The sequence below is a fragment of the Pholis gunnellus genome, assembly GCF_910591455.1.
Source record: "Pholis gunnellus genome assembly, chromosome: 2".
NCBI lineage: Eukaryota > Metazoa > Chordata > Actinopteri > Perciformes > Pholidae > Pholis > Pholis gunnellus.
Window position 1 is genome coordinate 11822060 of NC_136536.1, and position 144179 is coordinate 11966238.

The window sequence follows — 144179 nt, forward strand, 5'->3', positions numbered from 1 at the left end:
GACAGGGGCAAGGCAGGGGGCTCGTGGGTCTCCATTTAGCTCCTTCCTGTTTGAGGGAGCCAATATGTATGCCCCTCCAGGCCATTGCTCAGCTTGCCATGTGTAACCAAATGAGGCTTTTCATAGAAACAGGGTGGCAGAGCTCCGATCACAGCTACAAAGACTCCGCTCAATATGCCAATGTTGAAAAATCTCCCTCAGCTTGTTTGTACGAACACAGGATGGAATGCTAGATGTATGCATATGATTTGTTCTGGTTTTGTTCAGTTTTGGTAGTATCTGGTAGTATTCAGTATAAGACGGTAAGCACCTCTCTGAAAGAGAATTGATGAACTACAGGCTGGTGAATTATTACAAAACAACACGCACATTCCCACATTAAAACAGTGGACTGATATATTAAGTATGTTAGTGAGTTGTTAAAGTCCTTGCTCCAGCCTGCAGAGGCAGTGCTGAGTATGAACATTTACTTGCACATACCTGAAGGTTCCCTGTTGGCTAAAATGAAAATAAATTCACTTAGAAATAATTTCAACATTTAAAGCAGGACCTCTAAAAGGTCCGCTGTTGGCTTACCAGTCCACTGTTGCTGAACTATATATTGATGCTGATGTCCACTGTTGGATAGGTTTGCAAATAAGGACAAACGCTCGCGCACACACATACAGACACACACAAACACACACAGACAGTATTAGCACAGCTGGCTGTCAGGTCCTCAAGCTCACCAAGAGGTCCATAAGTACTGAAGTCTATTCTTCCTGTCACAGCATGGGGTGCACTACTAACTCTGAGTATGAGAGCATGTGTTAAGAGTGTATGTTTTCAGTTGGCACCTCTCAACCTTGGCAGCAGCGCGTCTCCTGGCACGTGCAGGAACAAATTGCCTTTGGGGTTTGGTTCGGTTTTCGTCTCTGATGTGTGTGTGTGTGTGTGTGGGTGGGTACATGTATGTGTGGGTGAGGTAGTCGAGCGGTCTGGTCATTATCACCGCTACAGCCAGTGAGCATGTTACCAGAGCAGCAGGAAAAAAAAAGGTAAAGGAGTGTGGAGAAGGTGGTAAACAAGGACAGAGATGAGGACAAGATGCTTAGAAGAAAAGGGATGTAAATGTAAAAAAAAAAAAAAGAATGACAATGATACCGCAAATACACAATCCATAAGATAAAATAAATCCAGTAAGCAAAGTTCTTTCTTGGTATTGTTTCTCTAAAATGACGTATTTACTACTGTAAGCCTGTCCTCTAGGCAAACATAAGAATACATAGCACAATGAGTTGCAGAGCTGAGATTTTGTTAGTCACCCCGTGGAATGCCGACAGAATTGTGCGTGTGTTTTCCCAGCTTGTCTTAACTGTGACGTGTTGTGGTCACCGGGCCTGTGTGTGGTCCTGGTGTGGTTCAGTTGCACAGAATCATTTCCATTTAAACATATCCGTGGTCCTCAATGCAAACCATCAATGTTAGCCATTCCAATCCGAGGTAACGCCAAAAGCTTTGCCCTGTGTGTGACCCCTTCTCTGTGTGTCATACATGTTCGTGTTAATGCATGTGCATGTTTGCACTAATGTTTGAATGTGTGAATATGTGTGTGTTTCACTGTCATCTGTCTTCCGGCATATAAGCAAAAGAGATTTCTCATGCAGTCAAGATAATGGTAAGCAAACAGGGTTAGAGTGGTGTGAGTGCTGATGGATGGGTGTGTTTTGAACTGAAGGGCCCCTTCAGGGCATTGTGTCCCAGTGATCAGTGACTCCTCTCTCAGGGGTTCCTTCCCACCACAAACAGACGCGTAAATTGGATCATTGGGAAAGAATGTGGACGCTCTCATAAGATACTTTCAGTGATGTTTCTCTCATTCATGTCTCCTTTGATGGACCGGGGTCAAAGGTGTGAACTGGCATCCAAGTGAACAAACCTGTAAAGACACACATTTATGTTTCCATACAATTGTGTATTTCAATGGATCTTATTTATTACCTTCTATTCACTTCAAGTAGCTGAATTCCCTTCCGACCTGCGTGATGAGCGCACATGAGCAGTGTGCAGGGAGATATTTGAAAAACAATGTCTTAAAGCATCTGCATGTGTTATGTTTCCCCTTCCCACTGTGTGGGGAAAACAGCTTGAAGAAAACACAGATGAGCATTTATCAGTCACAGGATCCCAGGCTGGCATGAGGGCTGCCATTGTAACTCAGAAAGAAGATTGCTTTCCTACGTCTGGCTTTTGTACACACATTGGATGCACTTTCCCATAACTCATCTGGCAAACAGGAAGGAATCACAGACCGGATTGGATTTGTGACCCAAAACAGCTCCAATCCCATTATGCAGTGATAAATGACCCACCAGCAAGTCAGGGAGTCTTTGTGCTACAGAAAGAGGAAGAGCACAATCTACTGGAAATGATTAGAGTGAAACAGTTCTGCTCAAGGGACAAGATCAATGAAACAATAGAGACCAGATTAAACCACTGGCACGGGGAGAATCACCTTGTCTGTGGAGGAGGAAGTTGGGGTCAGTAGAGCTGGCTGGTCGAGAGGTGGGAATACAGAGGAAGAAGTAGCATGTCCCGTTGTTGACCACAGGGACCTTGGTGTTGACATCGACACCACAACAGAGTGCCTCCCTGCCGGCCCTGGTTCTGTGAGAACCGCTGTTGTTTTTACTTATTGTGCTCCTCTGTACGCACACACAAACGCATATGAGTTAGCCTGGCATGGCACATGAATCCTATTCTTGCATTTATGTGTACAGTATGTTTGTCAGAAAAGAAGGATTTTTGTGTCTATTTCCTAAACACATACAGATGTATGTTGTGGTTGGCCTACGATTCCAGTGTCATGGTCTTTATTGTCTATCTTTATGTGGGGGATAGACCTCTGGAGTAGAGGGTTACATAAATGACGGATGAGCGAAACACCAGATGCACTCATACAAATACATGCATGTGTGCAGGCACGCACATCTCCGTTCATGTGGAGGGACCGAAAAGCAGGCAAACATTTCCCACAGCCAACCGCTAAGAGATACTGTATTAATCAACCAACTCTGCCAACAACAATAAAACAGTCTATAGGGACGAGAACTGATGCTTTATGTCAACTATATTGTTCTATTGAAGGTCTGCGTTGCTAACAACATGACTTCAACAACAGCATCCATTTTAAACATCATTTTATTTCAAAAGTACACAAACAGGACCAATATCGTTCAATAAGGCAAAGCTCAAATATCAACAACCACTCACATCAGAGGACTCAAAAAATCTCATAGTCACAGTTTATGGGTACCACTTGCAAATCATAAATAAAATTATTTTTTTTCTTCATATAGACTATAACTTGTTTTTTCCCATCATGAAAAAAATATCATTGACAAACATTATATTACGACCCCGGCCACATATAATCATCTTCATCTTCAGTATTATTTTTTTTTTTCAATCTTCAGAATCATTATTGTCCATTCAAATTCAGAGTGAGCCAGGCAAAGGTGCACCTGTCTCTCTCCAACCGGGTGTTACGTGGCTGTAATGCCCAGTTCCAAGTCCAGCTACAGACCCCAGCCCTTAGCTGCAACCTAAAAGGAGTGAACATAGTGGTGTGAATGTCAGTGGGTTTTACTGGACCACTTGTGCAATTTTTAAGCTACTATGTACATTGTTGGCAATATTACTATGTTCCTAAGTTTGTATCTCCCCAATGACCTCTCCGTGCAGCTCATGTGATATTGCAAAAGCACCGTAATGATCACTAATTAGCAGCCGTAATAGCTATCCATTATCAGTTCTCATATAGGTGTCTTGTATGGAGGTACCTCAGGGCTAGGGGGCTTTGTTGGTGGTGAGTTGGAATTGGGCACAGTTTTATAAGGGGCAGGAGTGTTTTTTTTCTGTGGCATTGTTGCGATTCTTTTGCATGCCGAGTCAAGCGGATCCAAGTCAAGTTCAGGATGGAGAGGCTTCGCCAGCTCTGGTCACCTGGGGAACAGCGCTAGGAAGACGCAGAGCAGTGTTGCTGCGAGAGACGGGGTGAGACCCGCAGCTCCTCCACACTCCATTGAGTTCTCCTAAAGAAAATAAGGGGGGGGGGGGGGGTGTCAAGATATGAACATATATGGAATATTTTAATAAAACACAAAAGCAGAATTTGCAGGGGATTTATTATGAAAGAAAGTACTATTATTGTGAGTGAACTGTGCGTGCAGTATCTGTGTATGTGGAGTGAATACCTCTGGGTGAAAAGGGTGACAGGTATCTGGGCGCCTCCTGTCCTTTTGCATCTTCAACCTCTCGCACTTGAGAGACTCATTATGTGCAGCTGAAGTTAAGTCAATAACAGACAATGTGTACCCTCTGCAGGGGTTTTTTCCTGCTGGAGTGTATTTCTTGTTTATAAAGGAAAGGAATAGATGTTTTTGAGTTCTTACATTGGCAGTCATACTTTTGTGCACAGCACGGTGTGCATATAGGAAAAAAGCAGACTCTGAGTAATATTTGATGAGTTTTCTTTTGATGCTACAGGAAGCACTCCACAACTAAATGAACAGTGGTGTATATGTACATACAGTGGGACTGTACTGCATACAATTTAGATAGATATTGTAGGAGAAAACAGCTCAAGCTGACTCCACTCTGAGCTGTGTCTGTTATTGATCAGTATCTCATCACAGCGTGGGCTGTTGTGTAACACAGTCCAAACACAGAGACACACAGACACACGGACATACACACACACACTCACCATTTTGGAAGGAGGTGAGAGCTCTGAACACGGGCAATATATTTCTACCATGCACTATAGAAGGAGTTTATTGAGCTAATAATACAGCTGAGTTGTGGAGGAAACATTAATCTGCTTTATTTAATTAAGTTAAAAGTGACCCCTAGAAAGTGGATAATATTGCTAACAGTGACACATTGGGACTCGCAACCAATGAGGTCAATAACATAGCTATCTGATAATAAAGCAAGTGGTTCTGATTAATTCAGTGCTGAGCACCTTAAGTTTGCAAGTCCAAAGGTTGCAGCAGTCAATGCAATGTAATTGGTTTGTTGTCACAATTATCATGCTTCTGTCACATCCATGTTTTAGTGTTGTGCAATACCAGCTGCCCCTGTGGAAACATTATGATGACTTTTATAAAAAGTGGCAATTTTTCATTTTTATGTATGTATTGTTGCTTGTGCGTTTTTCTGACAGACTGAGTTTGTCAATAAAGATGAACTGTACTGAAAAGCACTGTGAAACAGACTTCTAGTAGAGTGTAGTCTCAAAGCCTTTAGATCTTGACCCTCATAATGCTCTCATCTCTTTCATTACCAAAAGGGTAGAGGGCAAACAAACTCCCCAAACACCTCCCCACAAATTAAAATGCCCTTTGCTCTTTACATCCCTGCAACATTGTTGGACACGTAGTGGTTATAACTACAGGACTGTGACACTGGAGCTTATGAGGTGGTAAAATAGACTTCCATATTAAAACAACATAATCCGGGGTTGTTTCTATACCAGTCTTTGGCCATTGAAGGATATACATGATTTCGATGGGGTCCATGGTGATTGGCTCAAACATGCTGCAGTCACACTTGTTGTCCACCACCACCATGAAGAGATTGCTGCTGGGGATCTGCTGGATCACAAAGGACCTGCCAATCACAGCACAGACAGCCAGAAACAAAAAATATGAGGAAGGAAGAAGAGAGAGGGAGCAAGGGAGGATTGAGAGTTGAATTGGCAAGTGGGCGCATGAGCATGATGTAAATTTCCACGTGTGTCAGAGGATTTACGTTATGAGTGTTCACATTCTCCCCTGGTGGAGGGGAGATGCACTAACCGCCAGCTATCAATAAACATACAGAGACATCGATGGACACATACTTCTTCTCCAACTCACTCCATCCCATTCTCTTCCAAATTTTTCTCCCTACCTTCACTTTTGTCTTTGTTATATCCTATCCAAGTCGAGCACCAATGAAGTGTTGCCCAATATAAAACATTGCGAAGGGAGACAAATGGGAACCACACTTTTGTGCTCATAGCTTCTCATGGTTGTGTTTTACTAGCCTGAGAGATCAGTTCTCGCCTCGGCCTCCTGGCTAACGATTTATGACCGTGGATAAGCTTTACGAAGAAGAGAGGTCGTAAAGATGATCTCTTATTTCTGTCACCCTTTCTTTCTGTTTCTTTTGCTTCTCTCCCGCCCTCTACTCTGCCACAGCCGGTTGAATTATCAAGTTCACCGTGAGGCATTTATCAGACACGTATGAGAACATGCACGTTTGACTGAAAGGACACACACAAATGCAGAAATACACGCATACATTTTCTCAACTCTTGTGAAGGAGGAAGTAAGGCAAAGACCTGGCAGATCAAAACAGACCTAGGAATATCTCCATCCTTACAAATTCAATACAATGACTAATCAGACCACAAACCCTCAGCAGCACCAATCCACCGCACTTTAATTCCCCCATGACTAACCAAACCTAACCAAACCAGCCCACCTAATAGGTCAAGCCAGTTCCAATCAGGGTAAATTGGGATCTGCTGATGTTTAATAATCCATGCTCACCCCTGCACAGCGCTGGGCAGTCCCAGCTCAGCCCACTGACAGAAAGCAGAGCAAGTGTTCCTGGAGAAAAGACTTAAACACATCCCGACAGCACAGCTGGAAAAAGGAGCACTACACCGCTTGTGAAGGCACACTTTTCAACACACACAAGAATGTGTATGATATACAGATAGAGGCAGACCGTCATGCATACTCTCTGTCTCTCAGAAGCACACAGACAGTAACGACATCCAATACGTTTCTCTGAGTAATGATAGAGAACGACAGAGTGTGACAGTGAGTGACACAGAGACCCGCAAAAATAAAGATAAGGCAGTAACAGAGAAAGAAATCAGGAGTTAGACAGATGTATAATACAAAGTTGATGTACTATAGGAAAAGACACACACAAAGACGTGGTGACAGATCATGTCTCCTTATCGAAGTTCTGACAAAACATATCACACAATCTGTAGCTGAAGCTGACAAAAAAAATAGCACTGCATAACAACACTTTTTGATCATGAAGGAAAATGTTTTACCTTTGGAGAGCCAGCTGTACTGAAGGTCATTTTAGCAGTTGGAGCTAAGATAATAACATTTCACAATACATTATGCTTGACATATGCTTTGCTTTTGATGCAGAACCGAGGTTCTTTCTACCTTTGGTGAAATCTGTCCACGCTCAGCGGCTAAATGCAATATTATTTGTGTGTCCTGTAGAGAGTGTTCACAATTTTACAACAATTTAATTGTTACATAACTTCACCATAACAGCATGCATATGGTTTTCAGAAATATCTGTCATCACAGTTGGGAAATTTGACCAGTAATTGGTGTGTGTAATTTAAGAAAGACTAATTCAATAAAATCTCACCAAACAGACTGGAGAGTTTTCAGAGCAATGCTGTCATTTTATTTTCATTTCTTTCATTTCTTTTGGGGAAACTGGGCGCCATGATTCCAGTATTCTCATTTTAAGCCTTTTTTCACATTTTACATGATTCCAATAGACAGTTTATTCAGAGGGGCTCTATTAAAGATTTTTTTATTATTTGGGGATTTTTAAATTCCGGGCAGTGGTTGGCGCAAATTCAGCATAAAGGTCCTAAATGAGTAACAAATGACATTAAAACTTTGCAATCTAAAAATGTCATAAAAAATATGAAATATGTCATCAAAAAATTGACAATTGGATTTAATTATAAAAGTTAATTCTAAAATTGGACACAATTATTCCTTCTGCATATAAATAGGAACTTAATTTAACATGTGATACAAAAATAAATTGCTGGTTCCATAAAGACTGCGATACCAATTTATTTTTGTTACTGTTCTCAAATACTTTTTTACTAAAGACCACGTCTCTGATACAACCGGGGCACTAAAATATGTTTAAAAAGTTGTGTTAAAGTAGCAAAACTTGCCTTATAGTAAGTCGGGAGTGACAGTATGATAATATAAACAAATATTTCAGCAATACCATAATTATTGGTGTGACAGGGATAAAGACAGATGCAATTTAAGAATGAAAGCACGTCTACACGGCTGACTGTAGCGCCGAAGCTGTAGCTCATTGCAACTTTGAAATTCTCTCTTTTGCTCGTCTGGGGCGGTCAAGAAAAAATAAAGGAGCATGTGGCGAGATAGGATATATGGCTGTGAGTATTGTCGCTAATAGTCCCCTTGAAGACTTTCTCTGGTTAGAGACATGACACACTCTTCGTCCTACATCTCATGTTGCAGTCTAGAGAAGTTGGCTATGCATTAATGGAGGTTAAATCATCTTATAGGGCCACTTAAGCTATTATAGCATTCGCTAGATATCAGGAAGTAATGGACAAATACAAATACTGACATCACATGCACACACAGTCAAAATACAGTAAAGAGAAGTTTAACGGGCAAAAGCTTAGAGTATATTTCCCAGAGCATTAAGCACACACACGTGTCCCAATGAAAATATGAGAGAAAGGCCTCAGTCAGCCTGTAACGTGAAACAGATGTTTATCACCAATATCCTCTATTACTAATGTGAGCTATAAAATTCCATATAACCCAAATAAAAACTCCATTTTACTCTGTCAAATTCATTGTGCTTTAAAAAAGATTTATTTGAAGGCGACATGTTGCTCAGAGCACACAGGCCTGCCCGCTAATCCCATTTCTGGTGTCATCATTGGAGATGAGGCCATTCTTCTCTCATGCCCGCTTCTGTCATGTGTGTGTGTGGGTGTGTGTAAGACGGTGCTGTGTGTGTGTGTGTATACACGGTATGTGTGTTTGGTAGTGTGACTGCATCCCCAACCGCATTTTACTCCTAGCACCCAGGGCAGTGGTTACCCTGCTGACCTTGTGGGGCTGTACCGGCAGCAGACACACAAGGAAAACACACACACACACACACACACACACACACACACACACACACACACACACACACACACACACACACACACACACACACACACACACACACACACACACACACACACACACACACACACACACACACACATACACACACACAGGGTTCTGAGCCTCCCTGGCAGTTCCACAGCTGGGAGCAATGAAGGGCCCATTGGAGGGATCCAGAGAACACCCCACAATTGCCTGACAGAAAAGCCCAAATTGTTAAAGGGGACCACACTCATTTTCCCATTTTTAAAGGAAGCCTTTTTTTCCACCCCTCTCCCTCATCTTTAAATGCCTTGTATTTCAAATTGCCGGAGGAGAGAGAGCGAGTGTCTGCGTGTGTGTCTCTGATGGATTGCCTGGATAAAAGTGTTTTCAGCAGACAACAAATGATTTAAATGTGTTTCTCATTATCAGGGATTACAGAGATAAAAATACTACGCCAAGATGATAGTTAACAGGATGATTCATTTTTCATTGTTAGGTTGTTTTATGGAATGTAGTGGCCCGCTGATATCCGAGGTGTGTTACTGAACAGCGGACGGATATTGAGATTGTTGTTGTTACTGTGTTGTTGATGTGTGTTCACGTGTGTCTGCATGTGTGTGTGTGTGTGTGTTTCATACTTGATGCAGCCGTCACAGTCAACGTTGCCCATGTTCTCTTTGATGGTTCTCTCGGAGACGAAGGCCGGGTACTCCGTGTCACATGGTACCTGCATGGTTCGACCCCTCCGCTGAGCTGAAAGCAGAAAGAGAGAGAAAGAAAAACGAAATTGGGTGAGGTAGTCATGGAAAAACTATTTGAAAGTCAAATACATATTTAAAATATGTAAATGCAAATAGATTGAAAGCAAACAGTTAAACACACCACATCCTTGTAAATATACAAGTTTGAAAGAAAGCAGCACTTCTGAACCAGAGTTGACTCTTGTCCTGCTGGAGGTATTTGCTGTGTGAATCTGTGCCAGACATTTATGCAAAATTGCTTGAACTCTCCTGCCACCCAGAGGTTTAAAACAATGCTACATGATTGAAAGGGGGGGGGGCTATGTAATTCTAATTTGTTTATTAAATCTAAACATTTAGAAACATGTGGGTTTTATTCATTTATTTATTACGTTGCGCTTTTTCAAGGTGGTCTTCACACATTTTTTTTACGAAACAGTTTTCTAAAGATGGTGGATTATGTGTGTGATTTGAATGGAGAAGTCTAATTACTGGATGTCAGCACTGCAGTATCATTGTGTGAAAAATAAATGAGAGTGTGTGTGCAGTTGTATATAAATTATAAGCTTGTGAGAAACGCAGCCTACATGTATAAACGTCTGGGATTAGTTCTGGCTGAGAGGCTGTGTAGATTGGGTTACAGGCTGCTAAATTGGGGTGTTTCAGCTGTGTGTCACAGGTCTGTGTCTCTATTGTAAAAAGATATAGAAAGTGCTGCTAAGACCTGAGGCTAGCCAGCTGTGAAATTGTCTTGACTGCTTGGCGAGCAGCGATGCCCAGCTTCACTTCATTCGGGATAAGAGTGTGCAAGGAAAGCATTTTATCGACTTTCATTTTGTGGTTCTTTCCCTCTCTCCCCTCTCTCACATTCGCACACGAAATATTTTCATATTAGTTTTGGCTAGAATTAATACCACTATATGATGCTGCTTAGTGAGGCTTTAATTTCAGACAGGCAAACTGTATTCAACACACCATAAAGTATAAGGCATCACAGCGTTCATAGCTTGGCGGTAATCATATTAGAATGTGCGTGAGTTTGTTGAAGACAGTGACACAGAAAAAGAAAGGTTGAGACGTAAAACCAGAGAAGGAGAGACAGATAGACTGAGTGAGGCGAAAGAAAGAAAGAGAAGCCTTCTGCCTTCTGTTATGAAGCGGATATTGCTTCCCACCACTACCAATATGACATACACCCGTACAGATCATAAAACCATCAAGTACAACCCCCTCTGGACACACAAACAAATACAAATGTGTGCAGACAAACTCACTCACACACACACACACACACACACACAGTCTCTCACACTGGGGTCACTTGAGGCAATCACGTGTTCTGCCATTTTTTTTACACTAGGTTTTGGATTGTGCCCTTTTCTTCTGTTTTTCCAGTGGTCACACTGACTCAGAGAGGAAATGGAGGGGAGATGTTGAATATGAAGACAGGAGGTCAGTGTTGAGGACACTGGTTGTTTACTCTGTACGCAATGAACTTTGTTCCATGTGCATCAAGTATTATGTAAGTATTACTATGAAAAACTGACAGTGTATCTGACCGCGTCAGAGTATGTTTTCATCTTTGGATTATATATTTTAGAAAAACCCCCCCAAAAAAAGCATTTTGATAACCATTCTACAAAACATTAATGTTTTTATGGGCAGATGTAAGATTGAAAATTGCTTCATTTCTTTTTTTCGTCTTTGCGAGTTAGCTGCTAAAACTATTATTAAAAAAACACATGTTTCAGAAACTGGAAAATTAGGTGTTATTCATTTAATGCTGCACATGGTAATGTTGAGGTATAAGCCTTGAGCTGAAACACAATTACGTTAACTTTAAATAGTTGATGATTAGGAACTATGAGATGCATAAGGACCTGTCTGTGTTTATAGTGCTTTAAATGACATGAATTGTAAGAATAACTAAATCTGAGTTTGTTTTGCAAAGGACAATATCTTTCTTTATCTCTCTGACAATGGACAAGTTTTTTGAATTACTAAATAGAATTGATGTTTTACTTTTCATTTTTGTTTCTGAATGTTGAAAATGTAACACCATAATGAAATAAATGAATTAATAAATAAAAACACACAGACCCATTTGACATGTAATGAAAGCCTGTAATGGGTGCTGCAAGTTAGAATTTTGATTCCAGCAAAAAATCTAATTTGTAAAATAAATAAATAATAAAGTATTGAAAAAATGTAAATCATAGGAATTAACAATTAGAAAAATGTACAGTAAGAATAATAATCCTGATTCTTTCACTCTCCGTAGTATAATTATTGATTAGATATTATTCATTGAGAATCCCAAAAAATGTAGCACTCAATGTATCTAATTATTCAATTATAATGACCATTGTGACTGTTTTCAACTTCAACAGACAATCGAAATAAATATGAAGAGCAGAGCTGTGTGCATGCCCAACGCCATGTGTATTAGAAATGTAAATAAACAATGTTGTTTGCATATAAACTATTATTAAATTAGAGTATAAGCTGCATACTTTTATATGAGTGCGCCCATGTGTGACCGCTTCAGACACACAGAGAGCGAATGAGCAGTCAACCAAAGAGTGTGCTCTTACCTTTAGCTGTGAGGTCAGAGTACCACCAGCTGTACAAGTTGAACTCCACCAGGAATCTAAATATGGATAAGACATCGACCATAACAATACACTCCAACTCATGCTTATATAATACATATTGCTACGCTCACAATTTCAACCACTTTTTACCGACATGACAAAGGTTTCTCAAGAAATACAGTCAGGAAAATTATCTATTTTTCCAAAAGATCAACAATTTAGTTTGAAAAGGAACCACGGTATAGATATGAATTTTTCTCTCATTGCCATTTGTCTTTCATTTTGTGTTTCCGGATGATTTGGTTATTTTCTCCCTTTAGTTCTGACCTTAGATAAGTTCACTCACTCATATGTGACTCTTTATATTTTAATTGTATCTTAAGAAAAACATCAATTTAAAATGAAAAAACATAAATCAAAAGATCATTATATTTCAAAGACACACAATTGCCTGCACCGTGACCGGCTGTAAAATTAGCACTGACAACTCTATCCTCACATGATGCACTGCGGCGACAACAGACCACCCAGGAAGACTCCGCAACCAAAACATGGCATCACAGGACTACCCGTGCTACAGGAAACATCAGGTAGCCATTACCGCTCATGATCACTGATGATCAAGTCAACGTGCATGTGGAGGGACTCGTAAACAATCATATAGTTTATATATAGCCACATACACACATTGACAGGAGAGGCCACCCCATACACGTCCTCAAAAGCATATGTATGCAGTAAGCATATGCTATTACAGACAAAACACACTCTGACATACACAGAAGTCTTACATGACAAGCTCAGTCAGGATCCACTTCACGATTGAGAAGAAAGCAAAGTAAGGCTAAAGAAAAAAAAGAAAGAGGAAACATTGATTAGACACATAAACATACGATACACGGCCCCAACTTTGCATCGCGCGGAGTGCAACGAGGTTAAACGGAGTGTAAAAAAATGCAGTACTCACATCCAACAGTGTGTGTCCACTGTCACTACTTTCTGAAAAAACCCAACATAGAGCCTGGTAGTCATACAGAGTGACCCTGAGTAGATAAAGGTGGAAAAGTGAGGACAGAGAAAGTGAGGACAGAGTACAGAGAGTGAGACAGAGACATAAAAGACATAGATAAATTGAACTTAATATAGATTGAATGTTTTTATAGACAAACAATGCATTTGTCAGGGAGATATAGCCCAGATAAGTTGATATAAGTCTTCATTTACACGTTAGCTGTACTATAACATGCTGGCGGGGCTTTTTGGACTGCTGTGTGAGAACAGGAAGGAAGGCTCTGCTTTAACCAACACTTTACCTACGGATAATATATTAGATGGATGTGGCGAGAACGGGAAAAGGAAAGCAACGGAAAGTCGAGAGCTCCCTGAGAGGTTCCCCAAAGTGATGTAGGAAGGTGTGTGTGTGTGTGTGTGTGTGTGCGTGTAGATGATTTGGGGGGGATATTTGAGTGGGATATCAGAGGATTTAAGGGCTTAGTAGACCCTGAGGGTGTGAGGTCTCAGTCTGTCTGGGTGAGGTTATTCAAGGGGTTCCTAACACACACATAAACACACACACATACACACTGTGTGCTCTTTCTCATAGCCTGTGGACAAGTTCCTATATACTCGACATGTGCATGTGTGTGATGTCTGAGTGGGCCCAGTCTATCCGCAGCCCTGGGCGATGTTCAAACCTCAGTCACAGTACCGGTGACACACACACAGCTCCAACACACCGCCAGGAACCAATTAGCACTAAGCCAGGCCACATAATGGTGTTAGCAGCAAACCTAGACTAATGCAATATCTGTCTATGAGTATGAGTATAAGGTGTGTGACTGCTGTATACGAGTGTGGGTGTGCCAGCCTTCATTTACTTTGCATGGGAGCATAACATCACGTTCAATATTTGTATTGATTTCCCTTTTTATTGCTTGTTTGAAAAGATGGATAATCCAAAAGACTGAAATAATGGGTCTTCATCTGCAGCCTTGATGCTGATGGATAAATCCAAAACAAGACAAAAACTGTGCTGCAACTTAGCACATTAATTCTCCACAGATGGCACTGGGTTTGGACAGATCACACTGGATTCATTAGTGTTAGGATATATAAGCTATATTACACATGCTAATACTTAACCAACAAGTCATATTATTCATTCATCATACATCGGCCTTCATTTGAAACAATCTCTCATCATCCAACATTAAACATTCAGTGAAAGCAGTTGTAGCCTCTTTGTTTTTACGAGTGGGACTGTAAACCGAAGCTGTTAGCTTTTGAGCGTCATCCTTATGATAAACAGGCGTGGTTGTCTACTTGTGCGATGATTTGCCACCTATGATTTTGATGTACTGAGACAGCATAGCTGAAATCTCCTCACCCATTTCCCGAAGGCAGAACTGCAGTGCTGGAAATGTGTTTTTTAAGCTTCTGCAAACACGGTCTTTAAAGATTCAACAAATGCTGGGCCATACCAGTTTGATTCCACAGTCAAACTGCAATATACGTCTGTGACTGATTCTCTGTATTTCTACTCTCAAATACTGGGAAAGTTATCCTCCAGGGTTAAATTTCTAAATGAATTGCAGAAAGTCGCCACCCACTGCTCCTGGCATTTTCCAGGAGACAAAGCTCCACAACAAGCAATATCTGTGTGAATGTGTCTGCGTATGTGCGTCTGTGTGTGTGTGTGTGTGTGCGACTTCAAGTTTCTCCTAATTCCTCCGTTTCAGGAAAAGATTTGCTGTAATCCCCTAACGGAGAACTCTGCTGAGCGAGGGGTCGGAGTTCAGCGCTGAATAGCTCAACACGATTGGCCAAGTTAAGAGCTGTCAGCGCGAGGGAAGACATGCTCTCATTCTGTGGCCTGCCTGATATTATGCACATACATTTACACATACTCACACATACACTTGTGCTGGCACTTATAAGTACACACTCAAACAACCACACAAGTGCAGTTTGCAAAACTTACCTCTTGAAAGAGCCCATCTGCAGAAGCTTACTCATTACAGCCCCCTCTGCTTCTCCAAAGAATTTTCCTGTCTGAGAAAGTTGATGTTATTTAATAAAACTAGAATTACCACCTCACTGTTGTATGCCTCCATGTCTGTCCAAAATGCCATCTTATTTCTACCCTTTCAGACATTCATGTGAATTTGTCATAATTAGCACATGAATTCTTGAGTTATGGCCAAAAACGTGTTTTGATTGGTCACTGTAACCTTCGACCACCAAATTCTATTCAGTTCAACCTTGAGTGCAAGTGGACATTTGTGCCAAATTTGAAGAAATCTGCTCAAGATGAAATCATGTTCACTATGGGATGGACATGACCAAAAAACTAATCAGTTCATCTTTGAGTCCAGGCGTCCGTCTGTGCATACATACGGCCATGGCTGGTGCCAGTGCGGAGGCATAACAAGTCATAACAGAATGGTTCAACACCTTAAAACGATATGATTATAATGCTAGAAGCTCTTACAGGTACAAAAGTGGACACAAGTCCAGATCGCATTTGATACCAGAAACCTTTAATTGCCAAACCCTAAAGCACACAGACAACATCGCACAATGCTAGGGACAGAACTAAGAATGAAATCTCCCACACATAAAGCCATCACTACAGTTTCTGCAAAAAGAACAACAATCTCATTGTTGATTTAAGCTGATCTGTGTGCTATGCCCCGCCACCCATCCCCCTCTCCATCATTTTCCTTACCACAAGGTGATATTAAAAAATTGTTTGTTTGGATTTCTTAACATTAGAGAAGCTTGATAAATCAACATTTTCTGTATGGATTAATTGTTTCAACATAGGGCCCAATGTCATCCAAGACTGCTGACTGTAACACAGTCACATGTCATGACATCCTGCCTGTCCAAAGTGCTGCAAACCAGGTGATGCCACAGGAATAAAGCTATCAAACCATTAGCATCCATTAGCCATATCAGACACAGGACTTGGTGGGTGAACTACGCCCTCCATCTCTCAACATGCTAATTGTCTTGACACCTGGGAGGCAGAGAATCCAAACATCCACCTCTGAAACTCCTACTAGAAATGACACGGCCTCGTAGATCCTCCAGCTCACCCGGACCTACTGACTACTTTAATGTATCACATTACTGTTACCTTGTCGGTCGGTGATCTCTACATAACAACAACTGGATGAAACAACTTGACAAGAGGAACCCTAAATGCTCCGTCACCTCTAAATTAAGATCAAATAAAGTAAGCAAGTAAGAAACAGAAAAGAACAAGCAGAAGAAGGGCAGTGACAGCCAGCGGACTGGCTTCTAGATGAGACAAAGCCAGAGTGACAGCATGTCTGGGGACATCTAAGCAGAGGGTATATGCTAGGGCAGCACCATGTCTCCTTGAGAGCAGTCTAGGCAACAATATGACTGTGATGCAGGGAAAATATTTTAATTATAATAGGACAACAAATGCAAGAGGTACAGTAGATATGCACTGTATGCACTGACTCGGTCCACTCGGATGTAATCTGTCTTCAAATAAATGATAGATTCTCATTTGGCACAAACCCAATTGTGTTTATAGCCTAATGTTGCTGGTGTCAGAACAAGCTATTGCGCTAATAGCTCCTCTTAAATTAAAATAGCATCGAAATGTCCCTTGTTTTTTTGCTTGCAGGAAATGTGTAGCTATGATTGTTATGCAATCTTTAACACTAATCTTGCATGATCTGGCTCTATATGTGTATGTGTCTCTTTGTGTGTCAGTGTCTTACCAGAGTATAGTCCTCCGCGACCAGAACGAAGCCGTTGTTGTCAATGAGGTAGCAGTTAATGTTCTGTTAAATATAAAACAAAGTGTTCAAGCATTTGTAAGAAGTAAAAGTGACAGAATAATGTATGGTTGATGGAGAAAACGAAGGCTGACCAACCTCGTCATCACAGCTGATGGAGCATTTCCCATCTAATGCTGCACACTGTACGACAAAAACAAGACATCTGCATTGTGTATCTGGGTGTCACACCAAATATTTAGGCTGTTTATAGATTCATTCTTTTGTCAGCTGAAAACCTTTACTGCCTTCCAAAATCGTTTTTGAATAAATAAATGGAATGAAACAGACTGATGACCTTTAAATGTTAAAGGTTCATCCAAACAATCCATCAGCATTCGTGGGTTCTTGAATCATGAAATATGTATAACATGTCAAGTTATTATTGAAGTATGAAATAGCATAAAACAAAAGGACGTTTTATTAAAAAGCAAATACTTGTTTTTTTCAAATAGACTTGACTTTTGTTTTGTTTATTTTTTATCTTTAAATTACTTTCATTAGGCAGTGCAGTTGGCAAAGTTAGAATAGGTGTGTTTGTGGTATACATGTGAATATGTAAGCATGCAGGATGTGTGTTTATGCATGGGTACCTGTCTGCTGGCTGTCCAGAATTTCTTCTGAAAGAACTCCAGTTTCATCTGGATGCCCACAGCTGAAAGAGAGACGACACAGTCACAGAGACGTAGCAACTGGACACGTGTGTTCAAGTGCAGGTTCACTGTGATCTTTATCCTAACAGAAGTTATCCTACAGGCAAGAGAGATATTATTAATATAAACACAGAGTCAAAGTGAATCTTTCATTAACCCCATACGAGGGAAAACATGCACAGACTTGTGAACCCCTGCAGGACAAAATAGGCCAAAAGGGAGACTATACACTGCATCATACATGTGTCAGCTTATATTTGTGGAAGGCGACTGTGTGTGTTATATCTGCACACATGTGCACTGATCGTTTAACCTCACTAAAAATGCAGTTTCACACAATTCTAAACCAGACCTCTCACTGTGACCACATGAAATCCATCGAATTTCCAGAGTTGGTATACAGAGCTGCTCTTACTTCCATAAGCCTCATCCCAGCAGGTCCCTAAATGCACAGATCTGACTAGAATTCCTTGCCTTGGAAAAAAATATGTCAGCTTTTTGAAAGGAGGCTGAGGAAAGATTGACACATTCACCACAGGCTTTAACTTCCCTCGTCTCCCTTTACCCCCTGCTACTAAGACTCAGAGGACCCTAGCTTTCACTCGGTGGGGGTTTGCCACGCGTTTAGGGTCTGTAAGTCTTTCCAGGAGCACAAATATTCCAAATGCAGGGCAGTCACAGGTAGTTAACTAAATGGTCAAGAATGTGGCATTGGAATCGATTTTAAGGGGACATATCATGCTCATTTTCAGATTCATACTTTTCATATTTGGGGTTTCTACTAGAACATCCTTCAAACATGCTTTAACATGCTTCAAAAAACACATTCATTTTCTCATACTGTCTGTCTGAATATACCTGTATTGACTCTCTGTCTGTTTTAACGCGTGTATCCTTATTCTCCTCTGAAGAATACAGGGATTCCGTGAATCTTCATTTTGCAGGTTAAAGGTGGCGGAGTACAGGATAAGTTATCCGCTCCTCCTTCGGGATTCAAAACAGTCTATTTTTCGACCAGCGAATGTAGAACTATTCCTAGGGTTTCCTTAAAAGCCGTCGTTGCGCCCCCTTACATACGAATCGAACCGTGTGGGATGGCACAGTGCTGTAGGTAGCGCTGATGTTTATAGTCACAGTGACGTCACGGCTGTATCATGCCTATGCCTATGGCCCTCATCCAGTGAGATGCCAGTTATGTGGTTTAACCCAAATCTAGCACATAGGTGGGATTTTGACGTCTAACCCAAATGAGGCTGTTGAAATGCCATGTTGGCCATGTCATGTGTTTCAACCACATGGTGAAGTCTCAACACACGTATAGATACAGTGAGTGTGAATGTAGATAGGATCCATATAAACATGAACATCCTCACTTAAAGCTTAAACAAATAATGCTTCAATAAATTTAAACACGTGAAGAGAGAATTATCAGTGAAAAATGGTTTGCACTTCTTTTAGTGTGCTTGTGCAGTTGTGTGATTGTCCAAGTTCAGTGTGCAGTGGGGTGCTGCTGTGGCCTGTTTTAGCCCTTGCCCAGAGGAACAGGTGCAGATTATCTCGTCATAAGCTTTGCCAGATCCTTTCAGCAGCCCACCATTTCTACACCCACGTGGAAAACCCAGGAGGAGAGGCTAAATTAAGATGCTGGGCAACAGCAATGGAAACACACACATGGTATTAAACCATGGGAGAACCTAGATCATAAAGCCAATAGAAGATACAGGATCATCTACTCTAAAGAAAAAGCTGAAAAAACAAAGTAGTGACTGAGAAGGAAAAAAAAGATAAGGAGGTGGAAGAAGTTCTTGAAACATGACCCCTTCAAATAATTCAAAGATGTAATATAATAGTCAACTTCTATGAAACTATAAAATGAATAAATCTATGTTCTAGGATCTGTTCAGCAAGAAAAATATTTCATGGAACCATAATACCAATACGAGCAGTACAGGAGTTTACGCAGTACAATTGTATAAGAGGTTAAAAGTGCATTAATGTTGGCTGCTACCTGGAAGTCGGCTCAGAGCAAAAATAGAAAAGCCCAAATCCGTCTCACTAATGCTTAGATATTTTCTGTACTATGGGGTAAAATTTAATTTCCCTCGGCGTGATTTAAGAACTTGGGGGTATTTATGCCCTGAGCTGGGTTTATGAGTCCAAAGATGAAGAGACGTTAAATCCACCCCATCACCAATCTGCTATCAGTGCAATTCCAGGCAGGGAGAGATGACAACCAGTTTAAATCCTACAGATGTTTGGGATTCTAATAAGGATTGCATAAAGGTACACATCCATCAGCACAAGGGTGCATTCTAGTATGTGGATGCTTGAGCTCATGTACGTGCTGTAGAAAGAGCAAGCATAGGTGTTTCTGTTCTTTTTGAGGGTGTAGTGTATGCGTCAGTTCACATCCCAGTGACGGCACCTTTAGGACAAGCATAAACCCACATTCAAGTCTCACAATCACACAGAGCTGTCTGAGAGATGTAGGGATTTGCAAATTCGGTGGTGCATTCCACAGCAACACAGCGCAGGGGCGGATCATGTCAAGATGCTGAGCAACATTCAGAGGATGCGCAGAACAGGAAGCTGTTGTTAAGGATGCCAGCAGTCTACAAGGCTTACGCTCCAATGACTTCTCCATCCTGTGTGTTTTTGTCGAGGCAAAATTGAGACTAATCGTTTATCCAAATAAAAGATTATATTTGAAAACCATTTGAAAAAAATGTATCTGTGTTGGACCAATTTCAAATAGCTCTCTGAACGAACCATAAGATCGAATAGAAAAGTTCATTAAAATCATGCAAACCATCTTTGTAGGTTGCCCTTCAGGCTTTGATGCCACACGCATTTAATGCATCACATGAGATGCAGATAGTGATAATTTATGACAAAGAGCAGGAATAGAAGGGCATGTTTTTCTTCTCTTTGATGCTTAACATTTTTAGACGTTTTAGTCTGTACACATCACCAATATGGGCTTTCAGCAAAGGTGTCATCACACATTTGAGGATGTATTTGTCTACGCAGGTCCACATGACCACTCAAGTGTGCATGTGAGTGTGGATGCTCGAGTGAATGTGAGTGTGGATGCAAGTGTGCGTGTGTGTGCGCATGACCCTATACATCAATACTACATTTGGCATCTATTGTTTTTTAAAAAGTATCTTCATGTGTGCATGAGTTGCTCAAGGCTGATTTCTTACACATTTACCGCAATCAATGATAAGTATAAGCGTGTGACACATATTGACTTCACTATTTACTGTATATGACAGAATGAAAATAACTGTCATGCACTTCAGCAGAGGAAAGGATATACATGTGGATGGACAGGAGGGCAAATACTAGAGAGGGTACCACAAGGTCAGATAGTAAGCTTAATCACATTCATCATTAAACATGATTTGATCATTAATCTCTTTCTGTCTCCTTCTTTTTTTTGCTTCTCCTTCAAGTGACCCATGAGGTCATATCAGCTTAACAGTCAATCCATTTACATGCAAAAAAAACCCCAGCTACAATTGCAACAGCTTAATATCCTGCTGTGTGCGTGTGTGCGTGCGTATGTGTGCATTCGTGCGTTCTGTGTTGCTGTGCTGGGGGTGTGTTCTGCCAGCCCTTCAGCCCACGGCGCATGCATAATATCATCAGAGCATTCCACAACAATGGGTTTCCTCCAAATTTGTTCACTGGGTCTGGAAGTGTTTTGAGTATTTGTGTATTTGACACAACACAATCCAGTTCTAATTCTGTCTTGTTCAAGTCTTGCCAGAGCATTAGGAGGTAACGCGAATGTCAGCGTACGTGTTTGAGCAGTGATTTAAGAAGCGGTGTCATCTCCCAGCTGTCCACTGGGAGATGACACCCCATCACATGTCCCAATGGATTTAATAGAGGAGCAGAAATAAAATAAAATCAAGCAGCAAGAAAAGAGGGAAAATAGAAACAAGAGCGCGAGAGAGTGCGCAAGAGCGAGAGAGAGAGAGAGAGAGAGAGAGAGAGAGCTCCGTAACTCCAGTGATTCCCAGACTGGCTGGCAGTAAGCTCTGTGCTCTGATCTGCCTGCTCTGATGGGGTTTCATGCCCGTGCAGGCAGCGTTGGGGATCCTGAGGGCAACACAGTTTTCTGCTGCTGATCACGGCCTCTCTAATTCCTACAGATTGACCATATCGGCCCACAGAGATGAGAGTCAGGACAGCTAATCTCAACCTACTACTGACGGCAAATGGATCATCAACCAATGACAGTCACTAGAATCCAAAAAGGGAGCTAAAAGAAGATTGAATGCAAGCGGCCCAAGAACGACTGGCAGATATGAGAGGTAGGAGCTACACCACTGGGAAGAATATCAAAATTAATGCATTTGTGTATGTTAGTGTGTGTTTGTATTGTACACGTGCATGGCTAGGTGGGCTAATTCCAACTGCTAAGTCTAGTATGTCTAGTATGTGTAAAGTGTTGTATAACTGAGTGGTAATGGAGCATGGACTGCTCCTTGCTCAGTTCCTGAAATAAAACAGTTAAATGCATAGATGTCAGCACTACATTCACACTTTTATGGTATCAAGGTGATTTAAAGCAGTACTTGCTGTGTGTGCATGTCGTTACAAGCTTTTCTGTGTGTACTATGGGCTGGAGGGACACATCAGAGCAAAGAGCCATTCTGTTGACCTGATTCCAGAGCTGCTGTTACAATGCTCCACTGAGCTGATGCTGTTTATGTGTGTTCATGCATTGTATATATATGAGTTTGTTCATGAGTAAGTGCACACTTGTGCAAGCACATGTGAGTGAATGCATTCTTGCATACACACACACACACACACACACACACACACACACACACTCTAATTTCACTAACAAGGTTGCAATTAACACAGGGCTTCGCACAACAGCACACTAAATCCTCAACCCAGCCATTTTCTGATTGTTTTTGTTGATGCAAGCGACACATTATCATAAGAGCAACACTGCCAAGAGCCGCTGTACCAAACTAACACCTGAGATTAGAGCTGGGAGGTATTTCTAAGTCTGTAGATCAAAATCAACTGCATGAAGTTCACCAGCCAGGCAAAGACAAGATGATTACATGCTTGTAAATGGGACACTGTCACTCTAATTACCGAACTATGTTACAATAGGGTATATTCAAAGACTAGGGGATCCGTGGAAGGGAGGCTTGAGAATTTTTCAAGTGATAGTGCTGCATAACAGCAGTTGTCTGTGGCCACAGAATTTAAACAATTACATTTTGCTGTCCCTTTCAAATCAACATTCCTCAATGGTTGTTTGATTATTACAGTTAATAGCTACACAGTGTTTCCTAAAATGAATCTGGAAATAAGTTTCAGGTTACTATAAAAATGAAAGCTGCTTCATCACAAGGGCATAACATAGGCAAAGATTCTTGTGCGGCATTTCCCTTGATACGGGAGACAATGAGATAACTCCCATTTTAGAAAGCATTAAACAAACCCAAACAGCAACATGGCTGCAGAAGGTCTCAGAACAACATGTTATGCCTATGGAGATAAACAGGGTGCAGCTAATCAATCTGTTCAGGATTTATGCGTGTAACTTGTGAGCCAGCTTCATTCCCAGGCTTGGGTTTGAGCTTCATTTCACTGAGCCCCGAGCTAGCCCAGCCAATGCTATAAATACTGCTGTAATGCTCCAGAAGGAATGGAGATGTGAAGTCATCTCAAAGGGAATCAGACACCCAGTATCTGCTGCATATGGATTTACGTGTGGGTGGAGTGTGGGTGAGGGGTTATGAGTCTTGGGTGAAGTCACTAAGGGCCTCTGTCTAGGGAAGGGTGGCAAGTGGGAGTTGGCATATTAGTAATAAGTTTACTTTCTTGTTTTTTTAGACAAAGAACAGCACTATCTGGGCAAAAACTAAAAGACTGCATTCTTTTCTAAAGACTATATTTTCAAATGCATTTGTGTGCACTTAAATGTTTATTTTCTGTAACAAAGGCCTTTATCTACTTCAGTGAAGGTGGTCATTATGGCAATTGAAGACTGTGGTGGGAATGTATACAATTATTAACTAGTAGTCTAGGGTATTGCTGAAAGAGATCACATCTTTAGACATCCTAGAAAATGTCTCATGTTTAGTTGCAAATACACAAGCATACGTTTAGATATTTAATCTAATAGTATGTCCTCCTGTCTCCACAGTGGTACTGGTGTGTGCCCTCCTATCCCTACTCTCTTTGTCACATGCCTGTCCAAAGGAGTGTAACTGCAACAGCAACACCAAGGTAGTAGACTGCCGGGGTCGAGGCCTATATGACATCCCCCGACGACTGCATCCAGACACCCAAGAACTGTATCTCCAAGATAACCGTATCAGGGGGCTGGGATCAATGGCTTTCCGAGAAATACCACTTGTCCGTATTCTCGATCTATCTAATAACTCTATAACATCTGTTTCACCGACTGCCCTGCTTGGTCTGAGGACTCTACAGCGCCTCAGCCTGGCCTACAACAGCCTGAAAGAGCTTGACAAGCGGTTGCTTGGGCCTATCCGCTCGCTTTCACACCTTGACCTCTCACACAACAGGTTAAGCAACAAAACCGAACAGATAGAATTTTGTTATTTGTCCTTTCTCAAACAATGCACACTGTAACATTTATCGCACATTGCTCAATGTATCTTATGTTGTTTCCTTGCCATGCTCCTACCTGCAGCCTGTGGGGTTTGCCTGGAGCCATAGGCGATAGTTTGAGGAACCTAAGCCACCTGGGGCTAGCACACAACAGGCTAACACGATTGGACCGCTCCCTGTTGGAGGCCCTGACCCGCCTGGACAGCATCACACTACGAAGTAACCCGTGGAGGTGTGACTGCCAGCTCATAGGCCTCAAACTCTGGCTGGAGAACTACCTCTTTAAAGGTTAGACCACAGAAGCTCCAGGTAAAGGCTGGAGCAATGTCTTTAATATTTCAAACTTTCATTTATCTCAATGCCTTTCCTGCTGGGCATTCGATTAAATTATCGTAATGTTACATTATTGTATTACTGACTTTAAACACAAGTATCGTGAAACTATTAGATTAGAAATATCTGGACAATACACAATGAGAGAAGAGCCTATTTTAGCGATTCAAATAGATTGACTGACCCCAGAATGTAATGTTTATATCTTTTGTGCTTGGAGGGATTTACATAGTGGAGTTAAGAACGGGCTTTAGGTCTGTCCAGACCTTTTAGATGCTGGAATGAGTGCGTGTGTCATGCTGTTTGGTGTGAAGCTGAGGAAGGAATGTAGGGTGTTTAGGCTTTTATACTATTGTTTTGGCTTTTAAACTATTATTAACATCTGATGAGGGCTGTGTTTTGGGAGGTGACCACATGCATGTATGAGCCGTGTTGGATAATCTATGGTGACGACTTACAACATTTACAGTAAAATTATAATTGTGACTGTCTTCATGAACAAAGCCTGACCTTAAAGCTAAATAAAAAGTACCATGAAGCAATACAAATAATGTTGCAATGTTAGGCATATGCAGCAGCTTTTATAACTATGGTGGTGATCTCTGCAGCCAGAGATAGAGTTGTATTAAGAGTTAAATTGGCAACTACATTATTTTCCATGCTAGAACAACCCCAGCATGCATTAGATAACCATATAACCACTGTGCAGGGAAAAACTACACTCGCTTGAAGTTGGCTGGCCCGCCTACATGCCTATGTTACTCTGACACAGCTTTCGTCTTCGAGGCTGAAAATTCTAATTACTGCAAAACAAAACAATGGAGCCAGATACAAGGATGTGTGCTTATTAGAAAGCCAGCAGTTAATCAGGCAGGCAGAAAGGAAGGGTGTGACAGAGCACGCTCGACATGAAAACAGATGAATAATCAGAGATTTAAGATACAAACAGTGGGAAGCTGATAAAGTCTGAACTATTTCCCTTTTTTTAACAGACTTGATTCATTGAGCTGCAGTGGTTGAGGTGTAAATCAAATCACACTTGCTAATACAGTCCTTTAAAGTACGCCATTACACCCTACACTAATAAATATCTTGAGTAATGGGCTGGTTAAGGCTCAGCTATGATGCAAACAATTGCGGCCTCCTCTGTAGTAAGCTGCCAGAAAGGAAATGGGCAATTAACAGAAGGTAATGTACTTATAATACACAACAACCGACTGATGCATGCCCCACTATTCCTTCCTGCCCCTCAGTCCGTCTATTGCCGTCCCTCTCTGATCTAACTATTTAACTCTGATCCCAAGGTGGAGTGGTGGATGAGGTGCTTTGCTCCCAGCCAGAAGAAATGAAGGACAAAGACCTGCAGAAAGTACCTTACCAGCTCTTCCACACCTGCATGACCACAAGCTACCATTACCTGTTTGCTAACATACACCACTTGGAGAATGAGAGGCTACTGCGTGGCCACACCCATGGCAACCATGCTCATCCCTCTAGCCACGCTATCCATGTCCCCATGGCAATGGGGGAGGGTTTCGGTGGTGGAGGAGGAGGAGGAGGAGGGGGTTTGCCAGAGTGTGAACCTAAGCAGAGGCATCGGCCTGTCAACTTGCGCCATGCAATTGCCACAGTAATCATCACCGGCGTAGTGTGTGGGATTGTGTTTCTGATGATGCTGGCTGCAGCAGTGTACGGCTGCGCTTACGCCGCTATCATGGCCAAATATCAGCGGGAGCTTAAGAAGAACGAGGAGTTGGCAGCAGCACAGGGGGCAGATCATGCCAAAGCAGATGCGAAGGAACCACTGGAGAATGCTATCGCCTAAGAGAGGATAACATGAACCCTGGACCTAAAACCTGGGCCTCAACCCTTTAACCTAATCTGCTCTGGATGCCATGTGTGTGTTAGTGCATGTGTGAGAAAAAAGAAGAGTGTGTGATTCTTTATGTGTTGGAATGTGCGTATGTTCACCTCCTTTCTGAGACTTGGGTAGCTAAACTCCACAAGTATTTGACTATGCACTGATGAGAAGAGTACCTTCTATTGTATGCGGGTTCGTGGGGCAGGCCAAAGAATCCAAAAGGAATCAATTCTGACATATCACAGAACAAATTGCTATATATTTATAATTGTGTACTTGTAGGTATAATAGTAAAGCTCTAGTATTTAAAAATGGATTTAAGAATTAGTTATCTTTTGGTTGTTCATAATTTTGAGTCTGATTTTGAGGTAACTCATAGTAGGCAGCTGCTGTCAGTTAAGTTCTGTTGTTAATATCATTGACGTGAGAGTATGAGAACAAAAATGAGTGTTTGTGTCAGTATTTCATTTGTGCTTGAGTGTGCGTGTAGAGATGTATACTGTATGCACACATTTATAAAGAATTTAAGAGTCTGTGCCTGATAACGTGATATAGTTTTGAGAAGGATATATGTTTTCTTAAAGGATATTTTTCTGACAACTGAAGTGAAGATGGGAAATTCATTGAAGCAATAATGAAACAAACTAAAACGAAAACAACAACAAAACCTGGACTCAGCCTTGTTGTTTTTTTTTAAATAACTTTACAGCTTTATGAGTTTGAATTATCATCCTGCTGCACACAGTCACACCCACACACACAAACATTTAGATCCACAGTTTTTGAGATCAGTCGAGTCTTGTTAGTGAGCTAATGCTGATTACATAATGATAGTCATGTCATTCATAATGTATTGCATAAAATAAAGGGAAATATTTTACCTGATTACTAAATGTCTACTGGCAACTCATTTAAGAAGGCATGCATAATTATTTGGGGAAAGTATCTTAAACCCTCATCCTACTAACTGCGGTCCCAGCAGACCCCAGAGGTATACTGATTTTTATAACTTGTATGTGCTTTGCTCTATCGTTCCAATTTGTCATGGCTTTGTCGATCAATTTATTCTTAATGACTTCATATCATTGTTTTCTGTTTTTGTTTTAATACGTACTTTCAAATAATAATTTTAAATACCAATGTATTAAAGCACCCAATTGCAGCCAATGTAATTTAGTAGATGACATGGAATAGACAGCTAAGATGTTCGCCATGGGTCCTCTTTTAAAATATCACACACTATCAGGGTAATGACATGACCATTATTTTTGAAGACCATTATTTTTGAAGGTGACAGACACAGATGCAGCCAGACACAGATTTCCTCATTTGCTCTATATATTTTTACATAATATGTTAATTATTTGCAACGTTTCTAAAATAATAACATTTATTTTTCTTCAGATGCCATTAATTACATTACTAATTATGGTTTTGGGATGAATACATTTGCATTTTGCTCAGATGTTTGTATGTTACAGTATTTTATTTTTGAGGTCCTCAGGGACCCCAGTTTTCTAGTCCTTCTATTTTAAATATGTTGATAGGATGGAGGTTAAAAGAGGAGTATTTAAAAAAAAAGAGGTCCACTTTGGAGTGTATTCTACTGTTTAAGCGTATTCCTCTTTGTTTCACCAATTGTTCAATTGTTTAAAAAATAAAACAGGTCATCTTGAAATTAGTAGACATTGCATGGTGTTTTTGCCCCTCTCAGTTTAATATGTTGCTGGCAAAGTAAAATTTAAATTCTTTTAGTTTTTTGATGAATGAAGTTTCTGTCGAATCATTATTATGTCTTTCCTGATGGAGTTCACTGGTTCTCTGGGGAAAAGCAGTTTGTGACGTGTCTAGTTATTATCTATATATCGATAATTTGCCATCAGCATGAATGTAAGCTTACTCAGTGTAGTGTGGAGGCACATGAATGTACACAGATGGCTTTGGTCTTAACGCCTGACCTGAGTTTTGTGGCTCTGTATATTACGGCAGCAGACTCGCTGCACGTGGCTCAGGATGTGACCACAAACACTGACACACACACACACACACACACACACACACACACACACACACACACACAGACACACACACACACAGACACGCTGGAATACACACGCGTGTCTGTACGAACACGGTAACATTGTGACTCAAGTGATGTCTGCAGGGCCAATGGTGTGTGATGTCATCAGCCTGTCCTTTTCAGTTAGTGTACAGCGTATTCACAAGTCCACAGCTCGGTGGAGCACAGGGCAGTGAAAACTGGCCCTAACCGGCCCACGCTAAATTTGCATTCCAGCCTACATCTCTCCTCCCATCTGACTCTCTTATATAAAATCATCCTTACAGACATCCCCCGATCTGACGAGCATGATCGTCATCACTGTACATCAGCACCCAATGTAAAAATAGGATTATCATGAAACCTTGATACTGATTAGTCATTTTGAATTGCTGCTAAACAGCATTTTAGAAAATTATATTATCTTAAAACAACAGAGACCAAGTCAGCAGTGTCAAATAATACCGTGGGCTGGTGTAAACTGTGGGCTGAATGCGTATTTCTCTGCAAGAAATCTGATGCACGCTCTATGTGTATGTGTGTGTGTGTGCATTGTGGCACCGCACAGATTCTCCCATCTCTGTCCTTCTGCTCCAGTGGTTTCCCCCAGGCCAAGAGTACCCACAATGCACTGCTTTCATGTCAACGCATTCAGGCACCATGAAATAATTTTCTCTTTCTCTGCCCTTTTATTTCTTCTCTTATTTTATCACTGCATTTCCAAAAGATTTTCCACTTTCTGCTTTCTCCAGTTTTTCCTTCCTCTGACCAGATATTTTCTGTGATTCCCCTATCTGGCATTACTGGCCCTCATGTGTTGACAGGAGAACTTAAAAATATAATTATAAGAAGAAGCTTGTATATGAGGCAAAAGCTGTGCTCCATATTGTTCTTTGGCGCATATGTTGGGCTGTGGAAAGGATTGCAATACTTCACATATTGTACTTTGTATTTTAATAGAACAACTCACATGTTCAAAATATTTCTACTGGGTTTCTGAAGCTATCAATGTAAAATAAAGCAGAGGGTAAACAGAGAAAGTTGGAGTCACCTTACTTCAAACATAATTGTGTTGAGTTTGCAAACAAGGAGCTTCCAACTTTCTTTATATTAATTACTTACTTACTTACAATCTCTATCCTAACCCAAATTTCTCCATTTCTTCCATTTAATCAGCAGTTTCTTTCCCCGGTAACTAAGTTGATGGCAAACAGAACGAGGGCTGCTCTTCATACCAGCAACTTCCTGATTGCACAAAGTTGCATTACATGGGCGTGACATTGTGCGGCTTCTGAGTCACCAGGACGTGAGATGAGGCAGGCCACAAAGAAATCCTCTAGGCCACAATATGCCTTAAATAAACAAAGGGGAAAAATGCACAAAAGGCGTTTATGAAACTGGCCTCTATTAATATATGTAAGCATAAATACACTTCGATTCAAACGGCTGTGCCATGTTGCACTCTCGCCTTCTTCTGAGCATACGTTCATGCAGGGGCAAGCGCATGGACAAAAAAAGCAGCACAGTCAGTAAATGTGGGCAGTGAGTGTTTCAACTCAAACAGAGGAAAAGAAGTAGGGTTAGACAACTGTAGAGCGGGAAAACAAAGCCTACATAGCAGTGTAAGAAGAGAATATTGCAGCCTCTGTCAATGTAGAAGTGTGTGTGTGTGTGAGAGAGAAAGAGGCACTTGAGTCCCCACTTACCCGCAGCTATGGGTGATTTCCTCTCATCCAGAAGCTGAATGGCGGTGCTGGCCAATACAACACTCTTGTTTTCTGATCCTAAGCCACACACATAAAAGCACATACAAGCACAGGCACACAGACAGAGTTCACATCACATATCATAATTCCGTATTAGTTCTTAACTGACGACAGGGTAATTAGAGAGAGAAACACAGAACATAAATACCACAGAGTACTATTTCATGGCTACAGCTAACTGCCACGGTCCTGAGAGGAAGAGTGCATCCAAGGCAAGTCCGGCAAGTAAATAAGAGGCTTTCAGATCACTTGTATTAGCTGGTACTAATGGAAAGCCTGAGGCTGAGGACAGATGAGAACACATTCTCCCTTTGGAAGGGAAACCATTTTGTAGAGACGTAGTTAAACTGCAACTGCGTGAGGTGCTCGTGTGTGTGTGTGTGTGTGTGTTTTTTTTGTAAGTGTGTGTCTATATGTGCGTTCTCGCCAAGTCACAATGGAAAGGGCTGAACCTCCTCCTAACGTATCCTATTTCAACCCACAGCAATCAGTCCTGTCCACAAGAACACAGCCCAGAATTAATAAGAGAGGAAGGGGAGTTAGATATGCATGGCGAGAGAAAACGACCAAATATGGGTGAAAGAGGAATAGCGGGGAGTGGACGGGAAATCATGTGAGTATTACATTTGAATTGCTCATTTGACCAAATGTGAGTGTGTCTACTATAGTGGTGCCAATCTCACAGTGACACCAGTTTCATTATAGCACACTAATAATGGTGACTGTGTAGAACGGAAAATAATTTAAAAGTAATAACTGACCAAGCCCAAAAACACTTGACTTCATGGGGAGAATTGATTAATCAGCTTTTGAAATTAGAAATTTACAACTAACCTGAGTTGAAAGGTAGAGAGTAGACAAAGGTACCAGGAACTTGTTCTGCTGCTCTCTTGTACCACAGGGGGAAGTGATCGGCGTTGAACACCCCTTCTTTGTCTTCAGCTGTCAGAAAGTCTCTTGAAGCAGACAGGAAACAAAGTTGATGAAGATACAGAGGATGTATAAACACAAAGCACAATATATCTACTGATTGGAATCATAAACAAAGAGACAATCAACACATGCACTGCAAGGCTTATGAATGTGCATTCATACATATAGACTGTATGTATTCAGTGACTACATACACTCAGCATACTTACTGGTTTGTAAGCTCGTCGGGCACCACAAACAGGTTGATTCTGGACAGGCCTGTTCTTGAGCCCAGGTAGGCTATCTCCACCCCTTTATCAGAGTTCCTGTGTAGAACAACCACATTCAGTAACATGCATATGTCCACAATCATAATTTGCTATCAGCAACAATACAAATAAATAAAAGAAAGAGTAGAGTGGGTCACACACTCAGACTTATTGAGCACGAGGCTCGTCCAGTAGGCCTCCAAAGGGGCAGTCACCACCGCGTCAAAGAGAACCTCCTGGATCAGCTCCTTATCACCTAACAAAACAAATATATACTTATGTATAGCCAACCAGCCATAGTACATGAAATGTATTTAATTATATGAGCAGAGAGAGGAATGGAGGATTAGTGGAAGAGTTTAACTGACATTGTAGGTGGGGTTCGTGTCCACTGAGGTAGAGTTTGATTGCCTCTATCTGGGACAAGTAGCGGTGCTCTGGGTGCTCATCTGTGTTGCAGTACGTCCTACAATATAACAAGAATGGACAATAAGGACATTGGTTATAATAACATACAACACAGACATAATTGACAACAGCTATTTGAAATCAGAGCTTTTAGATGTAGATCGGACATATAGTCCCGTTGCTTTAAGTTACTTTTGCATTGCAAGGCAACTATGATGAATACAATGTGAAGTATAAACAAAGAAGGTTTTCACGTTTACAAGCATTAGTTTGAAAAGCGTTTACATTAATTTATTTAGATGTTGGTTCCCAATCCTGGTAACCACAATGTCAACAAGTGACAGAAACCATCAAATCAAAGTCCTGCAGATTACTAAGCTGTTATATAAGTATTATATTGCAGTTAGATTGTAGATTTTCTTGATTTTTACAAGTACAGAGTATTTTTAGGATATGGTCCAATCACAGTGTGCCTTGAATAAGGGATGTGGATTATATTGTCAGAAGAGAAACATACAGCATCGCTGACAAACTCTCACCATTCATCTGCCAGCGCTACATCAGGATGCTCCAAGTCATGAAGTCCTGGGAAAAAACAAGAACTATATATCTCATATCTTATATATAACTTAAGAAGCAAAAGCACTCAATATAAACTCATAATAATAGGGGTATAGGCATATATACTTCAAATGCACACACACTCTTAAACACACACACCAGGGTTGAAAAATGTGTTTTTTGAATGGATGTGATAGGTCTGATTAGATCAGGAAGAGCCAAGTCATGCTCAGAGCGCTCTGCATGATGGACATGTTTAGAAAAGCACACATACATAGACACAGACACGGACACACTCTACATGAATATTAACATACATGAGGCTGGAGATGAAAATAGACACACATACACACTGAGGTACACGTAGGGCTAGGGCACACATATGCACTGTGAAGACATGGACACTCCTAATAGAGCCACTAAAGAAATATTTAACTTCCTCCCCAATTGTGGCTTTCAGGTTCATTATCACTACATTAATATTGAATGTGTGTGTGTGTAGGTTTGTGTGTTTGTGTGAGTGTGAGAGATTATGCTACTTTCTTACTAAAGTAACACATTTATATCTATTGTACGTTTTACCTTTTATGTGTTTACAGTATTTTTAAGCTACAGTAACAAGTTACTCTGAAGATTAAAATCATATGAATAGCTCATAAAATATAAAGCATTTCTGCTAATTAAACTACACAACAGTACACAAAGTAGTTAAAGCTAATTCTACCTCAACTAGTTCAAACAGTGAAATACTGCTAGCATGTTAACCCATCAGTAATACCAATCCTATAATATAATAATATAAAGATCTGAAAGGGGCCACTCTGTAGTATTTTTATTTGCAATACTTTAGTGGTGTTAAAGTGGCTCCATCCACTTTGTGAAAATGGCCACTTAAGCTTATCGTACGTGCGTAGTTGTTGAGTGCTTTAAAAAAACTCCTCAGTGCAGGTTTTTTTTTATTTTAATCTGTAACTGAAAAAATGTAAAATTAAGAAATAAAAAATGTAAACATGCTAACATAATAAAAAATGTAACACTATAAGCATGCCAAATGAACTGGTCCTCTGACGGCTTTATAGTTTTAATTAAATGAACTAACAAGCACAGACAAAATATTACACATTTTAGGCAATCAGAAGCCAGAGCTGACTGCAGTCATTATTGACCCCCATTAAGCTTTCTGTGACACAATTATAAAGCTGCTTATCTTTAGAAAGTTAAAAATATATAAAATGTAAATTATATAAAACAAATATTTCTCTTTTCCCCTATATAAAAGGCTCCAACAAGTACAGTATATAAGGTAGGATTTTAACTTGTAACGTGGTATTTGATACATTTTTTCATTAGTAAAGTATCTGAAAACTTGCACCACTGTGGGGGGGGGGGGGGGGGGGGGGGGGGGGGGTTCGAGCATAATAGACCACAAACGATACAGGAAACAAATGACTAAAAGTGAATAATGCAGATAAAGTAAAAAGGGAGGATTTCCTACCTTCCTCCACTGTGACATTCCCTCTGAAAAAATACTTTCCATGGCCTCTGGAAAGAGCTACCCCGAGACTGAAAACAAATGACAACATTTTTTTCTCAAATGACAACCCAACAGTTATTTTTTGTGCAAAGAAACTCTGAATACTGATTCTTTAGTTGTTCTAAACTCCGTTCACTGTTCACAGAAATCTCTCCAATTGTCTTACCTGAAAGGAGTCCCCTTGATGTCTGTGTAGTAGTAATCATTATGCAACACTAGTACACGTTTCTGAAATAAAAGAGATGAATACATTTTATTTTACGCCGCAGTAAACAGTAGGCAGTGCGATGGCAGTTATCTGATGTGATTTCCTGCAGTCTGGCTCCATCTAGTGGTGCAGGGAATACATGCTGTGGTTGTCACAGGACCTGCTACATTGCCGATGGATGTGTTTTTGCAGTGTGTGAGTAGTTGGATAAGGTTTGTGAAAATGCATCTGTGTACATTTTAGTGTGTGTGTGTGTGTGTGTGTGTCTGTATTAACATATTGAATGCTTAATAATCAGGCTAATGTATAATGCTCTTTACTAAGCTTTGAAAATGCAAAGTGCGCACACACACACACACACCTGAATACCCCTCTCTCCCTCTCTCTCTCTCTCTCTCTCTCTCTCTCTCTCTCTCTCTCACTCTCTCAGATAGGAAAGTAGTAAAAGAGAATCATTGGGCTGCTGTCTCTCCCGTACTCAGCAGCATGTGCTTGGTGGAGATAACGGGCTCACACTCACAGACAGACACACACCCATGCTGCAGAGCAAACAAAATCGGAAACAAAATCCCTAAGTCAATCCTGTACATCACTGTGCCAAGTGTGACAACCCCCTGGCAGAGTGGATTCTCCCTGCTGAGTATTTTCACTGGCTCACCCTTTGGAACCATCGGGAAAGTGCTTGTTTGTGTGCGTTTGTGGATTTCTGAATTATGGATTCCTCACCCCTTTGTCAACACTCTTCTTCACCTCCATGGAGAAGATCCCCGTCTTCCTGTTGACCATGGCATTCCTCAGCTAGCGGCACAAAGAACATACCAAATCTTACACATCAGGTTTACATTGAGAAAGGTACTGTTATGATGCTTCATGCAGCTTTACAAGTGTCTCACCGTGTCATCCTTATCCTCCCATTCCACCTCAGACAGATCCACACTGCTGTAGTTTGGCTTCTTTCGCTTCTTTCCATCTCCATACTGAACACACAGGCCCATGTGAACATGCATGCATGCACAGACAGATACTATACTGTATACTGCACCATACTACAGCTGCAACTCATGTTTTTTAACTTATTATATTGGTCATTAAAATCCCATTAAAATTGGTTTGTTTTGTTCAAAACCCAGTAGAATTACGATAAGATAAACAGGATAAAAGCATAATAATAAATACATGTCAAATGATAATGTACATAAATGATGTGTTTTAAAGGAGACAGTTAGTTCAGCTTAGCACAAAGATTGGAAGCAGGGGGAAACAATTAACCTTGGTTCTGTTCAACATTACAGAAAAAGTCCACACTATCTGCACATGGAAGGCACAACAACAACAAGTTGTAGTTTTACAGGGAGTCAATTCATTTTTTTCAATACTGTAGATAAGCAAATGTACGATAACGGTCATCCCCTCTCCCTCTCTGGCTGCCTGACTGACCCTGTTTGATATGGACGTTAAATAGACACTGGAGGCCAGAGTATTGGGTGTATTAATGTGTACTATATGTGCGTACTTATGTGTGAGTCCCCCTCTTCATTCATCTGTCAGTGAGGACAGACTCCCACCCCTCATTAGTTGTTGAACGCTGTTTATTAACGTCTTTAATTAGACAGCAATTAAACCATCTGTTTGTCTGTCTGTCTCACTGTCTGTTCTCTCCTCTTCCCTTCTCCTCACATCCCTCCGTATCTCTCCTCTTTGTCACCCTGCACCTATTCTCACGTTAAGCAGGTTCCTTGCGCTCGTCAATCTCCCTCCCCTCCCTGTCTGCACTCTCTCCCCTCATCCTCTTGTGAGAGGAGTGAGCGAGTACAATAGAGTTAATCACAGCCATTCAGAAGCTGTATCTCTGTCTATTCACAGCACAGCGGAGGCCTGGAACACACTCTCCTCATCTACATACCACCACGCAGCCAATACACACACACACACACACACACACACACACTGCACGCACGGCACATGGTGTACCCACACAACTACGCACTAATTTTCTATGTCAATCGGCATCGCAATATGACAATGAAATCAGTAATTGACTTGCTGTGAACTCAAGAGTTAGTATTCCTAAGTCGCTTGTACAAAATAAATTAATACATTTGAACTTCAATCTCTGCGCCCTAAAAGGGATTGTTATGATAATAAGGTTTGTACTCAGTTAACTTGTTACAGGCATCTGATTGGTGCTGGAGGTAATACTCACAAGTGGCCGTAGATCTGGATGGGTGAGGATGTAGCCGTTGTTGGTGATTGCAAAGGCATAGCCGTGAATACCCAGCTAGGAAGGATACACACAAACACACACACACCGAATGGATGCATGATAATCGGTACTAAATAGTAAATCTGCCCTAATCAAGCTCTTTGTATTCTTTTGCTAGCAGAATATTTGTCTTTGTGGTGAAACTCACAGAACTGCACTACGCAAGGAGGGTGGTGTAATTAATCTACGTCCGTACAAATAACACGCTTTCAAATGTCAAAATCTTACACCCAACCAAGCTTCAGATCATCAAAATAAATCTGCACAGGGGATGTAGCGGGGGACATGCATTAGTGTACATAGTGTATCATTTTCCTATCATTATTGGATTTAGGGAAGGAGCCGTGAATAATCAGTGTCAAAACTTATACGAAACCTTTGATTTATCTGCTACTGGATTTGGCATTCGATTACTGTACTGCGGAGTTGGACTGGCGTACGTGCAGATATCAAAAATAAAAATCCTTTAAAGTAACTTGTCTGTTTTTTGACTGACTTAGCATCTAGATGAATGGCACATTCACAAGGGCATATTCACACATTCATAAAAGGTGTGATGCTATAGAGGTGTATCTCAGATAGCCATTGAGGTCTATAACTATTTGCAGCAATGTAACTAAATGATGTTCGGAGCAGTACCTTATATTTGGGGATGGTCTTGAGCAGCTCAGAGACAGGTACATCTGTGCCAACCACCCCTAGCAGAATGCCACTGTTTCTCTGGAAGCACACACATTATGATTATTTTTAAATTGCATTTGAAAGGTTATTAAACAACACGGTATCTTACAAATCCACTGCTCATGACATAAACAATGTCAATCTATAGTATATATTTAATTAGTGATGCTCTACTGTATCCTAATTTACAGACTCTAATCAAACTTAAATGAATTTGACAAACAATTAAGCATTATTTCACAGTTTGTGTCTTTTGTTTCAAAGCTTAATTCCCCCGTGAGTTATGCAATATGTAATTGCATTATGTTTTCAATTAAGCTAAACTGTTTGTTGGAGAAAACAAATTGGGTAAACATAATTGTAGCGACAGTGGATGTGCTATTGGTTGTACATGTGCACTTACAGTCTCATTCTTGGTACTGAACACGGGCATCGCCACTGTGGTCATCAGAACCGGACCTTGACCGTCATCCAACTGAGTGAGTCAAGAGGGAAGAAAAGTGAAAGATAGCAATTGAGAGGGTAAGAAAGAGAGAGAGAGAGGGAGGGAGAGAGAGAGAGGGGGGGGGGGAGGGAAAAGAGGGAAGCTAATGATGAAACATTATCTTTATAGTCACAAAAGAAAAGTAACTACACAACACATTGCATGGTATCATGCACATTGTATGAATCTTGTCAAAGTCATTGGTTGTGATTAACTCAAGCTGCATTACTCTCGTTCCTTCAGTAGTGAACCTGATAGGAATTCTGCTGCAGACCTAGTCATGTTATCTTCTTGAGGGACCTACAAAACTTCCATGACATGTTTTATTCATGTTTATTATTTGCCTTAAAATGTGTTCAATCACCAGCCTGCCTTTGATCTCTTGCAGAATAAGCTTATCCAAAGGCAGTGCTTCTCGTTTGGATCTGGTATCTTCACTCCCTAAAGACTACTGGAATAATTATGATATTTATCTTTCCAGCGGCTTTCTGTATCTGACGACGATATCCATTAGAGATGAAAGCTTGACACTGTTATGAAGAGACTGGAGGAGGGCTTCCCACTCTGCAAAAAGTGGTCCGACCTTGTCCACTCAGAAATGTCAAAACTGTCTAAATGTCAGTCACTCACGCAGTTTACGTTGAAGTCACCACAAGTAATTGGTCCATCAAGTGCAAAATGAATCTCAGAACACAATGCACAGTTGTGTTGCGTTAAGAGATGACAACATAAAACATAAATCATGTTGCATTTGATCCTTTTCTGCTGCAGCAATCAATAGAGAACTAGTCTGTTAATATTAGATTCCACACTTTCTCTCAGTGAAATACTTAACTGAACATAACATACTTCCTGTACACTCTCTTTCCTCCAGCGCTCACCCCCCCTTTACCTCCAGTAATAATAGGTAATGACAGGAAACTGCTAGCATGCATTCTGTCTTCCTCGGGCACTGGGAAAAGGGGGATTGGTGACCTGCTTGGAGAAAGCTAGTAATAGCAATGCAGGACGGCGGATTGGACATCAAAGAGAGAACAAAACACACATAAGTACAGCTGCTGTAGCAATAGACACCCTTGCTGCTGGTGAACGGGATCGATCAAAGGACAGCGAAAGCGAGCAGAGCCTCATCTAAAAATATCAAATCTATTTCAAGTTCAGATCTATTGGATCATATATCACGGCTGGGCAAACGTATACGGACTGACATTTATTGTGTATCCCCATGAGCTGTTGTTGAGCGGTCCTATCAAATGTGTACTTTTTGTACAACACTAACCTAACATGCTTTTATTTTCAGTATATGTGCATTTGGTGTAAATCAGGCTTGCCCAGCTGCTCTGGGAAATGACATACTATAATTAAGCAGATAACAAAAGCAACCGCATCTGTAGGATTCAAAGCCAACAGCACAGCTACAAAGGATCCTCACTTACCCTACCCAGAGGAGGAAAGACCTTTAAACCTGTGCTTCATTATACAAACCCGGGAGAGAAAAGAGACACTTCCTTGAACCCTAAATAAGTGTCCTCCAACATCACTGTGCTCCAAGTCCCTAAGGGAGTGCTCTGTATCTAGAATTTGACATATAATACATAACCTGCAACCTCTAATGCAAGGTCAGAACTCAACACATATTTGGACCAAATCCGCATCTTGATTTCCTCCGTGACTTTATCTGTATCAGTCAGAACAAATTGGGTGTGTAAGTCCTCTCCCCTGCTGGGGGTCAGAGAATGAAAAAGAACCCCTCTAGGCTTTTATTCACTCGCTCCCCACTGACACAAATACCCACACACTTGCACCCCTCAGAGGGCTCAGAAGCGCCCACCCTGCCCTGTGTTTGCGGTCTCATAGGACACCTCGTAATCTAGGTTGCTTTGACAAATTGTGTTCTGGTGGACGAGGTGACCCTTGTTTCCTTGGAGACCGGCTTTAATGATGTTGGTGTGTGTGTAAGCCCTTGAGCCAAAGCCCCCCATAGGTTCCTGAGAGGAAACAAACATATACCCAAAGGGGAGCAGAGATGGCACGGACAAGGCACATCTATGCTCTGAATTGCTTCAGTCACAATTAACACTTTTGCTTTGAAATGGTGAAGTTCATCTTCATCCGTCACAACATTTTTAGGGGTGACCCCAAATAGTCGACTGTTCGATAATAGGAGCCTTATAATGACACACTCGCAGTGACGTGAAAATGTGGTAATGAAACAAAGAATCATTCATCATTCATACAACAAAATTGCTATTTATTTAATATTGTATATATATATTTAACACTCACATAAGCAGGTAGCACTATCAGAGCAATTGATATATTTTGAATGAGATAAAGATTCTCTAAAATCAGTGGGGGCAGGCACGCAGAAACAGCCGTTGGCTTGTGTTTCTCTCTCACGTTGATTGTCTCTTCGCCTCTCTGTCATTTCAATTATGTCTGTGAATTGATACAATGGGGAAAATGAAATTAGGAGCGAAAGTTTCAGATATAACCACGAAATGCCAGCAGGATAGGAAACCATGTAACTCTTTCTATTGATGTCCTTTCTGCAACGGTACCACGGACAGCGCCGCAACTACACACACACATACACACACACACACGCACACACGCACAAACCCTACGCACAGCAAACAGTGCTGACCGTTGTTCTGAAACAACAGCTCAGCACTAGTAATTGACCAATCATTTTGTTGTTTTTACTATTTTTCTATTGATACATACAAGCTTTACCGCCAAGGAAGAAAAAAAAATATGATTATACGATCCGCCGACTTAAGGCAAGACTTGACCAATCAGATTTGACCATGAAAATTCTTAGTCGGGGACACTCCGAGACATTTTGAACAGCTTACTACTTCATTTCATCATCCAAAGGTAATCAACTGCTCACAGCATTCTCATTTGTCTGGCTTCATGCTTTACCAAGTATCAATCTTGTTCTGTGAACTTCAGTGCAAAAACCCTCTTCTCAACCCGGCATCCTTCTTTACATCCTTTAAGTTCTCTTTCCAACTTTGTCTTCAAATATCTTACATTCTCTCTCTCGCCCTTCCTACACTCGTCCTTCAATATCCCCTCCACTCCACATTCTTCTCACCCCCATCTCCCTCCCATCATCCCTGTGCTCCCGTGTCAGTTCATCCGACAGAGTGGGAAACAAAGCCAAATGAGGCAGAGAATGATGGATGAAGCTGGTGAGACGAGGGAGAAGATCAGGAGAAGAGGGGATAGCACAGGTGGGGGGGGGGGGGGAGAAGAGCTGGAGGGGGAGACAGAGACAGAAAGGGGAAGGGCTAGAAAGATTGTTGGGTCGCACTGAGAGGGATGGAGCAGAGAGGGAAAAGATAGGATGAATGGTACATCTGGAAAGATGATACACATCAGCCCTGGAACATAAATACCAGATGCTCATCACTTTCCTAACACTGAGCCAATCCCAAGAGTTTTGCCAACTTCTTATCAGACACTATCACCATGCAGGGTGTGTCTGTGAGGACTGTTCTGATTGTGCGCTCCTAGCACCTTGGCCAGAGCTGTGCTGGGATGATTATATGCAAAGAAGCAGTGCAGATTCCTTGCTAATCCCAATTATCATCTCTGACAATGTAATATCTATTTCTGTTTACTGCTGAGCTGCTTCAATGTCAATAAGCTTGGATCTATCACACTAACAGTACTATGTCAGACATATGGCCTGCCAGCTGTCTAATGGGACTGCTCTGTGCTCAGCTCGTGCTGATGTGGGGGCAGAGCACTCTTCTGTTCCACCATCATTGTTATGATTATAGAGCTGCTTATCTCAACTCACATATGATTCACAAAACACTGGAAAAAATACAACACTGAAAATAATAATAAGGCATCAGAACAGACCATCCCGCCTAGTCATTACAGGCTATTGGATTTTCACCCAAAAGATGACAAAAAAGCTTTTTCTGGAGAATTCTACCAAGACAAATAACACAGGCAATCTTGTTTTTCACACCAAAGTCACAAAAGAGCAACAACATAGCCTCACATTTACACATATGGTCACACTGCCAGCCCCGGAGATACTGGCAAAGCACAGCCAACACAGCATCACTAACGATGAATGATTGTGAGCGAGTGCACAGACGTGTGCTTGATCAGACGTGCAGAGGAGAGCGATCAACTGGACCTTTGACAACCACAATGCATGGTTTGAATCAGGAAGTTGAGGAGCGACATACGACACTGACACACAAGAAAATGCCATGGGTCAGTATGGTAGTTAGTTCACCCAAATTATACCGTCATCCCGCAGAGATCAGAGACCAAAACGCACATGCACGTGAAATGCACATGAACACACACCAGGCCTCAACACAGCACAACACAGCGATGACCTCAAATCAGATTTTTTTTTTACCTTTTGTGCTTGGGGGAGCTAAAGAGAACAGATTAAGGAGGAGGGGAGGAGAGAAAGGGTCAATAAGTTTGTGGATAAGTGTTGGAAAGCCTTTCAGTGCATTTTCCACTGAATGGAGTGCCAGCATCTGTGGGCGTGTAAAATCCACTGTCATTGACTTTGACTGCAACTTTAAAAACAGTGACTGTGTCAAGAGAGGAGAGCTTTATGGCTGGGAGGGTCACAGTAGAGGAAACAACACTTAAGCTGTTAGTGTTGTATCAGTGTTGGGTGAATGTACTTTGACTGTGATAAATGGATGGGGATAATGAGGGCAAAGGGAAGGGAATAAGCAGAGAAAAACAGAAAAGGGAATATGAAGAGGATCGCAGAAAGAAAGAATCCATTTCCATGCAGTCTTGATAGCCTGTGCGTTTTTCTGCTAGAGAGCACTTGTCTTTGTCTCCTTACATTTTTGAAGCTCTCTCTCATAATCCATTCGAAAAAATATTGGAAGACAAATGGCTACAATTCACTCTTTATGGCCAAGCAAAATAACCAACAAAAGAGAAGCATTGTGCATGCATGAAAACTCCAGTATATTGTGTGTATATTAAGGTTTAGAAGAGGATCCTATTTATTATATAAAGGCGTTTTCCTTCGGGGCGTTTTAGGGATGATGATGTCAGTGCCACAGAATTATAAAGCATGGGACTTTAGCAATGCACGTGATTATATGAGCTTGCTGCAATATTAGAGTGAAAATCAACTGTGTTTGGCCAGGGTCTGAGGTTGAGAGATCATAGACCAACTCACCAATGTGCCACAGTGTGTTGTACTCATGCTACACAACTCCCAAACACACACACACAGCAGTCCTTGACTTAATGGTTCCATCTGCTGCTCACACACACTTTCACACATTCAGTCTGAGACGCACAAAGGCAAAACACAATGTCAGGCCTCCGCTTGCATTTTATCACTACTATTCTCCTTTGGATTAGACAAGTCGTTCCTGAAGATGCTAATGTACGTTTTTGTACATTATGGTTTACCTTTTCTTCGTCGAATAAATTGAAATCGATCACCGAATATTCTGTGTCCACAATCCAGTGTGTGTTTGTATGATAAGTAAAGACTGTGGGAGCTGGAATCCAGTACCATGTAAGACATGGTATCAACTCACAGTGCTGTCGACGTAGGCCTCGGTCCACACCGTGTCGTGCTCCCGGTCGATCACCTTGGGACGACTCAGCACGTGGAGATACTCCATCACATTCTCTTGCACATCTGCCAATGTGGAAATCTGAGTGAAGTAGCCTGTTGGGCAGAGAGGGGAAGAAGAGGAGATAAATGATGATGAATCATTTAACTTAGATGATTGTGAACAATGGAGAGTCTCCCAACACACTATGTTGCCCTGAAACAGAAATTAGATGTACAAGTCTCTGTGTCTCAAAACTGGTTCACATTGCAGCAAGTGTCACATCCAATATCAGCTTGGCTAAATAATCTAAGCCGTCACTCCCATTTTATTTACCTCTGTACCAAAGCACAGAAACTGCATCTGGCATACAGTATGGTAAGCAGCAGATATTTGCTTGATGAAGCAAACGGACACCTGGATACATGTATGAGTTATAGCTGAAGAATACCTTGCAGTGATGTACGAGTGAGAGCAAACCAGCATGGGTTTGTGACTGAGTAAGTGGTATGTAAATGCCATAGAAAAGCTATTTCAGTTAAACCAAATGCGATGCCATTTCCTACGCTGGTAATGTCGCCATTATGATGCTAATGTGAATGTGCAGGAGGGAATATACTGTTATGTCAGCAGGAGGGCAGAGTTGGGAAGAGAAAGAGAGGGAATCACAACAACAGTAAGACTGACGGAGAGAGAGGACAAGATGTGACACTGAGAATAAAGGAAAAGAGAGAGACCACCACATTTTCATCCATTCGTAAAAACAGCAAACTGCCTCCATCACCGTGAGGCAGTCAAGGAGAAAATCATAGCTGGAGGAAATAGATTTTGGGGTCATCGTTCCTGGCAACGACCTTTACTCCACAGGGAGTGAAAGAGCTAGAATCTAGAGACAATACACAGATCCATGAAGGATGCCACATATCCTACCAAAAAGTTGATATGGTACACTAACACTGGAAGAATTAAAGCCACATGATTACTGCAATCACTATAGCGACAAGAATGCACTGGCCCCCGAACTTGACCTGGAAGTGAACCTTGACAACTTCCCCCTTTTCATCCTCAGAGACATTCGGTTCCGGCTATTATTCCAGCAGACAGTACAATGACAACACACACATCGCACAGACTCGCATCGCACACAAAGCGAGCTGCCTCAGTCTCACTGCATCGTTCATCACAGTGGCGAGTGAAGAATGACTGCTCCCTCTGGAAGGCTGAGGGCATCCTTCAGGCTGAGCCTACGGGGGCCAGTGAGATGAGCTGGGGAGAGAAAAAATGAATGCTCGCTCCTTCCAGTGACATGGTACACCTGTCGTACCCACAGGACAGGGCAGTCACAGCATGGTCTGGTCAGCCATTAATATCCTTTTAAAGGACCTTGGTCTTGGTGATATGAAGGCAAACATACACAACAAGGTGTCCTGATGCATGGATACCCACATACACCTACGTATATGTGATTGTTTAAAATCGATGGGCAACAAATGGGAAATCCATACTATCTTTTTCACACATAATCACATGTATTATTGTCAATGTTAAGAGTACGGATCATCTGCACTGTGAGGGCAGACACCAGGAACGTGAAAGTAGATGAAGAAGAGAGTGTAGCGTCACTGAAGGTCTCTATTGTTAAGACCGTGATGGACAATGAATGATAACCCTCATACACCCTCAGGTATTTTTAGTTTTGTTAGTTTCCGTCTTTTTCTTTCCTTCTAAAACCATCAGGTTGTTTAAACAAGAAGAGGACCAGAGTGGACCTGAGTTGGCCTAGCCACTGAGTCGAGTGAGCAACACAGCGGGGAACAGTGGAGCGACGGTAGACAGTTAATCAAGCTCAACTGGGCTTCGGGCCAGACCAGCATCCTTTTCTTGTTGGTTGGCAACCAAAGGCATTCTCATATGCATGGCCTGTTAGCTGGTACAGCCATAAGGCTTAGCGGAATTTAAATACCCGAGAGACCTAACATTATTTTAGCAGCACAACTTGTGCTGCGACACTTAGCATTTCGATAAAAATATACTTTGCTCCAATCAAAGGCCATAAGGAGAGATTTTGACATCACAGCCTTCAGTGACAGTGCCGACAGCATAACACTATACCTTACTCTCACCTGCAAAACTACTAAAAGTAAAACAGTGAAGGAGTAAAACCAATTTCTCTGCTACAGTTTGGAATAGAGATGTTGACCCCGGGGGAGCAGAAAAAAAGACTGTTCTGCAGAGCTCCTGTAGGCTCGAGAGGATGTCGTTGTCACAAGCTTGAATCGTCATCATACTAACACACACTTATGTAGCACGACACACAGGCAGGTCTCATCTTCGCCATTAACACCCTTAAACTGACTGGATGGGTTCTCTGATATCACTTCCAAGCTTAACTGTGGATGCCCTTGTCCTCTTATCTACACACATAGACACACACACACACACAGCTAAAAACACATGCACACCCCTTGTGTGACCCAGGGCTTGCCTGTGTTATCTACAGCAGTCTGAGGAAATGGAGCCAGCCTGTCTCTGTCACCCACCTCTCAGCTAAATATAGAACCAAAGGGAAAGTGCTCTACACACCGAGACAACCATGACCACACACAAAGCAACTGGAAAGTGACGTATCGTCAAGATAGTTTGGACTTTAGGCTTAGAGGAATATGTAATGCGACATATCTGGTCGCTGCAACTGGAACCAGCTGCCTCCTGTCACATACAGATGCTTATACTGATGAGCACTGACAAACACATGTCTATGCAACTACATGCACGCACACAGACACATATGCCAAAAACCATGAACAAATCCGGAGCTCCTAATGTATTCATTTTTACCCGGCTGACAGCGGCATGCAGCAACTTTCTTCTGCAAAAACAGATTACAAGTAGAGAAAAAGCACAGAGGTCTATGCATGTGTTGTAAGATCCCACCTTTGTTAGCACATGCCATCCATTTCAGATTATCTGCGAAGGCTGACTCTCGACCAATCAGGTAAGGGAATATGCGGACCTGCGGAGAGAAAGCAGATAGCTTATGTCAGTCATTTTAATCGCATTTCGATAGGCCCCCCACACCATATAGAAGATAACACTGTCAAAGCCAAGCAGAAGGCTCAGTCTTTATCTCCCAGTGATTAGCAGGCCCTTTCTCCTTGTTTAATAGAGTCGAAGATGGACTCATGGAAGACTTCTTCCTTTTGGATTTTATTTAAAATTTCAATAATTTCAATATTTTTTTATCCACTGAAGAAACGAAACAATTATGGATTAACAGAGACACATTTTATAATACGATAAGTGTATCAACAATCTGCAAAAGCAAAATGCAGAACATTTTTTTTCCCATTAAAGCTTTTCACAAAATTACCGAGATAATAATTTCATTGATTCAGAAAAACTTTAAGTGAATGCATTACACTTCCCTAAGAATCTGCAATTAAAATAAATGCAAATGATTAACCATGAAGTCAATATTTGATATTGAAACAGCCTAATCCAAGCTTTATGTCCTCAATCCAGAGAGTCTTCTAAACTTTCTGCTGCCAAACCCATTTTTGTCCAGTTGGCTCAGGCAGCAGGTGTAGTTGGCAGGTGTGCATGTGTGTTTGTTGGTGTGTGTGTGTGAAGTGCATGTTGCCAGATTGGACCAGATGCAAGCCTCTGGGGGCACAGCTGCCATAGCTCCCATGCCTGCATTTTTCACTGCTTCCCTTCACCCTGACAGCATGTGTCTGTTTGTGTGTGTGTGTGTGTGTGTGTGTGTATGTATGTATGTGCAGGCACACACATTAGATTTGGATGCATGTGGGTCTTTTTTGATTTTGGATGACTGCTCCCAGCAGAAGGGTCTGAAAATTGCAAAAACATAATTTATGTCTAGATGGCGTTTCATTTTTGAGGAATACTTATATTTATTTTAATTGTCACTGCAGCGTGAAAAAGATGAACTCCTTATAAATTCAATAGTGATTATAACAGCTTTAGCTGACAAAGATATAAACTACAGACAGCTTATGTATTTGCATGGATATTGTTGGACTTTTTGTCAACTGTAATGAGTTTCACTGTGAATAAGTTGTCAGACTGTCATTTTAAAGCAATCCTCATTATCTAGACTATAATCATCTTCTATTCATACAAACCTCAGCCATTTGAATGACATTGCCAGAGTGACAGGAAAACACAACACAGCTGACAAGATCATACCCGCTCCATGTAGTGTCACATTGTATGTGTTTTCCTTCACTGGAAGCCAATACAGAGGTCAAAATACAGCAGGCTGGTTATTAAATATGGAAGAGGTTTATAGCTGAGCTAAGTACAGTGGAGATAAAAACTAGTAGGGGCTCAAGCCACAGCATGCAATCTTCAATCTACTTGACTGCACAAATTTGACATAGTCAGGAATAAAAAGACACACAAATGGAAGAATACAATTGCACAGACATAGAAGTATACACATCTGTGTGTATCCACGCACGCACAGATGCACCGACACTATGCCAAAATACATTTGTTCACACTCCTACATTATGTATTCAGCACATAACCCAATCATTTTTGTATTTATTCTCCGGTGTAAACCTTCACATAAACATGTGCAAATGTTTAAAGATTGTAAGTTCTTCTGTAAGGTGTGTTTTAATGTCCAGAACACAGTTACAACTCATACGGTTACAAAGCAATAGCAGGCTAATTGTTCTGATGTTGATGGCCTCATGCAATATGTAGCATAATGTAGGACCAGACAGGTTATAAAACCCCAATGTAGGTCAGTTTGAAGTTTCATTCTGAAACCAAAATCACATCCATGAAGGTACAAAGATGACTCTTTAAATTGATGTGGTTTATGTTTTGGATAAACACATGTATTTATTGCAACAATGCAACTGTTACTGCAGCTTATACAAACAAATCCTAAAGCTAAGCTGTGTATTATAAGGAAGGATTATATCAAATATTTCATGGAGTGTGGTGTTATTTAGAGATCTTGATTATGAGGAAATACATCTGATTCCTAATATGTGGTACACAAAGCATTAACGCTTTTAGACTTTAGCAAATCAGACGCCCCTGATAACCTTGTGCCACACTTTCTAAAGATAGCAGCTGAATCTATTTCTTGTTCACTAACACATCTTTTTTAATCTATCCTTTGTCTTTAATTAAATTCCTTATCTTAAATCTGCTTTTGTTCTACTATAACTAAAAGCATGTGACCCCAGCATTTCTAACTGATTACAGGCCCAACACTAATATAATAAAGTTTTTACTCTAATAATAATTACCTGAAAATCTGGTATTTTTTGGACTGATTTTAGGAGAGCAGGTTGAGTTATGTAGAAGAGTTATACAGTATGTGTTTGAGAGGACAGGCTTTGCTGCTCTTTAAGTTTAAGAGAGAGTTGCTTGTTCATGGAGCAAGGCTGCAGCCTCCCCTGGCGACATGGTTTGTGGGCCTAGAGGTGGATTCCCAGATTGCGTTTCGCATGGAATAGCAGACTCTACTCAGAAAGTTTCTCTCACAATTCACATTAGAAGCCAAGGCCACAGGGACACTGTCTCCTAGGGCGCATGGTATCACCAGTCTGGCCCTACTACAGATGTTCCCGGTGCAACTGTGTCTATTGTTTATGGGAAGGAGCCCATGTAGTTCCCCTTACAGGTTGCAGAGTAATCTACAGGCAGTTATGGTTAGCCCTTTGCTATTGGGACAACAGAAACAATGTTGGCAAAGGACGAGCACTGGGGCCTCATGATGAACTGCCAAATGGTGGCAATAAATAAGGTATGGGCAGCACACAAAGTACAGGGCACAAGCAGGCATGGGGAAGGTTGTTGTAATGCAGCATATCAATCTCCTGAGGCTGAGGCAAGTCCTGCACATGTAGCCCACTTTCAATTTTTTCTATGCCTTTGCCTTCAAGGTCAGCCCATGCAGACAGGCATGGACAGACAGCATGAAGCATCTTTCATCAGTTGGCAGGGTTGTCTAGCTTCCCCTCGCCACTGCCTAAATTGCAAATCATGTGACACTCTCTGGCCCAAAAAATACTTTTTTCAATATTTAAAAGAAATCAAGCGGCAACCTCCGATTCTGAAAAGTGAAGCCAATGCGGAAGTGCCATAAGCTTGCATTTTCTCAAATGGACAACTGGGGGCAACTCCTTTATTTGCAAAAAAGAAGTCTGATTGTACAGAAGTCTTTGAGAAAATGACCCTACCGCTCACTTTTTTTATTACCTCAGTAAACATTGTAAACATTGGTTTATGGTCTCCATCGCGAGTTTCAAGTCTTCTTCAATACAGCACGATGTTCATTTAGTAAATTATGGTCCTGTTTAGAGTAAAATAGATGATGAAGCAGGGTATGCTTTAGGTCGTGGCTGCCTTGTGAGTGACAGTTGCTACCACGGTGTTGTCCAGTGTGGGCGTTGTCCAGGTTTTTGTCTTAGAACTCGTTAACCCTGTCACAGTGTGTTTTCAGTTAACAAAAGTTAATAGTCACATTTTGGTCACCTAAAAATGCATTGTTCAGCATTCGGTTGTACTTAGCTCCATCCTCTAATGTCACTTCTGGTTCCAAAAAAACCAATATGGCGATGGCCAAAATGTCAAACTCAAGGCTTTAAAACTGTAGTCCACAAACCAATGGGTACTGTCACGGTAACCACATCCACTTTTTATATACAGTCTATGAAAGAAAATGACTTTAAAACAACAAAGAACAATTGGTTTGGAGCCATAATAACAAATTAATTTCATGGCATTTGTGTGGCCGACTCAGCCAGAGAAAGGTTATAATCTGCTATGGGACCAAAATGGCTGAATAGCTTTTTCAGTGTATGTGCCCAGTGATCAACTGTAAATGCTATGTGTGTCATCTTGGAACACCATATCCCGTTTTCATATTATATTGATGGCACAACCCAGGTTTTCAGTCCCTTTTGGGGTTTATTTATGGGGACAATCTGTCAGGGGATCAGGTGTCTGGGGAAGTCACAGGCCAGCAGGCTATACTCTCAGGTGGTTGAAGGAATTTGGTGCCACTACAGACAGGAGATGGTGAACCTTTTTTTCAGTCAAGGTAGACCACCACTGCTGTTTTCCTATTGCATTCCTATTGTATTATTAGGCACTTTAATAGGTGGTGAGAGCAATTATTGTCGTATGTGTAGGCACATTCATGTTGATGGATATGGAGAGTTTTTAGAGAGTATGGGGGTGTCAGTTTGTGTGTGTCTGTTACTTTCATCTTTTGAGTACAAAACTAATTAAAGTTTCTAAAGCATTATTTATCTACAAAAGGCAGTTATCTGAAAACGGTGACAGTATCTCTCTCAAAATAATCACTAGTGTAACATGAAAGAAACACTTTTTTTTCATTATTTAAAGTGGTTCAGTGTTGTATTTTAGTCGATACTGTTTTTCACAGCAATGCTTTCTTTATGATATTATGATCTCATGACTTTTTGGAAGAAGTGCCATCTGCATGCATATATTCAGTAACGTTTTTTTTCCAAAGCACGCCTATATTCTCAGTGTGATGCTGTACAGCGGTGAAGCTAGAAGGCTGGTTGGAGGGAAGCCATTAAAAAGCAGCAGCAGGGGGAGAGAGAGAGAGAGACACTGGAGAGAGTGACAGAGACCGAAGACTTCTATTATCAGCGGGGCTTCTTCTAAATGGAACTATGTAGCCTTGTCCCCTCTCCGCTCACTGCTGTTCAGCCTTGAGGCAGGAGCGGGGGTAGGGGGATTGGGGGGGGACACACACACACAAAAACATGACAATACAAGAGTGTCATTTATGGAAACAACTTGGCACTCATAATAATGCATAGAAGCATATGGTCAAACAGATTTAAGAATAAAACTGGCTAATAATGTGTGTTAAAAGACTTGGAGGTGACAATGGAGGTATTCATATGCATGTATATACAGGGTGTGTTACGGGTGTGTTCATCTACCATTGCCCTTAGTACGGTACTTTATCCTTAAAAAAGAAAATGACCGAAGTGTAACCCTTTTTTCTTCCCATCTTGCCTCCATTTTCATTTCATGTTCTGTCAGAAGAGCACCACAATTACTTGCAGGACAGCAGAGAGACAGCTCAGTCCTCAGAGACGGGGCCACACTTAATTCTGTCTTCAACACCTCTGAAAGGACTTCCTACTGGGTGGGATCAGTACTTTCTGCTTGTCAAAAATATTCTCTCACAACCCAGACAAATATTAATACTTGGCAAAAACATGCTCTGAATTGTGACAAAAAAAAAAAATCTATGTATCAATTTGAGGAACAGTGATCCTGCTTGCCTTTCTCTTTTTGTATTTTAGAGTAATTGTATCATTTGTAATCAATATAAAACTATCATCCCACTCTCTATGTTTATTGATGTATTTAAGAGATCCGTTACCTTCGGTTTCCCTTTCAAAATAATGTCAAATGGGTCTCGTCCTAATTTCACATTTTCTGATTCTCAACAGCGACTTTAAAGAGTCGTTCATAGCCACAGGAGGGCATTAGTCCACTGCTCTCCATCCTCATCCTCCATAGGAATACCAGTTCATGAAGTTGTGAACAAGGCGTAATGGGAAATTGAGCTCGGCTGACCTCACTTTACCACTTTTGTGGAGTTACTATTGTACAATAACGTGATGAGTGTGTTTGTGTGTTTAATACACTACCTTCCTCTCTGGCCAGTTGTACTTGGCAAAGATGGCATCATATGTGTCCACTGCCCCATCGGTCACCAACATAATGGCCTGGCTACATTCACTACCCCTCCCAGTCTCGTTGAACTGGAGACAGAGAGAGAGGGAGAGGGACGTTAATGTAGTTGAACTACAACAACAAATAGCTCCCCTCCATTTCGTAATAAAACCAGTTAAAAATCGACTTTTACGCTTACCAAACAAACATTTCATGTAGTCACTTCCCATTAGAGAATGTAATGTCTCTACATGACTTATGCTAATTGTGTTATAAACGCTAATGGAATAACAATAACATGTCTTCTCAATGCACACAAGCTCCAAGGACGTCTACCTTAAGAGTGTTATTACCTCACAAAATTGCCGTGAACAAAATGGAGACATTTATTGTAGTGTATAATTAAATAGATACATGTTTTTGAAATATGAGCATTTAGAATGGGAAGGTAAATGTGTGTGTTTTTTGCATGTTTGATTAATTACGTGTTCATAATGAGGAGATGTCAAGCCAGTAACTTGAGTCATCAAGTGCCTTGTTTACTTGGTTTTTGCATGATTCTGTTGAGCTGTTTGCTATTAATTACAGCGCGCTAATTAATTTTGTGCATGACACTATTTCTTTTCTGTGTGTACAGTATATGCGTGTGCATGAGAGTGTGTCTATGCGTGTGTGTCAGGAGGGTGTTACTTACATCACCGAGAAGATTGAAGGCTTCAGTCAGCGCTATGTCTAACATGCCAATGCCTTTAGCAAACAGCTTGTCCAGGTGCTCCCGAAAATGCTGGGAAAATAAAGTTTGGGAGAAAAACATTATGATCATGGTGACAAGAATCCAGAACAAGAGTGAAAAAAACACAGAGGGAGGAAAAATTGGAGGTCAAAAAAAAAAAGAGACAAAACGGGATAGTGCTCATAACACTGAGCTTTATTTACCGTCATTTGCGTGTGAACATATATTGCACCAATGGTCTAATGGGCTCCTTAACTGAGCCGTGAGCCGCTTTTTGTTGCAAACTGCAACATTATCATGGAGTGAAATTTCACATATTGCCTGAAAGAACCAAAATGACCTGTTTTCCCTCCACCAAACAGGTAATTTTGGTTCTTGGCTGATGACCGTTCATTCTTGTGCGTTTGAAAGAGTGTGCATCGGTGTGCCTGTTCTCCGGCAATTAATGATGAGTTTAATGTTGTGAGCAACCTAACAGGTCTCATGCGCATGTCTCATTATTTGCTACAGCCTGGAGGCAAAACCCACGCACGCTAATACACATACAGATGGACACAGCACATTTTCAAATGGAAACTATTCATAGCTGTTTAGATCCAATTGTTGGCATTTTCGAATATTTCCTGTTGACTCTGGCTCTATCCAGCTACCTGCAAAACAACATTTCCACCTATGGAGGTCAGCAACCCTCTGACACACTTCTACAGTATATTATCAATTTCAAACGAGGTATCACATACAACATATAACAATTTTAGGGTCTGGGAACACCCAAAATCTACACCACACCTAAATCATCATCTTCCAAGCGTCTTATTTTTCTACACCTTTCCTTTCACTCACTCACTTCATCTCCTCTAGTCCTCTGCTTCTCTCTGATGGGGAGAGAAAAGTCTCTCAACACACAGTGGGGGGACCAAGCAGCATACGGCCATATTAGAGCCTGCTCACTTGGGAGCACACACACACACACACACACACACACACAGACGTGTGCACCAGCAACACACAAATACATAAGTGCACAAAAACAACCTCCAGCGTCCCCGACAATACCCCCATATGGCAAAAAGACACAACCTTTCCTTTGATGTGGATCAAAAGGTAAATCATTTCTGACAAAGGCTGTACCCTGGAGCATGGCACATTTTACCTACCATGTGAGTGTGTATGTATGTGAGTTAAGACTGAAGTGACTTGTCTCCGCACATTGGGGTACGTTCAATCCCTGGTGCAGCAGTGTACTTAAGTTGGCAAATTCAGAAAGTGTGTTTGTGAGTGTATGTGTGTGTGTGTGTGTGTGTGTGTGTAGTTGATGCGGAATGTGCCCAAGCTTTTGTGCTGCACCACACGGCTCTGAAATGTACATCGAACCCTTCAATGCTTCAGACACCTTTTACACTCAACAATGATCACAGCAGTCAACTTAACGAAGCCTGGCTACAGGGACATAAATGAATGAATGAAATGTCTTTAATTGCAGCTTGCTGAAGCCTAAGGTTTTGATTTTTATGGCAAGTTATTCATCTCAACATGGGTGCAGGTGCAATTCTAATAAATGTATGAAAGAAAAGAAGGGAAAAAAAGAGTTGGTTTGCTGAGAAAAAGTAGTGAGCACTGTGTGGTGATATGGGAAGGATAGATAATCAACAGACTATTAAAATGAAGTAAGTTAGGACATGTCAGCTCAAAATATTCTCATTGAAATACTGCTAAATCAATGGCTATACCTATGGTGTCAAACATGTTTTAACCAGATTCAGGCTCTTCTAACCGGGTCTGTTTGAGCGTAAATTAACCAATTCCTATTGCTGACTTTCTTTCTACTTTATTTAGTTAGTTACTGCATCTTTGATACAACTGGAGCAAACTTCTTCAGCTGCGTCTAAGGCCAACGACTGTTCAATAGAGATAATGTTGAAAATCATCAGTGTTTACCTTGAAGGCTTTAGAAATTAGCCTGAAACTACTGCACATGTGAGTAATAAGAAGACAGGATGGATTATGGCTTCTTCATAAGGTGCTTGGTAAAAAGTCAAATTAGACAAATAACTACTCATGTTAATATAGCCAGATGAATGTGTGTCCCATGGAAGCTTGACAACAGGTATTTATGAAGCAGTTGAAGTTTGGGTATGAAATAACATATTTTGGGAAGACAGATGAGTAAGTCTCCAGTGTGACAGTCACTTCCTGCCCCCAGCTGAAGTAAAACACATTAGCTTTATCTACTTGTACAGACTGCATTCCCCTCTTAGCTGGCTGACTCACACAACATTAAACTACCATCTGGAGTTAAACACATAATGCTAATCCATATGCATAAGTATACACTTACTTAGAAAGAAACAGAAATCAACTCAAACACCAGCAGGCACACACGCACAGATGTGAACCACGTAATTCTACAAGACTTGCATGTGGTCCATGGAAAGTAGTCCATGTACAGCTGCTTCCCCAATGGTTAGGTCCTGACTAGAGTTAATAGAGGTCATTACATTTAATTGCATTTTGAAATTGAATTTTGAAATTGAATTTTAAGGATTAAAGACACAATTTTGTGGGCAACAGGGAGGAGCAGCGACTCAGAAAAGAAGAAAGGAATCACGCCACAGTAATTGCAAGGATTCTCATGTGCCATCTTGATGAAAATGTCCTGTACGAACAGCCTGATCAGTGTACAGACATTATCAGACATTACCCAAACATTCCCACTCCCTTCCTCAGGAAAAGTCAAACCATAATTAAAAGAGTACTCCAATTTAATATTGCACTCCTATCACACTGTCGGGGAAACGTTTTAAGAACAATGCAGCAGAACTGGAAATGTCTTATTTTCTATTTCACGGATACCTCAAACGTGTCAAAACATGGCGCCTCCATTACCCACAATGCACAATTTGGTCAGAAAATCATGTGTGTTATGCTAGCAGCAGCTAATGTAGCCTCAAGCAAAGATGAGGAGAGGGCTCCAGAGGTCTGGTGACCCCGGTTCACAGAGAGTTTATCCACAAGCAGGCTGAATAACAGGTCACACACACTCAAGCTCAAAGTAGATAGATTTAACACTATGATTAGATACCATGCATAAGGTACAATATGTCAGTGACATCTTTTTATATTAATGTGCAATGTGTGTAATATACAAGAAATCATCAATGATTTCTATTTAACAGGAGAAAACAAAAGACAAGCAATGAAAGACTCACATCTTTGTTGGTGACATCAGCTTGGACCAGAGTTCCATTTAGGCACGGCTCCACATAATGCAATTCCTCATTGTACTAAAAGAATACAAAAGGAATAATCAATATTTTTTGGTCACTTTAAATGTGCTGTCTATACAGAAATGTTTGATCTAATTAAAAAAAATAAAAAATGTGAAGATGTTAGAAACTTTACTCATCTTGATGAAAAGCACACACACATGCACACACTGTACAGTGCACAATGTACCCAGTGCCTGCCATTCTGTGATAAAAACTCATCATTTAATGCATGAGTATGAATTAGACTTCAAAGTTCAAGAAAGAGAATGGAATTGTGTTCCTTCACAGCCAGCATTCTGCCATAATGTGTGTGTGGGCATATGCATGTGCGTGTCTGTCTTTGTGTGTATGTACTGTAGCATGAAACTAATTCTCACCACACAAGTAAGACTTTACTCTCATTGCAGATACTTAAGACAAAACGTATACTAACTGTTACACAACTGTGTGTCTTCTATGGGAGAAATCCCTTCATGTGTATAGAAGGAAACAAGGGAAAAATATCACAAATAAAAAGAAGAAAGAAGAAACAGATTCAAAATGACGGATCCTTTTAAAGAGTTTCGGAAAAACAATATGTTTCTGCATGATTGTCTAAATCCTCTTTTGCTTTATTTTTCAAAAGAATAATTTTCAAAATAACATGATTAGGATAACGAATGATAATGAAGACTTTGTTTTGCGGAGAAAGAGAATGGAGGCTGGCAAAGAGACTAGCTACGTTTTGATGTGAAATAGCATCAGACACACATGTGCAAGTGCATGGCCGCGCACACACGATAACACGATGCGATAAACAATAGCTTGGGTGCCTGAGGCGGGATTCAATCACAACTGTCTCTTTTGCAATTCAAATCTCCATTCAGCTGACTGCTAATTGGTTGTGAGCGTGACAGGAGAGAAAGCTAATTTGTTCCAGGATTTCCTCTGATCTGAGGAGGAGAGGATGTGGGCCTGTGTGTTTGTGTGTGCGTCGATAAAAAACATAGAGGTTAAGCAGTTTACCCCCCCAACAGCTGTGTGCACATCTGTATGGACTTACGGCGATGATGTTAAAAAAGTCGTCGTCTCCAAGAGTGTCCAGTATGGAGGATACCGTCTGCCTGGCGATGGTCAGCCTGAGGCCTTTCATACTCCCACTGACATCCACCAGGATGACCACATCCTTGGGAGAGGTGGCAGCCTGGATGTACCACTTCCGGTTACGACAGTCAAAAGCTATGACCCCGTGTTCATCCGGCTTCCACTTGATCCCTTGAAGAGACAGTGTCAGCATCACAAGTGAAAAATTAAACGACAAACTGAAAAAGTGCTGGAGTTGCATAATTTGCACCAAAGAAGAATAAACTGTTACCTTGGCTGAAAGAGAAAAAGGTGGCCTGAGAAAGTGTTCTTTGAGCCCTTAAAGGCTTTCTGCTAACACACTTTTTCCGTCACAATAGATTTTGTCTAAAACATCAAACATCTGTTTTTTCAAAACTTACTTCTAGTTGTTCATGCAGTTAGAGATTAGAGATTTCTGCTGCCACCCCAATAGAATTGAGGTGAATGTAGTGCCCAGAGCATCGGAAAATTACACTGAAATATTCAACAGAAGCATGTCGTTGTAGAAAATCTTCCCATGTCAAAATTACATTAAATTACCCACAAAACGCAGAGGCCATTTCTTCCTAAATTTGGTGAACTTTAGGAATAGAATAGAATGAATTTAGAGTCTTCATGCAGCAGTGACTTTGGAGGCCTCCAGGTCAGAATAACTCACAATGGACCGTGAAGGTTGCCTTTTGATAGCCAGAGCTGCACAGAATATAATTAAAAACACTTGTATGCAGATTCAAGAGGTCAACAGATAAAAATACGAAAGAGAAGAATCATTACACTGATTTTCCCATATTATGTGCCTCATATAATATTATTATATTCAATAATTTCCATTCAATAGGCGGCTTCTCATTGTTATGCTACTCCTGGTCTTATTTATTCCACTTCACCTGAAAATGTTAATTTTTCACCCACTCTCTAATCTTTACAAACTCTCTCAGCTGTCTCTCTGTACCCCCCGCTCTCTTCTTCTCTCTACTCTCTCACCTGTCTCTCTTTACCCCCCGCTCTCTTCTTCTCTCTACTCTCCCCCTCTTCCTCTCTCACCCCGCAAGCCTCCAGTCTCTAGCTGTCAGTCAATGAAGCTCCCCATACACCCCCGTTCTGCTTTAGGGAGACAGCGACTTAATTACAAACACACACATAAACACACAGCTACTACCACAACGCCGCTGCCCCCTCACAAACAAACACACACTTACCTGGGTACTGCCTGAAAAAGCCTTTGGCGTTGCCAAAATACTGCCATATGAGGGATGGGTCTCTCTCAAAGTTATCCACAAATACTTTATTCAAGGCCTCAGACCAGTACACTCCGTTAACGATTGCAGAGTCTAAGAATGAAAGGGATTAAAGAAGGAGAGACAACGTGTTGAGAGGAAAGAAACGGAAGCATTTGAGTAAAAAGATAAACATGGTGTTACAGCCCAGGAGGTTGGGACAGGTATTCCCTAGTGCCTGCTCAACCACTCATACAACATTGCACCTCCACGGATCACTATCAGGGCCTATTCATTACAAAGAGATACAGGGAAAGTGTTTGCTGTAAAACAGGGTGAAAAGATGGGAGAAGAGAAAAATAATTACAGAGATAAAAGAGAATAGGAACAGGAGAGACGGTCGGCTATTCGACAAAGACAAAATGCAGTAACCACATGTTTGAGTAATAATTGAGTTAAGAGCTGAATCTGACTTTGTGACATCTGTGAATATAAAAAAATCATGCAATAGAAATGTATACTTTCTGTGAAAACTGCATTCTGGCTTTGTATTTACTGCTCAGACTACAACAACTGCACTGTGGCTTAGTAATATCTTTTACACCCACCACTGCTCTTAAAGTACTCTTTGCCAGTGATAGCTGGCCAACTAGACAGCTAAAGCAAAAGAGTTGCATCAAATAAAAGCCATTGATTTGTTCTTAGCTGTTGTCTACAAACATCCAAAAAATATCCATTTTGATGAGCTGTAATTCAGTTTCCTTTTCCCACACAACTTGATGAGAGAGCAGCTAAATCCAATCATGATGGAAAAAAAAGATAACGCCTGCTAAAGTGAACTAGCTTAGCAGCTCTTAATAGCTGCCATTTAAGCTTATGACTCCAGTGGCTCATGTGCATCTACACAATATGTGCGATAGCTCTTGCTTATAATTCGAACCAAACTAATTGTGATACATTGTGGGGCATATCCAATCATTGAAATGTATTTCATTTTACAGGCTGCAAGAGTCAAGAATGTAACTGGTCTGCGCTCAGGCAACCAAACTTATTACAGCTGCTTACAACCACAACTTTGATTAGTTCAAAAGCAGAGCGGGGAAGATGGAAGCAGAAATGGACGAGCAGACAGACAGACACAATCATACAGTGAGGCACACAGACAAAAGCCTTTAGAGAGAGATAAAAAAGAAAGCCGGGAAAGCAGATGGAAAGGCTGGCAGAAAATGACTGAGAGACAGACAGACAGACATGTACCTAATGGACAGAGAGAGAAAGGAAAGCAGATAACAGATTTCCCATCATCTCCTATGCTGGCAACATTGTTCTGCTGTCAACAGTCATGCCAATAAGCCATGATTGAATTAGTCCACTGGAAGCTAGGACACTAAAGCCCTCTCTTGATAGTAAACACCCGTCCACCTCGGTGGAGTGGAGTGGAGAGGAGGCTGGATTTGATCCAGGCTCCATTTACACAACAATACAGTCACTTCTGGTGCAGTTTGAGTGTCTATTACAAGCTGAACTTGTCATGATGAGGGAGAGAGTATGGGCTCTACATTCTCCCTCAGCATTCATTTAAATTCATCTCAACTAATGCTTTCCTCAATTCAATCGGATCAAAGCAGCTCCCAGATTTTTGTATAATCAAATGTTCACTTGTACTCAAGATTGAAAAGGAGAACTGTGTGAGTTACCCACTACACCAGTCAGAGTGATCTGAGATGAAATCAACTTCACTTTAATAGGTTACTTATGATGATTAGGGAGGAGGGTATTAATAAGTGGAGCAAGGAAGTAGGATTGGGTGGTATCGAGGTATTACAGTTTATGATAAGGTATGATTTTTAGCTCTTTCAAAAATACAGACCCTCCTTATTCTATTACCCTAATACAGAGATACTCAATTGATGTGATTAGGTTGTGTGCTACATGTGTGAAAGGACAACTCTGGACAATGTCCGGACCTGATTCATATGAAAAACGGCTTTAGACATATAGCATTGTAGGCTAGACAATGTTGTACATGCTGCAATGACTTGTGTCACCAGCAGCTCTTCTTTTATGTTTTTTTTTTTTTTTTTTTACACAAATACCGTCACGTTACGTAGACCTCAGTGAAATGTCAAAATGTAAAAAAAAAAGCCTAAGTGGAAGCATGAGTAGAACAGAGAGTATAACAAGTAAATGCATGGACATTAGAGTGTATCGACCTGCTGCAAATGTGCACATGGCTTCACTGCGTACATGGTACATGTTCCTGTCATGTAGCCTCATAAAGTATGATGGTGTGGGTTGTGTTTTGGTTGGAAGTGAGTTGGGAAGATGGATGTTTGATGTGGTGTGTTCCTCATGCGATTAATCTCAGGCGCCATGCAGCTCTCTGCTAACATGGACTTAAACTCCAATTCATCACCTTTCCCACCAAACTATTTATGACCTGCACAGGCTATACAGCCAGATCGTCAGCAGCATCAAAAACAGGTTCAGACGAGAGTGACTAGCTCGTGCACGTAGGGAGGGTTTCAGAAACAAGGACGGTATTAGAGAATAGAGCATCCTCTCGCAACTGCACTGATCAATCTGATACATTCAAGCACAGATTAGTTAGATTACTTCGTAACAATAATAGTTTGATCGGAAATCCTTTTCCCATGTCAAGCGTCTCAGTCTGTTTTTGCAGAACTGTGATACTTTGCCCACCAACGAGCTCCCTGCAGTCCCAGCCAACACATCCACGTTATCACTACCAGTGAACAAAGCCTGCAGATCTAAAATGATTAAAGCTCTCTGTGTGTGTGCGTGTGTGTGTGTGTGTGAGTGTGTGTGTGTGTGTGTGAGAGAGTGTGTGCACGTGCAATTCTACTCATTTGCCTGTGAATCAAATCAAAATGACTCTTCCTCTCCCGTGTCGGCCTGCCAGCCTCACTCTCCTAGCCCTTTCATTCAATTTCTTTCCATTTCATTCACTCGCCTCCTGTCACTCTCACTTGCCTTTTCTCTTTTTTCCACCTAGCTGTAATTAATCTGTTGCTCAGACCTTCCATCAGTCTGACTTAACCTACTTTCTTTCTCATTTGTTCTATCCCTCATTTCCTCTCTCCCTTTCTGTCTTTATAATATATATATATATATATACTAACACACACACACACACACATACATCATTTCTTTGCCTCTGGAAGCTGGGTTAAGTCGACATGACATTCACTCTGTCCACTGAGCATTGCACAAGGCCATGACTTTATGGGTTGGTAAATTAGCCCAATGTCTGATTATTTAACTTCTAATTAAGTCAGTGTGTGGTAGGGATGATCCAAAGAGTTACAGTTAATGAACTCAAATCCTCCTCCAGTCACAGGCGTCCATCCACGTGCACCAGCACACTAACTTGTTGGATTATATCTGAAAAAATTCAGCAAAAAAACATGTTTCTGAAAGGCTACGATGTACATGATATGTTATGGTGATGATTAACGTGTTTTTGACACCTTCATCATAAAGTAGAGGTACTGAACATACCTTTGTTATACATGTTGGTGGGCACCTGGACCACGCTGAGACTGAGGTTGACTGACAGGTTGTTAAAGTGGTCATTGGGTTGCAGGATGAATTCTCCTCCCAGCTCTACGCTGTTCCCTTCCTCGTCCACCTCATTGATCAACACCGCATTGAAGTATTCATACTGGAGATAAGAAGAGAGAGAAAGAGAAAGAGAGACAGTTATGACATTTCAGATACAATATACTCCTAAATACTGAAGTTTACCGAGTATTTCATTTAGAATTATGTATCTTACATTCAATATGTCCTACTTGCTGAGTCATGTTATCACTGCATAGAATGGCTGGGTCAATAAAGTGCTGAGTCAGAGAGTAATTTGCGTACTGAGGTAACCTGAAACCCTGGATCATCCCAGACGTGCATGATGTTACAACGGAAAGCTGCTGAGTTGACAGATCTCTCCTCAGCTTGCACACTCCCTTCCTAGCCAGATGCTGCATGTGGTGCTCTGCCTCCACTGTATTTTTAGTACTGCGCATACTTGTGGAGACTATTAATAAATCATAGAGCATGATAAATATAGAGCTCATGGCTCCCTGCATCCTTAAGGCTCTGAAGTCTGAGGTACCACACAGGGGCAAAGCCTGCCAAGACTACAGCCGATGCAGAACAAAAGACAACAAGGAGATAAAGATCCTGAAGCGATCATTTGACATTTTACAATAAAAACCCTAAGGTATACATATCTTTGTACGTTTATTTGTTTTTTAATATCACTTTGATGACATCTGGAATCTGAACCAGGTCTCCAATGCACTTCACTGAAATTTGCATTAAACTGATCATTAATAAGGGCTACACAGTGGTGTAGTAGCAAGCACTGTCGCCTCATAGCAAGAGGGGGAATGTGAGCGTGAATGGTTGTCTGCCTGTCATATGTATCTGTGCTGCAATCGTCTGGCCAGGGTGTACCCTGCCTTCGCCCATTGTCTGCTGGGATCGGCTCCAGCCCTGAAAACGATAAGCGGTTATAGATAATGGATGGATGGATGATCATGAATACATAATTATTATTTTCGACAACATTTCACTTATGTAGGTGGTTAGGATAACAAGTGAACAACCTTTCTTATAAACATATGTTTTACTGTTCTTACTGTCATTAGCAATGGCAGCAGCAGCGGTTTCATCCATTGTCCAGGTGAATGGTGGTGATTACATGGCGTAAGGCCACATTGATTTCTCTTGTAATGACCAAGAGAATAGGATTTGCCAAGGGCCTCAGAGGAAAATGGATTGGCATTCTCAAGAGTTCAACACAAAGCCTCAGTACATGTGTTATCATTCAGAGAGGGAACGACACTCTCTCTACTTGGTTTTTCAGCGACTGACAAAACCGCAGGTCTAAATACAGGGTGGTTTCGGGAGCAGAGAAAACAGTATAGAGCACACATTATAAAGTCACTATACCTCATCTTTCCATCACCAAATCCTGACACAAGCCCTTAGACATATTATATTGTATTGTCACGTCGGTGGACTCTTTCCTCTGTATGACAGAAGTAACCCTCCCTATCACCCTACCTTCAGTTTTCTAGCACCATGACCTTCACTTTGGCAAAATCTCTCCAGCTCCTCTTGAGGAACACCATCATCGCCTCTGCCCGGTGCAAAACCCAGATAAAGCCATCAAATAGGCTAGCAAAAGCAGGGCCTATCATTGTAATTAATCGGACCTGATTAGGCTTATTAGCCTTTTATCAAGGGGAACGCTGCCATTTGAAGGTGAGGGAGCACAGTGTTGCATATCTCTGCCTATATTTTCCCTCCTTCTTCTTCTTCTTCTTCTTCTTCTTCTCCTTCTGTTTCACTTGCCACTTTCCACTTTCCACTTTCCACGCCGTTTGTGTGTGATGAGTGACAAAACAAAACAAAATACTCATTCTAAAAGTGAGCAGGTTGGGAAAAGCCAAAGAGAACAGAGTCATAGATAGATGAACACAAAACGTGTTTTGCTGTGTTGATTTGCAGAACCACTTCAACCTTGTGTTTTTAAGGAAAGACAGAACAATTATCAAACAAGGATGTGAGAGTGAAATTTCATAATTTCTTCAAAATGTCTAGTTCTAAATCTGAGAGGTCCGCTCTGACAGTGGAACTTCTCATAAGTAAGTAAGTTAGTGAGGATTTATATTCAAAGGAAAAGTTGAAGTGCTTTACAATATATCGAACAGGCGGGATAGTAAGAAAATGAAAGAGCCATGAAATAGAATTTACAGAGCAAAAAACATCAACACAAAAGCAAGACATCAGTTTAAAAAAGCTTTTACTATCTCTATAGTCTTTAACTACACAATTTGCAAGTGAAAAGAATGAGAGGACGTTAGTGAAAAAGAGAAGAGGCAAAGACAGGAGACACAAGAGCAAGAGGAGAGAGGAGAAGAAAGGACAAAAGATAGATAATAGGCATAGCACTGGACAGGACGATAGGATAAGATGGGAAAAGACAAGACAAGACAGACAAGGACGATATGATAGGATATAATACAATAAGGCAGAAAGACAGAAAAGGAAACGATAGGACACGATAGGACTGGACAAAAGGAAAGGACAGAAAAGGACACCAAGAGGCTAGAAAAAGGGGGTCGAACGGCTGCGTATGTGACATCGGGATACTTAAAAGCAGCTTTAGTCACATTTTTATACCGACAATGGATCACATGACACTACTTGTGTGTGAGAAGATTATGCTCATAGTGATGCACAGATAATCATCACCCTACTCTGCAGTTCTCCTCAGAGTATTATAGCTTCTTTTAGCTAGTTTTCTGGCCTACAACCTCACTGTTCTGGATCATTCTCACTGCTCTCAAGGCATAGTTTTGGAAGTTGTCTTGAAAAAAAACGGCTCCCCTGTGAGCTACTTGTCGAGCATCAAACGGCAAACAGACAAAGTTAAGGAATGGCTGGTAAACATATTGGGAGTATTTGTCATCTGAGTTAATGGAGGCCAAAAACAGAGCTTAAAGAAGAGTGAGTATTAGACTTATATTTGCCAACACGACCCCAAATGAACGGTAACGTTGCTCTGCATCATCAACAGGCAACTGCTTGCTAACAAGTTTGCCATATCAACTTTAAAGGGGCTAACATTCCATGTTTGTGTTCAAATCTTATGAGATCAAGCAAGCACCTTGAACTGTGATCAAAAAAGTGAGCGTCTCGTGACTTAGAATCTGGTGAGGTTGCAGGAATGACGACCTTCAGGCAGTGGGAAACTCTGGCACTGTTCCTCAATGCAGAGAATTGCTTATGTGTCCTATTCACTGGTGTTTAGCTTCCTCTGCACCTGACCTCCCCACCGCTGGCAACTGTATCTTTATTCCCTGCCAAAGAGGGCCACAGCGTCCAGAGCCAGCCATAATTACACCTGATTATTACCTTCACAACCTCTCAAGGTCTCTCTCCGTATGTTGTTCTCCAGTATAAAGATATCCACACAAACAAATACACAGATGACAATCATGCACATTTTATAGAATCAGTACCTTTAACTGAAAATGTGCCCTTTAGCAGTGGTGGAAAATAACTAAGTGCACATACTTAACTATTGTACTTAAAGTTAAGTTATTTGAGTATTTCCATTTTATTCTACTTTGTAATTCTACTCTACATACATGTTGGAAGCCAATGGACCTACTTTATTTTACACCACATTTGACAGCTACTTTGCAAATTCAGATAATAATCAAGTAATAATTGATGTGTTTTTATAGCGTAAACTACCCAGCAGCATATAAAGTTGCTGAAATTGGCCCCACCTTTAACAGCTGCAACATTAAAGTGCTGTACACACGAACACATCAATAATTAAATTCCAATGATATATATTTTTTTCTTACATTGACCATTCTGCATTATGAGCACTTTTACTTTCGGTGCTTTAAGTATATTTTGATGCTAATACTTATGTACCTTTACTGAAGTAGTATTTTGAATCCAGGACTGAAATTGTGTATTTCTAAACTGTGGTATTGTTAAGTTTACTTTTGGTAATGATCTACCAGTACTTCTTCCATCTTCTTACCTATGTAATTGCTCAATTGGTTTTAAGATTGTATTCATTCTTCATTTCTTTGGCTAATTTTGAAAAGCACAAATAACCTCCCTGTAAACGGTGTAACGAGTGAAACGGAGCTACAGGGAGCTGCAGAGGGACAAATTATTCTCAATTTGACCTCAACCTAACAGAGTAAGTTAAAATTAGGATACTTAAAAATTGGTTTGTACAAGATGTACAAACCAATTGTACAGACTACGACACACACACACACACACACACACACACACACACACACACACTCACATGGTAAACAGAGGCACAGCCAACTGCACCTGCAGGAGACAAGGGCCCATTGCGTCTTCACTCTGTTCTCTTTCTGCCATTGTCTTATTAGTACCTGTTCTATCGTTCTCCCTCTCACTTTGTCTGTCTCACCCTCCCAATGTGATTTATCCCTTTCCTTTTCTGGCTCAGCCTGTTTCCTTCAACCTATTGTTTTACTGGCTGTATGCAATCCTCATCAAGCTCCTCACCACCCTCTGTCTCACCCAGGGATTCAACACGGATGTGCTCTCTCATGCAAACAGCTCTCATTAGCACGGTTTGACTACGATCAGCTCTATATATGAGACTATTGTTGCAATTGCTTGGTTGTCTCTGTCTAGTCAACCCTTTCTATGCGTTTGTGTCTTCCATCTTGCTGGCTTTGCTCCATCTTTCCTCTCTGTCTGTACGATAGATGGATCAGGAAAACGAGATAAACCTCAATTCCTAAAGAAAAGCAATTTCCAACAATGGCTGCTTTTTTCTTTGTTCAAATGCAGACAGTAGAATAGCTCCGAAGTTAATTAATAAAACATGTTAAAAAAAACAACAACAAAAAGAACACATGCATACGTGTACATTGTTGTGTATGTTCACACACAGACAGAACCAAATTTTGTAATGGCAGTGACTGGCCTAAGATTCAAGACTGAATATAACAGCTAATAATGACTCGAATCGGAGAAACAATTTAGGATGTACAGTCCTGGCTGTATACTCAAAGTATGTGCCTGAAAAGACAGTGAGAGAAATGGCAAAGACAAAAGGAAACGCCACGAGAGCTTTTAAAAGTTTAGAGAATATCAAGTCAAGGAAAGAAATAAAACAAACAACTGAGTTTGCTAATAGACTTATTTAAATTCACAGTATGTGGCCTTTAATTTTGATTAAAACTGCACCCATCAGCTTTTGAGTTTCAATAGTGTAGGAGTGAGTGTGGGTGTGTGAATGGTGGCAGGGGCAAACCATGGTGTGTATATGTGTGTGTGTTAGCATCTGTGTGTGCTCCCCTGAGGCTCTGTGTACAGAATGTGTGACATTGTGTGTGTGTGTGTGTGTGTGTGTGTGTCCAAGTGTGGGTGTATGTGTTGAGTAAGTCAATTATGCCATTCCAGCATTGAAGTGAAGGAGTGCCCAGCGCCACTAATGCAGTCCCTGATCCTGGTGTTAACAACCTGATCTTTAACGTTGCAGTGCATTACAGTACGCTGAGAGATCGTACATGTACCATCAGCACCCACTCACTCACTCAGTGTGGTAGAGGGAGAGAGGGAGAGGATGAGGATGGGTTACTGGAGGTAAACAGTGGAGCATATTTCAGTTCTACTTCAAAACATAGGCCCAAAGGATGGATAGATTTAAGGTGTTATATGTACCATTTTAACATCAACATGTCACTGCTGCGTTAACACAATACAACAATGAATCATATATTGTAATTACATCATTATCATATAATTTAATATTTTCAAAATACATGGTTTGTCAGGTTTTCCCCAACTTTTGTATATTTTCTTTCTTAAACCTCTTTTAAATTCATTCTAGCTATTTCTTTTATGCAAAGCACTTTTGATGCTTTTAAAAAATAATATATATTATGTTAATGTATGTTGATTACATTAAATTGCAAGTAAAACACTTTGAAACAGCCACAGTAGGAAGTATGCTACATAAAAAAAACCTGCTTCAGTTCCTCTGTGGGTATGCATTTCACTGTTTTTAACAAACTGATCATAATGTGTTTGTGAGTGCTGAGTGAGACTTGTATTAGAGGGTATAACAGTGAAACACACACTTAAAGTTGATTTTAAATACTGCTATTTACCTGCAATCATTGATTTGAGTGGCTATTGCTGATTTCAAGCTGGTGCACAATATCAATGCGCAGTTCTATTAAAGCTAGGTTAGGAAGTTTATATTAGAATTCTTTTTTGTTACATTTGTTAAAGTTCTCTTTACATCCTGACAGTAATCAATAAATCAAATGCCCTGACAAAAAAAGGAATTGAATCTGTTATCTGTGTCTCTCGCAGGACTGTTATATGCCCTTCCAAGGCCTTAGTTGTAAAGGCAAAAATTGCGGTCATCAGTCACAATAATATGAAAAAGACACAGGCACTGCATTAACAGCGTAAGGGCAGTGGGCAAGAGTCCCGTTTGCCTTACAGAGGAGCACCTATACAGCTAAGCATCCTATGTTCAGCCAGTCATGCATAGTGTGTGACCCACATGCACATGCTCACGAACAAATAAAAACACTCCTGTTGATTTTGATAAGTACTCTTGCTGCACAGTGAGTCAACAGCCTCAAGGGGAAGATAGAGAGAGCGAGGCAGAGAGGAGACCTCATGAGAAGTGTGGGGTTGACCGTGACGCTCCACCCTCTGGTGTTCACTTTTAACTCTCAGCTCCACTTCGACTCTACTCTATTCACCCGCCTCCCTACTCTCTTTCTTCACGGTTGGGAAATGGGGAGACACCCCTCCCAGATTGTGGAAATGTGACTGGAAAACAACCAGCGGGCAGAGATACAGGTAATCAGGGAGTAAACAAGTCAGAAGATTGAGTAAATAACTTGGAGGAAAGGTCAAGTAAGGGTTCATGTGCTGTGCTTAAAATCCTTCATGCATCTTAAACTGTGTGTCCACCCACTCTGAGAAATACATGACTTAAATATACAGCAGCCAAGTGAGGCTATAATGCACCTAAAAAAAAATTCTGCAGAAGAGTGTGCGACTGTGAGGGAGTAAGGAAAGAAGGTTATCAGTGGTATAAACTGTGATTAATGCAGAATTGTCTTTTTGATATTAGAAGTAATACTTAATGACTTATAATTGAAACTATAATTGTTGAACTAACCTTAAGAAGTATGTTGGTAAGAAACAAGTAAATTCCATTAGCTTTATCCACCACATCTCTGTGCAAGCAGCCAGTGTTCTCTGTCCAATTCATAATTCATTTCATATCTTGGTACTTAACTCTTCAGAGCCTCTCTAGACTCAACACTGAATTGTGAAGAGAGACTAAAAGTCAGGTACCTGACAGTGATGTCAGGTAAGACAGAAATGACCCGCTCTTACCCGACCTTTCAGTTTTCTTCCCAATGCTTCTGTAAGTTATATATAAAATACTGTTAGCTCTGATTGTTCTCTGTGCACCAGGTTGCTTCATAACTATTTGTAACTGTTTGATGTCCAGATTCAAATCTAATTGTCTGCCAGCACTAGTTTTCTGGAAGTGTATTGGTAGTTGGGGTTTACTGCATATCAGTCAATCCAAAAATAACATAGCGAATGGTTAAAAGGTTCTTTATAGATACATCCTTGTTTATTTCACCTTCCACCACCTTCCTACTGATTTTATTTAGTTCTGATTCTTGCTGCTTGAAACAAATTCTGTGATCTAGGTATTGGTGCAATAACATGATAAGCAAATGGGACAGTGTATGGGAATATTTCTTATTATCTCTCAGATACATAAAATATATCTTTCTTCTGAAACTGATTCTTTCAAAGAAGCTTTCCGGAGGCTTGTCAACATCAATGTTTCTAGGTAGCACCCTATCTCTTTGTAGGGAACCTTTTTGAACCCTTTTCTCTCAGATTATAGACAAAGGTACCTTGAAATGCTGTGTGTCTGGAGTTGACGACCAGTATGTGTGACGTGTTTGTGCATTATACGTTGGACAGTTAAGGCCAACTCTTGAATAAATTGCTTAAAAATCCCATCTTCACTTCACTGGCCATGCATGCCACAGGACAGTGAGGATACCTGGATACGCAGACACACAAACTCAGGTCAAATGTTTTTTTCCAGTAATAAGAAGAGCAAATTGGCAAATCAACAAGCATGTGGCCACCTCTCTGTACTCTATGGTAATACCCTAGACAGGGGAGTACGAGAACAAAAGAGAGGGAGAAAAAGATTAAGCATTTCTCTCCCAATGCTTGCTCCAGACTGGGGCTACATTTTTAGTCAACATCATTGGCAATTGGCTGTTTGTCTCCAACCTCCAAGGAAGGATTTCATTGGCTGCAGAGGGCATGGGAGACTGCTCTCTGCTTTCCTATTTACAGTACATGAGCAGTGCGGGTAAAAGAGCAAGGGAGGAAAATCGCAGCAGATTACCGTGCCAATTTCACATGGACGCAGAAGAGCTCTGGAAAGGATAGATAAGGAAATTCCTATCAAACCGCTGCCAGCCAAATATGTATCCAATAGCAAAAAAACACGCAAACATTTTATAATAAACCCCCGAATACTGATGGAGGAGGTTTCACCCTACAGCGTGCATGTGGTATTTTTAGCGCAGCTGGTGATAATTACCATCTATTCACCATGTTCTGCAGTAAAAGGCACTTTTTGAAATGCCACCATGAGAGCTGTACAGATACACACAAACACCTACACAGGTGTACACATACAGCCCTCACAGAAATGTACGTGCATATTCATATTCATGCATGACATGTAAATAGCACCAAAAACCGCCAAAGCAGTTTGTGATCGCAGCTAAAGAATGATCAAACTAATTTTATGCTCAAGCAATTCAAACACAATTAGCAATGAAAAATAATGGGTGGGACATAATTTGCCAAGATGTGCTGAAAAACCAGCTAAACTAAGGATAAATAACAACACACACACACACACACACACACACACACACACACACACACACACACACACACACACACACATATATATAGACTCAGACACAAAGAAACACACAGACACGGTAACATGGGCGCACACTAACATGGATGCTGAACGATTGCCAGGTGAAGACAATCAGTTATTATAACTACGATGGCCGAGCTGGTGAAGCAGGGATTAATTTGTGGCGGATGTCGGAACATGATGCAGAACCTCCCACATGTATTTGGCCAGGGACTATCAAGATCTTTCTATCCATTGTCTAGAAAATTGGATGCAAGGAGCTCTACCATTCCTTTATTTACCATTGATGTTACTTGTTAACCGCTTAAATCAGCAGAACTTTATCTGTCAGACCCTGAACACGTCAACTTGCTGTTAAAAAAGTATGCATTTGAGTGGTGTGCTTAAATGAGTGTGGCTAATGAAAACCTGTACTAAGGTTCTCTGTCCACTATAAGGACTCTGTGGTTATACGTTCCCTGACTTGTTTTGCTCTCTGTACCCAACCCACGAACTCTGTATTGCGAGTTTTCCTGGTTCAGAAATTAAGCTCTGTAATGAAGTAAGACTGCATCATACACCAACTGCATCTGCCATTACATTAATCTCTGATTAGATTAGATTCTATTACTGTGGTCACACACCATGCCAACAAGCATCTGGCCGGCACATGTAATTGTCATTATCGTGTTCATTTTTGTCCTCCTTCTCTTCCAACTTCCTTACCCCACATTTTTGGTATACTACATACTGTATATATAAAACAGGTGTTTTAAAATAATATCTTTCATGGAGATATTTTGGCTTGATAATGGCGTCTCACTCTGTCTTAGGTATTGTGAGACCCTTCATTATACTATAGGCTCTCTATCAGCCATTATCAGCTCTGGAGCTGTGTCATTAAAGCTGAAACAAAGAGACACTCACTTCACTGGGCTCATCTCATCTTCTCCGCCAAGTAATTACTGGCGTAAAGCACCGCTGTGAGCCCACACAATGTTACTGCCCCTAAAGCGGCATATGAAAACACAAACACACAGACAAATGTCCACAAATGACACACATGACAAACACAAGTACATATCTATGAAGGCATTTTTGTTTACATGCAACAACATCAACAAACACACATATGTGCAGACAAGATGCATGAAACTATATAGTACAGTCCCGAATAATACATGTACAGGGAACTATATGTATTCATGTACTCCACTTGCATGGGTGGTTGCAACAGGCAAAATCTCACAATTTACTTTTCACTGAGGAATCCATTGTTATATTGTAGTGTGTGTTAAGTTGAATGAGAGTCTGGACAACCGAGTGAGTGGGTGATAGTCTACACTCTTCCCAGCCCGACAATAGCTGGAAATCTGCTAATAAACATATACAAAGTAATATTGTGATAAAAATGTAGCAATTCTCTTTACAGGCTGATCTTCCCGGTGTAGCGGTTACTTCAGCTGGTGATATACATGTTCCAGAATGGTGTTCAGAGCCAGAGTGGACTTGTTGCAATCAGCTGTGGGTGATTGTGCAAGTAAACAGGATTGTCAGACAGTAGGAAGAGAGACAGACTTTTTTCAATTGAAGAATAGCACACATTCTCAAAATATATTTTTGTGTGACTATGCTGCATTATGGTCTATAGTTGGATATTTTCGACTTACTTTTCTGTGCCAAATTGTCTTGACAGAAGCACTTGCCTGATTTGTATGAGCTTAAACTCTATGTTAGGAACAGCAGCTGAATTTATTTCTTACATCAAACACCACAGCTGCAGCAAATCTCAATAAATTAGTATTACATCAATGTGATGTTGCGTTATCTATAAGCCTGAAGCTTCTTTTTTACATCATCTATTAATCGGTCAGTTATTTCTTTAGTTTATTGGAAATATTGTATTCTCATATTAGGAAAGCTGGAAACAGGATGTATGTTTGGAGTTTTTGCTGAGAAAATGAGTTAAACAATTAATTGATTGTCAAAAAAAAAAAAAATAGCTGATTAACTGTTATCTATGTTAGATAATAAAAATATTGCACCATCCAAACAAAAAAGGCACACATATGCCAAGTCTTGCTCCTCATTAAAGCCTTTTTTAAGTGTTACAGTGTTTCCTTTAAACTATGGAGGAGGAAATTAAAGAGCATTTGGAGAATCAAGATTACCAAAAAAGGAAGGAAAGGGGTACTATGAGAGGAACATTCAGAACTGGACAGCAGTCAGTGGTTCAATTTAGTAATTGATCCATCTTAATGGCCCATGAAAGCAGAAAACCACAGGGCATTCTCTGTAATGTCTTAAAGAGCTGACAGAGTAAACACATACTCACCGCCACAGGCAGAAACACAAGCACACATAACACTCACGCCACAGACTTTATAAGTAGTTTAGCAGCAAATGCTCCCAAGTCGGCTTAGCATCACATTTCCTTTTTAACACTCAAGTTTCTTCTGTTGCTCCTCCTACTTTAATAAACTCTGTTCTGAGATGTGCATGATGCGCAGCAAACTCAGGCGAAAACATTACAAGTGCACTGTCTCCCTCTCTCTGGCTCACACACATACACACACACGCACACACACACACACACACCTACAGACACACACACACACACACACACAGACACACACACACACACACACACACACACACACACACACACAGACACACACAGCTGCACTCTAAAAATTAAAGCTGCTCAAATGGATTTGAGGCAGAACTATGAGAGCGGAGGCTGGGTTTGGGGGTGTGTATGCTGATATGATTAGCGAAATGCATTCGTCCAAGTCTGCAGAACTGAGGGTGGAACTCCCAGGGAGTAGTTTAAAATTTGAAGAGTTTTTGAGTAGAAAATGACAGTGATATAATACCATAATAATGTGTGGTTTATGTTTCAGACTCAGTGTCACTGAGTAAATTCTGTCAAAAACATGAGGATTAATTGCTTCTCCTCTGACAAAATATATTAGATGCTTCCCAAATACAATTTAATCTTTAGATATTATTATTATTATTATACATCTGTAGGTGCAATCATGATGCCTTAACTGAGCGGTACGGAGACTGAGGATTTGGACTACAATGCCCCTAACATCATCTGATGGGGTAGAGGACAGTCCAACATGAACTGACAGATACATTTAAGCTACTGCACAAACACTGCATACTTTATTATATATCCCATTCAGCATTTAGAGATAAATTAAATTCATGTTTAGGGGTTAATCTGTTTGTGTCATCAATCCTCGAATTTACAAAACTTTTTGTTGGCACACACTGACAATGCACATCAAACTGATCATCAAAGCGCTGATCGCAGAGCGGTAACTGTGGGAGCTGTGTTCAACATTAAAGCGGGGGTTTCTTCAGGATCCGTGCAAAAAGCATCCACCGCCTTCCAGTACTTTGTAAAATCCAGATGCTAATAGCTAATTCTACACGCTGAGCTAACAGGGAGGCTTCTTTCTTAGCATATCAAACACATTACTTTTGCGATTTGTGCAGTTTATGGCATGAAAAAAACCTCTTGATCTCCTCATGAGCTCTAAGTCACTGTGATTTGTTTTCTACCCCCTACATGCGTGCACGTCTCACTGATGACGTTGTTTAGAAACCTGCCTGTTTAGTCTGTTTGCTAGAACTGGCTCAATATAATATCTCATTGTCTATGATTTTGTTCAGTTATCCACAAAATGCACAAATCATTCAACAAGATGGACCCATAAATCCACAGTAAGTGACTAACAGATGTCGAAGAGTGGGGTGGATTTCTTCTTTGTTCAATTAAAACAAAAAACTCTTATGTGTATACAGTGTTCTTTGTATGCATGTTTGTTTGCTCATGTGGGAATGTGAACACCAGACGGTGTGACTGTGGCAGACAGACGTAATGCTGACAAAATGATTATAGAGAGATGTGGAGAAACACACACTTTTAAAAGAGAAAAGACTGTTAAGCGTAGTCAAGCGAAACAGACTGCAGAACAAGATTCCTAATGCCTTTTCTCTCTGCCTCTCCTCTGTTGTGTTTACAGGGGGCCTTGTCATTCGCTGAACCTTTTGTCTCACTGGGGTCCAATCACAGAAGCACTGGCCTCTGAAGGAGAAATTATTTTCTGCATGATTTAATTAATGAGCTTACAAGAACAGGGAATGAACATCTTGATTGTAATAATGTGTGTGTGTTGTCAGAATATACTGTAGCTCCATACGCACATACCTGCAGGTCTGGATCCTCCTCATGCTGCAGGTGGGCTTCCTCTGCCGCTTCCACCAGTCTCTGCAAGAGGGGAGGAGGGAAAGAAACTGTTAGTATGAAAGTTAATTGATTAGTGGGTCAAATAATTATAGGCTGAGAAACAGCCCTACAGAAAGTAGCTTTATGACTGGCTTTACAAGTACCCCTTAGCACTGGAGCAACACAGCAAGCCCTCAGGACAGACACACACACACACACACATAAATATACAGATAGCAGACAGACATTTGGCCAGCTCTGAAAAGAGGCTATTTTCCTAACTGGTTCAGTAGTAGAGGTAATGACTGCCTCGGGTTCTTTGGACACTACCACAACAAACTCTATCACCAGTTCATGCTGTTTAAAACATGCACTCTTTCTTTTTCTCCCTCTCTCTCTCATACACTCAATGACACACAAACTCACTCTATCATCACCCTCTTGCTGCTATTGTCTGCTGTGTGTGTGTGTGTGTGTGCCTGTAGGGTGGTGCGTGTAACGTTTTTGCACAGGCAATCACGGTCATCATTCTCAAATGAAAGATGACTAGGGAGAAATGTAAGTTTTTCACGTAAAGTTGTCATTGCTTTAAGACCTGCATCTGTTGTGCAGTGGCAAACAGGAGAGAGAAATATTACAGCATAATGTAAACCTTCATGTACTTTCAAATAGTGATAATGTTACTTGTTGTTTAAATAATCAGTTAATTGTTTAGCATGGAAAATCTGACAAAACTATTAATGGGATATTTTAACAAACAGTTTGTTCAGGGAGAACGCTCCACTCAAAGCAAGCTCTTGACCATTTTTAAATCCTGTATTTAACCAAAAAGTCAATTGCTATTGCGAGTGCCACAGGTGTGTTATGGCTTTGTTGATCATGTTTGAAAGATGGAGGAGGAGGGGCCATGTTTTTGCAAAACAACAGGAGGTGAGGGGTAACAGAGAGCTCTCGTAGACATGGAGTCTTTGCTGGGATCGTTTATGAAAAGCAGTGGTGTTATCAAACTGAGTTTATTGTCGATAATGAGTCATTGGTATTTGAAGCTGTTGAACATTCAACTGTCTTGCTGTGGATGAAAGTGGGTGTTGGCACCATTTGGTGGCTAATGAATGGCGCTGTGGGTAGCCATGGTAGTCTACTTAAGTGTAGGACTAATTTGATACAGGCGGCGCACAGCTAGGTCTATGGTTTTTGACTGTGAGGCGGGGTAAAGGTGGTTTTGTTATGGTTTGAAAATGAATGGATTGGCATATCCGACTTTAATTTTTTGTTTCTTTGGCAATTTTGTTGTGACAGAGTTATTGTCACTTGAGTGCTCAAAGTATGGCAGTGACATGTATCATCAGAGTATGTGAAGTACACAAAGGGTTGATGTCACTGTGCCAGTCACTCATCTCTGTGGTCTGTGAGGAAATTGTGAATTTGTACCCAATTAAAAAAGTCTACGGTCGAAATACAAACAGGCTTAAGGTGAAGGCCCTGATGTTAGGTTTCTGGGCCCCGAGTAACAGCTTCAGGCATCTCACATACACACAAGCACTTCCCTCTACTTCCATGTGCATGGTGTGTTCTCACAGCAAGTCATTTCTCTCATTCACAGCTGGTCCTGGTGTCTATGAGTTTTGGTAATTCACTTCCATTTCGCATTTCCATTCAAATGGCTTTACCCGTAACACTACTGCAATCAGCCAGCTTATATCAGCTGAGCCATGTGTGAGTCTGTGTGTGTGTGCTGCGCTGCTGCTGTGTGTGCAGGCAGGCTGTTTTGGGAAGAGCACACTGTAATCTAGAGCCCGGCCAATCCGTTTCTTCACCATAGCAACACACCTGGCCATTGAATATTGTTGCATATCAATCTGTGCTTGGTTCTGTTCGGCTATAGGTTTATGAATACATTCTGCTTCCTCCGTGGTCTGATTGGCTGAGAGAGAAAAGCAGACGACAGAGCGAACACCTCTTTGTCCTCTCTGGCCTGGACTTCTTCAGATCTTTTTTAGAAACACAAACTCTTATGCCTATGTGAGAGCATGTGTGCATTCGGGCATTGAAAGGCACCACAAAAAACCTCAGGCAGGTGCATCTAATGGAAATCCACAACAAAGCGTGCTCTAGGAACAAACAAGATGGGGATGCTGGAATAAAGGGAGGACAAGGGAGAAATGAGAGCATTCTCTAAAGGTCTGAACGCTTAGCCTCACACTCCCAGCGAAATGTCAGACGCTGCCTGTGAAGCCGTTGTCGATAGAATCACATTTTTCAGCATTTGTGAGTGTGTGACGGTGTGGTCGTGTGTTTGCGTGTGCTTAAGTGTTAATGTTATTCTCAACTGACACGTGTTAAGATATTAGCCCTTTGAACAGTTCTGTCATGCAGCCACTTTTGCAAATGTCAATCAATGAGTGAGAGGGTATGAAAGTATTTCACTGTGTGTGATGGAATCTGATTGAATTGAATGCATGTACAGTATGTGTGTGTATATAAAGATGGACGACGTGACAGCTCCTCAACAATTAAGCCAAATCATCTTGACTGCCCCCTGGTGGCTGGCAGCATTATAGGTCATAAACCCCGCCTCTCCAAGTAAGCGGATAGTACATGGGCCTAACTAAAATTACAAAAAGTACACACAAGATGGTTTCTGTCATTTTAAGTATTTTCTTCAACATGCTGATGTAAGTGTTTTTTTGTAATACGTTTGGTATTAATAAGATAGTTTGTGCATAGTTCATGCTTTAACGAAGTGTGACCTCAACTGTAACTTTCCATAACTTTGATCGTCTGTTTCCAAGATAGATCTTTAAATATGAAGATTCTAATATACAGTCTATTGTTCATATGGTCATTGACTGTGTTGCTAGCTAGCTTACAACATTTCCACTGACTTAAGTAAGGTTAACAAGCGCTGTTGGACCTTTGTGTGTTTTTTAAAACCTGCAATGGAAGTGTAAGTAAGGAGACATGCAGAGGACGTTTCTGAAAGACAAATTACAAGTCTGTGGTATAGACCGTGTGTCAATTTGAACATACATTTATTTATAGAGAAAAAGTTGTCAACTAAATAACTTCTCTCAATAAGCAGTTGTAAGATGGTCTGAAATAAATGTGTAATTTCCCTCTGTTGTGATTTAAAATTGAGTCTATTAATATTCCATATGTGTACACAGGAAAAGCAACTGGCTTTAACAATTACACATTACATTGTCATCATACATGGCCAATGATAATTTCATCTCTACTGAACACTTGATTCCCACCTGTGAATAATCTCTTTTGGCATGCTATTCATGTAGTCTTACTTACCATGCAGGATGATGGGAGTTAAAGCTCTAGGGGTAAAAATAACTTGCATAGTAGGAGGGAGTTTTTCAATCGGAAAAACAGATTAGAGATAAGTAGGTACTGCTCACTCCTGTGAATTTCAATTCCAGCATATCACCAGGATGAACACTCCAGGTGGTGTGTTTGTCTTTGTGTGTACGTTGTGTCACTGTGGGCGCACGCAAACGTGTGTGCGGTCTGTCTGCATGTGTTTGTGTGTCTCGCATATATTCAAATGAGCCTGCCACGTCTTTCTGTCAATAGGTGGTCCTGCCAAAGTATATGATGCAGTTTAAAAGAGAGAGGAAATTACTTTTCTCTCAAGTCATTCTGTCGAGGCTAGGGCTTGATATGAGATGACAGCAATAATTAAACTGGCACAGTCAGAGAGGCAGACCCTGTTGTCTCCCTGAAAACACGCTCATACACAAACGTCCACATTCACAAGCCTTCACTGCAGCTAACAAGAGTAAAAGCTGAACACACAGCGCTAACAAGACTTGCTGTGGTGACTGGATTCCATTTGTGAGAAGAGAAGTCTGGCATCTCTACCTGATTACAGATCCCTGATGCGTTTCTGCTGGTCTCCATCATCACTACAGAGCTTTAATTCTCAGCACAACCTTGATTAGACCAGACCCGACTGGTCTGGTCCGGGTCAGGATCCATTATCTCTAAATTACCGTACGCTCATTTTATATGCTGATTTTTTTTTAACCACAGGAAACAATTGTGTGAACAAGTTCATAACAATATCTAGCCCCCCTGTTGCTCCTCCAACACTTTCTACAGTCCTTTGGAGCTGTCAGGTGAAGCATATTAATAAAGAAAAGTATGCATATGAACGGAAAATTAGCATCAAGATAAGTAATTTTGACCTAACAGAAGGTAGTAGATGTATGGAAGACATTTATGTCATTAATGACAAGATAGCTGTGTGTTTTGCTACAGTCGAGACTAATATGCCATGATAAAAATACATATTTTGATCAGATCTTTGGTTCTGACTGGTTTAGACCCATCTGACTTTCCTAATGTTTCCCCAGTTTCCTAGTAGTATACGTTGAAGCAATGTCTTCCCATTCGATTCAACACAATTTCCGTTCCAATTCCATCATTTTTATTCCGCCTCCTTCCACCCACCCAGTCAATTTCTCTGACATTTGGACTCATCTACCCCCTTTCATTATCTGACATCCTGTGATTATGATCTGCCTGACAAAAGATTCAGCTTGTTTACACTTTCAAAAGTTCATAAACGATCCCCCTCATTAAGCTGTCAACTTGATTGGCTCATTGTTCTTGCGCTGTACTTGCCGTGCAGTTTCCTGATGGTTGAAGCAACTGACCTTAACAAATGTCCATCCATTATGAATGCAACACTAAAGCCGTGAAAGTTAGCGAACGCTGCCTGCTGAACTATGCTAACAACTGCTGTCAGAGAAGCAGAGGAGGGGTGGACGCGGGGTCATATACATTATTGACTGGTAGCGGAAGTGTTGGACTTTTTTTTTTTAAGCAGTACATTAAGCCTTGCCTCAACACATTCCCTCCACCAGGAGGAGGGGAGGGCAGTGGCCTGAATCTGAATGCTCTCCCGAGGTATCCAAGAACAAGACCACAGTCAACTCCAATTCTAACTCACATTCCCAGAGGTGCTGTGTGCTGTTGGTTCAGCATGCATTTGTACTTAGGGTTCAAAGTTTTCCTCTTTTCCATGTAATCATCTTTCTGAGTTATAATTTGATGAGAACATGATCTGAACATGTTGCTCTATGGAGCAGAGTTGCTATTTAATACACAACTTGCCAACAGCAACCCAAATAAATATAGATGAGCTGTATTTATCAGCTCTGTTTGCATGTGTAGATAGCAGTTGAATACCTTTTCTCACATCTAAATACCAAAAATAGCTAGTGCGACCGTAGATAAACATGTGCTAAGCTGATGCACTTGAATAATTTGGCATGCTTGTGCTTGGTAAGATGTATGGCTGTTCCTAGGGTGTGAGAGGAAATGCTAACTAAGCCTTGGACTACTGGATCAGTGCATGTCCTGTGGGTCTTGGTTCTGCCAGAGGTCTGATCCGTCGAGACCTGAGCTGGGCTGAGTGGGATTGGCTGGGGTCAGCCCATCAATAGCACTGGGGACAGCAATTAATATTGTCAAAGCAGCCAGGGAAGAGTTGCAGCATCAACAAAATGGAAAAGTGCTCTGTGACACTTTGCTTCCTCTGTTTTGCACATTTAGATTGGGTAGCAGCCAAGTACCCAGATCATGCTGGACAGACAGACACAAAGGTAAAGACAGAGAGAGGGAGGGGAGTAGTGTGTGGTTTGAAACACCAAGTCCCAATAATCAATACTTGACAAGTTCTCAACAGTTCTGCTGACTGACAGGGAATACAAAGGGAAAATGAAGGACCTAAACCAGCGCCCTGCCAGCCCATTCTCCTCTGTCTCACATTTACTTGTTCGTCACACTTTCATTTTATGCCTAGACTGAAAGTTTTCTTTTTCACCTTGAATGTTTTCATTTAAGGATATATATGTGTGTATATATACATACATACACACACACACACACACACACACACACACACACACACACACACACACACACACACACACACACACACACACTAAACAAAACTGTACACTCACCTAGAGGAGCAGAGAGAAAAAAGAAAAAATATGACGATAAACGATTAAGCCATACCCAATATCATTATACACTGTATGTATGTATACATGCCTGCTTGACTGAACTTTTGACTCTTCTTGACCTTTCCCATCCTTCCTGTCTACATCCCCATTCCATCACTCTAGAAAACAATTCCATCTCCCGCACTGTGACTTCTTAGTGAGAGAAAAACAACCAGAGAGGAGGAGATCGCTGTCCTGACATCTACTGGCTGGCTCTGCCTTGTCATTAGAAGCCATCACTCTTAACACACTCACACACAGACAGACGAACACGCACAGAGACATTGTAATGATCTGAGACTGAGGACAGCTAATAAAATTAGGGAAATGGGGGGAGCAGTGCTGTCAGCTCAGCGTTACAGTGTGGAATGTCAGGGAGGAAGGCAGACAGAAGGAAAGGGCAGAGCCATTTAAAATCCCTATCAAAACTCCACAGTGCGCCAACCATGATGGGAAATTCCTGGATAAGCAAGTTTAGCTCTCATATACCATGTCAGTCTCATATATATTGATAACATACAACAGTTTGGGTTTTGCCATTCATCTTAATTTTCTCTTCACCGTTGTTGCTTGCTCTGCCTGACTTCTTTTGAGCAATGTCGTCATGTGTTCAGTAATTAAATTGCAATGTTAAGAGGAACCATCTGAATTCAAATCATCTGCTGCAACGGACGAGTAGTGTCACATTGTTGAAATGCTTTGTGTTCAAAATTCCCCGTACATGTCAGCAAGTGAAAATTCAATTTCAAAGGAGGTTTTGCTGGCAGAGAATGTCATTTAAAGTCCTGTGTGTGCCTTTTATTTTTAAAGTATACACATGCAGCCTGCACTACACTGGTAATCATGTTGAGGACTACAGAGGCGTAGCTGCCACAGGTAAATGATATCAGCAGGTACAGAGCGTGCAGAGGCCGAATGCCATTACAGGAGAAACAGCCCTGGCAGCGAGGCATCTACTCTGCTTTGAAGTGCATTTAAACACAGCCGTGCTTGACTTCAAAGAGGGCATTACAATAGCTCCACGCCTTTCAACTTTGATAACAACATGTTCACTTTTTATTTAAACGTCTACTGTTGCCACCATTTTGAGGAGAGGAGAGGAAAGGTGAGGAAAGGAGAAGAACTCGGGAACTGATGAAGGTAATGGTAATTAAACAATGGCGAGCTAAGATGCAGCTGAGGCCAGGAAGAAACACATACATTCCTGTCAAAGTTACAAACAAGGGCACACAGACACACAACGCCCTTCACCAGCAAATCTTTACTTTGAAACATAGTTTCATTGGCCATTTTATTTATAATAATGGAGCTGCAATTCAATTGGCTGAAGCAACCTCATACACAACTGCTCCCGCCCAAAGTTTTTATTTTCAGCAGTCTGCGTTTGCAACAAGCATGTGGAGATGATAAGGGAGAGAGGAAAGAGACATGAACAAAATCAAACACCAATTCTAAATGGATACATTCTGTCACTCTCTCTCTCTTACACACACACATACGCACAATATCACACACAAAACCTACATAAATTGAACTTATACACATATTTCTCTACTATACCATCTCCCTCTCTCCAAATTAAAGCCATTATCTTAAGGCACAAGTATGAACGCACAGAAAGACTCTCACCCCAACACACTTGAAAAGAATGACATCAACTAGCGTATGTACAGGTGAACCCTTTTACGGCAGCAGAGGCTGCTGTCTCTCAGCAGGTGGTGGTGTGCGATAAAAAGGGCGAATAAAAAGGGCGAATCGACGTGGAGATGGGAAGATAAAGCCACGTTGACGGACAGGGGGAGAGCGCCTGAACGGAAATTGAATCGCTGAAGCGCCACATATACTTCAGCAAAAAGCGGAGAGATGGGAAGAGGCGGAGTAGAGAGGGGGGAGACAGACAAAGGAGCGAGGGATGCTTAAGGCAGCAGTGAGACTGCTCACTAGGCCAGACAGATGAGAGTTTGGGTAATAAAAGCAGAGGGAAATTGGAGAAAGATGAAGAAAAAGAGGGAAAGGGACTCATGGACACTTCCATTGTATGTTTGCGACTAACAATCCATCACAAGGCCAACTGTTGGCGTTGAAAATGAGAAAGGCGGAGGTGAAGTGCAATCACGATAGCAGCAGAGAAGGGGTTAAATCTTCTTCTGTGTGCATGCAGCCCTTTTCTTCACTCCACTTTCTTCAATTTTCTTCCCCATGACAGTTATTCTTCCTGTTCCTCCCCCGGCTTTCATCTGTCTTTGCTAGAGTGCAATTCCATCACCCCTGTGACCGGTATTCCGTCTCATCTTCTCATCAACCCCCATAACTTTTACTCCACACACATATGAACACACACCGGCACAAATAACCCCACTGAGATGTACAATTATCAGGCATCCAGCACGCGGCCAGTCGGCTTTAGAGAAGCCATTAGCCAACCGAGTCCTCTTACCTCCAGGGATTTAACTCACTCTTGAGGAGATGGCACACAACACTATGTCTTTAGATTCAATAGATCTAATCTCACAGCACAGACTCAAAGTTCATCGGACAGTTGCAACAGGTTGACAAGACATATATCTCTCTGTAATGTAAAAACGACTACCGTAAATGAAATACAGTTAATCCTGGTTTGGACAGCATAAGGCGATGCTTGAATTCCCAAACAATGATCATTATTATTACAAAACTGATTAAGTGCTCCATTTTCTATTACAGGAGTTAATACATAACCGGTAACAATATTCAATTAGAACCTTGCATTCATGCCAGCAATCATTGTATAAGAGTAGGAGTCATATTTTTGAAATGGCAGATGACTCATATTAGCATGAAATATTTCAGCTTCTCTGCTTGGTGACAACAGCTGTGCATGTGGACGGGTGGAAATGTGAATGCTGTCAAACGGAGTGAAACATGGTCATGCAATCCAAGCGGGCAAAGGCACCATAAGAATAATAACAGGCATAAGCAAAGCTAAAGCAAGGAAATGGTTTGTCACTATCTGTGTCCTTCTCTCTCCTCCCTCGCTTTCCTTTCAGCTTGTATCCTTGGACCAGACTCTCAGAGGGAAATCCAATTTGTGTTAACAGCACCATGTTGTCCTGATACGATCTATCACCTGGAGCTAGAGCTGCAGCCAGAGAGGCAATGCACCGTGGACACATCCTGAACTGCACCTATTACAACATTGACAAGATCACACATATCCAGACATGCTCACACACAATTGTGTTCATACAACACATGTATGCATGTGACAAAAGTTGTGGATAAAGTGTTCAGATCTTTCATCTCAGAAGATTCCACAATAACAAATACATGAGTGAAAGTAAGGCATTCCAAAAAGGACTATCAACAGAATTTGTTTCAAAAATAAGAGTAACCATTGTGCAGAAGGCCCTCTTTCAGGGGTTATTTTATCATATAATTATCGGATTATTATTATGTCTGATGCACCATAATTTAGTATTTTAGCATTTTAATTCTACTTAATAATACTTCAATTTAATATAAAATGCATATTTAATGAGTAGATAATATGTCTCAATCTGCAAGGTAACCATTGACTGTCAAGTAAATGCTCGAGAGTAAAAAGTACAATCCTTTGTTAAAGTATTAAGTATTAAGTACCTAGAACTTACTTAAGCACAGTATTTGGTCACCTGAGAATACTAACGCTACAGACTATACAGTCCACATACACACAGCATTGAACAAAACAAGGGATAAAGACAAATATCAAAACTACACAATTTTGGTTTCAGTTTCGAGCTCTGTCTTAAAGTGGCCTCTTAGATACTGATGGTTGGTCTGAGCAGGTCAATAAAGTGACACAGACAGTGGCTCACAGTCTCTCTCTCTGTCTGTCACCCCAGCCACAGCACCCGGTCTTTCACATATCACTCTCACACATACACACAGAAAATGCAATATGTGTCTGGTTCCACTCAAGCAATGTGACACTACAGCACTTCTTCAGACATCGAATAGGGTCAGCAAGTGATTTCACTGAGCTCTGTCGAGTACCTTTGCTTTTCATTCCCAGCCTCTCTGGGAATAAATGAGCCAATGCAACTGAGTCTATTTTTACTTCTATTTTGTGATTAGATAGTTATTGTTATGTGCTATGTTCTGCAGTGTCTGTGAAATGTTAGAAATATATCGAAATAAAATAAAATCTTCATATTTCCTTGTGTTTTGTTTAATTCTAAGCACGGTTTAGTGTGATGGATGAACAATCTGGAAGAAACGAGTACCTTCATTGCCTGGGCTTTCTTGTGAAACATCTCCTCCATGTCCTCTGCCAGCCTCTTTACCAGACGCAGCCCGTCGATCTCCTGCACTCGCACGGCCCGCTCAAACTCCTTGTATTTCTGAAAGAAAACCACACGTTCATGTTCAGGTTACAATTGCTGCGACAGTTAAATAAACTGTTAAATGTAAACAATGCGTTTTAATTCCAATTAACTCCCAAAAAGGCATGATTTACTTTGCTATCAATAGATAGTTTATAGCATGGACATAGTCCTACCGACAGTGATATTTCTCAGGCAAAGCAAGGTAATGGACAAAAATATGTCAAGATAATATCAACAATTTAGTCTTATAAACATACTTATGAAAGCATTATTGTATTTGGGGCAATTTTGGAAATGCAGAAGCTTAAAAAAGCAGTTTATTGATACAAACTAAAATCATAAGTTGGCCTTAGTAGGCTGTTTATGACACAATCTACAACTTCACCAAAAAAAGAGTTTAACAGGAAAGAAATGAAAGAATTGTTAAGAAGCACTACATACTAGAAGGGATTCCTGTTCCCGGATGAAAAGACATGTAATACAATGTTGTGTATATAGAGTAACCAAAAGTAGCAGTGCTAAAATTACAATATAAAAACCACGGACGAGTCTCAATGCTACAAAGAAACTGGGAATCAGTGGTTCAGAAGTGGAATATAGCTTAGAAGGACTTGCTTCTCCAAACTGATCTACATAGAAACAAAACCAATCAGCTCAGCCAAGAGAATTATCAGCCACCTTCCACTTTTACCAGCCACACATAAAGCATCGATGACACGCCACTGCCCTCAGTGTCTGCCCCACACTAAATCACATTATTCTGCAATTCTAGGGTGCTTAACTTAACCAGCACCATAAACGGGGACAGTGACATTAAGTCTTGCTAATTCCACACCAATACATGCCACATACACACACACACACACACACACACACACACACACACACACATATATAAGCAGAGCTGATCTAAGTGAGGAGGTATACTACTACAGAAAAAAAGAGTAAGAAGAAAAGAAAAACATTTTGGAAATCTCTGCAAAGCTGTAGGCGACTGTTTCACTCTTGGGGGATTTAACAGCAGATTACCGCCATATCAAATAGCATGCCCCCTCTAATGTTATGCCAACCTGCTTAGACGCATGCTCTCAGCTGCTCCTGCACAGCAACACACAAGGAGCTGAGTGGAGAGGGATCACGGTAGGAGGAGAAATAGGGACAACATCAGACACTGAGACGGCAGCTTTTAGATTTAGGCAATCATCTGAAAAACTGCAGGACATCACCAAACAGAGAGGAATGTTTTTACTGCTTCGTACCAAGACATTTGATACGGGTGAACTCGAGGGTGAATCGAGTACGAAAAAAAGGACAAAAAAGATTGTTATCTTGTTAGAATTATGGCCACATTGCTTGATTGCCTCTATCCCAAGGCGAGGACGCAACCAAACAGAGACAAACACATGAGAAAGGGAAAAGACCAATAAAGGGAGACAAAAAGAGAGACAAGAGAGAGAGAGAGAAAAGATAGGGAGAGCCAACACTGTGTGGGTGCAAAGAGATTCAAGAGATGCAAAGACAGGTAGGATGTGGAAGAAAGGGAAGGTGGATGGATGTGAAAAGTGAAGGTAGAAAGTAGAGAAATAGGATAATGGATGAGCACAGGAAAGTAATAGTGAAGTGGGAGGTCAGAGGGCGGTGTGACATGCTGTACGAATCTAAAGAGCTGCAGGTGGGCAGAAGGGAATAATTTGGTTTAATATGGATTTAAAATAAGTGCTTAAGTGGAAGGGCTTTTTTGATAGCAATTGGAGTGATTAAAGAGAAGAGGGTTTGATTCATCATAATCATAATGGAGTCTGGGGTTATTAAAGACAGGTGGAGCAACGAGCAGCAGGGACAGCGAAGAGCTACTAACATTAAGAAGCCAGGGAATGGTTGAATAAAATCAAATTCATCAGGGGAAACACTCACTGTTTCATCTTTATCTCCATATCATAGAATCAACACTATGTTCACAACCATAACACTGAACCGTCTGTGTGCCTTTGAAACGCTGCCGAAGTGGTGCCTTTGCTGCCAATTTCATTTGCATGCCACAGTTTGGAGTATCAAGATTGTCTTCAAAAGCTCCGGTGCAGCCGTCCAAATGTGCTTCTGTTTCGCATATGTCTGAGATTGGATCAGACACAGAGAGGGAAGGGAAGAAAGAATGAAATAAATCCTACACTGGGACGACGCAGCTCAATACGTGTCACCTTAACGTCCTTTTAGATACAATCATTTCTCTTCAGAACTGTTCTGCGTGGCAACGACCCCACAACCACAAGTTTCACATGTTCTCAAATAAACTTGTGTCCCTCACCCAACAGCACTGCTTATTAATTGCAGCCTCGAGTAACATATTCTGTAGCCAATCAAAGTGACGGGCTGATGACTCAGAAGCCGAATTACAGCGACCGTAACCGTATGAAAATCAGAGCGATAATCCCACTGATGACTGACAACTGCTGTGTGTTGGAGGAGCAGAAAATCCAGGTTTAAAGCCAATCCTGGTTCCTGGCTGGTAGTGGTGGGTTGTTAAAGCTGACAGGTCAGCGGCGGCTCAAACCTGAACTGGCTTGACTGGTCTCTTCACCAATTTTCTCTTTGTCCATTCTCCCTTTACTTGATCCCTGCAGCTTCTCTATAGTTGGTATATCTGCTGCTTTCCTCTTTCATCCATCTTCTTCTCTGCACCCACTTCCTTTGCTAATTATAAAAATGACTGGCTGACTTCATTGCTAAAAATCCTCCCGAAACACAGTTCTTAAGTCTTTTCTTTTGAAATCAGTATATTTTTGTCTGCAGCTCCACTAAATCCTTGTCCATGAAACTGGCCCAGAACTGACAGATTTTACACACTTCACCGAGGCATAAGGAAAGCAACGAGTTCCCATGCCCTGAGCCGGAGTGTTTATGTGTTTGCAATCACGTTTGTGTGGTCTGTGAGAGGCGAAGAGGGTTCAGATGACCACAGGCTGTCTGCAGCGCTATGTTCAGTCAGGCAGGCCAGAGCAAACCAGGCCTAATTAGCCTGAAGCTAGCCTCTTCACATCACATCAACATCACAGGAAAGCCAACTGACATACATCCAGAACCACCATTTCCCAGGAGAGGGGACAGGAAAGCTTCTTCAACGGGCTTCATTGGCAACTTAAGGTCAAATATTATACTAATATATAAACCTACAACATGTAGAGTTGCTTTATGTAAATTATTTTAATTTATTTCATTTTCCTCAGGAAACATTTAGTCCTTGTCACCTGAGAAGTACCACACAAGTCTTGGGACTTTTCTGCTTTGGAGGAGGTGGCTTGTATTGGGATGTAACACTGGGCTGGAGTAACTGTTCATGTCTTCTAGCTGCTCATCTCCTGCTGAGCAGTGACACTATCTTCCAGGAATTGTATGTTTTGGCCTGACTTGCTGTTGAGCACAAAATAATGTTCCTTTCCCTTTTCCCTGAGGATTGTTCTATTTGCTGGTTTGCGCACCTGGATAGTGGCCTGATTTACCAGTCGCATGTACTCATTTCACCAGGGAGGATTCTGCAGCGCTAACCTATAATATGTCCTGGGCTTCAGCTCAAACTACACAGCAAACAATGATGTGGTTCCATATTTTAACAGTGCTTTCAAAACATTTTACCAGCCGGCTTAGCTGCTACAATATGGGGTTGTAAATTGTTCATATAAGGATCGGTTCTACAAATTACAGAAAACATTTTTTTTTGCCTAGCCCTTGACATTTCCACCTCTGATATTACTGCTGGCACCTCTATGCAATGGTGAAAAGACTTTGATTGGTGATGGTCACAGCAAAATGACATTGCATTAATGGACACATTACAAACTCAACAGCAATATGTCTTTCTAAAAATAAAAAATAAATCTTGCAAAGACACATTGGATACCATGAGCACCACAAACTCCATTCCATTCATCTCCATTGTATAAATCCTCTATATCGGAGTCCATTTGGCATTGCAAATACAGGCGAAATGACTGGTTGGGGCAGCCTCCAGCTGAAACTTTACTGTTCACTGTTGTATGGATGATTGTTTTATTCTTTTTCAGCTAGTTAGCAATAGTGTAATCAACCACGCTAAATGATTGACAGCTTAGGAGGGTGAGGCATAGTGTGTTGTACAGTATATACAGTCACTCTTTGAAGCTGCCCTCCAGTCGTTGTCACTTGAGTACCATACGGTGCTTCTATGCCAAAATAACTGTCTGCCCATGTATGAAACTACAGCCCAGTCACACATTTTACTTTTCGCCTTGAAAGACTTATATCAGGCTGCTAAGGCTGCATAATGTGTCCATTGCAAAAAGTCCTTTCAACTGTGTTGAAGACAAGCAGTGGTGACACATATTGTATGGTCTGTGGTAACTCAATCCGTCTCTTTCTCTCCCCCCCTCACCCCTCTGCTGTGCCGCATCACATGAACGAGCTGATGCTGCTAATCTCTCTCCTGCACAGTGCTCTGACTCTAGGACAACAATCAGAGGCTACCATCGCCATATCCAGGCTGCACTTTAGCACACAGAAACAGAGACATGTGCAAGCCTGCGTGTGCACACACGCACCCACCCACATGCATACACAACTCAATAAATGATCCAGTAAGTACACAGTCGCTCCAGAAGATAATATGCAGAAGCAGATGGCAGAATACCGGCGTAAAAGCACGTTTTTCGTCATTCACCATAATGTGTGAATGACATAATATCACGTGTTTTCATATATGTATGTCAATTCCTTGGGGTTTGATAATAAAGTGATTAATGAAGGGGAAGAACTTCATTTCACACTAAGACTGAACTTCAATTCCCCAAATCCCAGCTCATTTTACGCGTCACCAGAGCCCACTTTACCGTGGCCCACTCTCACACAAGCTCACAGCTGTTTGAATCTCTCTCCGTGTGTGTGTGTGTGTGTGTGTGTGTGTGTGTGTGTGTATGTGTGTGCGCACAGACATAAAAACGTATTAATTAATGAATTTAAAAAAAACATAATTTACACCTAAAAGTAAATGTAAAAGCACAAAAATAAACAGTGTCTTTGCATAGATGTTTCCTGTCTCTCTGGCCCACTAAACAAAGCTGTACATTCACGGCAGACAAGGAGAGGCAGAAGTATGTGCCAAGACGACGAGCATACTACCCTGAATTACAAGTCTATGTGCTATTCTATCCAGTCTGATTCAAGCTGTGTTGTATCGTTTTCATTCACAAAAAGCAGCCCCGTCTGTGTTGTTTGCTTCTGCCAGCTTCTCTGACTACAACTAGATGAGTCTGTTTTGATGAACAAAAGAGACACGGCTCAGAAAAGCCTCTGAATGTGTGTGTGTGTGTGTGTGTGTGTGTGTGTGTGTTCGCGTGTGAATGTCTGTGTGCTTGAGGACACAAGAAGAGACTACACAGGGACAAAGAGACCATTAAGTCTACTTTACAGATGATGTACTGAGGCCCCCTGAAATGATCAAAAAGATTCACATGTGTCACACAAGTCAAGTGTGTTTGTAAAAACCTTCGATTGAAAGTCACTACTTCAAGATACTGATGATCAATAACAATGGATCAATAACAATGGAGGAAAACATGAAAACAGGGAGAAAACAGGAAGAAAATAATTGTATCAGGGACTCCCCATCACTCGTTTTAGCACTTATCGAAACAAAATGTCTTCTTCTTTCTTTCATTCATCCATAAATGGACACTCAGCAGCAGATCAGCAGATCAATATCAATGTCGTTCATATGTTACTGAGTAAAGTTTTGTAAATCATGGTGTTGCTGCAAATCACAATGTTTTGGAATATTAAATAAAATACATTAAAACAATAAAACAATGCTGCAAAGCAATATTTGCCACCAGCGGTAAGATTCCAATAGCTGTACTTCATTAAAATCACAATCTTTCTACCAGTAGAATAATGATGATATTTTTTGACTAAAATGACACGAATATGTCACGCTTATAACACTACATTTCAGAAGGAAATGTGCTTTTTACAACACTGCATTTATCAGCTAGTTAAAACTGCAGTTCATTTGCAAGATTTTACATACAAAAGATAAGTAAGTAGTTAAAGTTGTGTCTCCATGTGTCCATTAATGCAAGCTACAACCTTATGCCGACAGTGCGAGAGCACATATTCTCCTAAAACATGATGAGGAGAAGAAACGTCTTGCAGTTTCATCATTTCCTATGAAGGACTACTGACTCCCCAAAGCCATGTTTGTAATTACAGCCAACATGGCTCGGGGTTGAGGAGGGGAGCGGCGGTGTAGAGACGAGGAGAGAGGAGGTGAGTGGAAAAAGCAAGAAGAGGTAGGACCCACAGGCATCACAAGGTTAAAAGTTAATTCTGCTTTCTGCCACAGTGTCACCACTGAGTGTGCGACTATATGTGCAGCAACCAGGGGAAAAACACAGAGTGAGGTTTGAGGGACTGTCTGAAACAATTGCACTTTGACTGATGTTGCATTCACTCCAAACACTCCAAGTCTGTTACTTGAGCAGACAGGAGCGCCAGCCCAAATCCACAGCAGGAAATCAGTGCTGGATCACAGGATCTCCAGGGAACGCCAAATCGTTGCTGTGCCCTCCTCCTTTCATATATCCCTTGTATGCCAGCCGACAAATTGTTCCCTTTAAAAGAAAAGCGCTGGCCGGAGATGAAGTGGAACAATTAATTTCACGCTTGTCCTCCCTGCCTCAAAAGCATGTTGGCCTGAGTCGCGTATCTGGTGGCACAAAGACACTCCCCGCGGATAGTAAAACACACACTCACACACACCAACACAGACATAACACAGACAATATGTAAATCAAACACTGACTGTAAATACTTCTCACAAAGATATAAAACATATTTAAACACTAATAAAACTCATGGGATCATAAACTTGTCTTGCCTGACTGGCCACACCTTAATTGCTGCTCCATTCACCATAATGCAAAATCTATCAGTGAGGATGAATATAATATTGATCATAACGCAGAGATGTCTTAAAGTAAGATCAATGTGCTGTGAATGAGTGGGGAGGATTATGAGAACAAATGTACACGCACACACACGCACACACACGCACACACACAGCTTTGACAGACCACTCAATCATACAGTGAGAAGAGGTCAGCTCTTGATAGGAAATAGACTGTGCCATAGAAGTGAGCTGGGAAAAGCTTCATTGTGGTCTGTTGCTGGCTGCTGGACATCTACGCGGTCAGACTGACAAAGGCTGAAAAAGCATAACCAGGAAACCAGATCGTGGTTTGACTATCACTTGGCAGTAGGCGTCCTGGTCTAAGTTTTCTTTTCTTGTAAAACAAGATTCAAGACACTTAATTGTCATTGTAGGCATACAACAAAATTGCATTTGTTAACTTACAGTGACCAGCAGCAAGTGAGCAAGATAAAACAAACAAAAAAGACATTAAGATAAAAACAAGCAGGATACAAACACATAATAGAAGAACATGAATACTAAAAAGGTATTGCACATGCAGCGGGTTAATGTGTACAATAAAGTGCTGGGGGGCATCAACTAGTTTTGATTTTCATTTCTGCTGAGTTACATCTGAAGATACATACAGAGTTGACCACATACAGTAAACATTCTAAACTGTCCCCTCATTTTACTTTGCCAGTTGAATGCAATGAATCACTTAAAACAACTTAATTAATTTGGAGGCTGATTCCAATGAAAGATAACCGAATCCTGCCTTGTGTCTGGTTTAATGACAATGTTCCAAATATTGTATCTCTTTGCTTTTGATTGATTAACGCGCTGTTACGTCTAGACAGATGACAACAGCTAAATAATGATCCTACAAGTCTTTCTTTATCATCACTGGTACATGCTGGTGTCCTTTTCTTCAGTGGGCTGACAGCAGCGACAGCAGCTGTAAATATGATATCAGTAGAACAGCTGAAAACAGAATTGACTGTTGAAAACAGTTAATAGTTTAATTTGCAACTAAACTGTTGAACTTAGCGTGGAGTCATCAATAGCAGCAATAACCGTCATTATCTCAGGAGAGTTCAATGAACAAACTATCCCCAAATGTTTGGTGTGAACATATTAAAGACTGTTTGTTCAATTACAATAAAAACAAATGCTGTAGATTAAGACCTACAACTTGGACTCGAGTCAGACAGGGTTTTACCCAATTATTTGCCCAAGATTTGGAACCTGCATTCAACCACAGCCTGCTCCAACTATATCGGTCAATATAATCGAACTATACAAACGAAAGCCAGAACGCTTCCGATGCTAAAATAATATCCCTTTGCCTACAGATTCTACATGTGAATGCAGAATCTGTAGATAAAGATTACAAATACTGCAGCAGAAAAACACAATTACTGTATCATATAAGGAATATTTTAAAGCTCGGGTCATGTTAATGGTCATGCAGCAATCATTCCCAAATGACACCTTGACTTGATTTTTGTGTGGGGACCTGCGACTTAATTTACATTTGACCTCATGGACTTGAGACTTGCTCTTGAGACTTGAGCAGACTTCCCCCAAAGACCACGCTGGATCTGTGAGGCTGTACTTCAGCACAGTGGACAACTTAGACGTAAAATGCTAACATCAGCATGCTAACATGCAACGCTTACATGCTGATGTTTAGCAGGTATAATGTATATTGTGATCACCATCTTAGTTTAGCATGTGCTTGGTAATATTTGCTTATTAGCACTAAACACAAAGTGGAAATGTATTTACTTTAAGGGGGCATGAACGCAAAACAAAGTTTAAAATTCCAAGGTATTTGCGATGTTGAGATATTTTACTTAATACCACCAAAAAATGTCATTCTCGTGGTGGCATTATGAGAAAAGTCAGTGGGTCACTGAAGTCAGTAGGCGTCATCCTTTGGGGATCACAACCTTTCATATAGATGTTAAGATGTTTCAGTCAGGACCAAAAAGGTATAACAACCGACAAACCAACAAATCAACCACGCTGGTTTTCCTTCAACATGTTGGGTAACATTCATACTACATAACTAAATATGAAAATACGATTTATTTATTTTTTATCTCTCAGAAATTATATTTGGGAATGCAAACAAAGACTGCAACCCAAAGTTACTATCATTCCAAAGTTTTAAAAGAATTACACAATGAAATGCCAATAAATGTAATTTGCATCAAAAATCATTTTGAATCTTTTGGTTTGTGTTTCATATAATTTTCCTTTTTGCTTTGCAGTTTTTCTGATCTTCGTCATTACGGTTAATGGACAAATGTTCTAGGGGCAGGGATTCTGTGTGGTGTGGCTCTTTTGTTTTTCTAATGGTCCAATAAACTAGCAGTCCGATCCTGCCACTAACTCGGAGAGTGACCACAGAACAATAACTACAATGCTCCAACAATGCTATTAGCATTCAGGCAGTAGCCTTCCCTACACGTTTGAATTCAAATAATAGCACTCGTTACTTTACAAAACCATCCGACTGATATTTGACCAAATACAAGCCATGTTGCTCTTTTTTATTTCAGCATAACTGAAACCAGTTACACACATCACCCATTTCACTCCTCGACACAATTCACCCACCTGCAGCTCCGGAGTGTGTGTGTGTGTGTGTGTGTGTGTGTGTTTGTGTGTCTAAGTGCTTTTGCAGTGGCCGTGTTTAAAGGCTGCCTGAGGGCTATCAAGAGGAACAGTGGAATAACAGCTGTACACTAACACACACACACACACACACACACACACAAGGCCTTATGGCATATAGCTGGTACCGACGTTCAGGAGATTGTCCCAGGGTGCACTGTGTCTGTTGGGCATGCACCATTGCCCCACAGAGTGGGTGCCAAATCCCTGCTCTCTCTAATGACCGCCATATTTCAATGTCCTCACATGCCTTGCCATCATGGTGTGCCCCCCCCCCCCCTTAACGTCTGAGGCTGACATAATGTATGCCAGCATGGGAACACATCGACACTAAAATAATGTACATATATAAAGCACAGGCAGCCTATAGTATAGTATAGGAAGTACCCTCTCTCCAGTCTCCACTCCACTTTTTATTTCATACAGCCATAAGTCACTTCACCAAAAAACATAATAGCACCAAGAGCAGGTCTAATCTAGTTCACATAGATCTGATAAATAGTCCACAGTCTATCTGTAGTTGCCTGCATTCAGTTGGTTTCAGCAAAGTCGTGGAAAACATCTTTCATGCTTTGCAGCACGTATAGTGCGGCTTGCTGCTTCCCTATTCCATTCCATACATTCTCACAGTCTCAAATTGATTCTAGCAGCAGCCAGCGCGAAAGTGAAAGGAGAGAGCAAAACATTGTGGTGGATGTATTAAGGTAATATTTATTATGGGAAGTTGTACTTTTTGGACTGCAGTTTTATTTGAGATTGCTTCGAAGGCCTCACAAAGAAATGGGGGAAATAAATGTCCCACCTATAGAGGAGAAGAATGCTTTTGAGAAGCGCAAAGAAATGCATTAGTAGACACGACAAAGTTAACTGAATATACGAATACAATAAACAATTTTCAATAAATGTAGAACATAATATATACACTAAAACTGATGTACCGTTTATAATGAAATACGTTAAAGAACATAAACATCACAAGCATAAACACACTACATAAATATGATCAATTATGAGGCTGAATGATGCTGGATATTTGCAGCCGAAACTGCTATCAATATTTGGGGGTTTGAAAAGTCAGACAGCAATACATTGGATAATTGTAATTTTTTCAACATTAGGTTTGTTTCTCAGTTTCTAAATAAAATAGAATAAGAACAAATAATAATCTCTCTCTCTCTCTCTCTCTCTCTCTCTCTCTGTGACTATTTGAAAATAAGGAAGCATTGTGGGAATGCATGTGATCAGCATCAGTGTTAACAAATGCTGTGGCATTTAAATAGAGGTCAGTTTCTCTCCCGTGAAAGTAAATATCATTCTACACACCACATGACGACTGCTTGTACTATTGCGACCCAGCAGGACTAATCAAAGTCTGATTGTCATCAGCATATTGTACAGACAGTGGAAAATCTTTCATTATCACTTTTGGGTTCCAGATGCCTACTTTGCAACTGACTGAATGAATATTGAATGGCATTATCAACCATACCGCCTCCACAGCAACTAATGGAAACCTGCCTTTATACTGATTGTCCAGTGAAAAGTTCATAGATTTTCTATGGAGCTGCATTTCCAGTCAATATCACACAGGATTTATCGCTGTTAGCCAAAAACAGCAGGCTATTTTTGAATTTTTGGCAGCCATAGTTGATCAGTGTCCAAATTAACTTAACAGGTTCCAAAATCCATTTGCAGCCACGTATACAAAGTCTCGCAAGAGTTTTACACGAGACGGATCCTTTGTAGCCTTAACCCTAACATACTTCAACCGAGTGCTTGAGATGGCACCAACAGGTCAAGTTAAGTACAACTCTAGCAAGGTGTCACAGCTCACAATGTGCTTCACCAAATGGTTAAGAAGACCACTGGATAACAAATACTTAGTCACCACACACCTAAAGCATGACCAGCATTAAATTGACCTTTACCACGCTGTAACCATTGGTAAAGTCAAAGGCCAAACTGAGGACCAAAACACTGAAAACATTCCATGTAGTTGACATAAAAAAGAATGTATGGGTTGGCAAAAATGTCTCTCTATGGATTAAATGTGGACTGCTTACTTTCTTACCGCACGTGAACACCATGTAATCAATACGGCTCAGCATTGATCCATATCGATTATTGTGTCGAAGTAATCATTGCCACTTACTCAGCATTACCACAATGTCATCTGCATATTAGCCAGCACAGGCATTTTACCCACATGGTATGTAAAGGAGACACAAAAGGAAACTAAAATAAACACCCACGAATAGAGTTAAGTTGAGTTTTAAGAAGAGATTCTTCAGTGTTGCCTGGGTCCAGACCTTTGAATCTGGCCAATACATCGTGTTTCGAGTCGACTGATTCATCTGGCATCGTAACGTGAAACAGAGGTTTCTTGATTAAGAAGCCGTTGTCAAGGCTTTGTCAGCTCTGTGGCGATACCGAGGACTTATATTTACAATTAAGACCGCTACAGACAACATTGACCCTGCTATGAGTTATAAGGCTCAAAAAATGTTACTAAATGATGTATCAATGCATTTCCAGCAAATACATATGCCTTCTAATGACGCATTATTTGGATATTTTCATGTCTGTTATTTAGCCTCCCTCTATAGTACTGCCCGATGCCGGGATGAGACTTTGGCATAGCTTCTTTTCAGTGGCGTCTTTGTTGGCGTATCACAGACCCTCTTCTCGTGCCTTCCTCATTTGTGCGTTACAAAACATTGTGAATCATAAACCCTTAAAAGTAATCTAAAACACTTTACACAAATCCGCCCAAAATAGCCGCACGGTCTACATGGGAGAATTACTCCGACATCTCATTGAACTTAGTTTCGCGTCAGATCTGCTGAATAAGAGTCTTGATTTTGATACGACCCCCTTTATTAACAAATTAATTTTACATATATACGGCATGTCTACTCAATATTGCCCGACATTGTAGGTTAGTAGTTTTTTTTAAACTTTGGGTATACATAATTGTATTCTTCGACCCTGTGTTGGCAAGTGTGTGTTTGGGTGAGATGACAGCAAGTGCAGGTGAAGGTCATCAGGAGGAGGGGCTACTGCTGTTCCACTGAGCTGGATTTGGCAGCACTCTCACAGTCCATGAGAAGTGTTGTGCAAATGGGGCGCAGTGTGAGGCTCCATAAAGTACAGTCAAAGAAGTGTTTGTTTGTGTGAGTGTGTGCGTGTGTGTATGTTGGCAGAGGCGATGCAGAATTAGAGGGGGGGTGACTTGGGACACATATTGAGGACGCCAGAGAGTGCAGCGAGTGCACGACATAGTGCTGGGCCAGCGGAACTAGTTTTTCAAGCGCGTGCACCAACACTTGCTGCAAACACTGGCGTGTCCCAAGATCCCCTACCATGTATTCTTTAGTGCCGTAGCTGCATCCTATCCATTATTAAAGCAAGGGGATGGAGGGAGAGGGGGGAGAGAAAGTGCGAGAGAGAGAAGGGGAGAAAGAGAGAAAAATAACTGCGGAAGGCACAGGGACACAACAAGACATGGGTGAAAATGTTGATGGAGGGAGAGTTGACAGAAATATTGAAGGTAACAAAGAGACAAAGTGAGGGAAAATAAGAAAGAAAGAGCTGGGGTACTAGTCCATAATGTATAAAGCCAAATTATCTGAGCATGCAGAGGTTTAAGACATATAAGGAGGTACTTGTGATTGATGGAGCAGCTGTAATGGGTCGGATGCCCAATACGGGCCATCTTTACCTACAGCACACAGTGTGGACCCAAACAACCGGCAGGATGATGGATGTGGGCAGCAAGTCACAGACAGTCCTTCACACATGTCGCACACGTTAATGTGCTAAATAGTACTCGTCCCGCCCCTTTACCAGGTTTCGCTTTCGTGTTTACTCTCTGCATGCAATCCATTCCGGAGCACAACAATCTGTCATAATTACAGAAATCTGTGAGAGTGTGTGTGTGCTTGCATACTCGTGTGCGTCAGTTAATGTCCGGTGTAGCCACGGCGAGATGCTCTTTATCTGCAGGGCAACAGAGGCAATGTCAGACCTGAACAGCCAATGACAGATGACAGAGGATATGTATCCTCAGTGTTCAAATTCATCATCCTAAGAGCACAGAGCACAAGGTGTTACACTGTGCGAAAAACACTCCGTGTGCATGTGGATGTTCTGCAAAATCTTCAGGAACTGGGAAGAAAAATCGACTTCCTTGCAAATGACCTAATAAATCAAACACTTCTAACGCAAATTAACTTAGTCAGAAAGATTGGGGATAAAGCAAATAGGTAAACCGCACAACAAGTCATCAAAAGGCACTTGATTTTTTTTAAGCCCCCACACACAGCGTCAGCAGTCGTGCTCTTTAAAAATTGAAGTTCTTTAATCCGGTAGCAAAGGGCCTCGCTCCCTTGCTCCTGACCTCTCTAGAGTAAAGGCAGGGCGTTTGATTTACAGAGGCTTTTCTCATGCTTTCTCACCAACAAAGCACTAATTACAGTATGAGTGAGTGGCTGTGTTGGCTAAAGCTGGCCTGCTAGGACATGAAAGAATAGCAGCACAGGCTGCAGTCTCGCCTGCTAACGCTGTAATTAACTCTGGGACACGGCATTCCTCCGTCTTTCTTCACTCTTTTTATTCTCTTACACACACACACACACACACACACACACACACACACACACACCTCTGTCTTCCCTCACGCTCTACGAACAGTGACGGAATCAAATTTAGCAAGATCATGCTTTGGTCAATGAGAATAAAGAGTGGGCGGGGGAAAGAAGCAAGAGAAGAAATGGGAGGGTTAGGGGAGGTTAGGGGAAGAGGGACAGTCATCAGTACACACCTCTCCACACCCCCTTCACTCACCTCATCGCCAGCCGTGCTGAACCAAACCTGACAGCTATTCAATTTTCCCAAAGCTAAATCTAATCTGCAGCCGTCACCCCCTCACTGACACACTGTTACACTGGAACATCTCAGCCATCACCCACCCTTGGCAGCAGACTGGCACCAGCACACGCACGTACAGACACACAACACATACACACACACACACACACACACACACACAGAGACATCAATGGGGCAGGAAAGGCAAATAGAGGGCAAAAAGGGAAATAAGTATAACTTCTCTTTAAATGATTCTGTAGAACAAGCAAAGGAGTTTGACCAAACAATTTTGAATTCACGGACCCAAAAAATTGCAGCCTAAAACTCAGGTTTCAGTTTCACCAATTAGGTGAAATCTCTTATATGTTTCATATTTTTTCCACAACACGTTCAACCAGCAACTTATACAGTAAACAGCACCAAAGCCAGCATTTTTGACTATAGCTACCAAATGAGTCACATAATATATCTCCAACAGGATTGTCTAAAAGCCTTCTCCGATAATGTAATTGTGGTGGAGAAATACTACAATGCTTCATTTTATATTTTATACTTATTTATTTGAAACCAAAATTACAGTATCATCTTAGAAACTATACTATATGAAATGTGTGGGTATTTGTAGAGGGAAAAGGCCTCCTCTGGTAATTAAAATGCACAGATTTATAGGTCCACAATATAACACTGATATTATTTTAGCATTGAGTTCATCACATTTACTTCTTAACATGCTAACACAAATAAAACATTTTCTTTAGAAAATGGAAAAGGACAATTTGTGTAAGAAATAAACGGCACTTAAACTACATTGATTTCTTTTTTAGAAGTATGACAAATGCATAACATTTGGGAATGAAAAATGCTAAATCAAATTAAAACTTAAAGCACTGAGTGGAAAATCAAAAAAAAAAAAGAAAAACACCAAAAAAACTGTTGCCATCCAAAAATGTAATTAATTTGAAATGAACATGAAAAACTGAGATGCAGAATAATTTCCACTTCTAAATTACATAATTAGTCACACTCTTAAATCTGGTTAGTGTGTCTAAAATACATATTCAAAACAAAAATAGATATCTATTTTCCAAAACAGACAAAGCGCCTTCTGTAGTATGACATTTTGTTTCTATGAAACAAGTCTTGTCGTAAAGTCTCCAATAGATCAAAACAAATTGCTGTTGTGTGTAAATCATAACAGAATGAACTGATCTCTTAGGTTTATTAGATTCTAGATAAACAGGCAGTCCATTAAATAAAGCCAAATTAACTGGTATCAGGACAAAAATAGGCTTTTTTTTAAATATGTTTTTGCACTAACTGAAGGAAGCTATACAAATGCATTTTGATGGACAGATTTTAAAGGCGGTCTTTTTTATAAAGTAAGGTTTATTTCCTTTTGATTTGTTGAATCAATCAGCGATAACATTGTATTTTATAGAAATACCCCACAATGATGTTAAGTTTATTAAGGTAGTGGGTAGTCAGAAAAAAAATGGAATTCAAGACGTCTTTCTCTCTATACTCCATAAACCCAGCACACGTATGCTGTGCTTCACTTCACTGGACGACTTTTGTACTGATAGATATTTTTCATCTACCGCTTCTTTTTGAGGAACCACTCCACTTTGTCTTCTTTTGCTCATTGTTCAAGAATATTGTCAGCATGTCAACATGTCAGTGGCTTGCAGCATCGAGCTCTTTGGTAATAAAAGGAGAACGGTATAGCACACCATACATGCTCTCACACCCAGACACACAAACTCGTCTTCCCCATCCAGGCAAATCGATTCCAGCATACTCTTGGTCACACATCATTACTTTTTCCTATCATCCTCTGATCTTTTGCTGTGTAAACGGTGTGTGTGTGTGTGTGTGTGTGTGTGTGTGTGTGTGTGTGTGTGTGTGTGTGTGTGTGTGTGTGTGTGTGTGTGTGAATGTGTGATTGAGCATGCTTTTAGTAGGTATGCAAATTTAAGACACACACACGCTGCAAAGGCATACAGCACGGTACGCCTGCTGCCTACAGCTCATACTTTAAAAAAATATAAAGCAGACGTGCCAGCCGCTATGGCGATCCCACAGAATGATCATTTGTCTTATATCTTCCATTACCAAGAGGCTTGAAGTTATTTCAGCGTGGCATAATGTCCCACTACTTTGATTCCAGAAAGACATAACATCAGTGAGGTGAAAACTAGTCCAGCCAACAACACACACACACACACACACACAGACGCAGACACAGCCAGGCTGGCTCGTATAGACAGGTTGCTCAATGATACATGAAATTAAAGATTTCGACAGAATAGCAGTGAAGAGGGTAAAACACACAGAGCTAATTCTAACTATCAGTGGGAGATGTTTAATGTGTTTCAAACAAAAGTCTTCTTTCCTTTTGTATGTGTACACATTGTTCAATGTGCACATGTGTTGTATTTGCTAACGTCTGATTTGTGTAACAAATTTAGGGCTTTATTGATCGTGTTCGTTTTTTTTCTTCTTCTTCTTGTTCTTCTTCAGGGACTTTAACACAAGTGCAAACACACACCCTCACACAGACACACACAGACAGATAGAGAGAGAGACACACACACACACACACACCAGACACCACACACACACACACACACATGCCCTACTGGTATAACCTTGAAAGAAGAGCTGTTTCCGATGGATACAGGAAACGGTCTCAGGACAGTAGAGGAGAAGAAAGAGGAGAAGGGGGATTGGATCAAAGGCCAAATCTGGTCCAACTGGATTAAAAAAAATTTCAAATGTCTGTCTTCATATTCAAATGATTAGATTTCAATAATTTCTGTACTCTTGGTCCTTCTGTGAATTGTTTTACAACTTAGTAGTCATGCAATACTTGACTATTTAAAGACATAAATTTGTGCAAAATTGAGTCTACAAACCTGTTTTCATTCTGACTGAAATTACTGAAAGCATCTATATAAATGATCTCAGAAAGTCATTTATGACATGGTTTTATGTTGAACCTTTTAAGAATATCTCTCATTCAGCACAGGCCACAGTATTGGTGCAAGACTTTAAAACTACTGTACAGAAATTTAGATTAAATTGTAACAATTACATTTGTGCATCGTCATGATGCAGCTTATAGTAATTGAACTACCCAGCTACTGGCCCACCTTTTTTCCTTCTTAATGTTTCAGCGAAAAAGATTCAGCAAAGCACCAGTACATTCAAATAATTCCTTGTGTTTGTCTATTTATGCAGCATGATTCAGGTTAAGTTGTAGGCATAGTGTGTGAGAGAGAGAGAGAGGGGGGGGGGGGGGGGGGGGGGGGTATGGTGCTTTCCAAGGGAGTTTTGTTACACTATAGGGTCAGAGATATAACTGAAGGGAGACTGAGTCTATCTGTCCCTTGCCCAGGGGAAACAAACACACACACACACACACACACATACACACACACGCCTCGGTCTTTTCTCCTCAGTACCCTCCTCCTCTCTATGTACACCAGTGTATATCACTCATTCTTTCTGCCTATTTAAAAGCATTTGCCCTTGGGGAAACATGTGGTCCCTCCTGAGCGTTCCTGGACAAGAGCTGCTGTACCGGACACACAAAAAGGGAAAACGTACAGGACGGAGAGCATGCATCTATAAACCTTGTACATCTGACAATACTGTGAGATCCAGCAAGTGGGCACAGGGAACAACACTATACTTGCAACATTTGGTGTCAAAGATGCACTTTTCCCACAAAGAGGTCTCCAGTCTTTTCTTTGCTCAATTAACCCTGCGGCCTTCATTTGCATTTCATAAAGAGGTCGTCACTCTGTGGGAGGGTTATCTTTTTTTTGGAGGCAGAAAAAGATGAGAGGGGGGAACATTTTTTATCCTATCAACAAGATAACGCCACTCCTCCGCCTTCCGAGCAGTTGATGAAATCCACGCTATAGGCCTATATGTCTCTATGTGACTGTTAACATGCAGTGCGCGTGTATGTGTGTGGGAGGGAGGGCGCATTCTGTGTGTGCACTCATGTAAAGGGTACATGTGTACGTTTTTGTGTCAGATCACTAGTTTGGCCTGTGTGACACCAAACAGCAGCCACACACCACAGTGGGTCTACGCATCCGACGGGACCCTGTAACTGATGGCCCCAAGCACAACATTGTGTCTGTGCACCCGCTGAGAGGTTAGCTGCGGCTTGGCCCTTTATCCACCGGCTATCCATTAGCCAGTTTTTAACTCATGCTTCATCAACTGACCCTCCATTAGGGAAATTTGCATTCCATCACACTCAAATGTTGCACTAACGTCACAGAGTGGAAGCGGGATGGGAACAGACTGCAGAGAGGTACGAAAAGAGTAAAGGGTGTTAGAAATGTGAGGAACATTCAGTTGCTTAGCAAAAGAAAAATTGCTTTCCAGAGAGTATATCTGTGTGCGCGTGTGTGTGTGTGTGTGTGTGTGTGAGTGTGTGTGTCCATGCGCAAATGCATCTGCCAGAGAGCTTGTGAATTGGACACCCATTTAAAGAGTGCATTTTCCGAATAAGCTTTTAAATCTGTGCCTACCTAGTCGACAAGCATTACAGATTCTCAAGTGGCTAAAAAGCATGGATCCTGCAGTTTAAGAGCTGAAGAGTGACATTTCTCTCAATTCAAAAATGACTCAACAGCAGTCATTTCCTCTCACAAGCTGGCCTTTTCACACCCACAATGCAATTTTAAAAGTCTCTCAATAATGTTCTACAAGCTCTTAAATCAACAGTAACTTTACCAACAGTGTCACATCATTTCAGCTTGGCAGAAAAATATCTGGAGTACAGTGTGGGTCCCTGGGTACACTGCAGGACGGTGTAAACATATTTTTTCAAATAAAAAACATATTTCAGGGACAAGAAGGCTCCATTTTAAAAGAAAATATCTGCCCCTCTACTCAAATATTTCGTCAAACTGCACAAAAAAACACTGCTCAAGTTTAGTCATGTGGGCATTTGAATACAATTCTAAGAATACTGAGGTTACAGGTTGTACTTTCAATTTGACACCTGAAGTTGAAATCAGACAATAAAACCGCTCACCTTCTGCAGCAGCTGGGAGCCGGAGTACTTTGCCGAGATGGACTTCATCTCCCCACCAAAAGCTGAAGCCCACAGCTTCACCCTGCAGACGGCCACACAAACACAGCACACACAGACACGCAAGGAATTAGAAACACGTGTAAAATATATGGACGAATAGAACACAATTAAGATTAAGAATTAACAGGCTGACTTCAAAACTACTGATATACAACAAATAGGTATCACACTCAACAAATACACCATTAAACAGCGGCGGAAATTACTCAACAACAAACCGCAATAAGCCATGAAATATTGTTTGGGCACTTGTGCAGCTGGGGTATTTTTTTAATCAAGGTCTTTTTTAAACTTGGAAGTTTCGAGTGATGCGTAAAACTAGCATCTACTTACACGGACGGAGGGATGCTTTGGTGGGTGGCTCCCACCTCACTGACCCTGGTGCTTAGAGTTGAGAAAAGTAAAAGGAGACACACACACCACGCGCTGGAAATCACACAACTCCGATCCACCTGCATCTTGGGTAAAGATACCCTCCCGACGCGCACACAGCGAGTTTTGGGTTTATGCTGCCACCGTGGATTTGTTTTCCCCCACCAGAGAATCCCAAAAAAAAACCGAAAAGAAAAAGGGGGAAATGGAGATAGTCAAAAGTCACGTACGCTGTCTGACTAAATCGTTCATGGCAATGTGTTCAGATGTTCTTGGTGCGGGACGCAGATGAGCGATGCGCCTTGGCAAACGGCCGGATCCTCAGCTGTGTGAGTTATCCAAAGTGCCGCGGTGTGGCCCCGCTGACCGGTGCGGCGCACGCGTCTCTGCTGCCTGAAAGTGGAGCTCGACTCCTCCGGCAGGGCAGGCAAAGTCCGCTCGGTCGCTTTTTGTTTGACCGACCTCACCCGCAGAGAGCAAGAGAGCAGAGGTTCAGGGGGAACCGGGGAGATCATCAAACGATGCAGCGCACAAGAGCACGCCTACTCCTCTGGAGTGATGCGACTAGCCTCCTCTCTCACTCCCTCTCTCTCTGCCTCTCTCTCTTTGCCCCCCCCTCTCTCTCTCTCTCACACACACTTTCTCTCCTCCTTACTCCCAGGATCTGAGGATAGGCTACTGAGGATGCTGTTATTGTTGTTGAATTACGCCATACTTCTTCCCCTCTCTCTCTCTCTGTCTATCTCTCTCCTCCCCACTTATGGGCTTTAATACAGGGCTATAATAGCTAGCCTTTAGCGTTCATGTCAGATCAAGTCATGCACTGTATGCCCAGTTCACTGAAGCAAGAATTACTGCCAAAGTGCTGACGAAAGACAGAGAGGGAGAAGACAAAAGAAAGTGTGTGTGCGTAAAAAGACACAGAAGGTATAGTGGGGATGTGCAGACTCTTGGTGGAAGAGGGAAGGACCACACGACAAGTCCGTTAAGCTGCACAAAAGCGTGTCAAATAAATGCACTTTGCAGCAGTGACGTGGCACTGGCAGTGTGTGGGCATATGGGCTGTAAAAGAGGATGAGAGCCCCCAGGCGTCGGACCCCATGCGACGGATCGCATTTCACATAGAGCTGGAAGGACTCCGGCAAAGCATTGGATGGGGATCAACACTGTCTGAATAGCCTATCTCACTGCAGAAGTGGTGCCCTGTTTATTACAGGACTAACCTCTTTCACACTAGAAGACTCACCTTTGACTTATGTGGGACAAACACCAATGTGAAACAGCTGGTCTTTGTCAGTCAAACCCACAAAAAAAAACCCAGTGTTGGTTCAGACCTCTGACATGAGTCTAAACACAAGCATACAGGAATACATGAGATGTGATGAATTCCATTGTTGTAAAACAATATGATTGTTAACAGTTGCTGTGTGATCATTCTTAAATAGATGAAAGCAAAACTCCTACTCAATCGATCACAAAACACCAATCGTCGGCATTATACCATACATTAGTATTATTCTTTCAACTCGACAACTGCGCACTTTTAAATTGATTTAAACTGATGTTGGCGTTACTCAGTTTACCCATGAAACATTTAGCCGACTTTATGTTTGACTGTGTGTGTGTATATACAAAGCACTAAATTAATGTATTTCAAATAATTTTTTTCCATACATATACTTATATTATGGGATTAATGCTCAACTCATGTTCTGTCTTGTTTAGCGGTTTTAAGTTGTTGTTTTTTCATGCACACACGTGAGAAACTTTGAAGTGAAATGCCCATTTATATGGCGTTTACCTTCTTGATTCGGAGCATCACCTCTCTGCATGTTAGTTCATACTGTATCTGGTGTTGCCTGGTGGACAGAGATGGAGCATGTGACATATGGCATACAGCATGAAAGACAGCGTTCCTTATCCCTGCAAAGCTGCAAAAATAAAAACACAAATATCAGCTGCTGTAGTTGGACTGATTTTTCTTCGGTGAATGGGAGTTTTTATCCTCAAGGCTAAAGTCTACCCTGAGAGTTCCTGGGAGAGAAGTGTTATTGTGTACAGGAATATAACTGAGCAAGGCAGGGCCATTTCACTTGACAGTACCGGTACTATGTGGTCAGAATAATAGCAGCTACAGTAAGTGGATTGAATGGCCAAATGAAAGTAAAGTATGGGAAACATAAAGTAAGAAAAACATCTGTGCAGTTCAGTTCAAGGAAGTCTTCAGTATCAGGACTACAGGGTGGACAGGATAACATGTTGATGTCTTCAGGTTTTTATGTTATTTCAATCCCCTCCTTCTCTCTTTCCTCCTCATCTTGTTTCAATGACGGGTAATTATTTACCATGTAGAGTCAACGCAAAAGGTCGGTCTAAATATAAGTAATCATTTTAAACGGACTAGAATAAACCTTTATATATAGTGGATTTTTGAAATTTAAGTTGGGCAAATTAAACAGCTGTTAAGTAAACAAAAAGTCAGATGATAATAAGGTTATTGAACAAAAATTCCTTGTCTCATCAATTCCCCCGGCTCGTTTCTTTCTGTCTCACCTCCTTTGAGAAAACACAATGTAATACCACTCATGTCCCATGGGACCCCATACACCATCCCATAGTCCCTCTTGGTTCTAAATACATTGTTATGATAGCTTCTAGCCGTGACCCAAAAGACACCACTAGTTTATCGAGAGATTACCAGGCATTGTGCTTGTGATATCATTCATTCATGTAAAAACAAAAGAATAACGACATGTTCCAGGTTCAGCTAGGAGCCGACTTCTCCGCATGCTTCCTAACGATAGATTCATGCACGTGAGCTGTGGAGGCATGCGTGTCTCAGGAGATTTTCTGGATGGATGGGGCGCAGAAGTAGGAGGCTAAAGTCTGGATTAGCGAGGGATTCTTTTACACACTATAGTCAACCTTCAAACCAAGGCGTAGCATGCAAGTCGCCATGGGGATGAGGGTTTTAACGTGGCGAGCATAACCTGACATTATTAGAATGCATGAGGAAAATAATGCATTGATAGATTGATTTATTAATGTATTCAGAGATAATAAAGTCCTGCACGTACACACTTTATGAAAAAATGTGGAGAAGAATTAGTCACGGGTCAGAGGAAAACACATCAAAGACTAATGACCCAGTACTCCTTTCCATCTTCACACGCCCACAACCCCTCGTGTTTCTCCTCGAACCCTCCATTTCCTCACTTCTGAATGCTGTAATCACGTCTAATTTGGGAGATGTACCCAGCATGTACCCAAGCTGATGGTAACTGGGCTGTACCTGGCATTTCAGCGGAGACAGAAACTGTCTGACATTTTTTCTTCCTTTACCATCCAATAGGGATGGCTTTTAATCCCCCCCTATGGCCCTTCCCCCATGAAAAAAGTCTTGGACAGAATATTATACAAACTACACGAGGCCGTAGAGCGAGAGCTTCATCACTATGGCCATGTTTCCTTTTCTGATGTGCTTAGTTTGACCTAAGGCCTACCAGCTATCCCGTATCTCTGGCAGCTCATTAGCACCAAGGTCAAGTTTGCATACCCCTACAGAATAAAGGATCAGTGGAAAAGGGTGGGCGTGCTGGCATGATTTAACTGGATACGCTGATGCTTCAATGAGCATATATGATTTTTCTTTTTTTAATCATGCTCCTTAAATACGCAGGTTTTGAACTCGACTTTTGTTTGCAATCTTTTACCCTAAATCTTAGCATAATACCTACATTTAGATGGGATTTCAGCACCAGAGGGACAGGCCTTGATGATACAGCATGGGGCTTTTTAGGGGATGGTACTGGTCTAACTGAGTTTTTCCCAACTGTGGTCACCCTAAACAGAGAGACGCCACAGTTCCATCCTTCAGGTCTATAAACAGTACCTATTAGACACATCTATTCTATCCGTTATATCATGGGATGACGTTATATTTCATAGCTATTGCTGAGCCAAAGCATCTCTATCCAGGCCGGTTTGTATCCACACTAGAAGGCGGGAGGGTGTGTGTAAGTGTGAGCAGTGATGTTCTTATCTGTATAGACAGTGATGGGCTCAGTCCCATTAGTGCCCGGGAATTTCAAAGCACACCATAAATAATTCTTTGTTTCCAGGCTCCAAACTCACCTTGCTCCAGAAATACCTCCCTTAATTCAATTAATAATGAGATCCCACAGTCTTTCCTCCATCAGCACTGGCAGAGAAACAGACGACTGTATTTGATGAGATGGAACGCAGCTGCCTGTGGAATATGCACCGTCATGGATCAAAAATAGCCACCGCATACAAGATTCATGGGCTCGGAAAACAAGGACAAAATACACCGAGCTTTGCCCCGACGAACAGCAGGGGGCAGTGGACACACCAACGTGAGAGAGGTGAGCTTATGCCTGGTGTGTCATCTGTGAAAGCAGGACAGGGAGAATGAATAATTCTGGGCTTTTTCCTTGACACTGTGTCCTTGAATTAATCATGTGATCTCTGATGTTGGCAAAGGCTGACTGCGCTAAGTTCTTTAAAAAGGAATGTTCAAGAAGATGGAAAGTGAACGAACGCTTTTGGGAAAAATCACTCTCAATAGTGGATGTCAACATACAGTACACTAGGTTGAATAGATGATTAAAAAGCTTATGCACAGAGATTAACATGGGGTCCCTTCGGTGCTGATGAAAGGTAGCCTAATTTCCAGACTGGCAGATTTTCTTTAGAAAATTGCTGTGGATGTTTAGATGCCATTTTAACACATTTAGAAAGAGTGTGAAAGGTTTTTCCCTGCATGTCACCATTCAGTCACATCTTGGGAGCGTCTCGTTATTTATAATGTAAAATCGAATCTTTAAAATGTTTAATAACCTAATCCAGACTAAACTTCTATATGAATGCATATGATAATGATATGAGAGAACACAGATGAGAAGCAGTAGTGAGTGGTAAAAGTTCAGAAATTCCTCCTGGGATAAATGGTGCAAGAGACTCCCTATCATGGCTAGTGTTCCCGTTTTCTCTGGAACCTTTATCTGACAATATGTGCAAAGCTGGCCTAAGGCTAGAGCAGAGTACAGTTAGCAGCTGCTTACGGCCCCAAAGCGTCCAGGAGCAGAATATAAACCTGAAGTCCTCCATTCATTTTTGTTTTTACTGCTTTGTGTGTGCACTTTGGTGAACTTCACTGAACAGATACAGTTCAGTCAAATCACCCTCAGCTTAGGAATCAAATGGCTTTGGATTGGAAGTCTTTTCATGACACAACTAATATCCAACTTAATGTCTTCAAGCCTTGTAGATGTAAAAGAAGCTTCTACTCAAAAAGTCTGTATATCTTAATACTTTAAAGTTCCTAATATCAACAAGGGGCTTCGGTCTCTGAAGTCTTCTTCTAAGGACATCTAAAGAAACATATATTCTTTTTAAAAGGTGAAATTAATACATATCTCTTTCTTATATGTTTGTATGTTATTGTATGATTAAAGATTAAACAATCATGTATTTGTCCCACAGACGGGAAATTTGTTCTCTGCATTTGACACTTCGGCACAGCACATGTAGTAACCGAGGATCGAACCGCCAACCTTGCGGACGACCCTCTCTACCCCATGAGCCACTATAACCCCGTTAGATAAATGATCGAGAGGGGACATAGACCTGCACACGACCGCGTCAGGTGTCTTCAGACAAGTAGTCAGTAATGAAAGAAAGAAACCGCTTGTTCAGCAAAATCAAAGAGTAGGAAATGAAGAGAGGGAGACATCCTGTGAAAAGCGGGAGGAGAAGAGAGTGAAATGAGGGCTTCAGGCTTTCTTAAAAGGACACCAAAGATTAACTTGTCATTGAAAAGAATCTACAGAATGGGACGCATATTAGTGAACATAATTGTGTTTAAAAGCAATTATACACCAGTCATTTCCTTTTCTCAGAGATAAGAATCAGAACATTGGGTCATTTATGAGGGACAAATTACTGCACTATACAGTAGTTGACAAAGAACACCATGAGCCAAATACTGGCTTATTCTTTTGTTAAGAATTGATATAATCTGTGTGATTCTAAGCTCATTTTCTTGTGATGAGAGAGTACTTGTCCCTGTGAACCATGCTGAGCAGAGAAAGAGGATGTTTGGCAAAACAAGCACACTGACCATGACCTTCACGAACATCATAGACGCGACCAGATACAGTTCCCCACCACCAAACTATACAAGAACCTCAATTAGTCAAGTAATTAGGTCCTATATCAAAACAATGAAGCGCCGGGGTGAGGAGGGACAGAGATGGTCGTAGAGGAGACGTAAGAGGCAGAAGAGAAATGGAGCTTAACGTGGAAAGGGGAAAACAAGGACGTGTAGGGAGAAGGGGAAAAAGATGGAGTCGGAAAACACCGAAAGAGACAGGAGGTCTTTCAAAAGGCTGAAGCATAAATGAGAGAAACAAGAAGGTGCTGCAGGAAGACAGGCCAGTAAATTGAAAGCAACTGGAGCATGGTATGACAGAGGTAGAGAAAGAGGAAGATTTGTCGGGACAGATAATCTGGTGTTTAGAGTGTGTCTTGTTGGAAATCAGTGAGTGTCATTCTGGTGACAAAACAGCATGGCTCGTCACACTTCTGATTTGTGAGGAAATGCAAGAGCCAGGGTTGCTTCTATCTCACGGTGCACACTGATAACCACGTTGAATTTGTTCGGTTTTTTTTCTTGTCATTAAAAGGGTGCAGTTAGGAATCAATGACTAAATAACGTATAGAAGCTGATGCCCATTCAGTCAATTTTACAGTATATCCATTTGTTGACGACTTTTATAACAACAGGATATGTGTATGTATGCCTGTACACATGCATGATCATCCATCCAGTCTGTCTCCTCTTCCCTTGTTCTAAACTGTCATGTCTGCACTGCCAGTCTCCTGAAGGCCAAAGCATCTCATAGCCCACACTTTACATGGTCCCAACACTCGGGCTGTGTTCAGATGCAGCGGGTAAACAAACAGAAAGCACGGATTATGCGAGAAATATACACACACACACACACACACAGACATTTTAAACGACAGTAATACTGAAAGCACTACGACAACATGCATAATTAAAGCCACTTCACCTAAAAATAGAAGGGTGGAAAAGAGAGACAAGAGATGAGTGAGAAATGAGAGAAAGAGAGGACAGAGAGGGGTAAAGGAGAGCTGGTGGATGTGCACAGCAATAGAGAGGCAAAGTCCCGCCCCTTCCAGTTGACCACCACAGGATCATATCTTCAGAAAAAAATATATAACGGCAAAGACAAATTATTGTTTGATCCCTTTTGAATTGCCATGAATTACTCATATGATGTTTGTCAATTCAAACGACAATTTTACAAGTCAGGAAAGACTGAAAATATGTAATTAGAAATCAAAGTCGCTTAAGTGATGTCTCTCGCTGAAGCTGCGATTGCTTTGTGTTTCGCACCGGGGTTGTACTCACACAAACAATGGGTCTTGCTCGTTCTTTTTAATCCCGGCTGATGAAAAGCGTCTCTGGCTAGACACACACGGTAAGATAACGGTACATCCATGTGGAACATGGATGGATTAACTAGCTAGCTATCAAGCCAAGGTATCGGCCATGTTGGCGTTGGTGACGTACATTGAGCGAGACAAGAGATGTAGTTTGCACAAAACTAAATATTATTAAAAAATCGATGACAAAATGCCACTTTCTTGATTATCTTTTAAATTGACAAACATAGGTGTAATTCATGGCACAAATCAAACGGGTTAAAAAAACATTTGTCTTTGCCGTTGACTTCTGTACATATTTTTTCTATAATAAGGTCAACCAAACGGGGCAGGACTTCAGCTCTCTACACAATCCAGTGCACACACTGTGTTGATAGTCTGACTTTTTGTATTTGGGAGTAAACTCGCCAATTTTCTTTTCCATCATCAAACAAACCATGTGAAATGACTCAAGCAGCTGACTGATTGCCTGAAAGAAAAGACTTGATGGGAGAGGTGGCTTCATTATGTGGAGAAATAACAGGCAGCCGGCGAAGACGTCTGTGATATTTGCATTATGTTGTGTAGCAGATTATAAATGGTGTTAAAGTGCTCTACATTCACAACATGTTCACGGTTGATTTGCCCAAAGCATGCCATTCCATTTTACATTCCCCAACCACTTCAATTAAAGAAAAAACACCTTGCTGTTACAAGTCCTCTCCTTACCCCCATTATTTTCTGTTCCTCCTTTATTTCCCCCTCCCTCCCATCATCAGCTCATTTCAGATAGGCAATCTCCTTTTTATCTTATTTCTTTGTGCCTCAGTGCACTTTATTAAAATGTATATTTCCAAATCATTCTTCAAAGGCGAACTGTTTGCATGGGGTCATGCCGCATGTTACAGGAAATGACAGTGAGACTGAGCAGATAGCCCACCTCTTTCTTACCGTCTGCTTTCTCTGTATTGGTTTGCCAACAAATGTGCGACACGGCTGCAATTCAAGTGACAACATAGCCTACTTTCGGTCGTTATATTAGCTTATTATTGTTGCTTCAGATTCCGAAATGCCGCCCAAGCACTTGGCACAACTGTCAAAACAAGCTATTTTCAGCAAATACTTATCTCTACAGCACTCAATGTGCACCCAAGAACCAAAACAAAATACACATATTCATAAAACAAGCCCGCACATCTCGAAACAAAATGACTGAACTTCTGTAGAGCAGCATAGAGGGAAACTCCTCTGATCCACCCTTGGGCTGTTTATTTGTTTAAGCCCCATAGCCTAGGCTGTCTTGTTGATAACCAACTCATTTGCAACGATAACGTGCCCAAGAGGCTCAAATGAGGCCACTCACTGCGGCTGTGCTGATAGAGGAAGAGGAGCTCTGTGATTGGCTTCACTGTGACGTTCAATTAATAGTCAACTCACCGAGTCCTAACGCACTCCAAAGTGCCCCATTGGGCCAATCAATGATTGACAGTGCAGAATAATCCCTGGCACTGAAGGGCTGAGCAATATTATCTCAAACTATTTACCACAGTGGACACACCAAACAAGAAATGTAAAGAATGAGAACTAAAAAAAGGTTGAAGAATAACTGAGGAAGGGGGAGAGCGTAGTCTCGTCTCTGTCAGCGTCATTTTTGCCAGGACGCTGCCATCCAGGCCCCATCCTGTAAAAGGCATATGAACACAGATTCCTAAAAAAAAGGGTCCAACTTTACCCACATGCCATCCTTAGTATCCTTCCCATCTCTTGTGCTCCCAGAATGCAAAGCAGCTTAGACAGTGGGACCCCGCCACAGTTTGGCTGCAACAAAGGAGTTGTGCGGAGTACCCTGTGGGCCTTGTGCTTTCTGGCTGGCAGCTTTACATATAAAACAGGCAGGCCTATCTGTCTGTGCACAGGCTGCGGCCACAAAGTCCGAATCCCCAGCTTGGAGTACTCTGAGGATCCTTGCTCTGGAGTTCTGCACAGGGAGAGATTAGCAACAAACACTACACATGACTCTTCGTTTTGTTCATGTCCCAGGTCCAATCCCAATCTCCACACTCACGGACTCTGATGCGCGTTCCCGCAAAGTCCGTGAGGGTCTAGGGCCGCCCCGCTGTCACATCGTCGCGTGTTTGAGGGCTCTCTCGCAGACATTTTGAACCCTATATGAAGCCGGAGACGTAAAAAATAGGTAAAAAAATGCGTGTTCAGCCTGGCAAATTAAATTTACACACAAACATTAAGGATTAAAGATGGAATGTAAAATCACATGAAAGCAGAGATTATATCTCACAGATTTATTCATCAAACATTTCATTTTGTCATTGAAGCTGTTCTGACAAACACGAGGAAATCGATTATTTGACAATTACCTAGATTAACAATTGCCTCTCATCTCGTGAGGCAAAAACCTGGAAAACATTAAAATCACGGAGTAAAAAGTATACAATAAATACCCACAATTGTACATAACATTTTATTAATGCTGTCATGGTAGCGTGATGTGTTGCAGCAAAGTGCTTCAACTAGATATGGAGTTTTAGTCGAGTTATTGGTGCTGACCAGCTCTGCAGCAAATAAGAAACATTTGAATTCTGTCTTTACTCTCGCTCTCATAATTGGTCACAGTAAGAGCAAATCATCAAGTAATGCACCATAGTTCATTTATGTGGCATACAATGTATCCAGAGGTGGCAAACAGTGAGTGTGACACATGCAAACACTGCCATCTATAGCGTGTTATGTGAAATTACACGTTCTAAGACGTGAAAGCACATTTAGAGCAAAACAGATAAGGCTACATTCTTAACCTTAACTGGTTGAGAAACAAACCAAATGTTGATTCGTCATCATTAAATTAGACTCTTCAGTTGTGCCCAAATCTATCTGGACAAAAAGTTAAGGACTTGGCTTTAGGTTCACAAACCTTTGACAATAAGCTTCCACACAATATTTAGAAAAATACACAGCAGGCCCCTCTCTTGCTGTATGACTTAAGTACTACATCCCATGGACCCAGACATTATTATTATTATTATTATTATTAGACAACTGACAAAAACTTGCTTTTTATTGCAACTTTAAATGAAATGTGTTGTAATTTGACAGAAAATCTTGATCTGCAGTTAAAAGTTCTGGTAAATTAAAACACACGAAAAAACACAAGAAAAGCACCGGGCCCCATATTTGACTACACATGAGCAATGCTGTGTCTCGTAATACAGGATGTTGTTCATTGCAGCACACACTAATAGCTACCCTGACCTCTAGTGGGTGCATCTGAAAATGACGTGCTCAATGCATTCATTTGAGTCTCACGATCGATCACCAATCCTCCTCAATCTGTCAGGCCCGCTGTCAGGGTTGACCCTTAAATGGGATCAAGTCCTGCAATTTAATTACTGACCTATATCACTGACAATACACATTCATGTGTATCGACATGATGTATTGTTATCATCAAACCACATTTCTACTTGTCATCTGAAACCCAACCCCAGATGTGCGGAACACAGATGTAAAGCGAAGTGACAAGCCAAAGTCAAAATAGCTCACCAAAAATCAGGGTCTCAAAAAATGTAAGCCAGGGTCCCAAAAGAACAAGAACATGATCAAAGCAGAGAGGCAATGGCCAATTTCCTGTCCCAAAAAAAGACGTGTGAAGAAGCACCAGGTTTGACAGGTGAAGCTGAATGTGGCAAATGTGAGGAGCAAGACAGTCTAGCAAATAAATGTCCACAGTAGCGGGCTCAGTTGTAAAGCTAGAGTGAAGATACTGGTGTCATATGAAACTAGACTGAGGGGTCCAATTTAGATTATGTTGTCCCCCCCCCTGTCCATAATTCCTAATAGTTGGCCTGGCCACTGAATCAGTTAGCAACTTGATATAACAGACTGCTACAGCACATCTGTGTGACCTTAACAGCCTGAATGATCACTGGACATCATAAAATAAGTTACCCCGGATAATGACTATAGGCCTATTTGTGTTTGCGTTCTATGCATACAATCTGGCAACAAAACAAAAATATTATTTTAATATGTAATACAATAGGAATCTGCTTTACTCACAAAGATTTGTTTTCTACATTTCAATTCTGGGGTTCTATGTTTTAGAAGTCTAATGTTCACATGTTTGATGCAGCTAAAGCGCTGCAATTTACTTGTGTTCCTTATAGTCTCATTGCCCCATTAACCAATGGGCCTCAGGACTATTTGTTGTCTGGCTGTGCAGTACTTTGGTTCACAGCGTCCCAATAACTAATGCACGGACCAAATTAAATGCAGTACTGATGCTCTCAAGGTCTCCAAAAGGATCAAACACATTTAGGTAATTCCCTGACCAAAATTCCACAGGTACAAAAGTACTTACCAGAGCATATATTTTCATATTGTACACTCCACGAGCCTCCCTCCGGCCCTATATTGAGCCACCTGTACACAATCCATCAAACACTAATTACCTCATCTCCATGAATTTGCAGGATATTCAAAAACACCACTTAGGCAAAGACACCAAACAATTATGTTGCTCCTTATTACAATGCATAGACAACAACAACAACACAGCTGACCACCTGGACACACCATACACTACAGTGTTGTGGATGTAGGGAAACTATCAAAGCTGACTCCCAACAGCTTGTGTGAGCTGTAAGATTCTGTGAGGGGATTTTATTTATGACCAGGCATTGCATAGGTGGTTGTTGGGGTTAGGCCTGTTATTCTATCGTTAATGGTAGGCCTATAGCTGTGAGTTCACGGAAATAACTCTCAAGATACAACCAAAAAACATGTCCCTTTGGTTCGCATAGAGGACGCGTATGGGGCTGAATGACGGGTGTTTAGAAAGCAGTGCGGTGTTCGCACACATCATTACACTTTTGACACCAGCAGCTGAGAGCACACAACAGTTAAGACAACTTTAGGGTTAACTTACCTGTAGGCGTATTATTTTGCCGTCTTCACACACTTCCTGTACCTCTCGTGGACTGAACGTTGAAAGAAGAAATTGACGTAAACCCCGAATCCAAAGGCAGCAAACAAACCGACCCCAGGAATACCGAAATAACGAGTAACTGTAAAGTAATTCTGAATTTCTAAACGTTATTCTGCACTTACCTTACTTATCTTACTCTGATTGTTACTCACACTAAACCACGTTATTACTTCCTAACACATGGTTACCAGGTATTGCGGTCAAGCGCTAGGTGCTAGGACCAGTTGTAGCCACTAGATGTCGCTGCACAACACGCATGTCTGCACAAAATGACAATTCACTGGGACAACGTGGGTGTTCAGATTCCACTTGTGAATTTGGTATTCAGTCCGACTACTAAATTGTATCTGAAAATAATATTTTTCACATTTCAGTGGCTCATTGTTCAAGGTAACATAACTGCAGAATCAAACATATCAGTTATCGCCAACTGTTTGGCTATAGGGCACATCCCCTGTATGACACTTTATTTGGGTAATGTGAGCAATTTAACTCTTTGAAATATCAATGTGCAAATAAAACACCGTTAAAAACGGTGTATGGGCAATGGATATAGATGACAGCATTATGACCAGTAGAAGATGACATTGTGGCTCTGAATATGAGATTACATTATGGCTTTTGCCTATGAAGTATGCATGAAAGTGTTTGATTGGACTGGTGCCGCAGGTAAGCTGTACTGACATTCTAGGTCAGAGAGAATGTGAGAGGAGCGAGCAGATGGCACTCAGGAGGGGAGACAGAGCTAGCGTAAGACCTGGACACTGGGTTGGAGAGCTGTGGGTTAAAATTAACATTATTAACATTTTGAAATAAGCCTATATCATGCGATTTAGATCAGTTTCATCACCAAAAGGAAAAATCTCAGCAGAATATGTGATTTGAGTGATCCTGTATGCAGTAAAACACAATTTAACATTTACACGCAGCACACCTTTCCTCTGAATACCATTTATTGTTCAATCTACATCGGTTGGTCCTTGGACAAACCGCCACCGCTCATTCCATAGTTTGTAGGATACATTTATGACCAAAGAACACATTTCACACTGCTACAGATTGACAGAATTGCCATATCGAATGTTAAGATATCTATTTACTGTCATGCGGAGTGTTTTTTGTATCTGTAGTAATGACTTACTGATGCTGTTACTGCTGCTAGTGTGACTTCTGGCATATTAATGGCATCTATAAGTCCTGGTGGGTGGACGGCATTCCATAGTATCGTCCTTCTATGGTAGGAATTTGTACTGTAATTTACAGTCAGATGAAACTGAATCTTGCATTGTCTGGCCCAGCTTAAAACAAATAGACAGACAGTGTATTATGTTTATACTTTGTAGAAAAAATCATATGCATTGATCCTTTTACCAATCTTCATAGCACAATGTCTTACTTGTACCTATTTTTATTAGTTGTGCAATATTTGAAGATAGTAAACAGCTATGATCGTATAGAGATCTTAATGTATCTACAGCTTTGTATATCCTTTTGGTTATGAGGATTAGCATAGTCATCCTGTACCTAATAGTATTTCATGATTACATTGTATATAAAAAAAAGACCTCCGCAGAGTGACACTTCTGTACATGTATGTGTTTTTGTTTTGTACATAGCTGTTAACGGTTAGCTTTTATCTTCACATTGTCTCCCTCCGTCTCTCACCATATTTCATGGCAACTCCTTTGCAGCTTCACTTTGGCAGTCAAACCCAGTGCTGTGGATGGAGGACCTATGGCCTCCCTTGTCCAAACGCTTGACTCTCAGAGAGTCAAGTCATCGCAAGACCCGCTTTCCTGCATTGCCCTCAGAAGGGCAGTCTTGTGCAGCATAGTTCCTTGTATAGTCTTTGATAGTTTTTTGTTAGCGCTTTCGCAGCTAACCAATGTTGTGCTAGTTTGTAGGACCCCACCCCCCCTTAATCTGGCCTGTGGTCTGTAAAACACAATTTCACAGTTAAGTCCCAAGCAGCAGTCTTTGTTCAGGGGTGGGGTGAGAGACTCCAGAGGCTCCGAAGGACCAGTGTTGCTGGTCCATTCCTTCCAGCCAGATGCTAGACCAGTGGTTCCCGATATTTCTCTTCGCTTTCACTCAAAAGCTTTTCAAGCTCCTTCTACTTTGTGCCATATTTGATTATTTTAAGCCGCAACCCATGCAAGACTCTCTGTAATCCTTATTATTAGGAAACACTGTGCTAGCCCAGATAGACCAGCCTTTTATGGCATGCAGCTAATACGGCTATTTCAGCTATAAAACTGACTGTTTGAAGTATATAATTCTTGCAGCGGTATCAGACAAAGTACACTGTAATGAAAGCTGGAAAGACAATGTGTGTGATGGAAGCTTGTAATATGACACTTGTGAGCCATGTAATACATACTTACAATGAGCATCTGATGTTAGCTGTATTAGCTACAGTTGCTAGCCTTTTGTGGTTTTAATGGCTGACTGGGGTAAAGGCCTGTATATGCTCTTGCCCCTCAGGGCCCAGGGACTGTCCTTGACCTTTGACATCAGGATCATGAACCATCTCTAAGGGAGAGGCTGGAACATCCAAAGGCCTTATTCAAAATCTGGATGCCAAGATGCAGGTCAAAGAGAAAAGAAGAAAAAGTATCCAACCACGGTCTGCATTTACTTAAAGTAGTTAAGATGTACAAGGTTTTCATATGAACAGGCAAAGTTGTCATTTTGTTGAACAAATATTCTGTGGAGGATACTTTTTCACTCTTGTATTCACTTGGACTCCCCTCTGCCTCTCTTCTCAGCTTTCCCTCTCCCTCTCTCCTGTCGTTCTCCAGCTCTCCTTTTTCCTTCACAGGCTGTTCTTGTCTGGCAACTCGGCTTCTGGACTACGGGGAAAGTAGACGGTGGCTTTGTGCTCCTCGTAGCGGTCGATGTGCTTGAGGTGTACCACCATGTGCAAGGCATAGGCTAAGACGAGGAGCAGGATCAGAGACGTCACCAAGCCCATCAGGATGGCGGGCGTCAGGAAAGTGGCACAGTCACTGGCCGACGCAAACTTGTCTGACTGCACATTGAAGGCCTGGATCTGGAAAAACGCAGAGAGAAGGCGGAAAGACGAGATTAGGCTAAACTAAAGAGGATAACTGGTTCTTACTTGGCTGACCAGGCACAGAGACACTGGGCAGATGGACAGGTTGAGACTGCCTAGCAGATGGCTAAACAGACAGATTGACAAACTGCCAAACAGACGGTAAAAGAGACTGACCACGGACTGACAGCCAAACAGGCGGAACACAAACATACAGAGACATGCTCACAAGTAGGAAACAGGGGGGAAAGACTATGATACAACAGTAAACGTGTGGACAAAACTAGCACAGCAAAGGTTGTGCCCCTTGTGCGACAGTGTACCTGGAAATCAGTGAAAGTGATGTGCCAGTTAGCGGATGTGTCAGTGTGGGAGCTGGGCACTAGCAGGGTGTCGTATTTGTGCAGGCTGCTGACGTGCTGGCAATGGTAGGATGAAGTGGCCGGAGCGTAGACCTCGCTGGCGTTAAACGTGGCCTCCTGGGTCCAGTTGTAGTGGATGTGAACACTGTCGAGTGTGAACCAGTTTTGACCAGCTGCTTCATAAAAAGTGTTTGACATTTGAAGCCTGGCGGAAGAAACAATGTAGTTAGTCGCATGCACAGTCCACACGTATGCACTTATAATAATGGGTCAGTGTGATTCATTCGTTTTAGATACCATGTTGGTCAGTGAAAATATTTGAAATAAGCACGTGCATTTTACCTGATTACTAGACCTCGCAAGTCCTCCACATCACCAAACCTTAAGGAAAGCCTGCGGTAAAACAGAGCCAAACATTTTAAAACGTCTAATTTTGCACAGTAACAACACACAATGAATATTAAACGTATTACTGTCTTCTCAATACAGTACATTCACACATTTCCTTAGATAATTCTATTTCTATTTCCATGTAATAGTAATAGTAATTGTCCTTGTCACATTTATGCAAATAAAGTATATTGAATTAAAGTAGTATCAAAGCTTTGCTGATGCCTTACTGTAGATACGTGAGCTTTTGCTATATTTGACCAGTGTCCATTATGTCAAATATATAGTGCAACAATTCACGAAAAACCAAAACAAATTCCTCAAACACGTGTTTTACTTCTGACCCCATCTGTCCACAGACTTACGTAGCTTTCTCCTTGGTGCAGATGGAGCTTTTAGTGTCCACGGGTGAGTTGGTGTTGAAGACTTTCTCAGTCAGGTCAATAAAGGTATGGTTCCTGTAGCGGATTGCCAGGCGCTTTGCCTTGAACAGAATGCAGGTCTTCCCATTGTAAGACACGCTCAGTGGGCCATAAGGCCCCATCAGAGACTGGAGCAGCTTCCTCTTACTGTGAGGCATCCCTGGCTGATGCCAGTTAAAAGGCTGCAAACATATAAAGAGTGGAATTGAGCACAGAAGAAATAAAGAAACTGCAGTAAACTGGCAACCAGCAGCACGGGCAACAGCAGTTTTTGCATTCTTTGAGTGTCCTCTACTGGACGATCACATTTGTATTCAGACACATACTCATAAGCTATTCCCCAGTTCAGGGGCTGGATGTGGCCCACAAAATGTGCGTGCCCTAAAGTTTTTGCTGATCCTGTTTGCCTTTGAATAAAAGTATCTAGCGTCAAGAAAACCAAAAAAAAACTAGCTGTTGAGAAAATAATGTCTAAGCTTATCACCAGGAAGTTGACCTCAAATTTGTGAAAGTGGCAAACTAGTAGGAATTCAGCCTAGAAAAGCAGATGTTGGAGGATCCAGCCACTGAACAGGGACACAGCAATAGAGTCCATACATTCAAGATATCCGATTCCTCAATATATGTAGTCAATTCAGTCAAATCCTTCTTCTTCTACAACTACGCAACCTGTATGTATCACCACCTAGAAGCTCTTGTTGTGTTCCATATAATTGATCCAAACCAAGCTTGCTTGGTACCTGTACCTTCCTTTTATGGAGGCCCAATTTTAAAAAAAAGCGCAGTTTACACTCTTTATTCTGTGGTGTTCCAACCACCAGTGAATCTCAATTGAGGATGGAGCCATGTTGCCTTCTCTGTAGAAAACAGGAGCTTTCTGAATTTGCATATAATAGTGTGGTAGCTGTTAGAAGATAGAAACAGCCCCCTCTTGCTTTTTAATCTCTTTGCTCAAAGGCCTCATCTCATTGGAGGGCATTTGGGCTAATCCAGCACTGTTTTACAAGATATGTAAAGTGGCAGTCACAGTGGCTTTGAAGTGATTATATTTGTGTTTGTTTATTTGTTTATTGTAAAGTATTTGGATAAAAATTGGAAACGTGAGGGATGGAACAAAACATTTGAAAAGCTACAATACTGAATCTGGTAGTTCAGGAGAGGTTAGAGCAAGGAATCAGTAAATCCATATCGTGCCCGAATGCATCAGCTGAAACAGCATTTGGTTTCAATGCATTTTCAGTCAGAGTGGTCGCATGTGTGTGGGTGGCACGGATGATTAACCTCTGGTGAATGTGAGACCAATACCATTCCCACATCCAAGGTCAAACAGTGTGGCTGAGTGAGTATGCTCCGTTTTGTTTGCGTGCATCCCAGTGTGTGTCTGTGTGTGCATGTGTATGTGCAGATAAAGATAGAGGGCTGATGGTGGAGATAGTGAGGGGAGAAGAGAGAGTGTGTGTACCTGCAGTATTCTCCTGAGTGGGTTTTCATCTTCAGGCGTCAAAATAACCTCTTCACTTTCTAAGCCGTACCCACCATCTTGACCTGAAAACACGTACACACATTACTGCACCATGAAAGATTATATCAGTAGTACACACATTAAGCTGATTGCAATGCTGCAATGCAGATTGCAACATAATCATAAAAGTTCAGCCGATTTCACACACGCCGCAGACTCACACACATAAGCACAGAGAGATCCTGCGTACTGCACAGACTCCTATCTATTTCCAGCAGCTTTGCGTCATCACAGTGACTCATCAGCAGTTTATTTCAGTTACGGTAGTATTGTTCAGTGTTTACAAATACTGTTCCAGAAACATATGATTTGCAATCACAGAATATAAAGGAATGTCTCCGTCTTCTTTTTTCCTTCTGCATTTTATCGAAGAGCCTAATTATAACACATCTGATTTGCCACTAAGGTGTATGGTTCACGCACAAGCCGCACTTCACAATCCGTTGGAGCAAAGATGTCTCAGCATTAAGAATGAAATGCGTTTGTCACGTACTATCTTTCCAACACATCAGCGTCAAAATTAACATGGCAGGCTTGATTGAATCAGGCCTTGTGTCACACCAGATTTGTTACTTACTTGCTGTGACTCTTGTTGCTTGTTTGGGGTTCTCTTTGCTGTGGAAAAGACAGAAGATACAATGAGGTCTGGGGATCGCAAGATGCAGGGAAATGTTTAAGGCTTTTCTTTTTTTTGATAATGCTCCATAATGTACAAGATGCTTATTTAGCATTTTTCTTGAACAGGAAAGTGTATTGTCGACTGATGCAGCTGCAGCAAACACAGGGACAAAAAACATATATATAAAAACACCTCTATGAATATTATATGTTGTAAAAATAATTATATATATTACATGTTTGGGTATGGCATGCCATTTACAAAATATAGTTTTCCACTAAACATGCCATATGTAAACAGTGTAAGGTTACTGTTGTATTGAATATGTATGAAAGGGACCATAATGGAAAAGATAAATGAACAAACTTTTGATTTGATTAACTAACTTATTAAATTACACATTTTGCAATATATTCTGTATGATACATAAAGGATTACATGGGACTGCACAATGCGAGATACAAGAGCACTCAGTATAAATTCACAAGACTTTGCCTGCAGAATCGTTCCACAGGTTTGCTTGGTGTCTTTGTGTGGTGTGTTGCTTTTACTAAATGACCGATCTTTGACGTGCACCTGACCTACATAGTGCACAAGTGAAAGAGGAGGGATCATTTCCTTTTCCTTCACATGTATGCCCTAGCAGTGCACCTCTCAGTATAACTAAACCCTGTATAGCCATGGACCTCTTAAAAGTTAATCCTGATCCTTTTAACTGTCTAATCAAAGACGTCATACGCCCGCAATGGGCTTAGTGGGCGGCGCTGACATGGCTAGTTTTGCTTGTTGTGATGGTCCACCCAATGCTTTCTCAGTGTTCTGCCCAAGTCTGTCCCAAGTAAACATCTAGTGTGCTAATCTCCTCACAACAGCCAATCATACAGGACTTGTAAACGTTAAACGTTAAACCCTAAAACCTGGTGGGAGTGGGCATGACAACTAGCGTGTGTCTTTTGTCATGTCACCCGGCATTACTGCAGTCTGTTTGTTCATCAGCTCTGGTCATTAGTATTTCAGATCATTTTATGAATTGCAGCACAACAAAGGCAATGTGTGTAAAGACCTTCATCTTCATCTTTGTTATCTTTAGTTGAATAGTAACGCTGTGATCTTGTAGGGAGGGCTTTTATAGTGGATACACAAGATAGACTGAGGATGACCTGAATATTTATCAAGCACACAAAAGCTGGTCAATAGCTGTGACTACTGTTGTGGAGTGCTGTTCACACTTTGTTTCTCTGAACCAGACAGCAGCGGAGCTGCCCCATATACTGTACTCTAGTTCAGTGATCTATGAACTCCAACCTACATTTTCTAATAAAAAAGGTTAGGAAATGGACACAAATCTCTATTTGTACTACATTATTTCTTACTTCCACAGGCCAGAGAGTACGGCCGTGTGACATGTGACGGTAGTCGCATTTAATCTCAATTTGTAACATCATCAGGCTTTTCTCATATTCTTCTTTCCATAATGTGAAGGGGGTAGGGGGCTGTCTAACATTTATTTTCTTTCTCTTGCCTTTCATGCTCAAAATCCCAAACCATTGGACTGGATATTGGCCAGATTCAAGGAAATGATGTATCTTTTTCTACGACATTTTCCCTGATTGGCTCAGGGGCCGAATTGTAGACTCAGTCATCCATGGATGCAATGCACAATATCTCAGATGTAGTTGTCTACTTTTTCTCTGATTAAAGAGATTATGCATCTGTCTAGTTCATTCTCAGATTTAAAAAAACCCTAAACGTATTGGTCTATGACAGGTAAATGTAATTAAAGATCAAAACAAGGTGAGCAGACTTTGGCAGAAGCTAACAGATGAAAATGCATTAGTGTGTCTGATAGCACAGGAAGTTACAGATTTGGGGTATAGGTTGTCATACAGTTCCAGCAGCCTGGAGCAGTTATCCACCCCTGTGGTGCAGTTTCCACCTGGACAATATTGTGTAGTTTAATGCCAGATGGATTTGGATTAGTGGTAAGCACAGGTCAGGTCCACTGGAGCACAAATATGGCGAGACACAGGTCCTGAACAGGATGAAGAGATTAAGGCACGATTTCACAGCCAGTGGTATTCGGGACAATTGCTAATTAAAACAGCTGCACTGGCTTCCAAAATCGTGACTTACTGTACACCCGTCCAGTAAATTTGAACTTTGACCGTGACCATTGTAATCGGGCTAATTTGAAATGGAGCAGTGTCAGGCCATTTACTTAAAGTTGTGTAACTGGTTTCCCCTCGCCAAATGTACTTTTAACGCAGAGCGTGTAGAAGAAAAACAGACTTGATACAAAGGATCAAATTCAGCAGCAGGACAAGCTCATGGTTTGCAAAGTGTAGATGCAGATTGCTCTTTCATGTTCGGCATTGATTTTAACTTTGTTTCAGGTCACTTATCACACAGCTGTAGAGTAATAATGTGGGTCGTTCTCAATAAATCAAACTGTATTGAATTGAGCTTCAGTCCAGAACCGATAATGGGGGCTGTAGGTCTATAGATAATATGGACTTGTAGAGTGAATAAGTGATCAGCAGGGAGGTACTATGCTGTCATTTCCTGTATACCAGCTTTTCAACCTAGAGACTCCCTGGGATATGTGTGTGCTTGTGTCTGTGTAGGCACATGCTGGCACACTCTTCATCTACTATTTCATGGGCAACAATATGACAGTTTACTGATATGGTAAATCCAAATGTTTACGTTTGCCCAGGTGAATGCTGGGTAAGCATGTTTGTATATGAAAGCGCTGCCCAAAGCACTATGCCTTTGGCAGCTGGCAGTTGTGACTGAAACCTCAGTGGCATGGGAGGTACTTGGACGCTGCTCACTCATCACCTGCACTTATATGTAAAAATCGTTAAAATGTTATGACAACCTAAAGATTTAAAAATCCCCCCCCAGACTTCTAAATTCCATATCTGATTTACATATTTATGAATTTGTGTCAACACTGCACAGCTACAGTTGGGGATTGACAACTGTTTGTGTCATTGTAAACACGCTGCATATGCCCACCCCATCACACCCCACCCTCACCCCAGCCCATCCCAAACACAAGTGAATAAGCACTCCTTCCTCTGCACCTAGGCCCCAGCTGGCTGGAAGGAGCCAGAGGAGTCTGTGTGAGCGTGAGTGCTAACTAAAGCCCAGCCGTTTGTTCCTGTGCCAGTTTCCGCGAGGTCAGCAACCCAGGACTGCTGCGGCCCCGTCATTGGCTCAGCCCGTCACACGGTGCCTGGGTGCTGAACAGGCCCTTTATATAATCAAAGCCATGCCAGAGCCACTCCTTGGCTCACCTCGCTTCCTCTGCATATATCCCTAAATATGTGTGCACGAACATGCACATACACTTAACATATGTCCAAATTACCAGTAAAAGATTGACCACACTCTGATGATCATTAGTCTGTTACGATTGCAGTTCATTTTAAATAAGTAAGTGTCTTGCTTTTAAATATTAATTGCAATGAGAATAATTTACGCCACTGACGGTACCTCGGTCAATACACTATGTTCACTGGACGTCCTTATTCAAGCCCGTAGATGGAGCCCTCATCTGAGCCTCTGCTGTGTACTGCTGAGCAGTAAGAAGGTGTGGTGCCTGCTCCACAAACTTGTAAACAAATCCTCTTCTCCTCTGCTACCATGGAGTGCTGAGCCACTGAGACTCTCTGTAAACCAGGATCAGCCCAACCAAGCCTCTGCATTTTATAACAGGGATACAGTGCTGGCTGGGGAGCAATAGTTGTGTTTAGTACAGTACAGTCATCTATTTTCTGTGTGGCCGATTTAGCTCGTTGTAAACTTCTATGTTCATTAGAAATATTAGAAAAGCACAAAAGGTAGTATTTATCAATAAAAGGTGGACCTTTAGCCGTTAGATTTGGGCTAAGGCCTAAAACCTTTGTGTATATCAATAGTGTATCAGAGTACAGCGACGTGTTTTTGTGCTCATATTTCCTTATATTATGCCTACATGAAATTTCATACCCAGCTATGATAGTATTTCACAATGTCGCCTACAGGGTGAACTACTTTTGCAAAGTTATGTTAATCTCAGAGACAGTAATATTTTCATGGTATCTGTCAAATATATTCTAATTTCATTAATTAAAAAGTACTCCATGTTTGGGGTTAACTATTGTGTCCCTGATACAGCAGGGAATAGTGTCTTAATCCCTCACAGGGCAGGTACTGGCCTATTAATAGATTTATTAGTGCAGATTAAGCTTTAGGAGTTTACCAAAACGCCGCCCACAGCCGTGCTGCCATTTCAGTCTAGCGTTGATTGCAGCAAATTGCAAATTTGACCTCGGGTCATGATCATCATGACTGCATTCAAATGGGGAGTCACAAACATATTTCTACTCATGAATACTCGCCTTTGACTTGATCTTTTCTCACTAACTAATATGTGAATAGTGTAAAACTAGCTGGTGGTGTTTGAACCCTTTAATCTTTCCTTAAGGGTTCATCACTGATCCATCTTCTACTGGAAATCCCATACTTGACCTCTAATCTGTGTCTATATTTGGGTCGGTCTGTCAGTGTTTAACAGTTTTAAGATAAACTGAAGCACATGTTAACTATACACTGCGACGGATAAACCTTTAAACAAACAAACGGCATATTAGTTACACTTGAGGCTGTATTTACACTGTAGATCAACAAACAGGGGCAAATATGCATGAGTGAGTCTTGCAGTGCAGTTTGTGTCTTTTAAGCATCTTTTACTCTAAGTTAATATGGATAGATCTGTTCTAATTGTGCTGACCCCATTCAGTCTTTGTAAATGCGTCAGGGGCCATTTTCATTAGATAGTGTGAATGACATAATGTAATTTGAGTCTGTTGTAGCAGGCTCAAGCAATTGGGTCATATCTAATTGACTTGTGTAATTGTTTGACAAATGTACTGGGCCAGTTTAATGTAACACTGGTTTCACTGGTAACTGAACAAGGATTTTACTGTAATTTAAATGTGTGACTTGTATATATTTGTGATTAGCTTTGTGTATTTTTGTCCTGCTCTCCTCATAGCAATAAAGAAAGCTTACAACAGCATTTCTTTTTACGTTTGCAAACAACTATAAACTACAGCTGCAAAATCTCATCTTGCAGTAGTTTACCTCTCATTCTCTATCGTTGCCTGCGCTGTTGATAGACTCAGTCCAGATGAGTGAAGAAGTAATTAAAAAACATTACAATTTAGTAATCTGTACCCATTTTTGGATCATTTTCATCAGATATGTACAATGCTTGGATTGTTTTACAAGTATTGCTACCACATAGAGATTATCACCGTTCTATAAAAAATGTGTTAACATTTGTCAAATCATTTATGACCTCTTGAACTGCAAGTATTTTGTTTCAAACAGGGAAAGTGAAATGTTCTTCTAACAGTATTTGTATTATGATAAATGGTTTTTTTAAGGCAGACACAAACATAGAGTGGGTCATCTAGTATGTTTAATACATTTGTAATGTGCTTGGCTATCAATCATAGTCCCGTTGGATATTTGTCATAGTACAGCACATGTCAGTTACCAAAAAAAAACAAGGCTTACTGAACATTTTCTTTTCCCATCTGTCTGCAGCCCCATGTCTATCAGCACTAGAGGCTTCTAACTCACTATACCGTTTCTTCTGCATTTCCAACCTATGTATTGCATCCTCCAAGGCCTCTGAAATGAAAGGCTGCTCTTATTTAACAGTATCTTGGAGTGTGTCAGAGCTGTGACCAGGGACTGCAACTGTTACGTTGGAGAGTTACGTACAAAGTTTGATCCGGGGGAAAGGCTTGAAACCCCAGGAGAAATCAATGTAGCCGTTCTCCGTCGGAGAGACTGCGGTGAAAAGTTAAGATAGGGATCTGTCAGGGTTTCACAAACACCAGATTGAGCCGGAATGAGAGCAATCCCCGGAGACTTTGTATGTTGAATTCTAAATCCAAGTTATCTGTGCCCTACACTTGCAAACATATGTGCAATAAATGAAAGCATGGCAGTAACAATCTTTCACTCTCCGAAGTGTATTACTATCCTGAAAGTGCAAAAACGAGGCAAGTCATGAACAATTATTGAAGAGCACTGTGTCAGAAACTGCAGCATATTCTGGCTTTGAAGCATTTGCGCTATGGATTGTGTGAGCAATGATGCATGGCATAGTTTCAAGAGCCTTACATGGTTTTGGCACAGTATCATTGCGTTGATGTCTCTATAAGCAGGCAGGAACTGGTGCTAGCAAAGGCCCTGTCTGATGCCGATTCAGTCTCGTCCGTGTGACACTGTTGTGAGTGCCCTCAGGTTGGAGCTCTGAATATTTTATCCAGATTTGACCTGCAGGACTGCATGTGCATTATGCAGACTTAGTCGGCTAGAATTCCCTTCTTCTCTCTCTCTCTCGCTCTCTCTCTCTCTCTCTTCCTCTCTCTCTCTCTCTCTCCCTCTCTCTCTCAATGACTGCATCAGTAAACAGACCCCAACAGACCATCCCTGATGCATCCTCTCCTCTCCTCCCTGTCCCATCCTTGTTTACCTTCCCTCCGTGCTGCTCCCCCTCTTCTCTCCTCCTGTCTTTCCCTTTCCTCTGCAGGCCCAGGGCCCCAGCCTTATTTAGCTTCCCTTCTGCCAGACCAACGCTACTATAGAGAGACAACAGCCCCATCCGTGATCGATGAGCAGCGTCTAATGCAGTGTCCAAAACTGAGACAAACAAAGACTCGCAGCTCAGCTCTCTCTGATACGCCAATACTGCCTGCATGCACTGTGTGATACAACCAAGGTGGCATTGGGGAGAAGGGAAGGGAGGCAAAGGAGAGAAAGAAAGACCCTAAGAGAACACATCAGCATCCCAGCATCACCGCATGCATCTCCCTATATCCCCCCTCCCCCCCGCCCCTACACCCCTCCTCCGTTCACAGACATAGAGAGGATGGATTTACCTTCTGTCAATGATTTTAGGCACTTCTTCATAGATGAGTCCAGGCTGAAACTCTTCCTCAGAGAAGGAGAGCCCAGGCCGGCTGAGAGCGGACAGCAAGGCGAGGGAGCAGAGGAGGAATGCGTGTGCAGCCATTGAGACAATGAAAGGAGACTGCCGCTGGTTGAGCTCCGCTTCATAATCTGCTCTCCTAGCAGTGCCTGACTCCCAGCTCTTATGACTGGCAGCCACCACGGCCAATCAGCGGCAAGCAGAGACGATTAGCTTGCGTCACATTCCCCTCACTGCACCCTCCCTCCTCCTCTCCTCTCCCTCCCACCCTGCTCCCTTCTCTGTCATCCTCCCTCTGCCTCTCACACTCTGCCCCCCCCCCCCCCCTCCCACATCCATTCCTGTGCTCTCTATCTTCTCTTCCTCTGTTTCATGCACACATAGCCGCAGGCAAGCCCTATGTATAGACAGCGGCTCATTCTTTTTCATAGCACATCTCATCATACCTGTGCTTACCTATAAATTAAAACATCCATTCACATGTAGACACACTGACACATCCATGATAGCACATGAGCCAGCACACACACAAACACACACACACACACACACACACACACACACACACACACACACACACACACACACACATCTGTGGAAAATCACCTGGGAATGTCAAGGTCAGATTGTGCAGGAGGATAGGAGGATGTTGACGTGACTTTTAGGTGGCCACAAAAAGAAAAAACAGAGCCATGACTGCATGACCTAGATCTCCAGAACGCTTCCACAAAAGCAGAATTAATTCACTTGATCTATGTGTTGTTGTGAGCGCTGAGAGGGCCCGCGGCTGAGAAAATTGTCCACTGAGGCTGCAAATATGGATGACAGGAGCAGCTGAGCAGCCGTGAGATGAGACGGGACTGAGGGTCCAACCCTGACGACCCTGATGGCCGATCCAGTTTTCTCCTCATTATTAAGCCCCCAATGCATGCGATGCCTCAGGATCTTGATACATCCGTTCACATCTTTTATTTCCATATCCGATGATATGATGATTTTTGGAGCAGAACATTAAGAGAGGTTATATAACGAAATGTTGTGACCGATTATCATATTAGATTTTCACATTGATGCGTGGCAATGATTCACACTAAAAGAGTGACTGTAGAATGATTAGTTTGAGCTTTTATACACAATAAAATATATGACTATTGAATATAACCATCACCTGATTATTCCAAGGATTATTGGAAGTAATATTTGAGTAATATTGAGTTAAATATTGAAACCCGAGACGCCATGTTACTATTAGTAAATTATGAGTTGCCCTGTAATTCGGCATACAGCAGCCTGTGGGGCTGGTATGTTTAAGTGGATAATGTATTATATACACTTACATACTCTTTTTTTGCCTCATCTGTGTGTCTTCTGTTGTGTAACTATTGTTCCGCACCTTTATGAGCATCCATGTGTCATGTTTAGGACTATATTGTATATATCATTTTGTTTGCATGCTTGTGTGTGTTTGTGCTAAGAGGGTATTGCTGAGTGTGTGTGTGTGTGTGTGTGTGTGAGAGGTCAGCTGTGTCTCGTAGGCCATACAGTAACAGGAGGTGACTAAAGGCTGTCTCAGCCCTCTGCATCTGCCTGCCACAGTCACTTCAACAGGCCAGTGTGTCAGTCTACTGGAGGGAAAGTGCAAACTACACTGTCACCGCTGCCATCCCACAGTGACTGCATCACAGAACGTCCTGCAGAAAGAAGTCCAGGTGTGAGGACTTTAAAAGAAGATATTACGCCATGATGTCTCATAACATTATGTCCAACACAACATACTGGATACACAGACAGTTTATCTCACTATCATGTACTTATAAAACATTTTATTTTAGTACAACAAGCACCAGAAATATGGTTGGCTACAATGATTTAGGTAGAGAAGAGTCTCAATATTAAAGTGAGATTATGTAACTTTGTAAAGATTACATACCACACAATTCCTCTTGTAAAGGAAGAGTTCATAAGCGTTCTAACATTCTCTACAGCCACTTGATCTGGTATGACCAGTAGCTTCTGGTGGCTAACGTTAGCGAACTTGAGGTATTGCTGTGTAACTGACATTCCTGAAAAACATTTGCTGTCTATGTGACTTTTCTCTACTTGTGCTACTGTTACACTACGTTTAAACATGTACCACCACGCTCCCATCAATGCAACCTGTGGCCACAGTGGTTACTGTTCAACTAATATTACATAGTCGACCCATAAGCATTTCATTTATTGAAGACATTGTATCAGGGGTGGACAAAATAACAGGAAAACCTGTTAGTACGCTATTAGCAACTAAGATAGACCCGCAGTGTTGAAATTAGTTCGCATTTTTGCACTTCTGGTGTTTTTTTTTCAATGGGGATTTGGTTAGATGCCTGAAATAAGATAACACAAGCTTAAGAGATTGTTTTGTTCTTAAAATACATCAGTGGCGGGTGCTTACAAGTGGCTAAATGAGATAGCAGAAGTCTGGGGGACATTAAACGCCATCACGCCGATAGTCCGCCTTTAAAGCCTTGTTTTTTTTATATGTTCGCTCTTGTGTGACCAAAGACTAGTTGATTTCTAGCCTAACGTTAGCTTTTTACTTCTGCCGATTGCATTTACCGTTCAGAAATCATAAAAGTAGCGTTCATTTGTGAAGGATCATTTAGTTTTGTTTACCAAACAGCTGCTTTTCTGCAATAATCAATTTTTGTCAAAAACAGTACTCTATACTATCACATGTGTTATTTCAACTGTGAGTGAGGCTGTATTCTGTGCTGGCTTTGCTTTGGGATTGGTTGTAAGGTGCTCTTTTTGTTCACCCAGTTTCTGTCTCGGTGACTCATACAGCATTTTAGATTATGAAACAGATCGAACATACAGAGCTTGGGGTTACTGTGTATTTATAGCTATGATCTCATATGCAACTTTGTAATCCTGCTCTTTATGCCCACATGGAGCACAGAGGCCCGCACTACACAGGGTGATGTAACAGGTAAGTGCAGTTTTCGATTGCTCTACACAGCATGTGTTGACGATGATATATAGGACTGCTCATCTACCAGCTAACATGAGCATCTGATCTCTGCTTTTAAAGCTGTAGCAGCATTAAACAAAATGCTAAGGCCTGATCATTAAAAGGCCTTGAGTGTTGTGGGAGGGTAATTGCATCACTGCGAGTATTTATGGATATGTATATTACAGTGTATAAGTGTGTGTAGCTCTACATTTATGACATTAAATGAATGTGTTTAATAAAAGATGTGGGAGGAGGCACATTTTGATTATGTGTTTTTTATTGGTACATATATTTGCTTTCTGTAACAACACTGTCCATCATATAGTTCACTGCCTCTGTTGCCTTTTTTGACGACCTTGCTCTCTACACAAGCACACACATGAACACACACACACACACACACTTACAATCTTTCATAGTAAAGACATGGTCAATAAATAAGGCAACCTAAGACAACAGGTATCATTGCATGATGCAAATATGATGGTCCTTAATTATAAGTGGTGTATTAATTACGTCTCATTTGTCATGAATACATAAGCATCCCATCCTTCTAGTCAGGTGGTTCTCAGCAATCACGTTTACACTTCTCAAACGTGTGTTTAATGACGGCAAATTAACTCTTCAAATAAAATAAAAAGTGTTGCCATGAAGTCCCAATCCTGTTTACTGAATTTGCATTCAACACAGTATATATTTCCAACACTTAATGCGAAAACATCCTTTATAAAAACTAGCCTATTTATTAAATATAGAACAATCTCCAGGTACGCACACAGTATGCTGATTAATCTGTTGAGATTACATAACCTCCTTAAAAGCTTTTAGTGTGTCACTGCTTCATGTCATACAGGCATTGTCCCAGGCAATATGATATATGGTGGATATATTATCTAGTGATATGCAATTAAACTACTATGTAGTACAAAGCTAAGAAATCGAGCATTATTATCTCCCAATGTACTCTGTCAAGACCGCACTCTTTGTTTATAACCGGCAATATTTCATCATAAATAAACACAAATTCCTTCTATAAAACTATATCCATTCATAAACACTCCCCATGTAGTTTTTGGTTCTGTAAACCAGTAAAATACAGAGTTACAGTCTCTACACCTTTAAGCTGGCAGGATCAATCATGTGATACTATGCAAAAGAGAAACCCTCCACACAGAGCAATGCAAAGATTTGATTGGCTGAAACCTGTGAATGGCCAACATTAATGATTAGCATTCATGTCACAACACTGCAGTTTCATTCAGGACTTGGTTCCTCTTGGCTGGCGCAATGCCACCCTGTCCCACTAGAGGGCGGTCACATATAACCCAGCAGTACGAATTCAGTCCTTCAGTAATGGTCTTATTTCATGAGGCACAATGTTAACGTAAGAAACGTGGAGAATATAATATGGTATAAAAGGAAAATAATAATAGTCATTTCAAACCCCTAAAACACAGCTTTGAGCTTTATCAGTCAATTAATAAATAAATGAATAAATTAAATACATTCAAGTTAGCAAAAGTAATACATTACTTGTTAGTGTGATGAAACTCAACTCCACACCTGAAAATGTGTGTAACAATACGTAATCTTTCAAGCTGATTAATGACACAGTTCACCGTTTCCCTCTAGCAGCAAGAAATCCTACGTGTGATCAGAATAAAGTTCATGTCCGAGAACTAAGCTCAGCTGTTAAACTCTCCCTTCACAAAAGGTAAACTCAAAATAATACATTCCAAATGGATGATATGGAAACAGAAACTGAATGTCTGTGAGACGTAAGGTAGATGATAATTGATCCGTCAGCATAAATTACCTACATGCATGTCCTAATTTGTTAGCCCTCAGAATAAAATGACATTTTCTCTCTAATAAACATGTGTCCTTCTTCCTTGTCTCCTTTCCTTTAAGATACAAAAGTGACAGACAAGTAGAGGCAGACATTCATTTATAGCTTTTAGATACACCCGGGTCTAATATACTGAGACCCTCTGTGAAGACGTCAGGACTTCTAGTACAAAGCTGACCTAGAACTATACACAGTGCTTTTTCGTTACTATGACCTTTTTTTATCATTAAAATACAATCTAAAAACTGGCAGAATGTGTAGTCACGTGTCTACAATATTGTCTGCAAGTTTGTCTTTTACCCATACCTGACTAGACTAAAAGAAAAAAATCACAGATAATATCAGAAACATAGGTCTATCCATGTATCAAGAGTATAGTCAAACTAGACAACAACTATCATGCCAAGTCTATGTTTATCTGACAGGTGTAAAGATACTCATGATAATATTTCCTCACATTGTTATGTGGTTGGATACAGAGTCATCTACCCATATGATTTGATTGTCTAGGAACTAAATGTCAGAGAGAGAGAGAGAGAGGCACCATACTGTAAGGAAGGAAGGGCGAGTAAAAGAAATTGGAAAACAAATAAAGAAGTCTCTCTATATAAATATAAACTCTCGAATTGTCTGATAACTACGGAGTTGGTCAGCGCTTGATCAATGCACACAAATATAAAACGGCAGTCCTGGAACAAATCGTTTGTCCTAATCTAGGATCAGCTTTAGCCTCCCTGCTTTCTAACATTTGCCTGTGAGGCCGGAGAGGTAACACTAACCCCAGGTCAGCGTCTAAAAGCAGCTATACCAGTCTATAAAATGCGCATTAAAAGAGAGAAGGCACAGAAACACAAACCCACCGTGGAGTGGGGTGGACTGACAGCAGCAGTTTTTGGGGAACAAACTGGATGAAGCTGCAGGTCTGCTGGCAGCAGATGGGTTGCTTACGAGTTGCGCTTTCTGGAAAAGAGCAGAGACTTATATAGTTGCTGTCTCATCTTCATTCAGTTTGTTTTGGACCTCTACGTGGACACAACTGAGTCGTTTACCATTCTTCTGCTGGCCCCAAAATAAGTCTCGAGCCTCAGACTTCTGTCAGTAACTAGAGCCTCAGTCACATTCAGTGGATGATAAACCAAGAGGGGACTCTGTCGTGTTCCTGAATGCACCCCTGTAGACAAAAAGGGCGTTTGTTCATTCGATCCATTGCATAACTATCCCTAACCTGCACTGAGCACAGAAAGCTGGTGTACTTTGTGTCCCACAACAGAACAGATTTACACTGCTTTCCTGAAGGGGGCAGCCACTTATGCAACAGATGAGATGCAGTCCTTTCATTATACAGCTCATCCTATTTCACCACACCTGTCTTCTCCTGTGTTGTCTGATTCACTGCCTTTAACTGGGCCGGTTCTGTCTTTGCAGCTGCCGGCTTAGCCACAGTCATGTTTGCTCCTTTGCTTTCTTGCCTCTTCTCCGGTTTGGTTGCGTCCCCGGTCTTGCTGGTGCTACGTTGGTGGACAGGGGTTGCTGCTTTCACGAGGCTGGGTGCTTTACCATGGGGGGGCACACGGGGCTCTTCTCCAATGTCAACGGTGAGGTTAGTGTAGAGAGGCTCCAGCTCTCTGGAAAGGAGCTCATAGGTCAGAGAGTTGAGGCCGTCAGAGCGCCAGTTGAGTCTGGTCCTTTTCAGAAGGTCAAATCTAGAGAGACGTACATACTATCACAGGTTTGTTTGCAAGTGTGTGTGCAGTTCAGGGGCAAACTTTAAAGGTGTGACATAATGGGACATTTGTTAATTTGCTTTCTTGCATATAATATGGTGCTACAGCCAGGAAACAGTTTGCTTAGCTTAGCAAGCAAAGACTGGAGGCGGGTCCAAAGCTTACACAATCAGTTTTTGAATTAATCTAAAGAGATAAAAACATGTCAGTAAACTCTAGTAGGCGATGTCAAAAACATCCGAATTGCCCTACAAAATTAGATCAAAAGGGTAAAATATCCCTACTTAATATCTGTGTGTCTGCACGTGTGTCTACCTGGTACCTGCGTGGGTTTTGTTCATTGCCTCGGTCTCCTTTATGCTTGATCATCTTGTAATGACCAATGGCCACTGGAGGGCGCATGATCTTCATGCCAGATAGACGTACTCTGGATAAGAAGCACACAAGAGTCAACAGGAACAGCAGATTGTCATTCGCAGTCAGAATAATATTAAATCAACAAAACTTAGGTAGTCATGCTATTTTTTATGAACACAAAGCAACACTCAGTCTGAGTACATCTAGCCTCTAAGGGATACATCTAAAAGCAGGAAAGTAAAGAAAACAAACAGAATTGTGGGTGACATATGAGAATAACATACTTTTATAGCCTATAGGCGGTGGAAAACACTGTGGTTCCCTTTTTCCATCTCTGGTGCTTGTGTACCTCCCCAGTTATCTAAGTCAATCAAAACACGGTGTAACTAATGTTGCGAATGTCCAGTACATGATACATTTTAAGTTGCAAACATCATGCACAAAAGGCAAAGTGTTAAAAAAAGTAGGGGAGAAATGTTCTCGTAGTTTTGCTTCATGTCATAATTAGTGCAACCTTTTTTTTTAATTTTCATTTTCTTGTTCCTTTCACTGTCAGATTAGCAAACGGTAGAAGAGCCAGAAAGTGGACAGAGGGGACCGCAGCATAGAGATGAGATGAAAACTGCCTGAAAACTCTTAAGCACGCAGCCCAGCCCAGATCCACGAGCTAGTCCATGCGAACATACTCACTGAGCCCACTCCAAGAGACACACAGCAAAGCCACAGCAGTGGGAGGAGACGTGACGATGATAGATGATGTTAGAACAGATGAAATAAAAGTCAAAGAAAAGGAAAACATGTGGTACAGAAACTGTAAACGTGAGAAAAGAAAGGAATGCGTCGCGCAAAAGACAGTCAAAAAGTACAAGAAGCTGAGTGGCTGTGCGTGCCGTTCTGATGCTCAACACCCATCTCACATGTTCACATGCACAGTTTACAGTTCACTCTGTCATGCAGGACCTCTGCGTCATTATCCCTCCTCACCTAGCAGCAATGTCATCATCCTCTCCGCCCCAGCCCCAGTACTGGTTAGGGAAGCCGTTCATCTTCATGTATTGGTCTGGGGTCACTGCAGACACCCCACCAAAATACTGTGGGTACGGCAGCCTGGGAGGGTCATATCACCAATGTACAATTCTTGAAAATAATGTCTCAGCACAATACACTGTAGAAATCCATCTACTCACACACACACACTTAGCTTCTACCTGTATCTGAACTTGTCCATGGCCACAGACAGGTGTGTGGGGAACTGTTTGTGGCAAGTGTAGGTGTTGTGGTCGTTCTCGGGCAGCAGGTCAACGTCGTGCAGGAAGATGCAGCTCCAGTCTTCATCTCTGAGGGCCTCCCGCACCCCAACGTTCAGCAGCTTGGCTCGGTTAAAAGTACCGTTCCCCCACTGAAGTCAGAAACGGAGACAGAGGGTAACACACAGCTACACATGACTGTATTAAGTCTAAAACAAATACAAGCACGAGAGAGCACGGATGCGTGAGTGAATATTCTCATACTGTGTTGTATACATTATCAATGTCCTTAGCAATATTATTATAAATATCCAGTTAATCCAAATTATGTAAAAAAACAACAACACATGTTCTCATTTAGGCTACCTGTAATAGCATCTACTGTAGCCATGGAAATCATTTTGATGTTATTTGCCCAGGTTTTTAAGACACCTGTCTCTTAGACACGCATTTCTCATAACAAAGACAATGCAAGCTATTGAATAACACTCTGAAAAAAACATCTAGATAATACATTTTTAAACCAGCAATGCACACACTCATAGATAACCATACCTGCTGCACTATATAAATGCTGTAGTGGATCTGCTGTCGTTGCAGGAAGGGGTGGAGGTGATAGAGGAGGGCACGGAGGTGGGTCTGCCGGTTCCGGTATGGCACCACTATCGCTGTGTGGTGGCGGGGCTCACAGTCAGGAGGCCGGTAGTGACCGCCTGGCAACACTAACGGGTTCCTCTGTCTGATCTCCTCCAGGGACAGAGGAGAGGAAAGACGGACAGACACGGGTCCGACTGGAGGAAAGAAAAAGAGTGTTAGAAGTGATATTGGCTGTGAGCTTAGAATGCCACACAATTGTTCACTCCTCTCGCTCTCTCACCCAGCAGTGGGGAAGGGATCTGGCAGTCTCTCAGCGGTGGTCCTGTGGGAGGGGGTCCAGTGCCAGAGTTGCGAGGCGGGGGAGGCGGTACTCCCAAATGACTGAGGTTGGTGTAGACGTCGTGAGGTCGAGAATAATCAAACTCTGGCCCTGTGGTGTGCACCAGGACAGACACCAGGCCTCTGAAGCCCCCAAGGGAGAAATAGAGAACAAAGGCAAACTGGAAGCCCACCAGCAAGGCCAGTGTACACGGGGAGTCCAGAGAGCGTCCGTAACACGCCATAATAAAGTACGATTGTAGAGGTACAGTGAAATTCAAACTTTGGGAAAATGGATGGAGTTGTGGGAGGAGAGATGGGGGGGGGGGAGCAAGTGGCAGCTGGATGAGGATGACGGAGGGAGAGGTGGGAAATGAGCAAGGGGAGGCAGAAGGAGAGGAGGGGAAGGAGGCAGCGCTCGGTGCAGGCTCAGGCGTTCAGTAGGGGTGTGTCCATCTGTAGGAATGGGTAGTAGTGGTGGTGAAGCTCAGTCAGCACTGCCATCACCTCCTGACCACAGACGTCACTGGGTAGGAAGAATACAAATAATTTGAGTTAATTGCGTTTATTGCTTGTTATCATTATCATCATCATCTCATTACATCAATGTAGATGGAGGGTACCTGCTATTGCGAGGGTCTAATTAAAACCTGTCCTGGGCCAGGATGGGCTCACTCCACCTCTCTCCTCCTCTTCCTCCTTTCATCATCAAGCTTTCTGTAATAAAATAAAAAGAGTGAGTAGCAATTGCAGGAGCAGATTTGTCTCAGTACTACTTAGTAGTCTACTGTAAGCTAAAATAAGCTGGGGAATGACAAGGAGCTACAAACAAATGTCATGTTGGCTTCTTTATTTAGAATGGCTTATTTTCAGCAGTGACATTTCCATGGAGCTGATACAGAAGAAACGCTGATGCCTGCTGCAGATCAAATTAATCCAACATCACAGTTCCCTGTTCGTCCAAACAATCACATGCTATCGCAAGCCTTGTGGCTTCTACACTGGAGCAAACACAAATCCATTGCTATGTAAAATAGACCAGTGTGGAGCAGAAGCAGCGCTACATGGTAATCAGTGCAGATCTGCCTTCAAACTAGGTGATTAGCCTATCAACATCAACACCGTCGGGCCTATGCAGGATATTATGTACAGTACTAACGTGACTGAAGATTCAAATGTGCCAATAACGTGCATTCGACAGGATCACCGGCTATAAAGGCTGTTCCTGAAACCCCTGATATTTAAAATAGGCTGCACACAAGCTCTGCAGCGCCAGCCGACTCACCAGCACATCCCTGCGACATTTCAAATCCAGCCCCCGGCTTCCTCGGAGAATCGACGGGCCGCTGCCACCGAGGAGACGCGATGGACCAAAATAAAGCGAGGTTTTTTTTTTCTGATGCTGGTCGCTCTTCCTCCTCCTCCTCCTCCTAATCTCTCATCCGAGGCGAAATCTCTCCGTAGCTGCTTAGAGAGCGCTGCAAACGCTTTGACACGCAAGAGCATCGCCGCGTCAACACAGGCAAGTGCGCTCTGCCTCATCGACACACGGCCGGATCATTGTATCGTGGGATCAGACGGGCTGATGGGCGCACAGCCGCGGTGACGACGCACTGAGCGGCATATTTGAAAATGGAAATTATGATATTGAAACCGATGGTTGATTGACGAATGCACACATATTCGACCATGCAACGAAAATGCTGAAGTTGGAAGTTGGTTTGGCCATTATTAGTTGAACGTTATGCAGTTATGTGTTTTGACTTCAAGCAACAAACATGTTGGCGTTCATTTCCAAATATAACCGAACCTGCTTGGGATAGGTAACGTTGAAGAAACCAGCGAGCGTAAACTATATTCAACCAGGTAACCAGCTGAAAAACCCAGTCCAGCGTTCCCAACTCTTTTCCAATGAAAGCAGCGAGAAGTAAAAACTCCAAAAGTCGCTAAATCAAGCGAGAAAGTCGGCAACACTGACAGCCCGTCCATTCAGTCCTCCCTCCAAAGCAACCCCCACAAAACACAGATACCCTTATTTGTCAGACTATTTGATTTATTGATTGGCATTGGGACGTAAAATAAATTCTAAATTGTCAACTATATATATATATATATATTATATATTTAATATAATCAAAACTTCATCATTGCTTTTAAAAGTTGAATTGCAGAGATCCAGTGGATCAGCTGAAGTGGATTATAATGTTCATCATAATTATGATAAAACAACAATATCACCCTACATTTTAGTCTGCATGTTGTCATGTGTAAGTTTATATAATTTTTTCTGTGTGAAAATGTAGAAGACATTATTAAAATGTCTATCAGTATGCAGGACTTTACACTTACACTTTTTCTGCAAATTCCTCCTTTCCCATGCTCTGCTTGTTTCTGTGTGTTAGTACTGAAGATGCACCACACAACAAGAGACTTCTGGGAAAGAGCATGACATTTTGGAAATGATTCTCACAATACAGGTGGAATGTGACAATAAATTGTGGTGCAACCAGTCAAGACAGTTGTGGCTGAAAACAAATCTGATACACACAAAAAATCGAATTAAACAATTTTCATTATTTTCATCAGTTAAAAAAAGACAGCTCGCGGTTGAAAGAGCGTATGTGTTCTGTAGTCATATTGAATCGATTGACAAAGTTACTATTTTGACTTTATTTTCCATTTAAAGCTGTCAGATGAAATGCTCATCAAAATGTAGTAATGGATTCAAATTGAAGACAAATTCATAACATCAAGCCAATATTGATTAAAATATCACAAACTCTCGCTTTAGGATTGAATCCCACGAATGTCCAAAGAATCAGATGTTGTCACATAATGTCTCTGCTTAGACTTTTGGATGTATTCATCAAATGTTTGCCACTTTTGATATTTCTTCTTTATTTCTCACACAGCATCCAACCCATGGGCATCAGTTGTTCTCTGGCTTTATGCAGCAGGCTAAAAATGTCTGTATTCACATGCAGCAGTAGCTTATCAGATTACAGAACCGAGAAAGGACAGAATAATAATGGTTAAAGTAGTTGCACATAGGTTTACCAATGTAAACAGGCTAACCCTCCAATAACCCTGAAGCAGATAAAGCATAACAGAAAGAACTGTGCAAAACAATGCATCAACACTATACTATTGATAGCACTATGTGAACACACTGCGTTCATTGTCTCAAAGCAAAGCGGATGTGTGTATTCTAACTGGGGCAAAAACCCCACGACCACTGTATTAAAGTATATACAGACAGCATAATATTTAGTAAAGGCACAGAATAGACTCCTTACACAGGCAGGCTGGTGGTTCAGTTAGAAACGATGTTTAGCACTGATGAGGATGATTTTAAAATGTACTTATTGCACTTTTAATCAGTCAACTTTCATATGTACAAAAATGTATTTGAACTGGTAAACTTGAATAATAGTTTCCACACTATGTTTCCACACTACTTGTTTCTGTAAATGGTGGAAATTGCCCCCAAATCTGTGACTAAGGGTGATTAATACAGTATCATTTGATCACAGAGTTGAGGGCCAAATGGCTTCAGATCAGTTAAACAGGGGCAACGTGATGTACCTCCCAAATCAGCACACACACACAAAGTATAAAAAAAACTATAATGCATTGCTTTTCTATTTATTTATTTTTTTTACTTCTAAACCAAATTGTTAATATGAAAGAGACATCTATCTCAATAAGCACTATTGTGTAAAAAATATGGAATGAAATGCTTCACAAGTTCTCATTTTTCATCGA

At 41.3% G+C, this 144179-nt stretch overlaps 5 protein-coding genes across 5 annotated transcripts in view; 1 reads left to right on the forward strand and 4 right to left on the reverse strand.

Annotated features, from left to right (window-relative positions):
* Positions 1 to 3980: 3980 nt before the first annotated feature.
* Positions 3981 to 105571, reverse strand: cacna2d3a (calcium channel, voltage-dependent, alpha 2/delta subunit 3a; the record flags this gene model as incomplete). The annotated part of the gene is made up of 37 exons (XM_079168214.1): positions 3981 to 4073; positions 4236 to 4324; positions 5516 to 5652; positions 9599 to 9713; positions 12295 to 12350; positions 13086 to 13138; positions 13262 to 13337; positions 15275 to 15345; positions 17055 to 17117; positions 17211 to 17255; positions 17705 to 17766; positions 30342 to 30419; positions 31236 to 31357; positions 31544 to 31639; positions 31745 to 31838; positions 31951 to 32048; positions 32530 to 32575; positions 34047 to 34114; positions 34252 to 34313; positions 35020 to 35091; positions 35187 to 35270; positions 36497 to 36571; positions 37196 to 37276; positions 37641 to 37712; positions 42118 to 42135; positions 43283 to 43416; positions 46235 to 46313; positions 51991 to 52104; positions 52710 to 52799; positions 55958 to 56032; positions 57060 to 57271; positions 58321 to 58452; positions 61861 to 62023; positions 75114 to 75173; positions 85402 to 85518; positions 105054 to 105135; positions 105447 to 105571. 37 exons carry the CDS (start codon positions 105569 to 105571, stop codon positions 3981 to 3983), a joined length of 3309 nt encoding a protein of 1102 aa, XP_079024340.1.
* On the forward strand, positions 21669 to 28160 carry lrtm1 (leucine rich repeats and transmembrane domains 1). The gene is made up of 4 exons (XM_079168225.1): positions 21669 to 22089; positions 23952 to 24336; positions 24465 to 24670; positions 26020 to 28160. The coding sequence occupies exons 1-4, from the start codon at positions 22053 to 22055 to the stop codon at positions 26538 to 26540; spliced, it is 1149 nt and encodes a 382-aa protein (XP_079024351.1). The 5' UTR covers positions 21669 to 22052; the 3' UTR covers positions 26541 to 28160.
* Positions 105572 to 120775: 15204 nt separating the features above from the next.
* On the reverse strand, positions 120776 to 131411 carry LOC306708256 (V-type proton ATPase subunit S1-like; the record flags this gene model as incomplete). Its single annotated transcript, XM_079176049.1, has 6 exons — positions 120776 to 121012; positions 121339 to 121582; positions 121720 to 121770; positions 122133 to 122371; positions 130872 to 130977; positions 131278 to 131411. The coding sequence occupies 6 exons, from the start codon at positions 131409 to 131411 to the stop codon at positions 120776 to 120778; spliced, it is 1011 nt and encodes a 336-aa protein (XP_079032175.1).
* Positions 131412 to 136814: 5403 nt separating this feature from the next.
* b4galt3 (UDP-Gal:betaGlcNAc beta 1,4- galactosyltransferase, polypeptide 3) lies at positions 136815 to 140659 on the reverse strand (the record flags this gene model as incomplete). Its single annotated transcript, XM_079167552.1, has 6 exons — positions 136815 to 137874; positions 138218 to 138322; positions 139237 to 139359; positions 139461 to 139651; positions 140055 to 140290; positions 140377 to 140659. 6 exons carry the CDS (start codon positions 140657 to 140659, stop codon positions 137523 to 137525), a joined length of 1290 nt encoding a protein of 429 aa, XP_079023678.1. The 3' UTR covers positions 136815 to 137522.
* Positions 140660 to 143251: 2592 nt separating this feature from the next.
* Positions 143252 to 144179, reverse strand: part of bgnb (biglycan b) — a 12617-nt gene continuing 11689 nt past the window's right edge. The window contains exon 8 of the mRNA XM_079180146.1: positions 143252 to 144179. This exon is cut by the window's right edge and continues 563 nt beyond it. The gene's annotated coding sequence lies outside the window, so the exon portion shown is untranslated.

Excerpts from the sequence above, each read along its gene's own strand:
- lrtm1 (XM_079168225.1), top strand. The coding sequence starts at position 22,053 with ATGCAAGCGGCCCAAGAACGACTGGCAGATATGAGAG. Across the intron at positions 22,090-23,951 it reads ACGACTGGCAGATATGAGAG|TGGTACTGGTGTGTGCCCTC; the intron begins GTAGGAGCTACA and ends CTGTCTCCACAG. Across the intron at positions 24,671-26,019 it reads GGAGAACTACCTCTTTAAAG|GTGGAGTGGTGGATGAGGTG; the intron begins GTTAGACCACAG and ends TCTGATCCCAAG.